The sequence below is a fragment of the Ceratotherium simum genome, chromosome 11, assembly GCF_057802395.1.
Source record: "Ceratotherium simum simum isolate JZ-2026a chromosome 11, ASM5780239v1, whole genome shotgun sequence".
NCBI classification, from domain to species: domain Eukaryota; kingdom Metazoa; phylum Chordata; class Mammalia; order Perissodactyla; family Rhinocerotidae; genus Ceratotherium; species Ceratotherium simum.
Window position 1 is genome coordinate 43,416,001 of NC_141910.1, and position 121,768 is coordinate 43,537,768.

The window sequence follows — 121,768 nt, forward strand, 5'->3', positions numbered from 1 at the left end:
GTATCTACAAGGTTGTGGAACCATCACCACTAATTCTAGAGCATTTCCACCACCCAGAAAAGAAACCTTATACCTCCCAGTGCCTCCCTCCCCTGGCAACCACTAATGTACTTTCTGTCTCTATGGAGTTGCCTATTCTGGATGTTTCACATAGGCCATACAATATCACATAAAGGCCATACAATATGTGGCCTTTTGTGACTGGCTTCTTTTATTTAGTACAATGTGTTCAAGGTTCATTCATGTTATAGCGTGTATCAGTACTTCATTCCTTTTTATGGCTGAATAATATTCCATTGTATGAATATACCACATTTTGTTTATCCATTCATCAGTTAATAGATATTTGGGTTGTTTCCAGTATTGGGCTGTTATGAATAATGCTGCTATGAAAATTCCTGTACAAGTTAATTCTCTTGTGTATATACATAGGAATTGCTGGGTCCTATGGTAACTATACATTTAACTTTCTGAGAAACTGTTTTCCATAGTGCTATACCATTTTACATTCCCACCAGAAATGTTTGAGGTTTCCAGCTTCTCCACATCCTTGCCAACCTTTGTTATTGTCTGTCTTTTTAAATATAGCCATCCTACTGCTTCTGAAGTGGTATCTTATTTTGAGTTTAATTTGCATTTCCCTAAAGAGTAATGATGTTGAGCCTCTTTTCATTTGCTTATTAGACATTTGTGTATCTTCTTTGAAGAAATGTCTACTCAAATCCTGTGCCCATTTTTAAACTGGATTGTCTTTTTATTTATATATGTTTATATATAAGACTGCTTTATATATTCTGGAAACTAAACCTTTATCAGGTTTAGTTATATGATTTGCAAATGTTTTCTCCCATTCTGGGGATTCTCTTCTCATTTTCTTGATGTTTTCCTTTAACACATAGATATACTTTTTAAAGATGACAAAACTCAGGCAGACGATTAGAAATGGACTTTGCCAAGATTTGGATAGTTCTGCCGTGTTTATTAAAATGAGCAAACTCAATTGAATCACAATTTATTCTAAACTAATTATAAGATGATGAAAATAAAGTTCAAAAAGGCATGAGTGATGGTTTTATTGCCAAAATTATAATATAGAAGTAGTGTATGAAGTTATTTCAGATGACAGATTTAATTGTTTTCCTTACAACCGAAAGCTTCAATTACCACATTAAAACTTGAATGCAGAATATCTACATATGGAGCTTTAGTCTCAGGCCCGGAGCAGCTGTGAAATGAAAGTTACCACACCATTCCAGTCCTTGGATGTCAGTATACTGTCCTTCACCTTCCACCCTGCAATAGTAAAAAATAAGTTTGTTCATTAACCAAGACCAAGAATTTATAATCCAGATATAAGATTGTCTAGCATATTATATACCATGTCTGAAGAATTATATCTTTCCACTTTCAAAGTTTGATTTAAAATCTGGCATCTTGCTTTTGCTTTCACATCTTACAAAAAACATTACTATTCCAAATGAACACTGTCATTACATAAATTTTAGTGTCCAAGATTTTAGGATCACATATGCTAAGTTTACACAAAACCAAAACAATCAGCTAAAAAATGAAGTTTATATTAGTTTATTCATTTATTCAACAAATATTTATTGACTATCAATTATGTTTGAGGTGCTGTGCTCTGTGCTGGTGTGTGCTGACTCTTTGGAGTGGTGAAAATGCACTTCACATAAACAAACAGACATTTAACCCATTGGTCAGATTTTTCTCACTTTATTAACATCAGTGGAAAAAGTTTATATGTTATTGTCATAGACTTGGAGTCAAAATAGGTGAACAGGGCCGGCTCCGTGGCTTAGCGGTTAAGTGCACGCGCTCTGATGCTGGCGGCTCGGGTTCGGATCCCGGGCACGCCCCAAGGCACCACTTCTCCGTCCAACGCGAGGCCGAGTCCCACGTACAGCAACTAGAAGGATGTGATCCTATGACATACAACTGTCTACTGGGGCTTTGGGGGGAAAAAAATGAATAAATAAAATCTTTAAAAAAAAAAAAAACAAAATAGGTGAACACTTTTCTGCCCTCCTCAAAATGTATTCACACCAAGTACTACCTAACAATTAGGTTGTAGGTTGCATTTCCAATTCTGGAAATAATCAAGGGGTATTATAAATGAACATGAACCTCTGGGTGACATGGCATGGTATTCAGGGTGAAGATTAAGCTTGTAAAATTGTGCTAATGTTTCATTTCACTTTCATTTTTCCTACAAGCATATGCTCAGAAAGGACAACAGTGGGTACCTTTCTACAACTGGAAAATTAACTAATTTTGCTTACATTTTAAAAATTAGCCTAGTAAAAGTGTACACACATATCAGGTCAAAATGAAATAAACAGTTATGAAATTATCCCCAAGGCTGTTTTTTAAAAAGTTTGTCAAGCTATTTCAAGGGAAAGTAATTTTTGGCCTAAATTTTCTCAGTAATTGTGACAAGCTTTCCATTTCCAAGCTGACTGCAAAAAGTTCTACAGGAATAGAGGAGTCAAGAGGAAATAAATGAAAAGCCTAACAGATAATCACCAGGAAGGATATTTTCTTTTGGAGGCTCATGATGGTCTTAGCCTCTCTTACATTTTTCCTCCCAAAATAACCCAACAATTCTTACAAAATACATTATAAACATATTTTAACTAAATATATTGCAAAAGAATATTTAGCATTAACTAAATATAATATTTAAGCAAACATGGCTGAAAAGAATCTTTTAGAACTACAGTGACTTTTTATTTTAAGCTTACCTATTTTCATTGAAATTTCCAGTGTACTTTGCTCCAGTTGGGAATGTATAAGTCCCCAATCCATGAAACATATTGTCCTTAAAGTGTCCTTCATATACTGCTCCTGAAAAATGCTCAAGTCTTCCAAAACCATTCATCTGTTTGTAACAAAGGAAAATGACCTCAGTAACTAACCTTCAGTTTCAAAAAGGTACACATATGTCTACCATCCACTTAGTTATTAGTCAATCTATCATTGTATTACCTTGTATTTCCACAAAAATAAGACAACATTTTTACCATTGTCCTTCACATATTTCTCTGTGAAGCCTGCCAAGTCCAATGTTCCTGAGCTGAGGCATTTGAACATTTTGGGGGTCCATAATGGTGAAAATAGGGGTCCTTGAGATACCTTGAATATATGAAAAATCTTAAAGGGCAACCAGTTTAGTTAGCCCAGGAAACAGTATAAAAATGTTGTTAAGAACAAAAATTTATAATCAAGCAGACCTGGGTACACATTCTTGTTTCATCACTTACTAGCTGGGCAAGAAACTTGACCCTGATTTCTCTCATTTGTGAAATAGGAGTATTAACGGTATCATCCTCAAGAGGTTGCTATGAGGATTAAATGAGAAAATTATGTAATGAGTTTAGTTTACTCAAAGAATAGGAGATGAGAAAGATGATAATGATGATGATTAGCTCTCTGCATGAGTTTAATATTACTCATATATGTTAAATATAATCATTTATTTTTATTGTATAGCCTACTCACATGTGTTTTTGATTAATGACAAAATGCTTGGAATCATTTAACCAATAAGGTTACTTATTCACTTCAGAGTTCAACAGAACAATATTACCTTGTCATCTTTCCAGCTTCCTGTGTAGACAATCCCATTAGGAGTGGTATGAATACCTATTCCATTTCTCTCAAAGATTCCAGAAGATGTTCTTGTACAGTCACCATCTAAACATAGAGAAATACTGAAGATTATAAACAAGAACTCTGTTTGACTAAATAATAAAGTATTTATGTTCAGGCCTAATCACAACTGCACCCCTATGGGTCTCTTTGGCTCCCTAGTGCTGAAACCAATGCGACCAGAGATGAGGAGCTCCATGGACCTAAAAGGTCTTGTAACCACTGAGGCTCAAGGGCCAGAAAGATTGACAGATCCCATAGGTTTCCAAGGGATACTGTCTAGACAACATTAGAGTTTAGATTTAAAATCTGTTCACCAATTAGTATTTCCATGTTATTTTATTTAATGAAGTTAATATCCCAATAGTAGTTTTATAAAATGTGACAGTCTCATTTTTTTGCTCTTAAGCTATTTAATTTTAGTCTGTATAGAAAAAGTAATTGAAATGTATGCTTACCATATTTGTCTCCATTTGGAAATATAAAGTTTATCTTATACACTTCTGTAGCTGTTTTAAAAGATTTAAGAAAAGTCACATAAACTTAAATATTTTTATGTCATAAGACCTATAACAAATGTGCTGTAAGAGTTAACCAAATCGACTCACTTCATATGATCACAAGCATATCATGATTACTTGCAATTCCCATAGTTTAGTGTAGGGTCCTGGGAAAATAAATACTTTTGTCTAGATGATCTATTTTTATTTATTTGTTTGTTTATTACAACAGCTTTATTACTATATAATTCACATACCACAAAACTTACCTTTTAAAATTACAGTTTACTGTGTTTTTAGCATATTCAGAATGGTACAACTATCACCACAATCTAATTTTAGAATATCTTAATCACCTCCCAAAGAAATCCTGTACCCATAAGCAGTTATGCTCCATTCCCTTAATTCCCTGCCACCCCTCGCCCCAGCCCCTGGCAACCACTAATCTACTTTCTGTCGCTACGGATTTGCCTCTTCGGGACATTTCGTAGAAATGGAATCACATAATACGTGGTCCTTTGTGACTGGCTTCTTTTACTTAGCATAATGTTTTCAAGGTTCATCCATATGGTAGTATGTATCTGTACTTCATCTCTTTTTAAGGCTGAATAGTCCATTGTATGGAAAGAACATATTTTATTTATTCATTAGTTGATGGACTGTTGGGTTGTTTCCAGTTATGGCTATTATGAATAATGCTGCTATGGACATTCATGTATAAGTTTTTATTTCTTTTGGGTAGCCTATATGATCTATTGATTGTCTCACAGAGGTAAGGTAGAGTGAGGAATCTCTGATTTGGCAGTAGGAGGAAATAGAAAATAAAGAAAGATAGTAAGTGAGGAGGAGTAGGATTGGGGGTCCAAACAGAATGAGACTGGGATGGAGACCAGGTGAAAAAAGAAGTAAGAAAACCACAGGACAGAGGGGTGGGGGCAGGGGTGGAGGTGGGAGTGAGGAATCTATGCCTCAGAGCCCTGGGACATTTAGTGGATTAAAACACGAGAAACTTTTTCCAATACTGAAGAAAACATGTATGTAGAGAAGATAAGTAAACTCTAACTTCCAGGACAATAGAGTCTACTAGAATATTACTCAAAGTATGGTCCATGCATCAGAATCATCTGCAAGTTTCTAGGCCCTACCCTTTCCTACAGATTCAGAATCTCTATGGGTGGGGCAAAGGAACTGATATTTTTAATTTAAAAATTAATTTAGGTGCCAGTTGAGAAAGGCTGGAGGTTCATCCTCTTTGAGGAAAGAGTTAATAACACAATAGGTAGAAGACTTTAAAATGCTGTAACATCCTCATAGAGAAAAGGAGCGTATAGAATCCTTGCGGCAGGAACAGGTGGTTACGAAAGAGAACCAACTGGCAATCTAAGAAATGAATAATATAATTGGTGAAATAAAACTCCTTAGAAGGGCTGAATAACAGAATGGATACAACTGAAAACTAAATTAGTGAACTGGAATACAAGGTTGAAAATTTTCCCGGAAAGAGGCACAAAGAAAAACAGAGGTTTCACCTGAGCAGAGCCTTTCTTCTCTCCCTTCACCCCGACTCCTCTAGGAGACCCCACAATACTGTGGGCCTATCCCGACTATAGTACTCAGGGCCCTATTAAACTAGCGCTTTTGTGCCGGAATCCCCCATCACAATACGGGCTCGTCTAGGTCAGGGATGACGGATTAGTCAAATCTCTTTTCTCACCTTAGTGTCCAGCTCAGTGCTTAGTACTTACCGGTAGGAACTGAATGCCTAGTGAATGAACGGCACTTGGGAAGCAATCGTTAAACGCTTTTTAAGCAGAGCACTTGATCATACAAGAAACCGAACTGTTTTCAATTGCCCTTAAATGGTTCCACATTCGAAGCTTTGTAATGTGAAAGTTAGAGGGAACCTAAGAGATCGCGACCATCTGACACTACAGAGGAAACTGAAACCCAGAGAGGTTGGCACTTGCCTAAGATGTCACAACAGCGAATGAACGGCCAAATCAGACCTAGAATCCACGTCTCCTGATTCCCAGGCCAGGGGCTCTCCGCGCCCCCACCCCACCCCCAGTGTAGACGCTCAGGAAATTTGTCACACCCGCACTGGTGTTACTAGGAGCCGAGCTCTGGCTCGATGCGAGTTCTTCTTAAAGGCGCTCTACCGCGCTCGGGGCGTTGCGAGGCGGGCACTCACTTGACATAGACGTGTTGGAAAGATTTTCTTGACTCTGCGATTCCCCTTGGGCCGCCAGCTCGGCGGCCTGCAGGAAACCAAACGCTAGCTCAGCACCCAGTGCGACTCGGTTGCTGTGGCGACCAGGCACCTCTCACCCGGAAGCGAATATGCAAGGGGCGAGGCCGAGCCAATCAGAAGGCGCCAGGGCTGCTGGGCCGCGGCGGAGCCGCTCCAGGTGAGATCCGTGAGGTGGCCGAGCCCTGGCGGGACCCCTCGCCCCTGAGCGCTCTGTCGTGACAGCCGCCCGGAGAAGCAGCGCAGCGAGCCCGGTACGGCCTCCCCTTCCGCGGGCGAGGGATGTGTGGCCTTGTGCGTGCTCTGCGCGTCGCCTTGCTTGTCAGTGTACGGACCCTTCTACCGCCTCCCTCTCCACGAGTGATCAGGCCCTGAGGACCATCCCAGGGCGGTGGGATCCAGCCTGTCTAGCTGGGGCCTGTGAGTCTGGACCAGCAGGGGCCCAGGCCCTGGGACCGGGCCAAGTGGGGGTCGGCACCTGAGGTTGCCCACGCTCAGGTTGGAGGCGGGGGAGCTGATTTCAGGGTCGGAGCGGGGAACCGAGTTGCACTGGAGGGGCTCAGGCTTCGTTTCTTGTCTCTGTCTCCATCTCGAGTGGTTATTTGGGGAGGGGACTGGGGACGACGTATGCTGGAAGAAAGGTACCAGGTCTGGGTATCTGCATATTCAGAGATTTGCCTGGAAGTGGAGTGAGGTGTGGTCGGTTTTCAGTGCCCAGCTTCGTGATTCTGTTCCTGGGAGGCCAAACTTGGGTGTGACACAAGGGATGCACTTCGAGCCAAACTTAGGTTCCTGTGTCCATGGTGAAGAAAGATAGTTGGAATCTTCCCAGGCTAAATGGAATAGAATAGTGGAATCTATCCATGTGGATTATACCACCTAATTCCTATTCCCTAGAAAACGTCTGGGGAGAGTCATATTGGATGCAACCAGCAAGTGTTCGTTTAAATTTTGAGAGCAGGTCTCAGATAAAATTTTAAAGGTACCAATTACTGGGTTGGTGTGAGACAAGTTGTTGATGGCTCTTTAGGCAAGCTAGCTGTGGCTTGGTCTGGTTGGCTAGCCACTAATTCTTTTTTTTCAATGGGAGTGCAGTGTCTTCTTGCTTTTTCTTAACGTTTCTTACTTCACAAACTTACCTGGGCTGGGTGCTTTTTGAGATGAAGCTCTGATCTTTCTGTCTGATTTGTATATCTTTTCCCTTTTTCTAAATTTTAGAAATAATAGGTAATTATTAATGTGCAACCTTAGAGAATCCAGTTTGTCCCATTGTTTTGGTCTCCCATTAAGCTTTTAATGACCCTACATTTTTGTATGTGTATATGTACCATTGTTTTTACAGAAGAACTTGAGGTAGTTGGACTTCTTTCTTATGATGTTCTTACCTAAGAGCATCTGAAGTCAGAGCAAACCTGTAATGATGGAGTTTTAAATTTGGATTGGAAGAGTATATTAACCGTATTTTTTATTTTCTATATTTTGTGATGTTTTGACATCTTGCAGGCCTAGCTGGCCAGGAAGAAATTGCCCTTCCCAGGGCTAGCTAGTTAACAACTCATCTGTGAACACGCCTTTCATATGCAAACCAACCAATCCTGTGCCCATACTCCCAACTACCTCCTTTATCTAATTCTCACACCCAAGCCGATAATTCCTCTGTCCTAAATCAACCCAGGGCCAGGTACCAGGCAACTAGAGACAGCCCCTATGCCCCAAAGTCTGCTGGAATTATTCAAACTAGCCAATCCTAAATGGTTTACCCTGCCCTGCCTCACCTTTCCTGTGGAAACCCCAAGAAAGGCTGTGGCCCATGCCTTCCCCTGGCTCCTTTCTGCCTCCTAACACTGGTGCTTCCCCGTGGCCCGGCATGGCATGGCATGCCTCTCCTTTCTAGCGGAACTGTGAGTAACGTTAAACTTTTCTTTCGATGGCGTTGACCTCTCTGTCACTCAATCACCTTTATAAATTAAGACCCAGGCACAAATCAAGGAAGGACTGGCTTATCATTAAACTTTGAATTGAAGATACAAGGTACATATGTGTAGGGTAAGGGGGAGATATGGTAGAAAGAATTTCAGCTTTCGAGTCAAATGGATTGTTTCAAACCCTGACCCCAGAGTTTGCTGCTATAGTTGGTGACATTAGGTGAGTCATATAATTTATCTATGCTCTAGTTTCCTCCTCTGTAAAATATAGAAAACAATATTTATCTTATCAGAGTTTTAGGAGATTAAATGAAATAATCTTACCTTTCCCCTCAATGCAGACTGGTATATCCAACTGATACCAAGCAAGGGCTTGATCTGCTTGCTGCAAGATAAAAGATCAAGCTGGGGATGGTAGAGAAAGAACTTTAATAAGCCATAAGCTAGCATATCGGAAGATGATGAACTATCATCCTCAGAAAACCTATCTTAAAGGGGAATTGATTTGGAAATGACTTTGGAAATAAGGCAAACAGGTTTGGGGAGGGGACTCAGAAATGTCAGAGGATGGATGACCGCAGAACGTTGAGTGCTTCTCCATAGCAGATCTGCTGAATGCAACATTCCTGAGGAATTGAAGAAAACCTCAGTTACTTCTTTATCTGGGACAGAAGGAACCGTTTGGGCAGAGGACAAGTTATCTTTCTACCAGTCACGGAGTAGCTTGCCTATGTGCAGTTCTAAGCACTTTTCCAGAGCACATTGTGAGAATAAGACGGGCAGGGGGTGCATGTGGCCCTGGGGGCTGAAGTTGGAAGAGTCTTCTGCGCAGGGGCAACTGCTCAATGCTCCTGCCAGATGCTTAGTCAGGCAGAGGGCTGTCAGCAAGCTACTCTGCAGAGCAAGCTCAGAAACTTTGGTTACTTTGTTTCCCACGTTAACCTTGTGGGTACAGGCACAGGCACAGTTTCATCCTAATCCAGCGAAACTTGAACTCCTTCCTCCTCGGTTTCACAACTACCTTCTACATATCTTCATTTGAGTATCTAATAGGCATCTCAAGTGTAACATATCCAATCTGAACTTGTGACATTCCCCAAATCTTTCCCTCCCCACTATTCCCATTCTGAGTACCTGGCACCGCTATTCACCTAGTTAACCTAGGCCAAAAAATCTTGCAGTAATTCTAGATACTTCTTTCCTGTACCTTTCAGTCTAATTCATCTACCTTCCAAGTACATTGAGAATCTATGACTGCTTTTCAACTCCACTTGCTCCCACCCTAGTCCAACTCACTGTACTTTTTGTCTGGTCTGAATGACTGCAGTAGTTTCCTAACTGGCCTTCTGGTTTCTCCTCACCTCTCTACAGTCTTTTTATTCTTCCCATAGCAGCTAGAGTAATTGTTTTAAAACATAAGTCAGTTGTATCAAGCTTTTGCTTCAGCTCTCTAGTGACTTCCTATTATATTTAGAATAAAATTCGAAGTCCTTCCCAGGGCCTAGATGGCCTTCTCTACTCTCTGTCCTCATCCCCTTTCCTCACTTCACTGCAGACCCACCAGAATCCTGACCGTTTATCAAGCCCAGTGCATTGAAGACGTTCTGGACTCAGCACCTTTGCATTTATTATGGCTTCTGCTTACAATGCTCTTTTCACAAATATTTCATGGCTTGTTCTCGCAGTATGTTCAGGTTTCTGCTCAAATGTGATCTCAGAGAGATGACCACTTTTACCTGACCACTCTATCTAAAATAACAACGTCAGAGTTTTGCTTTTTCATCAAAACACTTAACTGATACTATATATCTATTTATTTGTTATTTGTCTTACAAAAAAAAGAAATTTTGTCTTTTTTACTATTATATCTCTAGGATCTGGCACAAAATAAGTGCTCAATAAGTATTTGTGGAATGAATAAATAAATAAGGAATCTCCATTCTCATATCAGTCATTTATTCAACTTTCAGTCATTCCACAAATACATATTGAATATATACTATATGGCAGACACTGTGTTATAGTTGCAGTGGTAATCAAAATATACGTAATCCTTGCCTTCAGAGAGCTTTTGGAGAGAAGGAGGGGGGAGATAAACACAAAATAAATGCTAAATATGTATAATTATGAAAGATTTTGAAGAAAAGCATATCAAGAGACCTAATTTAATTTCCTCATATTTGTGAGTTTCCCAAATTTTTTCCTGCTTTTGATTTCTAATTTCATCCCACCGTGGTTGCAAAACACACTGTGTATTATTTCTTTTTTAATTTATTGAGGTTTGTTTTATAGCATAGCATATAGTCTGTCCTAGAAATTTTCCTTGTCCACGTGAGAAAAATGTGTATTGATGTTGGGTAAAGTGTTCTATAGATGTCTTTTAGGTCTAGTTGGTTTATACTGTGTTTCAAGTCTTCTGCTTCCTTGTTGATCTTGTATCTAGTTGTTCTTTACCATTGTTGAAAGTGGGATATTGAAGCCTCCTACTGTTATTATTGCAGTGTCTATTTCTCTCTTCATTTCTGTCAGTTGTTGCTTCATGTATTTTGGTACTCTGTAATTAGGTGCATATATGTTTATAATTGTTATATCTTCCTAATGGATTGACCCTTTTATCATTATGAAATGTCCTTCTTTGCCTCTAATAACATTTTTTGCTTTAAAGTCTATTTTGTCTGTATTAACATAGCCACTCCATCTTTCTTGTGGTAGCTCTTTGCATGATTTATCTTTTTCCATCCTTTTGCTTTTCATTTCTTTGTATCTTTGAATTTAAAGTGATAAATATGGGGCCAGCCTGGTGGCGTAGCAGTTAAGTTCGTGTGCTCTGCTTCAGCAGTCCAGGGTTGCCAGTTCGGATCCTGGATGCGGACCTACTCACCGCTCATTAAGCCATGCTGAGGGGCCGTCCCACATAGAAGAACTAGAAGGACCTAGGATATACAACTATATCCTGGGGCTTTAGGGAGGGGAAAAAAAAGAAAAAGGAAGATTGGCAACATATGTTAGCTCAGGGCCAATCTTCCTCAAAATAAAATAAAAGAAAGTGATAAATAAATAGACAGCATATAGTTGGGTCATGTTTTTTATCCAGTCTGATAACCTGTCTTTTGATTGAATTGTTTAATTCGTTCATACTTAATGTTATTATTGATATAGTAGGATTTACATCTGCCATTCTACTTTTTGTTGTCTATATGTCTCATGTCTATTTTGTTTTTCTGTTCCTATTTTACTGCTTTCTTTTGTATTGTCATTAAGTGAATATTTTCTAATGCAGTATTTTAATTTCTTTAATGATTTTTTCCAGTATTTTTTTTTGAGTTTTTGGTTTGTTTTTTAGTGACTGCTCTAGGGTTTATCATCTACATCTTAACATATCAGAATCAGCTTCACATTTATACTAGCTCAATTTCAGTAATATATTTAGTAATATATATGAGAGTAATATTACTGTCATATACAGTCATGAGTTGCTTAACGATGAGGATACGTCCTGAGAAATACATTGTTAAGTGATTTTGTGATTGTGTGAACATCATAGAGTATACTTACACAAACCTAGATGGTATAGCCTACTATACACCTCGGCTATATGGTACTAATCTTATGGGACCACCGTTGTATATGTGGTCCATCATTGACTGAAATGTTGTTTTGTGGCTCATAACTGTAGCCACATTGATTTCCCCTCCTTTTTGTGGTGTTATTGTTATACATGTTAGATCTATTAATATTACAAACCCAACAATACATTGTTATAATTATTACCTTATCTGTAGGCATTTTTTTAGCCCAATACAACTATGCTCCCACCAACTTGCTTTGTGCTGTTACTGGCAAATATATTACATTTCTATATATTATAGGCCCCAATATTATATCATATACATATTATTTTATACAATTGCTTTTTAAATTGGTTATGCAAAGGAGAAAAATATGCATTTTTACTTTTTTATTATTATGTAATTACCTTTACAGGTGCTTTTTGTTTTTTGTGTGGATTCAGATTACCATCTAGGGTCACTTGCTTCAGCCTGAAGAACTTCCTTTAGTATTTCTTGTAAAGCAAGTCTGATGTCAACAAATTCTCTATTTTTATCTGGGAAAGTTTTTATTTCACCTTCATTCTTGAAAAATTGCTTTTCTGGATATAGGATTCTTGGTTGACAGTTCTTTGAGTACTTTGTATATATTATGTCACTGCCTTGTGGCCTCTGTTGTTTCTGCCAAAAAGTCAGCTGTTAATCTTATTGGGGTTACACCTGTAAGTGACAAGTTGTTTTTCTCTTACTACTTTCAAAATTTTCTCCATGTCTTTAACCTGCAACACTTTTACTATAATGCGTCTGTTTATGGATCTGTTTGTCTTTATCCTACTTGGAATTCTTTGAGCTTCCTGGATGTGTAGGTTATTGTCTTTCAATAAATTTGAGAAATCTGCCATTATTTCTTTGAATATTTTTCTGCTCTTTTCTCTTTCTCCTATCTTTCTGGTACTCCCATTATGCATACTACTAACTTTGGGTTAATTTGTTCTTTTTTCTAGTTTCTTGACATTTACATTTTGGTTTATTTGAGATCTTTCTTTTTTCTTAATGTAGGCATTTATCACTATAAAATTCACTCTTGGAACTCCTTTTGCTGTATCCTATAAGTTTTAGTATGTTGTGTTTCCCACTTTTAGTTGTTTCAAGATATTTTTAAATTTCCCTTTTGATTTGTTCTTTGACCCATTGGTTGTTTAGGAGCATGTTATTTAGTGTCCACATATTTATGAGTTTTGAAGTTTTTCTTCTGTTATTGATTTCCAGTTTCATATCATTGTGGTCAGAAAAGATGCTTGATATGATTTCAATCTTCTTAAATTTGTTAGGACTTGTTTTATGGCCTATCATATAATCTATCCTGAAGAATGTTCCATATGCACTTGAGAAAAATGTGTGTTCTGCTGCTGTTGGATGGAATGTTCTAGGTATATCTGTTAGGTCCATTTGGTCTAAATTGTAGTTCAAGTCCACTGTTTCCTTATTTGATTTTCCATCTGAATGGTCTGTCCATTGTTGAAAGTGGGGTATTAAAGTCCCCTATTATTATTGTATTTCTGTCTAGTTCTCTCTTCAGATATGTTAATATTTGCTTTATATATTTAGGTGCTGTGATATTGGGTACATAAATATTTACAATTGTTAGATCCTCTTGATGAATTGACCCCTTTATCATTAAATAATGACCTTCTTTGTCTCTTGTTACATTTTTTGACTAGTAAAGTCTATTTTGGCTGATACAAGTATAGCTGTCCCTGCTCTCTTTTGGTTTCCATTTGCATGGAATATCTTTTTCCATCCCTTTGCTTTCAGTCTATGTGTGTCCTTAAAGCTGAAGCAATACTATTGTAGGTAGCATGTAGTTGGGTCTTGATTTTTTTATCCATTCAGCCACTCTGTCTTTTGATTGCAAAATTTAGTCTGTTTACATTTAAAGTAATTATTGATAGGTAAGGGCTTACTATCACCATTTTGTTCGTTGTTTCCCGGGTGTTTTATAGATTCTTTGCTCCTTTCTACCTCTCTTGCTGTCTTGCTTTGTGATTTGATGATTTTTTGTAGTGGTACACTTTGATTCCTTTGTCTTTTGTGTATCTACTATAGATTTTTGCTTTGTAGTACCATGGGGCTTACATAAAACACCATATAGTTATAACATTCTATTTTAAACTGACAGCAACTTTACTTCTATTGTGTACAGAAGCTCTACACTTTACTCCCTGCTTTGATTCCTTTATCTTTTGTGTATCTACTATAGGTTTTTGCTCTGTGGTTACCATGAGGCTTACATAAAACATCATATAGGGGCCTGCCCTGTGGCTTAGTGGTTAAGTGCATGTGCTCCGCTACTGGTGGCCCAGGTTCGGATCCTGGGCGTGCACCGACGTGCCGCTTCTCTGGCCATGCTGAGGCGGCATCCCACATACAGCAACTAGAAGGGTGTGCAACTATGACATACAACTATCTGCTGGGGCTTTGGGGGAAGAAAGGAGGAGGATTGGCAATAGATGTTAGCTCAGAGCTGGTCTTCCTCAGCAAAAAGAGGAGGATTGGCATGGATGCTAGCTCAGGGCTGATCTTCCTCGGGAAAAAAAAAACCAAAACGTCGTATAGTTATAACATTCTGTTCTAAGCTGATAGGAACTTAACTTTGATCACATACAAAAGCTCTATACTTTTATTCCCCTCAGACAAAATCTCTGAGCCTGGGCTTTGTTCCTGAAAGTAAATATGTAAATATAAATTTTTTTTATCAAATCACATATTAAACATGTGAAAACATCTCTTCTCAACTAGAGTTTTTTAAACCTTATACCAGACCTAATCAAATTAGAAGGTAGGATTGGGGTCTAGGCATGTGCATTTTGAAATTTCTGCATGTATTTCTGATGCACATCCCTGGTTAAGAAATCTGTGTCAGAGAAACTCACTAAGTATTAATCCTAAGGGGGATGTGCTTGTAAATCTTTTTGTGAAGCAATTTATGCATGCTTCCCTTAAATTGGCTCTTTTAAAATGTGCATTTTCCTTTATTTCTTTAAAATAGGCTACATCCATAACTTTGACAAACAAAGGATTATTATACTTGTCTGATTTTATGATGTCTGTATTACTTTTTTTCTCTTGCAGGTGAAAATGAGTTCTTCAGTAAGAAGAAAAGGCAAACCAGGCAAAGCAGGTGGAAAGGGGTCTTCCAGAGGAGGAAGAGGAGGCAGGAGCCATGCTAGTAAATCTCACGGAGGTGGCAGCGGTGGCGGTGGTGGTGGTGGTGGCGGCAATAGAAAGGCCTCAAGTAGAATTTGGGATGATGGCGATGACTTTTGTATCTTCAGTGAATCAAGGCGCTCATCCAGGTCATTATATTCTTTGAATGTTCAAAGATGGAAACAGTATCAATTCCTAATCTATGGGACAACAGATGGCTAAGAGAAAGGAAGAAAAATGCCAAATAATTCTGGTCATATTAATTGTTCCTCTTGTTTTAAAACCTTGTAATCCCCCTCTTTGTAACCTTTTCTAAAGGCATGATGGCAAATAACACCTTTTTTTTTTGGAAGGTTGACAACTGAAGTTAACTTTAACTTCCACATGACACTGTGAATTGAGTATAATACTGTTTCTGTAACCAACGTTACTAGGAAAGTAAATATTGGAAATGGTGAAAATCGTTTTAAGTATTTCTTAGGCATTATAGTCTGAAGGTCCCAAAATGTGACCTGACTGGCACTCTGTCTTTCTAGTTGATGATCACTTATCTATTTTCCAACCAGATCAGCCAAATCTTCATTGGTGCTTCATGTGATTATTGGTGACAGGTGTCATATTCAGGCTTCTCTCATATCCAACTTTTAAATAATGAATAAATTCTGATAATTATAATGAATATTTAATGAAAGTAAAGTGTTGTGCAATATAAATATAAAATTCTCATTGTCTCTCAAACTGCACTGTGAGCTGTTTACTGGAATTTTTAGAGATGGAAAGACTTCTGTAAAGCTCTACACACATACACACACACATACACACATTCTTTTGTGGGAATAATTCTCAATTAAACGTTAGTTAGAAAGGAATATAGATGAGTGCTGAAGTTTAACTGCATCATACATGCTTTTAACTTAAATGAGTTCAATCATATGCATTCAGGAAAAAAAGAAAAAGGGAAACAAATAGGATTTAAGTAGTTTAAACTTGCCGCTAAATGAATCTGGGCCCTGTAGTGAGCAAGATATGGAGAGAGGAATACGCTATTCCCTCAGACAGTCTCAGTTTCCAAGTGCTTTTTGTAGTTTAAGCCTCTTGATGCACTGAATATGTGATATTAGGGTTTAAATATATGTTTTTCGTACATGGTCCCTAACATAACCAAATACTTCATCTGCTATTCAACAGAGAGTCTACATTTTTTTCCATTCTAGAAGAAAAATGGTCATTTTGGACATATTGAGAGATAATATATCAGTCTCAAACTTGACACCTTTTTAAAGAATCTTCTAGAATAATTTTAAATTATGTTTTCACTTTAGCTGCTGATTTAAGAACCTAACTTCTGAGTTAGATGCAGCTCAATTCTTTTTGAAAACATAGACATTATAGATTCTTAGAGTCTCAGACGTTTATTCATGCAACAGATATTTACTGAGTGCCTCCTATGCACCAGGCACTGTTTAGGGACTAGGATTACAGCAATGAATAAAATATTGTCCTTGTCTTCATAGGAGGAGTTTTGAGGTAGAAAGACCATAAACAAATGCATAATATGTCAAGTTTAAGTGCTGTGGGGAAAAATAAAAGAGGGTAAAAGGGATGGAAAGTACCAAACGATTGTTGGTATTTTTAAATAGTTGCTATTTTATGTAGTGTGATCAGAGAAGCCTTCTCTAATAATGTGTAATTTGAGCAGGAAGAAGAAGGAATTGAAGGAGTGAGCTGTGAAGCTATCTGAGGGAAAAACATTCAAGGCAGAGGGAACAGCAAGTACAAAGTCTCTAAGGCAGGAATGTGCTTAGAAGGTTTAGGAAATGGCAAGGAAGCCATGTGGCTAGAGTGGATGGGTAAGAAGGAGAGTGATAGGCAGTTAGATCCAAGAGGCTACACTGTGTAGGATCTTATAGGCAGTTATAAGGACTTGGGCTTTTGCTCTAAGATGGGAAGCCATTGCAGGTTTGAGGCAAGGGTGTGTGACATCAATCATTCTGGCCAGAGTTGCTACTGTTCAATATATGCCTTTATGTGAATTAGAAAATAGTGCCCCTTTCTTTGGGCACTTACAGCCCCAGGATGCACAGCCTGGCAAATAGAACATAGACTGGATTTTAGCTCTTGCTGTGCCCTCCTCCCTCATCCTCTTCCCTCCTCCTCCCCGCCAGGAGCCTTTGCACAGTGTATAGTCTGTGCAGCCATACTCAGTAGCCCTGCCTTAGTGTGCTGTGTGGAGAATAGACTACAGGGGGACATGGGTTGGAAGCAGGGAGACCAATTAGGAGGTATTCTCCAAGTGGAGATGTCATAGACAATTTAATATATAAGTCTGGAGTTCAAGAAAAAGAAAGAGGATAGAGAAGTAAATGTATGAGTCCACTATGAATAAATACTATTTAAAGCTATGAGATTGGATGAGATAGAATATAGATAGAGAAGAGGTCTGAACTTTGAGCCCTAGGGCACTTTAGGCTTTGGAGCTGAAATAGGTTAGGAGAATCAAACAGAAGCGATGGAGGAGTTGCCAGTGAAGTAGAAGGAAAACTAAGAGAGTGTGGTTTCTGAAAGTCAAAGAATAAAGGTGTTTGGGGCCGGCCCTGTGGCATAGTGGTTAAGTTTGTTCGGTGTGCTCCACTTTGGCAGCCTGGGTTCATGGGTTCAGATCCCAGGCGCAACCTACACCACTTCTCAGCCATGCTGTGGCGGTGACCCACATATAAAATAGAGGAAGATGGGCACAGATATTGGCTCAGGGCTAATCTTCCTCAAGCAGAAAAGAGGAAGATTGGCAATGGATCTTAGCTCAGGGCGAATCTCCCTCAGCAGAAAACAAAAAAAGAAAGGTATTTTGAAGGGGAGTATCTAGTCAGACTGGGTTGGATACTGAAAGGGGATACTTAAAGCAAAAATTGCTTCTGATAGGTCAAGAAAAATGTGCACTGACAGTTATCCATTGGATTTAGCAATGTAGATAGCATGGGTAACCTTGACAAGAAGAAACCTTGATTGGAGTGTGTTTCAGAGAGAAGAGGCAAGAAAGTAGAGACAAAGTCAATTATTAACCCTTTTGAGGAGTTTTGCTATAAAGGGGAGGGGAGGGAGGAGAGAGAGGGCAATAGCTTGAGTGGGATATGCAGTCAAAGGGACGATTTGTTTGGTTTGGTTTTGGGTTTTTCTTTTTTTTTACTGAGGAAGATTCGCCCCGAGCTAACATCTGTTGCCAGTCTCTTTTTGCCCAAGGAAGATTAGCCCTGAGCTAACATCTGTGCCAGTCCTCTTCTATGTTGTATGTGGGTTGCTGCCACAGGATGGCCACTGATGAGTGGTGTAGGTCTGCACCTGGGAGCTGAACCCATGCCGCTGAAGTGGAGCATGCTGAACCCAACCACTAGACCACAGGGCCAGCCCCTGGTTTGGTTTTTTAAGATGGTGGACATTATATAGCATGTCTATATGCTGTTGGGAATGATCCAAAGGAGAATGAAGAATTGATGATCCAGAGAGGAGGATAAGTGCCAAATGATTTCCTGAGGAGATTAAAGAGATTGGGATACAGTGTACAAATAGAGGGATTGACTTTAGGAGCAAGGATGATTCATCCTTGGTAACAGGAAGGAAGGCAAAGTATAGGGGTATACAGATAAGTGGGGGTTGAGTAGGGAAGTTCTCCCTCCCCTTTTTTTTTTATCAGTCACGAGGAAACAATCAGACACATCCGAATTGTGAGAATTTCTACCAGACAGCTGGTCTGAGCCCCTCAAAAAAGTCAATGTCAGGAAATAGGTGAGGGAACTTCTAAATTAAAGCAGTTTGAAAAAAAGATAACTAAATATCATTTTTTATTAGATAATCAAAAAATCTGTACAGGACATGATGGAGGCAATTAGGAACTGTGAGTATGGATTCTATGTAGGAGGATATTGTATCACTATAAAATGTTTTGTAAGTGATAATAGTATTATGGTTATGTAAAAGAATATATCTGTTCTTAGGAAATACATGCTGAAGTAGTCAAGAGTGAATATGATGTCTGCAGCTTACATGCAGATGAGTCAGTGATTTATGCATATACATGTATATGGAGAGAGGAGGGCAGATATTTAGGCATTATGTGTGTGTAGAGAGAGAAACAGGAAGAGAAGTGCGTAAGTGTGTGTATGCGTATACGTATGGCGAATGTTAACAATTCGTGAGTCTAGGTAAAAGGTTTGTATTTCTGTATGTTTAAAATTTTTCAGAACAAAAGGTTAGAGGAAATGATGGATTTGGGGTAACATTTCTTTTCAGAAGTTGTAACCAAGTGGTTAAAATCCACAATTGATTCTCTTTTCTCCTTTGTTATTCACTTTTGCAAGTGTAAATGTGTGGTTCATTTCAAAGTCTCAATAATGTATTAGATTTTAAATACAGAGAGAGTTTCTTCCATTTCTCTGGATTTGTGAAAATTTATAGTGAAACATGCCAAACAAAAAAAGAAAAGAAATTTAGTGAATAAAGTTAAGCTTTAGAACTTATTATTGTTTTAAATATTAAAACGAGTCCCTAAAAAAATCTAAATTCCAACAACGAAAGAATGGTGAAATAAATTCAAGTATATCTATATCTGTATGTAACCATTTAAAATTATGTTGTAGGAGAATATTTAATTTTAGAGAAATGCCAGTTTTATTTTGATAAGGAAATAAAGCCATTATAAAAGATTATATAATGCGGTGCAATTTTATAAAAAACATATATGAAAAAGAGTGATGTGAATTAGGGTGACTTCTGTTTTCTTCTTTGTTCTTTACTTTTCGTGTATTTATTATTTTATTTTTGTAATCAGGAAATAATGATAATTTAGGTAAATGTTTCAAATATAGGGCCTAATATTCACAAGTAAGATGGAACTCTTCATTGTTTTCAGATTAGGTGCCTAAAGTAGTATGAAATAAATACTTTTTGTGTGTAGCATATTTCTTTTGAAAGTCCTCTAGTGCAGAAGGAGTCATCATAGCATTGCTTTTTCCAGAGGATTCTTGAGTTAGTGAAGCCACATTTAATGATTAAAAATCTGATCAGGTTTTTTTCCCAGCGGTTCCAATATAATGAAGTCTGGAATATACTACAGAAAATGGAGAATCTTCACATTCATGACCATCTTTTGTAAGATACTTGACAGTCTAGTTCGTGTTGTATGTATTTGGGGACTTTAAGGAGAGTGTAAAAATTCTGATCACAGGTAAATGTGTAATTTTGTTCTTGTATCCTTTGCAGACCTAGCAACAGTAGCGTAAGAAAAGGGGAGGCATGCACCAAATGGAAGCCGGAAGCCAAAGTGCCCCTTCAGACTCTACATATGACTTCTGAGAATCAGGAGAAAGTGAAAGCTCTTCTCCGAGACCTGCAAGAACAAGATGCAGATGCTGGATCTGAGTAAATTGTTTTATTTGAGTAAATTATTATAGTAAGGAAGATGTATTGGCAGTGTGAAGGTCCTGTGTGTCTTTGGAATACTGTATCAATACTGATCCTGTTGTGGCTGTATAATTAGTTGGAAGTGAGCGAAGAGAAATACAAGAATAATTATTCAGCAACAGTTTTAGAATGAGTTTGTTTGCAATATCTGTGAGCAATAGTACAGATTGCCTTTTCATCTTTATTTTTTTTTTCTAGGACTGTGCTAATATGGATTCAGTAATTGATTTATTGACAGCTTTCCAAATAAAACTTTGTAGTGAACAAGTAGAAGTATTATTCTAGGAGCAAATATTGAGTTGATCAGATGAGGTCTTAAGATTACACTTCTCATGACCATCGGCCTTAGAGAAACAATTTTTACTCTTTTGGCTATATTGCTTTGTGATTTCAATTGGAGAAGTTAATTCTTTCATTTGCCTGAGTTAATGAGTGGTCAGTCATGAACAGCTCAATTTCCATCCTAACTACAAATCTCTTATATGTCTTAGATTTAGGAAAAGTGGTTTTATATCAGAGCAAAAAATTAGGGGGATTTTTATGAATAAGAAGAGAGAGAGAGGATAGCCAAGGCTTCTGTGGTTAAGAATACAGGCTCAAGGGTCAGACTGCCTTGGTTAAAATCTGTAGTTGCTCTTTATAACCTTCAGCAGTTACTAATCCTCTCTAAGTTTTAGTTGATCATCTGAAAAGTGGAAATTCCAATATAATCTGGTTGAGTTACTGGGAAGATTTTAAAAGAGATAGTACATATAAAACACTTAACATAGTATCTGGAATGTAATAAATGTTAATTGCCAAGATATAAATTAATAGGTCAATAAAAGATTAAATGAGTGACTGAATAGTGGTCAGGATCCTATGTCCTTTGGCTTCTCAAATTAAATTCTTAGACTCTTGCTGAATTTTTTTTGAAGTAAGTAGAAATTAATGTCTAATATATGAAAATGTTACCTTTGCCAGAAGAGGCATTTCTGAAGAGGAGGAAGATGACGAGCCTGATTGTGATGATGAGCAGTACTGGTCAGCTGGACGAGAAGCTTCCCTTGTTCCTGACGCTGATCCTTTGGAATATGCTGGTTTAGGCCCAGTGGAGCCTTATAATCCAGAATTTACAGTCTCACTATTTGCAGTGCAAAAACTCTCCAGGTGATTGCTGTCAACATTTATGGGAGTTGGGGGAGAATTCAAGAAAACTGACGTCATATTATAAATCCACCTCTCACTCCTTGAATACTTTTCTGTTGTGTGGGTTCCAACAGTGCCTGATATGCCTAATATCCTCTCTTTTAGGATAGGGAAATAAAGGAGGAATTAGTGTTATCAAGGATGCTTTTTCAAAACAGAAACCCTGCCTATATATAGTTATAACTTCACATAAATTTCACTTCTGTGATTTGATATTACTCAGTCTTTTTTGTCATGTTTCGCACTTGGCAGGTATGGTTTCAACACGGAACGCTGTCAAGCAGCCCTGAGGATTTGTGATGGAGATGTGGGGGCATCACTAGAACATCTTCTCACCCAGTGTTTTTCAGAGACATTTGGCGAGAGGATGAAGGTGTCTGAGGCAGTTGCCCATATAAGCTTGGATGAGTGTGTGGAACAGCGTCAGGAAGAGGCATTTGCTCTCAAGTCAATCTGTGGAGAAAAGTTTATAGAAAGAATTCAGAACAGAGTCTGGACCATTGGATTAGAACTGGAATATTTGACAAGTAAATTCTGCAAATCCAAGCAAAAGGAAAGTACCAAAAATGTACAGGAGACTTCACTTGAAATCTGTAAATTTTACCTCAAAGGAAATTGTAAATTTGGATCGAAATGCAAATTTAAACATGAAGTGCCCCCAAATCAAATTGTCGGAAGAGCAGAAAGACGTGTAGATGATTCTCATCTTAATGCCAACAAAGATGCATCTTTTTTATATGAACTTGAAATTCGATTTTCTAAAGACCACAAATATCCCTATGAAGCTCCCCTTGTGGCCTTTTATTCCACCAATGAGAATCTACCTCTTGCTTGTCGTTTACATATTTCTGAGTTCCTTTATGGCAAGGCCTTGATATTTGCAGAAACTTCAGAACCTGTTGTATATTCTTTGATAACCCTTTTAGAGGAAGAATCAGAAATAGTGAAGTTACTAACAAATACCCATCACAAGTACAGTGTCCTTCCTGTGAACTTTCTGCCAATATCCTCTTGGACCAGAATAAATAATCCTGTCTGTCGTAAACCAGTGATTCCAAATAATTCTTTTGTTTCAAATCAAACTCCAGAAGGTATGTAAGGCATTGATCACATGGATGGTGTTGTGGAGGGGGGCATTCAGAATGGCAGATTAAAGAAGTCAAAGGTTCTGAGGGCTGGTCTAGCATCTCCCAGAGATCTTGGGCAAGTCATTCTCCTCAGTCCATGGGCAAAAGGGAGTGAGAATCCCCTGAACTATGCCTTGACTTTAATTGTAAGGCCTAATTTTGTCACTGTATTCGGGCTCCCTGAATTGAAAGTTGATGTTGATGATAAATTTATTCTAGCAGTTGAGGGTTGGAAGAACCTTAAAGCATCTTCCCAGAAAATGTGTTTCATTTAATTCATTTGGTTCAAATGTTTACTTCTGATACTTTATATGGGATTACTTTCAAATGAGTTTTTAGAAATACTTCTTTTTCTATACCACTATCCTTACCCTACTGCTTTTAGTACACTAGACCCCCAAAATTCCTCAGAGTAGGGCTATCTTTATGAATCCCTAAATCTTCAACTAAAGGAATGTTTGTGCAAGCTGCTGGCTTTATTCAGACCCAGGTTTGCTGTACAGATTCTTACACCACAAGTGCACCCTCTTTTCAAAGTTCATCAAAGAATTCTCTCTTATTTGTTGTCATCTTTCTTTCAGAGAAACAAGTTTTTGTTATTTTACCAGAGTTACTAGGTAGATGTCAATAAGTAGAGAACAATGAAACTGCACTGAGATGTGTATGCTGGACAGTTGGCTAGGTTTACTCACTAGCCACTTGACTCATTCCCAATGTCAGCTTCTAGCATGTGGGATTCAAATGTTTTCCACGAGAAATGACAAATTGTGTGTCGTGCACTTTTTTTTAAGTAACAGCTTTATTGAAATATAATTAATATAATTTACATACCAGAAAATTTTTTTTTTGATGAGGAAGATTGGCCCTGAGCTAACGTCTGTTGCCAATCTTCCTCTTTTTTTTTTTTGCTTGAGGAAGATTGTCGCTGAGCTCACACCTGTGCCAGTCTTCCTCTTTTTTTTTTTTGTATGTGGGCTGCCACCACAGCGTGGCCTGATGAGTGGTGCTTAGGTCTGCGACTGGGATCCGAACCCACGAACCCCGGGCTGCTGAAGCAAAGCGCGCAAACTTAACCACTATGCCCACTGGGCCAGCCCCAAAATTCACCCTTTTAAAGTGTACAATTCAGTGGCTTTTAATATATTCACAGGGTTGTACAACCATGACCACTATCTAATTCCAGAACATTTTCATCACCCCAAAAAGAAACCCCATACCTATCAGTGTCACTTGTCATCTCTTCTTTTCCCCAACCCCTGACAATCACGAATCTACATTCTATCTCTGTGGATTTCCCTCTTGTGGACATTTCATAGAAATGGAATCATGCAACATGTGGCTTTTTGTGATTGCCTGCTTTCACTTAGCATAATGTTTTCAAGGTTCATCCATGTTGCAGCATGTATCAGTACTTCATTCCTTTTTAATGCTAAATAATATTCCATTATATGGACATATCACATTTTGTTTATCGATTCATCATTTGATAGACATTTGGGTTGTTTTGTGTCATGGAATTTTAGGAACACTTGCAAATAGTTTCAACTTTCAGTTAATTCCTTGAATGTAAAAAGTCTATTGGATTAACAAGGCATGCCATGATTTTCTCTTCTTTGTTTTTAATTTGGTTTAACGATACCAACTTATACTTGATTAAAGTTTATTTGAAGATGCATTTTAAGTTCTTTAGCAGTTACAGTAGTAGTACTGAAATGAGTGAACCTGCTTTATTCAAGATTTAACTTTTTCTCCGTTTTATGATTTTGTTGTTAATTTTGTTGGATAGTGACCTCCCCCTTTGCTAAAGAAAGGGCTCCATATCGAAAATGTTTCCTTTTATCCCCTTCAAGTTGAAAAAGAATCAGAACCTGAGGAGGAGACAGATGAGGATGAAGGTCCTGCACCAGTTATAGTGGAGAATGAAAGCTATGTGAACCTTAAGAAAAAGATTTCCAAAAGATATGACTGGCAGGCAAAATCAGTACATGCTGAAAATGCTAAAATCTGCAAGCAGTTCCGAATAAAACAGGTAGGGTGTTCTGAGAGAATGGCTAGCATTGCCTCTCTAAAGTATGGATGAAGGGATTAGGAATTAGGAAGCTTTGGCTACGCTGCCTAGTATACTTTGGTTCTTTTTCACTCTGAGTGGTCAGAGTTTCTGCATGCCACAGCAAACTTGGGTGCATGTTCTAGATAGTTTTGAAAAATCCAATGGCTGGTGAAAATGAAATACACGTATACCAAATATTCTCAGAATCATGTGGCTTTGATACTATGTTAGACAATCTGATAAATGAAAGGAAAATTAATACTGTGATTTACATTAGAAAACTCAGTGTAGAAAAGGAGAAAGATAAGGAGGGACTCTTATCCCATTTCAGAGGCTCACAGTATATAAATAACTTGCCCAAGATCACATAGCTAGTAAGTGGCAACAGAGGGGTTCAAGCTAATTCTCTGTTTCCAAAGTTCATGTTGTTTTTACCCCATTCTCATGAAGATTATGTTAGAAGAGCCTATAAGTGAACTGTTAGGGCAGAGTTGGATGTAAGACAAAGGCGAGTTGCTTAACCAGTTTGGGGATTGGATTAGATGCTGTCTAAGGGCCTTCCAGTTCTAAAGTTCTGTGATTCCGATTTTTGATACAGCATAACACTATCACATATATTATGGTGCAATACCCATAGAACGTCAGAATGGATACAAAATCACACCATAAATAATAAGATGGTAGAAACAAAAATTACATATACAATTTGATCAGTGTGTTTAGCAGTAAGTTTATATGATGATAAAATTATATGCAGAAAATGATGTATAAATTTCTTACATTATTCAAAAATACATCCATAGTTTTAATGTGCAGTACAATGTTTGTTAGCATTGGCCACTAGACGTCAGACTGAGTTGCACAGATGTGGTGACTGGCCAAAAAGAACCCTTTACTGGGTGCTCTTACTAGTATTGATTTTGGTAAAAATCTTGTGTAGAACTGTGCTGTCCAATATGGTAGCCCCTAACTGTGTGTGGCTTTAAATTTAAATTAATTAAAATGAAGTAAAATAAAAAATTCAGTTCACCAGTAGCACTGGCCACATTTCAAGTGCTCAATAGCCCCATGTAGCCAGAGGTTGTTAAGTTAGACAATGCAAGTATAGAACATTTCCATCAACACAGAAAGTGCTATTGGACAGTGCTGGTATAGAGACTCTTGCTAGGAAGAGCTGGATAGTTGCTAAGCAAGACAGGTTTATTTCTCTTATAAGATCTTTCAGTTTATTCGGATGTAGGAAAACCACACAGAGTCCACAGCTTATTCTGGCTGATTCTCTGAGCAGCCTTCTGACTAAAATCATCAGCATCCAACCCCGACAAATCTCTGCAATTTCTGTCTCTGAACAAACTGTTAAAAAAAGAGCAGAAAGGGTAGGTCTAACTATGGGATTCCAGATTCAGAGCTTTGTGAAAGGTGATTCAAAGTAATCCAGCTGATGCCTTATCTTTTATTTTGTTAGGCTTCCAGACAGTTCCAGTCAATTCTGCAGGAAAGACAATCACTCCCTGCTTGGGAAGAAAGAGAAACCATTCTTAAATTGTTGAGCAAGCACCAGGTGCTTGTTATAAGTGGTATGACTGGGTAAGAATGCAGTTTATTCGTAATGTATGTAAATATGATATCTGCCCTGGTTACCATAACCAGTTCTGCTTTTAAAAAACCAGTAGCTGGTGTTATTTGTGCTTTTTCCTGTCAAATATTAAATAATATTTCACAGAGGCTAATATTGCAACTTCTGTAGCCAACAGAGCCAAATTACAAAAAACAAAGATAAAACTCAGAAATCCATCTAGGAATTTATAGACGTTGTGCACTTTTGCCTTGAGACAATTTTAAGGCAAAAAGCCTAGCTAAAGGCTTTTAACAAGGTTCATTTTTAAATATAAAGGATAGGTCCAGAACATTTAGCTTCAAAACTTCTCATCTTCTAAATTTATTCTGATTTCCTTAGAACTTTTATTTGTTCTTTTAAGAACAACTTAGGGCTCATTATTTTTTTCTGTTTAACATTCTCCATATGTTATCCAAAACTATTTAGCAGGGACAAATTGCAGGCTTAATTTAGTTCTGTATTCAAGGGTATTCAATTTAATAATTACATTTGTGCCCAGACTCAGTGATATAGTAGTAACTTTGTATCTTCCAGTTTCTTATCTTTTTAAAGATTTTATTTATTTATTTATTTTCCCCCCAAAGCCCCAGTAGATAGTTGTATGTCATAGCTGCACATCCTTCTAGTTGCTGTATGTGGGACGTGGCCTCAGCATGGCCAGAGAAGCGGTGCATCGTTGCGCGCCTGGGATCCGAACCCGGGCCGCCAGCAGCGGAGCTCGAGCACTTAACCGCTAAGCCACGGGGCCTGCCCCAGTTTCTTATCTTTTTAGCTACAGTCCACTTTTAGCCAAATCAATACACGTCAAAGGGGAAAATATTTTAATAATCATAAGCTAATACTCTTATTTCTTTAGGATTCATGTACAGAATTCTCATTCCTAGAGGCATTTACACACCTTAATCTAATGTTTATTTAATAGTCCCAATTTTGCAAGTGATACTACGCTATCATTTGATTGCCCTGTTAATCTGAGTGCAAATTCCAACGAGTTACCAGCTGTAGATAATGAGACGTTAGGTAGGTTTAGAAGATAGGGGAAGCTGAACAGCTTTTATTCTGATTAGCTTTCTCACTTCCCTCATTGTATATGATTGCTGCTTTAGTTAACTAGCATTTGAAAACTCTCATTTTAGGATTTGTTTTTACATACAGATGTGGGAAAACCACACAGATTCCACAGTTTATTCTGGATGATTCTCTAAATGGACCACCTGAGAAGGTGGCTAACATCATCTGTACCCAACCCCGACGAATCTCTGCAATTTCTGTCGCTGAACGTGTTGCTAAAGAGAGAACAGAAAGGGTGGGTCTGACTGTGGGATACCAGATCCGGTTAGAAAGTGTCAAGGTTTGTATGGTCTGCTTTTTTCCTGATAACAGTAATTTACAGTTTTCAAGTATGAAGATTTCTTGGGGTCTGGAGATTCATGGACAATTTGGGATATATACTTCAGTGGGACTGGAATCCTTTTTAGAAACATTTTGGTATAAGAACTCTCATTTGAGTGTACTTGATTTCCTCTAGAAAGACCTTTTATTCTTTAATGGCAGAAGTGATCTAGTAAGTGCTGTTTTGCTCTTAAAACTGGGTCTTAATCCATTTAACCAAATAAGGAATGGCCAAATTCAGAATTGATTTCATCATTCACTGTTGTTTTTATGTTTTATAATAATTTTTGAATGCTTTTTATCAGTCTTACACTTAAAATTTTCACGTAAAGTAGAAAAGCTTTTACTGTGGTCGCCAGCAGGAAACTGTGCATTTAGTATGGTTTCATATTAAATGGAACTGCTGATGCTTTCAATATTTTTTATCCCTATCCATTCAAAATAGCTTTGCCAGGAAAGTGTTTCCTTTTTTCAGAAATTTCATGAATGTTTTCTGTGCTCTTTTTACTTGTAAGTCCTCAGCCACCAGACTGTTATACTGCACGACAGGAGTGCTGCTGAGAAGGCTAGAAGGAGATACAGCTCTACAAGGAATCACCCATATCATTGTTGATGAAGTTCATGAGAGGACAGAAGAAAGGTAAAACAAAGATTTTCCAAGTGAATATCCGCACACATAAAATGAAGACATGGCTGAAAGAATTTTATTCTGCTTCCAATTCAGTTTCTTAAGGCTAGTAATGGTATTTTGCCATAGAGAAGGCCTAAGTTAGAAAAGAGGAACTGCTTTCCTGCTCTCCAGGGTTTGTAACACTAAAAATGCTAGGAGAGCACATGTTGATCACTAGAAGAGTTATCCTATTAGATGGGCATCATCTGATAAGGGTTACTTAACAGGGCCAGCCTCATGGTGTAGTGGTTAAGTTTGTGCGCTTAGCTTGGGTGGCCCGGGGTTCACAGGTTTGGATCCTGGGTGCAGACCTACACACCTCTCATCAAGCCATGCTATGGTGGCATCCCACATACAAAATAGAGGAGGATGGGCATGGATGTTAGCTCAGGGCCAATCTTCCTCGCCGGAAAGAAAAAAAGAGAGAGAGAAAGAGAGATTCTTAACACCCTCCTGGGCATTATGCTGAGCTGGACACTGTACTTAGCAGGAAGAACAGATGTAATGCATGCTGTAGCTGATGGATTGGTTAATATGTTCTTCCTTGTTTGTTTATTTGGTCAATCATTCAGTCCTGACATTCATTCGTATATTTATTGAGTCTGTATTAAGTGCCAAGTGATCTATTAATTGCTGGGGATACTATAGTAAACAAGCATATGTGGTTCCCTTTATCTTTTATGGTCAAGTAGGGAAAACAAATAAGGAACAAGTAAAGAAATATATAAATAATTACAAATTGTAGTAAGTACTGTGAAGGAATAAGTAGGATGCTGTGTTTAGGGGGAGAGATCCATGAAATGGTCAGAGATCGTAACTCTGAAGAGATGACATTTAAATTAAAAATGGAAGTATAGGGCCGGCCCCGTGGCTTAGCGGTTACGTGCGTGCGCTCCGCTGCTGGCGGCCCGGGTTCGGATCCCGGGCATGCACCGACGCACCGCTTCTCCGGCCATGCTGAGGTCGTGTCCCACGTACAGCAACTAGAAGGATGTGCAGCTATGACGTACAACTATCTACTGGGGCTTTGGGGAGAAAAATAAATAAATAAAATTAAAAAAAAAAAAAAAAAAAATGGAAGTATGAGCAGGAGTCCCACGTAACAAATGGGAGCAAGGCCAGCATTCGCAAAGACTCTGCAGTGAGAAAGGGCCTCATGAGTCCAGAAACTAGAGGAAGGCCAGTGAAGCTGGTGTGTAGTGAATGAGGGGAAAAGTGGCAGGTGGAAAAAGCAGGAGCCAGACTTTTAGGGCCTTATACACCACGGATAAAAAAGCAATTGGATTTTATTTTAATGGAATTAGAAGTCATTAAAGGGTTGAGGTATAAAATCAAAATTCTCATATTTTAAAAGAAAGGGCCACGGGCCGGCCCCGTGGCTTAGCGGTTAAGTGCACGCGCTCTGCTACTGGCGGCCCGGGTTCGGATCCCGGGTGCGCACCGACACACCGCTTCTCCGGCCATGCTGAGGCCGCGTCCCACATACAGCAGCTAGAAGGATGTGCAACTACGACATACAACTATCTACTGGGGCTTTGGGGAAAAAGAAATAAATAAATAAAATTATTTAAAAGGAAGGGCCAGGTAAACAGATGGCATTAATCATAGTTTGTCACATGGATTATGCTCTAGAGCAGTGAAAGAAAGTGGGAAGAAGAGAGACAATTCCATGAAAATTATGAGGCTTTCCCAAAAAGGACTGTACTATTATGACTATCTTGAGAAGAAGAAAGAAAGTCTAAGTAAAGATGGCAGGCTGACAGAGAAGCAGAAAATAGCTGATAGCAAAACTAAAAGAAGAAATAACCAAAAAACAAATGTGAAAAGAAGCCCCAGCTACTGTTGATAAAAAGTTTTTAAGAACTGAACAGGGCAGACATGTGAACAGAAGACTATTTGTTAGAAGAGATAAATACACTAATATATAGTAAATAGGAAATATAAAGTAATTAAAAACTAAAGAAAAGCAGACTTTCATATAAAAAGAATAGATCAAAATAAAAAGAATTTCTAGAACAAGATAATAATAAATTTTAAACGACTGTACACAAAACACTGAGAATCTTTGAGGGGCAAATATTCTTTTTGTAGAGACTCCAGGAAAGAGTAGGGGAAAAATAAATGGTAAATAATGTCGTTTTGCAGCTAAATATTCAAAGGAATATTTGAAAGAAGAAATTTTTTTAACAGAGTCACTGAACAATGTGGAAGAGGAAATCAAAACGTTCAACCAGACTAATAATATTTAACTGATTGTGTTATCAAAATAAATTAAAATTTTAGGGGAAATTATATCTAGTGTAATTTTGAATATAAAGAAGAACTTTGGAGAGCGAGCCCTGATGGTCTGGTTGTTAAAGTTCAGCGCTCTCACCGCTTCAGCGGCCCGGGTTCGTTTCCTGGTTGCAGAACCACACCACCCATCTGTCAATCGCCATGCAGTGGCAGCAGCTCACATAGAAGAACTAGAAGGACTCCCAAACAAATCCTAGTTGTATATACAACCATGCACTGGGGCTTTGGGGAGGGGGGAAAAAATGAAAAAGGAGGAAGCTTGGCAACAGGTAATAGCTTAGGGTGAATCCTTCTCTGCAAAAAAAAAAAAAAAGAATAGCTTTGGGTTTCATAACATTTATATTTCCGCAGACTTAGAGAAACTGGAGCATAGCACTGGATCTAGTTCCTGGCTGCAATAGTGTTCTCAAAAAGAGAAAGATATTTTTAAGACCTAATGACCTATAGAATATCAGCAATTAAAAATTCAAAATATTTTCACATCTCAATAAAGGTAAATTACCCATTGGAGAAGGGAGATTCGAGCATTTACAAATACCAGTCTTTGGGAAAGGAGTTTACAAATTACAGTCATGTGTTGCTTAACGATGGGGATATGTTCTGAGAAATGCATCGTTAGGCAATTTCGTGATTGTGCGGACATCACAGAGTGTACTTACACAAACCTAAATGGTATAGCTGACTCCACACCTAGGCTGTATGGTACTAATCTAATGGGACCACCATCACATATGCAGTCCATTAACCGAAGCGTTGCTGTGTGGTACATGACTGTATAAGAAAAAGTAGGGAATATTTGCTAGCTCTGATTGAAAAGGCAGAAAATAGGAGTAAAATCTAGGAACCAAGATCCCTAAAAATACAGACAAGATTAAAGGTTGAATATAGAAAGGTTACAGTTGTGTTAGTGTAAAATTTTTAGTAAATTTCCTGATCAGAGAGACAACAACATGATTATTCTACAACATTCAGAAAATATCAAAGAAATGTCAAGAAGGAAAATTTCTGTCCGGTATAAAATTACTAATTACATGTTATAATTTTTGTCTGTTTTCTTCTGGGAGTGTATTGGGAGTTAGGGGAGAGATGTGGTAGAGAGATGTATCTCTACAAACACTCTTGGGATTATATAGTTTTGTGTGCTGCTTTTGATTTAATAGTTAACATGATAACAAAACTATCTTTGAAATTATTATTAATTGCATAAGGAAATTCTAAAGTATGGATGTACCATAAATTACTTAACCTTTTGCCTATTATATTATTTTCCTTTTCCTTAAAAAAGAAACAAAATTGTCATAAATGTAATTAAATTAAAGAGAACTAAATGGTACAAGAACATGCTGTCATTAAAAGTTCAAGCAATACAGATAAAGTGAAAGTCCCCTTTAACACTCCCAAACAATTCCTAGTCCCTTCTCCAGAGATAACTACAGTGAAAGATTGGTAATATGTCCTTCTGTACATTGACTTATTTGTTTACTTTGTTAGAATTAAGTACTTCTGTTTTCTGGCCTTTTTTTGTTACACAAATGATATATTTATTTAGTAAGTCAACAAATATTTGTTGAGTGTCTACTATATTCCAGGCATTGTTCTAGATACTGGAGTTGTGAACAAAATAACCAAGATCCCTGTCCTCATAGAGCTTATCTTCTAGTGGGAGAGCCCAACAATTAGCAAAATAAATAAGTAAAATATGTTAAATGCTAACAAGAGGAAAGGTAATATGAAATGTAAGGGAGGGGAGCATTTGAAATTTTAAATAGGGTGGCCAGGCATGACCTGGCTAAAAAGTATCTTTTGAGTAAAGACTTGAAGGAAGTGAGGGAGCTACCTCTGTGAATGTCTGGGAGAAGTCCATTCCAGGCAGATTAATAACATATGCAAAGGACCTGAGGTCCATGATTCGAGGACCGTAAGGAGGACAGTATGGTTGAAGCCAAGTGAATAAGAGGGAGAGCAGTAGAAAATGAGTGGTGGGGCTACAGATCATGTCATGTAGGGCTTTGTTAGTGAGGACTTTAAAAGTCATTGAGGGCCGGCCCCGTGGCTTAGCGGTTAAGTGTGCGCGCTCCCTTGCTGGCGGCCTGGGTTCGGATCTCGGGCACGTACCGGCGCACCACTTCTCCGGCCGTGCTGAGGCCACATCCCACATACAGCGACTAGAAGGATGTGCAGCTATGACATACAGCTATCTCCTGGGGCTTTGGGGGGAAAAAATATAAATAAATAAATAAATAAATAAATAAAGTCGTTGAAGGATTTTGAGCAAAAAGTGGCAGAATCAGATTTACATTTGAACAGAATTAATAATCTACCATATTGAGAATGGATTTCAAGGAGGCAAGGGCTGAAGCAGGGAGACCAGTTAGGATATAGCCATTCTACAGTACATATCGTTCTACAACTTGGATTTTTTTCACTAACAATATATCTTAGAGATATTTTTATGTCGGAATTTAGAACTCTACCTTATTCCTTTTATCTGTCTCATGTTATTCCATAGAATGGATGATATTGTTATAATTAACCATATCTTGGTCGATGGACATTTAGGTAGTTTTTATTGTTTTACTATTACAAAGAATGCTGAAATGAAAATCTTTGTATATGCCTCCTTATGTACATGTAGATATCAAGAAGTAGAATTATCAATGCAGTGATAAATCTTTTTGATATTTTGATTGGTACTGCAATGGATTTAGTTTATTTGGGGAAAAATTGCTGTCTTTATAATGTTAAGTCTTCACATCTAGGAACATGACACATCTTTCTATGAGTGTTATAATTTTTTCACATAGGTTTTACACATTCCTTGCTCAAAATATATCAAAAGTTATTAATTTTTTTGTATCAAATTTGTTTGATCCTCAAGTGTTTCTTTTATTTCCTCTAGTGATTTCTTGCTGCTAGTTTTGAAGGACATTGTGTTGCAGAGACCAACTCTTCAAGTTATTCTGATGAGTGCAACTTTAAATGCTGAGCTCTTTTCAGAATATTTCAATTCCTGCCCAGTCATTACTATACCAGGTGATTAAAATGAGTCATTAAATATATATCGTTCTAATAAGCAAATATTCTGAAATTAATTTGAGATATAATTAATAGGTATTTATGCCTCTTTCTAGAGAAGTGAATGGTTTGTAACAAATGAAATCATAACCGTATAATGAAATTAATAAGGAGGTAACATACCCATTTTATGGGAGATTTCAATTTTATGTGTGCTTTTTAAGGAAGTCTAGGTTATTAGGATTTCTAGCATTCCATTGTGTTTAACATCAAAAATGTGCATTTATAATGGTAATCTGTCATAAAGAGGGAAGTTGTATTGGTGTATAGCTTATTTGTTCATTGCTGGATTCTGCTAAATTTCTGGATATTTGTTCACTCTGGGGGAAAGTGAAGTTGGGTAGTCTGGGTCTTCTTTTGGTGCTTTCAGTTTCATTTTGGGATTAATTTATCACCTTGGGCTTTGGTTTATCCTTCTGCAATTGATTGGCAGAGGGACAATTTGGAAGCACTGACTGATGAATAATACAGTAGTCCCCCCCTTATCCATGGTTTCAGTTACCTGCGGTCAACCACGGTCTGAAAATGTTAAATGGAAAATTCCAGAAATAAACAATTGGTAAGTTTTAAATTGTGTACTGTTCTGAGTAGCATGGTGAAATTTCATGCCATCCTGCTCTATCCCTGTCCGGGACATGAATCATCCGGAATCAGTCTGCCCAGGACGTACATCCACACTGTATACTACCCACCCATTAGTCACTTAGTGGCTGTCTCAGTTATCAGATTGACTGTTGTGCTATCACAGTGCTTGGGTTCAAGTAACCCTTATTTTACTTAATAACGGCTCCAAAGCACAAGAGTAGTGATGCTGGCAATTCAGATGTGCCAAAGATAAGCTGTAAAGTGCTTCCTTAAGTGAAAAGGTGCAAGTTCTCGACTTAATAAGGAAAGAAAAAATACCGTGCTGAGGTTGCTAAGATCTATGGTAACTTTTATTACAGTATATTGTTATAATTGTTCTATTTTATTATTAGTTATTGTTGTTCACCTCTTACTGTGCCTAATTTATAAATTAAACGTTATCATAAGTATGTGTGTATGGGAAATAACATAGAATATATATAGGGTTCGGTACTATCTGTGGTTTCAGACATCCACTAGGGGTCTTGGAACGGATACCCCATGGATAAGGGGAACTGCAGTAGTACTTCTTGTTCTAGTTATAGAGGGTATTGACAGTAGATTTAAAGAAGAAATTATATGCTTGATCTAGAATACAATTCTTAAATATTTAAAGGTCCCCTCTGGAGGAGGAGAGAGGGTGGGAAATGTGTAACAGGTTAAAAAAGAAGAGGTAAAAAAAAGACTAGCAAATGATCATCTTTCCACCTGTACACTTCTGTTTTCTTTCCTAACTGGAATCTACCCCTTCCAATTTCTATTATCAAAAGCTGGGTTTTTTTGATACTTTTAAGACCACAGAACAAATAGTGTCTTGTTGTGCCAAGCTTTGTTTTAAGAGAATTTTATGTATACAAACTATTTCAAGATAGTTCAACAGATATTCTGAGACTTTTCTATTTTATTTTCTAGGTCGTACATTTCCTGTTGATCAATTTTTTCTGGAAGATGCAATCGCTGTGACAAGGTAAGGAAGATGTTAATTATGATTCAGTGAAAGTCTTTGAAAACAGAATTATTATTTTACCTCAGTGTGCCAGGATACTGATGAATGTGTTAGTTTTTCTTCTAATTTTTCTATTTGAGCATTTTATTTTCCCCTTTCAGCAAATATTTATTATACAAATTATTTGCAATTCACAGGCAATATTGTATATTAAGTGTACTTAATATAAACCCTAATGTAATATAAACCATAATGGACTTTGAATGATAATGAGGTGTCGATGTAGGTTCATCAGTTGTAACAACTGTACCGCTCTGGTGGGGGATGTTGATAATGGGGGAGGCTGTGTATGTATGGGGGACAGGAGGTATATGGGAAATCTCAGTACTTTCTGCTCAATATTGCTGTGAGCCTAAAACTGCTCTAAAAACTAAGTCTATTAAAAAATGATGAAGGACCTGTTATATGGAGAATTTGACATGAAAAAAAGAGTACTGATTCTGCAGATAGACTGCAAGTAATTAAATCCCTTTACTTACTAACTGTAACATTGGTGAGTAGCTTAATTTCTCTGTGACTCAGTTTCATCATATGTAAAATGAATATATTAATAGCAGCTGCTTCACAGGGTTGTTATGAGGATTGATTAATTAATACTTGGCGTTAATACTTGCAAAGTGCTTAGTACTGTGCCTGGCACATAGCAAATGCTTTATAAATTTAGCTGTTATTATCATCCTTCTATCCTCAAGGAGTTTGCAGTACAGTGTGAGTGTTAAGATGTCTGTATAATTTCAGTACTGGGTAGAAAAGGGTCATGTCTCCTGGATACAAACAGATTTCTCTCCTTTGAAAGCCCTGCTTCCTCTTCCTACTCTTTGACCTTGAAGATTCCCCAGGGTTTTATCTTTACACTGTTTTTCTCACTGTTAAGCTCTTCCTCAGCTTTCCTAGACTCATGTGATTTCAGCTGTTGGCTCTGTGCCAAGAAGTCCCAGATCAGTATCTTCATTCCTGACCTCTGGGCTCCAGAATGAAACGTACTTGATATCTGCCACCTTGAACTCAACTCAGAGTTTTTTTCCTTCTCCCTGCTCCTTCCATTCCTAATAAGCCCCCCTCCTAATTCTGTCTTTATTTAATGGTATGATATTCTCAAGCTAAAAACCCCCAAACAGTGGCTATCAAACTTTAGTGTGCAACAAGCATGCTTAGGGAGCTTATTAAAATTATTTTCTGGGCGCTATCCCACATCCATTGAATGTGACTCTCCGGGGAAGTCGTCTTTCAACTAGTTTACCTGTCTTCATTCTCTCACTTTTTCAAACTCACTGCCTCCAGGATTATCTTAAAACAGAGCCAAAAGCATTCCAGTGTGTTCCTCTCCAGAAATAGGGCACAGCCAACAGAGTCCTAGACTGGATTAATAGTGTATGGAAGAATAGCACATGAATTAGGCAGAAACAGAGCAACATTCTGCTCAACGAGCACATCAAATAGGTGAACATTTTTGTTCCTCACCAACAGACCCATATACACGCAGACACATTCGTTCATCTCCTTCCTCAGGTATGTGTTACAGGATGGAAGCCCCTATATGCGCTCCATGAAACAGATGTCAAAGGAGAAGCTTAAAGCAAGGCGCAACAGAACTGCATTTGAAGAAGTGGAGGAAGACCTGAGGCTCTCTCTTCACCTCCAGGATCAGGATTCTGCCAAAGATGCAGTGCCAGATCAACAGTTAGATTTTAAGCAGCTCCTAGCTCGCTATAAAGGTAATGTGTTTCCTGGGGGAATATTACAATTATGCCAGAGATAGCTAGTTTTTTCCCCCTGCCATGATCCAGAAGAAGAAAAATGTGGCTCTTTTTTCATAGTTACATTGTCTTTAATTCATCAGAACAACCTTAAACTTAGAAAAATAGTAATTCCAACACCTATTAGATTGTAATTGTTATTATATTTACCAGTGGGGTTTTTTCTGATTATTAAAGAAATATATTCATTATAGAAAAGTTGGGAGGTAGTAAAATATAAATTATATTCTTGAATATTTTGTAACTTTTTATTTTGCTATGATTTTAAATTCAAAATTAAAAGTTTGTGAGACTGTACAATGAACTCTCAGGTCTATAGACAGATTTCAGGGGTGTTGGTAAAGCCATTAAAATCACATGTATTTTTCAGGGAAGATCCATAACTTTTATCATTTTCTCAAAGGAACCTAAAGGTTAAGAGTCACTGTTGTAAGGATGCTGTGAAAACTGTGGTCTCTGTCTGTTCATTTCCATGGGTTATTGTTACCTGGACTTCCATCTCATCTGACTGGTGATTTGATTGAATCTGGAAGTGGTTTCTACAATGTATTTAACTTTGAATTTTATTTCTAGAACTTAAACTGTCAATAAATGTGTGGTGGATACAAGAGGGGAAGGAAGGAGGAAAGTTAAAAGTTACCTGTCTGGACCTTTCCAGCAGGGGCAGGAGCCTGCTTTTTAGGTCATTGTTCAAGCAAAAAGTACTTCTAGTGTGAGCCTGTATTTTCTGAGACACTGAGAAAAAAAGTTCATTTCAGTACATTAAATGTGAACATCTGTGTTATTAAATCCAATCAGGACAGTTACCTTGTCCCCAGGCAAGTTGTCTTCGATAGGTATAATTATCCTTCTGATTTTTACCTTTCTTTCAGGGGTTAGCAAATCAGTCATCAAAACAATGTCCATCATGGATTTTGAAAAGGTTAATCTTGAATTAATAGAGGCCTTGTTAGAGTGGGTTGTGGATGGAAAGCACTCCTACCCTCCAGGTAAGTGCTTCTTGTCTTCATTTATGTGTGAGATGGCAGAAGGGAAGGGAGCTTACTTATGAGATAATGGGCAGTGTGGGGACAACCTCCCTTCCTGGAGCCCCCGCCCCCATCCCTACCTTTTCTCCCCTAGTTGTGTGTAAAAGTTGCTTGTTAGGCTTTTCAGGGGGAAATTTTACCTTTTCCTTTTGAGGTTCACCCACTGTTTTTGCTCACACCGAGCATAAAGATGTTAACAATACAAAGTCCCAGAGGAAGAAAGCTGAAAAGAAGGCCTGGATAATCCACACATTAAACACTCAGTCCTTGGCTGAATGCGAGTCTAGTAATGAGTGTTTGGATTACATGAAGACTGTGCACATGGAGGCCACAGGGCAGTGGGGTTAAGAGAACAGGCTTCAGAGTCTGATAAACTTCCCAGCTCTGCTACTCAGGGACTCTGTAATCTTGGACAAAGTCCTTATCTTTTCTCTGCCTCGCTTTCCTTGTTTGTAAAATGAAGACAATAATAAATCTTGTTACATAAAGCTATTTTGAGGATTAAAAGAAAACATATGTAAAGCACTTAGCACAGTGCCTGGCATACAGTTAATGCCCAGTAAGTACTAACCCTGATAATGATAATATTATAACTATAATAATACAGTTATCATTATCATTATTGTTACTGTTACTACTACTGCTACTATAACACAGAGCAATCACTACTTTACCCTTACGCACTGTCTTCCTGTTCTGGTGGCCTTCTTGCCTCACTTGGCAGTCTCTTGTCCCCAGAATGAATGCCCCAGATCTTCTCATAACTGAATCCTTCACATCATTTAGGTTTCTGTCTAAAGTTTTCTCTTCAGAGAAGTCTTCTCTGACCACCCTATCTGTTGTCTTGCCCCTCCTTACTCAATAATAATATCCAAAAATGATTTTCATTTTCATTATAGCACTTAACACTATCCAAAATTATAGTCCTTACTGATGGTCTCCTTCGATAGAATGTAAACTCCTTAAGAATAAGGATTTCTTGTGCACCACTGTATTCCTCAGACCCTAGAACAGTGCCTGGAATATTTAGGTATAGAGTAAGTATTTGTTGCATGAATAGACCCAGCCAATCTTGGGTGATTATTAAGTGGAATCATAGATCAAAAAATTATTTTATGTGCTTTTTATACAGTGCTTGAAAGAAATGGGAATGGCTGCCCTCCTCTGCTTAAATGTTAACCATTATACGGTATTTTCTAAAGAGACGTGTGAGCCACATAAAATTATGAAAGTGCCTTGTTTCTCGTCTCTTGACAAGTAGCCAGTGTTGGCTAATGCATTGTCACTGGACTGAATTAACTTATTTCATCCCCAAAGAAAAGACTATTATTGAAAAAAATCAAGGGGGCCAGCCCAGTGGCGTAGTGGTTAAGTGTGTGCGCTCTGCTGTGGCGGCCTAGGGTTCGCAGGTTCGGATCCTGGGAGCCCACGGATGCACCGCTTGTCAAGCCATGCTGTGGCAACATCCCATATGAAGTGGAGGAAGATGGGCACGGATGTTAGCCCAGGGCCGATCTTCCTCAGCAAAAAGAGGAGGATTGGCATAGATGTTAGCTCAGGACTGGTCTTGCTCACTAAAAAAAGAAAAAAGAAAAATCAAGCATAGTAGACAGAAAGAAATGTTAGATAATTACCTGAATTCAAAGCAGAGTAGATGTAGTGATTAGAGTCCGTGATATGTTTGTGAATATTAAAGATATCCCTGATACAGATGACCAACCCACGAGGGCAGAGCAGATCAGAAGGCACATAAAAATATAGACAAAAAAGTTTTCCAACCGTGTAGATTATTTTACCCCTCTTAAATTTTGTGGTATTTTAGTAGAGAGGAGCATGCAGTATACATGGCAAGAGCATGAATCTGGTGCCAGAAACCCTAGGTTTGTGTCCAAGCTCCACTTTTTTTTTTTTTTTTGTGAGAAGGATTAGCTCTGAGCTAACATCTGTTGCCAGTCTTCCTCTTTTATGCTTGAGGAAGATTGTCCCTGAGCTAATATCCCTGCCAGTCTTCCTCTATTTTGTATGTAGGACTCCACCACAGCATGGCTTGATGAGCGGTGTGGGTCCGCACCCGAGATCCGAACTGCGAACCCTGGGCTGCCAAAGCAGAGCACGTGAACCTAACCACTATGCCACTGGGCCAGCCCCCAAGCTCCACTCTTAATAACTCTGTGACCTGGCCAAGTTACTGAGTCACTTAAAGGGTACTAATAACCTTCTTGATGGGTGGGTATGAGGATCAAATGAGATTATGTATGTGAACATGCTTTGTATACTATGTAGTGTTAAAACCAACTCTGAAAGATATCTTTTGCCCTTCTTACATCAGAGTTCCATTTTTGTAATAATTTAGTTTCCTTTTTTATTTAGTGGGAAAAATAACTGTGATAAATAATAAGTCATGAGTTCCTTGTGGGCAGATCCATGTTTTATATTCTGTTGTACCTAGCACAGAACTGATATTGGCACCCAATAAATATTTGTGGGATTAAAGGAGGGGCTTATGAAGATGGTGTCAATTTCCTCTCTGAATAAAGCACAAAAGAAGGTGACTATTGCCGAGTAACCACTCGCAGCAGAGAAATACAATATAATCAGTTATCACTGTTTGTTTTCTTTCATGTAAAATTTAAAAGCCCATAAACCATTAATATGGTATGGTTAAGTAATGTGCTGCCTCTTCAACATATATCTGAATTTAGATTGCCAGGTTGGCGAGCCAATTAGGGTTTCTTTTTCTCATTTCCAGTAAAATGTTTATGGATTTTGTTTATTAATAGAGAGAGGAGTCTTCCTGTCTTATAAGATTAGAAGGATAACTCTTCTTATAGAAACAGAATGTCAGTGGCCAGTGCACTGAAGAAGTATATTTAAAGAGCTATAAAGAGCTTTGCTAATAATTCTTGTATAACTTATGGCATTATATTTTTCCACACTTCAGTTTTTCCTGTTGTGGAAAGATAATAACACACCATTTATTTTGTAGTTATTAAGTCAGAAAATGTATAAAAAACAGTTATCGGGGCCGGCCCGGTGGCGCAAGTGGTTAAGTGCGTGCGCTCCGCTGCGGCGGCCCGGGGTTTGCCGGTTCGGATCCCAGGCGCGCACCAACGCACCGCTTGGCAAGCCATGCTGTGGCGGCATCCCATATGAAGTGGAGGAAGATGGGCATGGATGTTAGCCCAGGGCCAGTCTTCCTCAGCAAAAAGAGGAGGATTGGCAGATGTTAGCTCAGGGCTGATCTTCCTCACAAAACAAAAACAAAAACAAAACAGTTATCTATTTAAATCCTTGAGGGTTTTACAAAGAAAAGGAAATTGACAGTGATAAATCTCAGATTATTACATTTTTTCATTCAAAATAGTTTTATAATCTATATTTTTCCTTTTTTGCATCTATCAGATTGATTCTTTTTATATACCCAGGTGCTATACTTGTATTTTTACCGGGGCTAGCGGAAATCAAAATGCTTTATGAACAGCTACAGTCTAATTCTCTTTTCAACAACAGACGTAGTAATCGGTAAGTTAACTGCTTTCTATATTCTTAATCATCTATTGCAGTTATATGTGAAAATGAATAAGCAGAAATGTCTCTTTGACAGTCATCACCCTCTTTAAACCCTGATATCACTCCTCAAGAATATGTTTGTTTATGCCAGCTGGAGGTAGACAAACCTATTTGTTCTAGGAAATCAATCATTCCTATTCCATTAAATAAAAATATTTCTCTTCACTTAGTGTAGTGACTCAGCAAAATTGCATGTAATTTCCATTGCCAAATGGGGGGATGGGAAAAGCCAGTGTTAGTAACAACAAGGAAATAATAATAATAATAATAATAATTTTCAGCAGTTTCTATTTTGGTAGCAAGACACACTGAGTGTGTCTTCATATCTAAGGGAACAACTACTTGACAGAGGAACTCTCCCTAGAAATATAAGAATAAATTTTCTTAGCATATGTCACTGTCTCTGTCTCTCTTTCTCTGGATTTAGAGGTAGTGAAAAAATGACTCTTTGCTGGTTAGTGTCCTCTAAGCTTGTTGTTTGCTTGTGGAACATCAACTATTTAGGCCTCTTGATTATGTACTACTGAATTACACTCCAGTTTTTCCCAAGTTGATGCAAGGTTTTTAGTTCATAGAACTGAGTAGATATTTTTTAAGGATCAGAAGGAACCTTCCCATTTAAAAGAGCTGGACCCTGAGGACCAGGGTTGTGGAGAAGCTGCTCGTATGTGGAGTCATATTGTTAGTGTTAATAGAAATTCGCCCACTATGATTCAGTTTCAATGTTTTGTGCTAGAACATTAAATGTGCTTTTATTTCCCTTCAGATGTGTTGTTCACCCACTTCATTCATCTTTGTCCAGTGAGGAGCAGCAGGCTGTGTTTGTAAAACCTCCTGTAGGTGTAACTAAGATTATAATTTCCACCAACATTGCTGAGACATCTATAACCATTGATGATGTTGTCTATGTCATCGATTCTGGGAAAATGAAAGAAAAGAGGTATTCTCTTTTGACAATATAAGAGAGGGGCTAAAGATGCCGTGTTTAGAGTGACACAGCTGTTGGTAGCTGATGCTATTAAGCTACATGGATTACTGTTTGAAAAAATACTTTATGAAAATTGTGTGTGGATATATGAGTGATTCTACAGCCAAGACCATAACCTTCAAGTCAAACATAGGTGGAAAGTTTTGGAAGTAATTAATTATTTTTCCTCTCTCTTTTTCATGTGCTTTACATATGCTTGAATGAAAAAGTTGGTATGGGAGCTGATGGATATGTTAATTAGTTTGATTGTGGTAATCATTTCACAATGTATACATATATCAAAACATCACAATGTACACCTTAAATATATAATTTTTACTTGTCAAAAATAAATAAAAATGAAAAATAATTTTAAAAAAGAGTTGAATAAACAAACTGTATGTAGTAGCATTTGATGCCATTTAAATCAGCACCACAGGCTCCCACCGGGGACTCAACTATCCCAGAACACACAGGACACTGTGTCCTTCATGGAAGTGAGGTGGTTCGTTTATTCTGCTCACGCTAAGTAGAGTCTTGGTCATGTTTTTATAAAATAACTCTATTTTACATTTTCTTTTTCTTTATAGGTATGATGCCAGCAAAGGGATGGAAAGTCTAGAGGATACTTTTGTCTCTCAAGCCAATGCTCTGCAAAGAAAAGGTCGAGCAGGCCGTGTTGCATCTGGGGTCTGCTTCCATTTGTTCACTAGCCACCACTTCAATCACCAGCTTTTAAAACAGCAGCTACCAGAAATACAAAGAGTGCCATTGGAACAGTTATGTCTAAGGTACAACTTGACCTTTGTGTTCTGCTTCCAAAAGGTCTAAATGTTTCTCACCCTAAGTTCCATGTTTTCTTTTTCTTAGTAGAAAACATTTTGCCAAGAGTGGACATGGATGAACTCATTCATTTGCAAAGAAAGAGCCCTTCAGAGTTGCCTTTACCATTCCTTTTAACTTTCTGCACATAAAGATCTCTTACATTGCAGAGGATGGCCCTAAAATAGAGCTTAAGAATACATTCATAAGTTAGGAAAGTGATCTAACTTATAAAGAAATTTCTGCTGGGGACAACACCAATATTAAATCATCCCAGGGAAAAATCTCCCGCCTCATTATCAGTTAGAGCAAAGTGAACAAGAACAACTTGAAAACACCATTATTTACCTGATGAACAAACAAGAACAAATATTGTAAAATAGGAATTAATGAACAAATGATCAAACTCAATGTTATTGAAGCCGGGGAACCTTTGGTTCAACCTTTCTGAAAATGTGCTTGGCATTATATAAGAACTCTAAAACCATTCATGCTCTTTGACCCAGTGATTACTTTGAGGGAGTATGCCCATAAATGATAACCCCAAGGAAAAAAGTTACTTGAACAAAGATGGTAGAGCTCTTCTTTTATCCAGCAGGTATATTTTGAGAGCCTTCCATTTGCCAGGGCTGGGCTAAGCAGTAGGGATACTGTAGGATACAAAACACAGTACCTGCTTTCAAGTGTCCATAATCAGATTAGGTCTTGAGAAATTGGGTAAGCAGGTGCCTTCAATTAAGGTAGTAACAGTGCAAATGAAGAGGAGTGAAGGGATCTGAGTGAGCTTTGGAAGTTGATTGACCCATGAGAGAGGATGAGAGAAGGGGAAAATGTAATATATGTAGCACATATGATTAAAAACGACTCAGGGGGGCCAGCCCCGTGACTTAGCGGTTAAGTGCGTGTGCTCCGCTACTGGCGGCCCTGGTTTGGAACCCTGGGCGCGCACTGACACACTGCTTGTCTGGCCATGCTGAGGCGGCGTCCCACATACAGCAACTAGAAGGATGTGCAACTATGACATACAACTATCTACTGGGGCCTTGGAGAGAAAAAGGGAAAAAAAAACAAGGAGAATTGGCAATAGATGTTAGCTCAGGGCCGGTCTTCCTCAGCAAAAAGAGGAGGATTGGCATGGGTGTTAGCTCAGGGCTGATTTTCCTCACACACACACACACAAAAACGACTCAGATATACAACAGTGGGGAAATAGGTAAATTATATGGGCCAACATGGTTCATCCATTTTTTTTTTTTTTTTTTTTGCCATTCAAAATTTAAGTGGATTACTTTCCATGCATGTCTTAAAGTGAAACATCTAAGCAGAAGAAAGCTAGGTACCAAATATGTACACATGAGTAAAAATGTAAAATTGTATGTTTATAGGTTGACAGCTTAAGAAGGAATTATAAGTGAAATAAATAAATTCTTTTAATTGATGTCATAATAGTTTATAACATTGTGAACTTTTAGTTGTACATTATTGTCAGTCATCATATAAATGTGTCCCTTCACCCCTTGTGCTCCCCCCGCCCGGTCCCCTTCCTCTTGGTAATCACCAAACTGTTCTGTCTGTCCATGTGTTAGTTTATCTTCCACATATGAGTGAAATCATGTGGTGTTTGTCTTTCTCTGTCTGGCTTTAAATAAATTTTATATATTTAGACTTTTCTCTTCTGAAAATTGCTTAAATTTATAATTTAAAACAGAAGCTTTTCAAGAGCGTCATAGGCCGGGCACGATGCAGATTAATTTTATAAACAATTATTGTGCAATTTCAGATGTGGGAAGGAGAGTAAGTGGATCATTTGAATTTTATTTCATAATTTGAACCCATTATTGTAGAAAGCATTTTCAAAGTTTATAGAGCTTCATTCTGAATCTCAGTAAGTTTTGGAATCTGAAAAGTGTTTCTGCAGTTTATTGCTAGGAGAACTAGAAGACATAAGAGATTTTTAAAAATTTACTTAAACTAGTATTGTCTGGTTTATAAAAGCATATATCTGGGAAATTATAAATTATTTTCATTCAAGAAAAGTTTACTCCTTTGTGTCATCCTATCAGAAATAAGATTGACAAATTATTATTATTATTTTCTTTTCAGAATTAAAATTTTGGAGATGTTTAGCACTCATAATCTCCAATCTGTGTTCTCGCGGCTCATTGAACCACCACACACTGATTCTCTCCGTGCCTCAAAAATACGATTACGAGACTTGGGAGCGTTAACTCCAGATGAAAAACTGACCCCTCTAGGGTATCACTTGGCCTCTCTGCCTGTGGATGTGAGAATCGGCAAACTGATGCTGTTTGGGTCTATCTTCCGCTGTTTGGATCCTGCTCTCACCATTGCTGCCAGTTTGGCTTTTAAGTCTCCTTTTGTAAGTAAACAACAGTTGTCTAAACTGGAGTCCGTAGGTGTCTAAGGGGACCATGGGGGCTTCAGAAGTATGTGAGCCCCCTAAAAATTTTCTTGTGAGTATGTTGTATGTGAATTTTTCAGGGCATAATGTCTGTCAATTTCATCTGATCCTCAAAGAAATCCAAGCCACAAAGATTAAGAACCAGAGAGCTAGGGTGGCCCGTGGCGCAAGCGGTTAAGTGCGTATGCTCCGCTTCGGCTGCGGCCCAGGGTTTGCAGGTTCGGATCCTGGATGCGCACCGATGCACCGCTTGTCAAGCCGTGCTGTGGCGGTGTCCCATATAAAGTAGAGGAAGATGGGCACGGATGTCAGCCCAAGGCCAATCTTCCTCGGCAAAAAAGGGGAGGATTGGCAACAGATGTTAGCTCAGGGCTGATCTTCCTCAAAAAAAAAAAAAACAACTAGAGAGCCAACTTATTAAAACAATCTGAATGCGCTTATTGTATTTGCTATACTTGGTTATTATAGAAAAATCAGAACATGCAAGCCAGCAAAAGGTGCCTCTGATGATTCTAAAAGGCGGTCAATATATTGGGCCACATTTTTTTTAACAGCTTTATTGAAATATAATTCACTCATTTAAAGTGTACAAGTCGGTACTTTTTAGTATCGTGCAGTCATCACCATGGTTTTTAGTATCATGCAATCATCACCATAGTCAGTTTTGGAACGTTTTTATCACCTCATAAAGAAATCCCTTAGCTATCACTCCTCTATTCCTCTCCACTTCCTCTCATCCACTCCAGTCCTAGGCAAAGACCAATATACTTTTTGTCTTCGTAGATTTGCCTCTTCTGGACATTTCATATTAATGAAATAATGTAATATATGGTCTTTTGTGACTGGCTTCTTCACTTAGCATAATGGTTTTAAGGTTCATCTATATTATAGCATGTATCAGTGCTTCATTCCTTTTATATATGTCCTTTTATATATATATTCCTTTTATATATCCTGTATGGATATATCATGTTTGCTTTATCCATTCAGCACTTGATGGACGTTTGGGATTGTTTCCACCTTTGGCTGTAATCATTCACAAAGTAGTTTTTATGTGGACATATGTTTTCATTTGTCTTGGGTATATAGCTAGGAGTGAAATTATTGGGTTAAATGGTAACTCTGTATTTAACTTATTGAGGAACTTCCAGACTTTTTCCAGAGTAGCTGCATATTATATATTATATTCCACCAGCACTTTATCAGGGTTACAATTTCTCTACATCCTCACCAACACTTGTTATTATCTGACTTTTTTTTTCTAATCATCCTAGAGGGTGTGAATTTGTGGTTTTGATTTGTATTTCCCTAGTGGCTAATGATACTAAACATCTTTTCATTTGCTTATTGGCCAGTTGTATATCTTCTTTCAAGAAGTGTCTATTCAGATTCTTTGCCCATTTTTAAATTGTTGTCTTTTTGTTATTGAGTTATAAGAGTTCTTTATATATTCTGGATTCAAATCCCTTATCCCTTATGATTTGCAAATATTTCCTCCCATTCTCTGGGTTGCCGTTTTCACTTTCTTGATATGTCCTTTGAAACACAAATATTTTTAATATTGATGAAGTGCACTTTATCTAGTTTTCTTTTTTTTTTTTTAAAGATTTTATTTATTTATTTATTTTTTCTCCCCAAAGCCCCAGTAGATAGTTGTATGTCATAGCTGCATATCCTTCTAGTTGCTGTATGTGGGACGCGGCCCCAGCATGGCTGGAGAAGCGGTGCATTGGTGCGCGCCCGGGATCCGAACCCGGGCCGCAGCCGCGGAGCACGCGCACTTAGCCGCTAAGCCACAGGGCCGGCCCTTTATCTAGTTTTCTGTGGTTCAAGCTTTTGTTGTCATAGTTAAGAATCCATTGCCAAATCCAAAGTCATGAAGATTTACCTCTATGTTTTTTTCTAGAAGTTTTATAGTTTTAGCTCCTACATTATGGTTATGGTCTTTGGTCCATTTTGAGTTAATTTTTGTATGTGGTGTGAGGAGGAGTCCAACCTCATTCTTTTTTTTTTTTTTTTTTGTAAGGAAGATTAGCCCTGAGCTAACATCCGTTGCCAGTCCTCCTCTTTTTGCTGAGGAAGATTGGCCCTGGGCTAACATTGGTGCCCATCTTCCTCTACTTTATATGGGACGCCACCACAGCATGGCTTGACAAGTGGTGTATCAGTCTGCGCCCAGGATCCGAACCTGCGAACCCCGGGCCACTGAAGTGGAGCGCATGAACTTAACCATTACACCACTGAGCCGGCCCCCCAACTTCATTCTTTTGCACGTGACTATCTAGTTGTCCTAGCACCATTTGTTGAAAAGACTATTCTTTCCCCGATTGAATGGTCTTGGCATCCTTGTCAAAAACAATTGATTATAGATACATGGATTTACTTCTGGACTCTTGATTCTATTCCATTGAGTCATATGTCTGTCCTTACGTGAGTACCACACTGTTTTGATTACTCCAGTTTTGTAGTAAGTTTGAAATCAGGAAATGTGAGTCTTCCAACTTTGTTATTTTGTTGAGGATTTTTACATCTGTATTCATAAGATATGTTAGTCTGTAGTTTTTCTTTTCTTGTGATGTCTTTGTCTGGCTTTGGTATCAGAATAATGCTGGCCACGTAGAATGATTTGGGAAGTGTTCCCTCCTCTTCTATTCTTTGGAAGAGTTTGTGAGGAATTCGTATTAATTCTTCTTTAAATGTTTGGTAGAATTCAGTGGTGAAGCCACCTGGGCTTTTCTTTGTGGGTAGTTTTTTAACTAATTCAGTCTCTTCACTTGTTATATGTCTATTCAGATTGTCTCTTTCTTTTTGAGTCAGTTTTTTTTGTGTGTGTGAGAAAGATCAGCCCTGAGCTAACATCAGTGCTAATCCTCCTCTTTTTGCTGAGGAAGACCAGCTCTGAGCTAACATCTATTGCCAATCCTCCTCCTTTTTTTTTCCCCAAAGCCCCAGTAGATCGTTGTATGTCATAGTTGCACATCCTTCTAGTTGCTGTATGTGGGACGCGGCCTCAGCATGGTCGGAGAAGCGGTGCGTCGGTGCACACCCGGGATCCGAACCCGGGCCTCCAGTAGCGGAGCGCGTGCACTTAACCGCTAAGCCACAGGGCCAGCCCTTGAGTCAGTTTTGAAAGTTTGTATTTTTCTAGGAATTTGTCCATTTCATCTACATTGCCTAATTTAACATACAATTGTTCATAGTATTCCTTCAAAGTCTTTTTTATTTCTGAGAGGTTGGTAGTGATGTCCTCTCTTTCATTTTTGATTCTAGTAATTTGAGCCTTCTTTCTTTTTTTTCTTGGTAAATTTAGCTAAATGTTTGTCAATTTTGTTGATCTTGTAAGAGAGCAAGCCTTTGGTTTCATTGATTTTTCCCTATTGTTTTTCTTCTCTGTTATATTAATTTCTGCTCTTTTTTACTTCCTTCCTTCTGTTTGCTTTAGGTTTAGTTTGCTCTTTTTCCGGTGTCTCAAGGTGGAAGGTTAGGTTATTGATTTGTGATCTTTCTTCTTTAAAATAGACATTTACAGCTATAAATTTTCATCTAAGAACTGCTTTAGCTGCATCTCATAAATTTTGGTATGTTGTGTCGTCCTTTTCATTCATCTCAAGTATTTTCTGATTTCCATTTTTATTCCTTCTGTGACCCATTGGTTATTTGGCATGTGTTGTTTAATTTCCACATATCTGTGAGTTTCCCAATTTTTTTCTATTATTGATTTCTAATTTCATTCCATTGTGTTCAGAAAACGTACTTTGTATTATTTTAGTCCTTTAAAACTTATTAACCTTTGTTTTACCGCCAAGCATATGGTCTGTCCTAGAGAGTATTCTATGGGGACTTGAGGAGAATGGATATTCGACTGTTGTTGGGTAGAGTGTCACTGCTTTATTTTTACCCTGGCTTATCTCAGACAGAGAGGGGAATAGGTGGACGGAATCACTTTCTTCAGTTTTAATGTTACACTTCATGGAATTGTTAACTCACAGATCTGCAAAAAGATCTAAGTTCAACCCCCTCATTTAACAACAAATGACAAAACCAAGAACCAGAATAGGTGATGTAGCTTGCTCGGGGACATACAGTCAATATAGTGTGAACAAGACCTCCACTGCCTGTTTCTCAAATCATCTAAGTAAACCTCTCACTGTTTTCTTTTATTGGAATGCAGAAGAGTTCATTAGAAATATTGATGTCATCCTTAGCCAAAACTCAACACCTGTCCTTTGCTGGGCTCTGTAAACATATTAATCTCCCAAGTGTAATCCTTTTCCCACTGGCCTTCCTAAAAAGGAAGGAATTTTATTTTCAAGTAGAAAATAAAATTTTAGCTCTTCCTCAGCGCTGGCCCCGGGGGCGGCCGCCATCTCCACTTGGAGTCATGGCTGCCCTCAGACCCCTCCTGAAGCCCAAGATCGTCAAAAAAGAGGACCAAGAAGTTCATTCGGCACCAATCAGACTGATATGTCAAAATTAAGCATAACTGGCGGAAACCTAGAGGCATTGACAATAGGGTGTGCAGAAGATTCAAGGGCCAGATCTTGATGCCCAACATTGGTTATGGGAGCAACAAGAAAACAAAGCACTTGCTGCCAAGTGGCTTCCGGAAGTTCCTAGTCCGTAACGTCAAGGAGCTGGAAGTGCTGCTGATGTGCAACAAATCTTACTGTGCTGAGATTGCTCACAACGTCTCCTCCAAGAACCCCAAAGCCCTTGTGGAAAGAGCAGCCCAGCTGGCCATCAGAGTCACCAATCCCAATGCCAGGCTGCACAGCGAAGAAAATGAATAGACAGCTCGCGTGCACATTGTATTTGTGTTAATAAAACCATAAAACTGCAAAAAAAATAAATAAAATTTTGTTGTTGTGTTAACTATAGAGGTGTTCAAATATACAAAAATTAGAGAGAAGCACTATAGTTGGTTTAAAATAATTTTCAGTGGTGTTACAGCTAGGGCTTTGGTTTAGCTTGCTATGAGAAGCTACTGCAGCTCATGCTGGTCTCTTTAGTACGTGTGTGTTTTGGGCTGGGAGGAAGCAGTGAAAATTAAGTTCTCAGCTAATTTTACAAATTTGTAGGGAAAAGAAGGACCTGTAGACATTATAAAAAATAGGAAGGAAAACATCAGTTATGGGTATAGGAGTAGGGGAGACTGACGTATAAAAGATGAGTAAGAATCTGTAAAATAAACATACCACAGAGTTAACAAAATTTTAGATTTTAGAGCTAGCTTTTAGAATGAGTGGTTCTTTGATGACATCTTGTCACTAGGAACTAAAAGATCCAGTAGAGCTTATTTTGGGTGGGCAGACAAACTGACATGGACAAATAAGACTGTTAGCTTGCCAGTTACCACCGTAATTGCCTTTAATCAGCCCCCACCCAGGACTCTTTGTTCCACACAAAACACTTCCCAAGGGACCTGGCGTCAGCCATAGATAGGAAAGTGCCATTTGAAACCTCAGATAAAATGTGTCCTTCAAACTTGGTTTTCTTCATTTAGGTGTCTCCCTGGGATAAAAAAGAGGAAGCTAACCAGAAAAAGCTAGAATTTGCATTTGCAAACAGTGATTATCTGGCCCTTCTACGAGCATATAAGGTAAGTATAAAACCTAATAGCTGAGGTTCATTAGCAGAGTGGGCTCTAAAGACTAAGTTCATTTTGATTTTCTCCAAAATTTAGGGGTGGCAGCTAAGTATGAAAGAAGGTATGCGTGCAAGTTATAATTACTGCAGACAAAACTTCTTGTCAGGAAGAGTTCTTCAGGTGAGTCACTTCTGTGGCAATTTGTTGTCATTCATTTTCTATTGTAGTAGTACACCAGAGAGTGTTGCAACTGTATCTTGCTTGTCTTGCTTTGACATTGAAAATGTTATTTCTGAAATATGCTTTGCTTAACCAGCTGTGTAAAACAGACTCCTGAACTATGACATCAGGTCTTCTGTGCTGACCCTTTCAGCTGACCTGTTTTCCCTGTCTTCAGTGAATTTGTGTTTACTGATGTAGAGGATAGGGGAATATAGGCACTCTGAAGATTATTGCTCACTGGAAGTCAGTTTTTTCCATAATTTTACTAGGCATTCTTACCCTGGATCCATAAACCCCTGAAATTGTATGTGAAATCATATGCATATACATATGTGCATTATTCTGGAGAAAGGGATCATAGCTTTCATCAGATTCTCAAAGCAATCTATGACCACCCCCAAACCCCTTACCCTCTCCCCAAAACCAAAGAATGACTACTGAACCAGATTTTCTTTGTTAATTTTTCCTATGTCCATCAGAGGCTACTATGTCAATAAAGAGTACACAAGAAAGAGGAAGGTTTATTATCTTCTGAGTAATAATAGACAGGGCTCTGTCCTCTGTTCTAACAGTGTTTTAGGCCCCCTTCCAAAGTTGTATGAGAAGCCAGAATAATGATGGTGCACATCTTCATAAAGTATCTGTTTTACTCAAAGATTTTGAGGCTAGGGAGGATGGAGGACTTTATCTTCAGATGTTGTTACTGCACAAAAATGGGATTCTCCTACCTGATGTGCATAAACAAGCCAATTTATTATGACATCAGCTTTTGGGAAAAGAGATCAGCTTTATTCTGCAAGATTGATCTGCAGGGAGACAGGGAGCGTGTGGCCCCAGATCTTGTCTCCCTGATTCAGGATTTAGGGCAAAATTTAAGAGGTTAGGGAAAACAGGCTGGCATGTAGAAATGCTGGTGGGACAGGTTTTGATTGGTGGGTTTCAAGCATTTATGGTAAGGTTCTAAACATTTATGGTAAGTTTCTAAACATTTATGATGAGGTTCTAAACATTTATGGTAAGGTGGGGAAGGAATTTTAACACTGATCTTCCTGAATGACAGACCCCTTGCTTCTGATAAGAGTCCAACTTTTAAGTTCTGTTTAAGAGTCCTACTTTTAAGTTTTTGGTTCCATAGGTGGGAGAATCTTTGGTTCTGCAGTTATTTCAAGTCAAGATTTCTTCTATGCATGCTCTGGCTATGTGACATTGCAAATTTTCTGAAAGACAATTCTTAATCACGCTGTTGATAAGAGATGGGGTTGGTTAAACTGATCCTGCAGGGCCTGCAGTTACAATGTCCTGGAGTAGAACACAAAATTAATCTTCTTAGTACTTACCACTACCTGACATTTATTTATTTATCACTCCATCAAAGCAGAGACTTTATCTGTTTTGTTCAACACTGTATCTCCAGTGCCTAGAACAGTGCTTAGCACACAGTTGACGTTCGGTAAAGATCATTGAATAAATGCATGAATGAATGAAGTTGGTTATTTAAAATGAAGTAGACCTCAAAGCCATGCCAGTATTTGCCCTCATTCTCCTCTGCCTTTAGGTTTACTACAGTGAGATATTTTGAGAAGACAAGGTTCTAACTTTATTCTAAGTACATCAAAAAGCAATAACTTTGAATCCTGGCTACACATTAGATTCACCTGAGGAGGTTTAAAAAAATAATAAATGAAAATGTCCAGGTTCTACCCTAGGCCAATTACATCTGTATCTTGAGGGGTAGAGCCTGGGCGTCTGTTTATTGTCATTGTTGTTGGAGTCACCAAGTGATTCTAATATGCAGGCAGAGTTGAGAACCACTGGTCTAAAGGGTATTTTGTATGTAAGGTGCAATAATAAATATTTCCTCAAATAATTAAGATTTTTAAGTGTAAAATGATATTTCTTTTAAATTAAATTTATTACTAAATTTATTTGTTCTTTTTCTTCAGGATATATATAGATTTTGCTGTGATCTATGAGTCAAACAGTTCCATCAAACAGAGTTCCCTCTTTTCACTAAACTCCAGCTTAGATTATAGTATTATTTTTATTAAGATGTCAATTAAAACCTTGTCATGAAATAGAACTCTGGCATACTTAACTCCTAGTTATATTTTGCCATGTTATCCATGTGTACTTGAGATATTCCAAGAAAATACTTAAGTTGTCAGCAAGAGACAGGGTAGTGTTTCTTAGCTTTCAGTTCCTTTGATTGTCATTATCTCCTTCTCTATTGTCTGATATACAGCCTATATTTGAACAGAAGCCAGAAGAGAAAGAGGTTTGCGCTTTTCTTTCCCACACTTGTGCTCAGCTACAAAAAGGGGTGTCTAAATCTAAACCACTTAATAATGTCCCTATTCCTAGGAAAAGATGTGAGCCAGCAAGACCACAAGGTAAGAGAAAGAGGGAAGGTTCAGAGGTGGGTGTTCTGCATCCATTGAGAGAGAACACTAACCACTCTAGGCTCGGGTAAGGAATTAAGAGGACCTGAGCAGAAATGCAGGTAGGAGAAACGAGACAGTGTCACAGCACCTTGAGTTGGAGTTCAAAACAAAGTAAACTACATTTTTTGCTGTCCTAAGAACTTCCACAAAATCATACCTACCCAAAATCCAAGGAACATGTTTTTTAAAATGTAATCTAAAGTTAAAGAAGTGATCTCTGGGTTTTCTGGAATTTGTGAATTCCTGTGTGACTGTTTCACTCTGTTTTCCGGTTTGTATAAGTGAAAACTGCCCTTTTGGAAATGACCAGGCAAGATGGTCTTCATACCTGTTTGATGAACCCATATGAGCCTCATGACTGTCCCCTGAAGTAATGCGTTTTTATAGTCATTCATTATTGTGAGACTCTACACTTTTTTAATATGTTGATGCCCCTGCTTAAAGATTTTTTCCACTTCTTTCAGGAAATGGCCAGCCTCAAACGACAATTCACTGAACTGTTATCAGATATAGGCTTTGTAAGGGAGGGACTGAGAACAAGGGACATTGAGAAAAGGGCCCAAGGAGGAGACGGTATCTTGGACGCCACAGGAGAAGAGGTAAAGAACGAATGTGTAGTTAGTTCTTTTTTTTTTTTTTTAATTTTTATTTATTTATTTTTTTCCCCAAAGCCCCAGTAGATAGTTGTATGTCATAGGTGCACGTCCTTCTAGTTGCTGTATGTGGGACGCAGCCTCAGCATGGCCGGAGAAGTGGCGCATCAGCGCGAGCCCGGGATCTGAACCCGGGCCGCCAGCAGTGGAGCGTGAGCACTTAACCACTAAGCCACGGGACCGGCCCATGTGTAGTTAGTTCTTATTTCTCTTTAATTAGCACATGAATAGTATATTAACTCGGGAACACTTGTAGACCTTCTTCACTTAAGCCCTATGAGCAGTGGGTGAGTGACAATCTTAATTTTCTTCTTTCCACAAATAAGTGTCAGCTAACACTCATACAAACAGAAGGGTTTTTCTGTTAATTGTTGTTATTGTTTTTGTTTTTCAAATTTCACACTTATGGACATTCTTGATACGTCCATAAGAGGTAGAATAGACTTTCCAATAATGTCTTCTGAAATAAGACCAGCCTTTTTCCACCCAAGGATAATTTTTTGTATAACTACAGGAAGAACACTTCTTCGGGATGAATCTGATGCCACTCTGTTCTAAGTGCAGTTAGTACTTTCTGGAGATTGTGAACATCTTATGAACCAGAATCGTTCTCTCCACTGATCCTTAGGAACACTGGCTTTGTAACTGCTTTGCAGAGATCTACAAAGAGTTATTGTGGGCTTCTTAGAGTGGTCCTATGTGAATTTGGTCCAGTAGATTTATTTTTTACTTAGAAATGATTTTTCTAGCAAAGGGATAGAAAATAGATGCTTTTGTTTTAAGATAGAAATCAAATGAAATATAATGGTAAATTCCAGGGCACAGACAGAAGTAGCCATGTTACGTAAGATTAATGCTGTATTTCTCTCATAGGCAAACTCAAATGCTGAGAACCCCAAGCTGATATCAGCAATGCTGTGTGCTGCTCTGTATCCAAATGTAGTGCAGGTAACAAAACGTTTTTCCTGGGTCCTCTCGCTTCTTGTTTGATTTACAGGGATATGAGTTAAGATATGCACATTAATCATCTTAAAGAGACACACACACACACCCTTTTAAATTTAGTATATATTTCCAATCTTTCAGTTCCCCAAATCTGTTTAGATACATCATTCAAGAACACATTTATTGTATAAAATGAAGTGCCTCTTTAATCCTTCTGGCATATTATGACATTCTGGAAATTAAAATGGACATAAATGTCACTCTGTCAGTCAATCCATGCATAACTAACCTGCTGTGTTAGAAGAAAGTTGATTCCTCTACAGTTTCCCTTCTGCCCCCTACTCCGGACTGAAATTAGATAAGAACTAAATCAAACAAGTCGGTGCTTTGCCATGGGGCTCTCTGTGGCCCCCTGCTTCTGGAAACCCTACCTGAATGTACTGTTGGACTTTTACCTGAGTTTTGATTATCCAGTCCTTGTCAAACTTAGAAAGTATTTGAATTTGTCAGAGTACTGAATCATCTCTCACTCAACTTTTTGTTAAATGCTCAGTTGACATCTGCGGCTTAATTTATGGCTCATTTTCTGCTTAGTGCTTGCATGCTCTTCAGACCATTTGAAATTTACTTTAAAAAATCATGTGGAGCAAAACTATGGAGATAGTAAAAAAAAATCAGGGGTTCTGGGGGATGAATAGGCATAGCACAAAACATTTTGAGGGCAGTGAAAATAGTCTATATGATACTATGTATGGATACATGTCATTACACATTTGCCCAAACCCATAGAACGTTCCACACCAAAAGTGGACCATAATGTAAACTATGGACTTTGGGTGAGTATGATATGACAAAATTTTTTTTAATTATAATACTGGTGCTGTCATAAGCCCCCCAAAATGAACATTCTCAGTCTTGGTGGGAATATAAATTGATATACCCTTTCTAGATAGCAGTTTAATTTCTAAGGATTTATTCTTAGAAAATAATTCTATCTGTGCATAAAGATACAGCTAGGAGAATGTTCATTCTAGCACTGTTTATATTTACAAACAATCTAAAATTCCATAATAGGGAATTAATTGGTTAAATTATTATAGATCCTTACAACAATGTACTATATAGCCATTGAGAATTATGTTTTAGCAAAATATTTAACAACATGGAAAAATGTTCTCAATATATTAAGCTAAAAAAGTAGATTATAGAAAACGATCCTATATTAGTTTTAATACATATGTATATTTTTATTTATATTATGTGTTTATGGTTTTCTCTATTTCTATATACAAACAAATCTAGCAGAGAAAACCAAAATGATGTTTATAAAATATTATTGCTAGTTATCTCTTAATCATGTGATTACAGGAGACCTGTGTTTTCTTCTGTTTTCCTAATATGTTATTTTCTACAATAAACATAGATTATTTTTGCAAAATATATATTTATAATTCATATGTATGTGTATGTGCACCTAAGTTTTTTTTAATGAAATAATCTGTTTATTCATATAATTTTTTTTCACTATTTTGAAAGAAATTCATTTGGAAGTGTGGGATTGGGATTGGCATTGATGGTCAGCAGATTCCTGGTCCAGTGTTGCTAGCTGGATCTCTTCACCTGATAATCAGTGCAGACCTGAAATATCAACATATTTTCTCCCCCACGTGGCTGATGTGTGGTATACTCACCAAGAGCTACTGCACCTACATCCACACTTCTTGATGGTTAAAAGAAAAGAAAAGAAAAGAAAAAAATGTGTGCTTACACTGCTTTCAAAAGAAAACCGAGAGGGAAGAAACAGCAAAGGCATTCAAACGAGACTGGTTTTGTGCCAAGGGATACTTCCCACAATGGAAATGTATATTTTATATATCTATTTTTACAAATACCTGTTGTTTAGGTGAAAATCCCAGAAGGGAAATTTCAGAAGACCAGTACTGGAGCTGTCAGAATGCAGCCAAAATCGGATGAGTTGAAGTTTGTCACCAAGAATGATGGATACGTACACATTCATCCTTCGTCAGTGAACTATCAGGTCAGAATGGCAGGGTCTACTTATATAAGTACATATGGCAGGTCCTGGGGTGAGAAACGCAGTGCCTTAAATTCAGCCAAACCTTGTTCTATCACTTGTTGTCCCCAGCAGCACCACTGACTTGGGGAAGGTTGAATAAGCATAAACAGACTGGAAATTGGACTATTTCTAGAAAGACTATTTGTATTTCAAGAAAACTCTGGACACAAAAAAATGCTCAAGCCTGCTTTCAGATGTAAAATTGTTTCTTTGCAATAGTGATTTAAGAAGTCATGATGTAATTGCATCACTGAATGGGGAATGACCTATACTTGCTGATCCCACTTCCTCAGCTCTCATTCCTCCTTCAGCCTACTGCTGTGAGGCTTCTGCCCCCACCACTCCACTAAACTCGTCAAAAGTAACCTCCTAGTTGTCAAACCCAGTGAACATCCCTGGTCCTCATCATACTTGACTCGCACCTAGTATTTGACATTGCAGACCTCCCTTCCTCTTGAAACTACCTTTGATATTTTTTTGCTTCTGAACCATCACTTTCTTCTCTCTCTCTGCTCATCTCCCTCTATCTCCGTTACTAGCTTCTCTTCCTTTGTCCTGAGATAGTTGCTCTGTCCTTAGTCCTTATTTGCTCATGGTGTACATAGTCTTCCTGAACCACCAGAGCACAACATCATGCTCTGGCAGTTTCCAACTGCCACCTACATGCTGACACAGACCCCCAAATTCTCTCCAGGCCTGGGGTTTTTTCCTGAGCTCTCCTGCTGGAAATCATCAACTGGATGTCTTCCAGTCACCTCAAACTCAAAGGCTGAAAAATCAAATTTGTTATTCCCCAATTCACTCTTCTTTCTGTGTTCCCAGTCTTAGTGAATGGCACCATCCAAATCGGAACCCTGGAGACACGTAGAACCTGCTTCTTTGCTCCATGCTCCAATCCAAAATGTCACCAGGTCCCAGCAGGTCTACCTTTTTGACATCTCAGATTTGCCTTCTCCTCTTATCCCCACTGCCACTTCCTCAGTTCAAACCCCAAACATCTCTCTCTTACCTGAAGTTCTATAATTTACTTCTGGTGCTTTTCCTCTCCACCAGAAGTACTACTGCTGTCAGAATTATCTTTATAAGACATCATATGACCCTTCATATCTGGCCCTTCTTATACCGTGTCCCCCAAACCTCCTCCCTTTGTCGTTCTGTATGCTCCAGCAATACCAGTCTACCGACAGTGTTCCCAAACGCCGTGACATAGGACGCACTATTCTCTGTGCCTGGAACGACATTCTCGTTCCCTAGCAGGCTCCTACTTATCCTTCGAGCTTCCGTTAAACATCACTTCCCCAGTGTCCCTCTCCCTCTAAGTTGCTCTTTACTTCTGTTCCACCATCATATAGTGAGCATTTGTCCACTGTTGGGCTCATCACCTTATTTTATGGTTTATGGTACGTCTCCTTTATGGAATTGTGAAATTCCTAAAGACAGGAATTGAATTTTATTCATTTTTACATTCTAGATGTGTAGCATGGTGCCTAGCTGAGAACAAATGCTCAATAAAGCTTTTAGGAGAGATGAAGGAGAAAAAGAGGAAAGAAGAATGGAGGAAGAGAGTTGTGTTTTTTTTTTTTTGGTGTGAGGAAGATCAGCCCTGAGCTAACATCCATGCTAATCCTCCTCTTTTTGCTGAGGAAGACCGGCTCTGAGCTAACATCTATTACCAATCCTCCTCCCCTTTTTTTCCCCAAATCCCCAGTAGATAGCTGTATGTCATATGTACATCCTTCTAGTTGCTGTACGTGGGACGCGGCCTCAGCGTGGCTGGACAAGCGGTGTATTGGTGCGTGCCTGGGATCCAAACCTGGGCCACCAGTAGCGGAGCACGCTCACTTAACCGCTAAGCCACGGGGCTGGCCCAAGGAAGAGAATTTGAAGTGTTAGGGCTGGTCAGCCCCCTGGAACTACTGAGTGAAGTGTCAGCAAATCATGAAAAGGATCTCCTTAAGCTCAGAAGAGTTTGAGGACCAGGCGGTCACCTGCCCTCTCAGCTGCATGTGTACTTAGGAACCAGAGGCCTGAGTTAGCCACACTCCTCCTCTTCTGAATTTTCCATGACATTCGTGCAATGAATCCAAATCATTCATGAATCCATTCACTACCTACTAGCCCCTCCTCTGGGCCAGGCACTGTTGTGGGCCATGGAGGACAGCAGATGAGCTAGACAGACAAGGTTTCTGCCCTTAGGGAGCTTACATTCCAGTGGAGAATGGAATGTAAGAGTAAGTAAACAAATAATCTCAAGTTTGTGACAAATGTTATGAGGAAAAATAAAACAGAGTAAGAGAGATTAAGAGTGATGGGAGAGAGGCTGTTTTACGTAGAGTTGTCAGGGAAGAACTCTCAGAAGAAAACAGTTGAGCAGATCCTAACTGAAGTGAAGGGTGAGCCATGCAGGTATCTAAGGAGAGATAGCTAATGAGTGCAGAGACCATGAGATGGGAGCATATTTGGTGTATTCCAGGAAATGAAAGAAGGCAGCTGGTACAAGTGGAGTGGGATGATTAGGGGTGAGAGTGGTAGATACGTTGGGACAAGGGGTCAGGTTGCATAGGCCATGGTAAGGATTTGCAGTTTTATCCTTGGGAAATGACTGGAGTGTTTTGAGCCGTAACTGGATTTTTTTTAAAAAACATCACTGTGGCTGCTATCGAGATGCAAAAATAGAGGCAGGGCGAGTACTAAGGCAGCCATTGCAGTGCTCTGTATGAGATGATGATGGTTTGGACAAGGTGGTAGCTGTAGAAGTGGTGAGAATATGTCAATTCATTATGTATTTTGAGAATAGAGCTGACAGGACTTAGTGGTGACTTAGATGGAGTGAGGGAAAAAGAGCAATCAAGGATGGCTCCCAAACTGGGGGCTTGAGAAACTGGGTGAAGAGGCATTTCATTTACTGAGATGGTGAACACTGCAAGGAGGGGAAAATTACGAGTTTCTTTTGAAACAAGAAGTTTGAGGTGCTATTAGAAGTCTAAGAGGAGGGCCGGCCCCGTGGCTTAGCGGTTAAGTGCGTGTGCCCTGCTGCTGGCGGCCCGGGTTCGGATCCCGGGTGCGCACCGACGCACTGCTTCTCCAGCCATGCTGGGGCCGCGTCCCACATACAGCAACTAGAAGGATGTGCAGCTGTGACATACAACTATCTACTGGGGCTTTGGGGGGAAAAATAAATAAATAAAATTATTAAAAAAAAAAAAAAGTCTAAGAGGAGATGTCAAGTAGGCAGTTGCACATACAAGTCTGGAGCTCAGGAGAAAGGTACAGGCTGGAGATCATTTTGGGAGTCATTGGACAGGTGGTATCTAAATCCCTGGGACTGGTGGAGTTCCCCTTAGGTTGCCAGTGACATCTCTGTCGTCATCTGAGGTTTTATGTTCCAGGTCAGACACTTTGACAGCCCCTACCTGGTGTACCACGAGAAGATCAAAACTAGTCGTGTGTTCATCCGAGACTGCAGCATGGTGTCTGTGTACCCGCTGGTCTTGTTCGGAGGAGGCCAGGTGAATGTGCAGCTTCAAAGGGGAGAGTTCATTATCTCCTTGGATGATGGTTGGATCCGTTTTGCAGCTGCTTCTCACCAGGTAAGGGATGACGGGTCTGTCCTATGAGGCTCAGGCCATGAGGGGCTTGGATAAAATGAAGTATAGAGCATTCCTTCAGGGACCAAAGACAACAGAGCTGATTAAGAGTGAATGATGTGCCTGCAATGGGACACTAAGAAAGACTGAGGCTGAAGTGAGGCCAGGGTTGAAGCCTTAGTAAGAGTTCCAGGAAGCGCACTGGGAGAGGCAGCCCAGGATGGGTTGGTGTGAAAGGTTCAGGACAGAAGCCGTGAGTGAGGTGTTGGAACTTCCTAATTATTGTACAAACAATATATGTTCGCCAAAGAAAAATCAGAAAATATAGATGAGCAGAAATAAATAAAAAGCACCCTGATTCCACCACTGCCATTAAAAGCAAAAAAAGATAATGGGTCTGAATTCTTTTATTCTCAGGTCTCAATTATTCACTATATGGAGTCTCTGTGAAAAACATTTAGGAGGGAGTATATGTTTAAGAAATAAAAATTAGTTTTAACATTTGCATCTGTTAGAAATTTTGTGTTGCAGGAAGCAGAAACACCAACTCAAACATTAAAGGGAATTTATTGGCGTATTTAACTGTAAAGTCTAAAGCAACACAGTCCAATAGAAATATGTGAGCCACAAATGTAATTTTAATTTTTCTAGTAGCCACATCAAAAAAATAAATAGGTGAAATTAATATATTTTATTTAACCTAACACATCTAATATTTTAATTTCAAAATGTAATCAATATAAAAAATTTTTGAGATACTTTACATTCTTTTTCATACTAAGTCTTTGAAATCTGGTATGTATTTTACACTCACAGCACATCTCAATTTGAACCAGCCACATTTCATGTGGTCATGTGATTAGCCACGTGACTAGTGGCTGCCGTATTGGACAGGTCAAGAAGGCCAGGTGGGGTTGGTTTGATTCAGCATTTTGTTGTCTCTCAAAGACAACAAAAGCCTGGCTGACCTTGTGGTAACAAGATGGCTGCAGTAGCTCCTGGCCTCACATCTGTGTGGCATACTGTCCAAAACGGGAGACAGAAAGCTTCTTTCCTAAAAGCTCCATCAAACCTCCTCTGCTAAACCAATTCCTATGGCCAAAGGAGTGTCATGGACTCTTAAGGCCTGGATTACCTGAGCCGTTCACTCTCGGAAGGCTCATGGCATGAGCCTGTTTGATTTAGATCAGGGTCCAGCATGGTAGCCAAACAATGGGGGAGGGGCAAAACAGATGTTGGGAAGACATCTGCAGTGCCACTACAACATCGGCATAAGCAAATGCTTTAAAAAATTTGGAGCTATTTCCCGCCTCAAGAGCACAAAATGTATTCCAAAGCTAAAGAGATTTTGTTTCTTTGTTTAATATCCACCATTTTTAATTCTCCATTTTCCTGCTTCTCTTCTTGGAGCAAATTGTAAAAGTTGACCAAGCTTTGATATGGAGAACACGACGTAAAAGCCGTACTACCAGATTTAATCTTTTCTTTAAATGAGATGTGATAGAGGAAGCTTTTTTATAATGGTCCCCACTTATATTACAGAGCTGACGCTGAGTGAATGTTCCGATAGTTGCATCAAGAAATTGTAGAGGTCGGGCTGGCCCCGTGGCTTGGTGGTTAAGTGCGCGCGCTCCGATGCCGGCGGCCCGGGTTCGGATCCCGGGCGCGCACCGAGGCACCACTTCTCCATCCATCCTGAGGCCGGGTCCCACATACAGCAACTAGAAGGTTGTGCAGCTATGACACACAACTATCTACTGGGGCTTTGAGGGGAAAAATAAATAAATAAAATCTTTAAAAAAAAAAAAGAAATTGTAGAGGTGCTTTTAGCACTGCTTACAATGCAACTTTCATTTTAGGTGGCTGAGTTAGTAAAGGAACTTCGTTGCGAACTTGACCAGCTCCTCCAGGATAAGATAAAGAACCCAAGCATAGATCTGTGCACGTGTCCCCGAGGGTCCCGGATCATCAGCATGATTGTGAAACTTGTCACCACACAATAAAGACCAGTCTTAGGAGAGTGCTGGCTGCTCACCCGCTTCTTGCTCACCTGGGAAATAACAGCAGCACCTCTACCTCCAACCAGAAAGCTCTCTGCTGGGGCTGGCCCTGCTGAAGAAGCCCGGGGCCTGCACTGCTGAGCCAGCTGAGGCACCACACACCCTTAGGGGAATTTCCCAGACTGGGTATTTCTAACAAAGCACTGGGCACTCCCAGCACAATGTGGAGTGTCTGCGTGAGACAGTCTGAAAACCAGCTCGCCTGTCTTTCTCTCTGAGACTGTCCTGGAATGAATGAAATTCACTTGATAATACAAAAGTGAATGTTTAGTACAATGCTGTTTTAATCTATGTATTATTTTCCTCCTGTTTTTACTGGGGTGAGATAGGGGCATGAGGAGAAATACCAATTGTTTTTTCTGTCATAAAGGTCCAACTGAGAGAAGTCAGAACAGAGAAGGAAAAAAAAAAAATCATGTGAGCAAGAAAAATTAAAATTTCATTTTAGGCTATTGGCTACTGAGTACATGAGAGAGATTTTTATTTTTACTCATTAAAGGTCAGCCTAGAAAAACAAACTTAATTAGCTCTTATTTGTTATTAACATGAGAGCTAGTCTTATCCATAACACCCTTATTCTTAAAATCAGAAGAATCTGGGTGTCTTCATTCTCTTTTAGGTTTTCCATTTAGGAATCTTTATACTCTCTTATGAACTCACCCAGATCTAATGGCCACATTTCACATTATCGAAAGGGGAATCTTAATGGTCCTCTCAGAGCAGAGCTGGCACAGTTGAGGTAGAAAAGGTTGCCGTGGTAGTGTCCGATTTACAGCCATAAAAATATCTTCCATGAGAACTGCTTATTTTCATCCACCACTTAGGTTAATGGGGCATTAGCATTTTGAAAAAATATGAATACATTTACATTTTCACTGGACATTTATCAGTGTGGCCAGGAAGAATCCCAAAGAACTGAGTGGAAAAAATATTCTTGTGTTTGTCTAGCCCTCAGGTAGGGAGTCACTACAGGTTTCATAGTGTAGGTAGAACCCAAACTAATCAACAAACCACCTCAGTGAAGGGTTCACTTTTCAAGGTATTGTTTTCAGGAAACAAGACTGTCTAAAATGATCATTATCAAGTGTATTTAAGCTTCAGTGCACTTGACAAGCTTAAACTCTAAGCAGTATTTTTAAAAGGCATTCATTCGTGTCATCACTTTAAATAAAAAATGTGCGTATGCATTATCACCCACAGTATTCAAGTTCTGACTTGCTATTGAAACAGGCTCACATTACAGAATTGATTAGGCTGGGACATTTAGGTGAACTGAAGGAGAAAACTGCACTAACCCTCTAAAGAAGTTTTTTAAAACCAGTTTTGACTCCTGGTGCTATAGTGGAGCTGATGCTGCCCTAGCTAGAGCCATCTGCCCAAGTGGACCTGCAGCTTTTAACACAAGTTTGCAGCAAAGCTTACAGCTGGGGGGTACAGGTATACCCCAGAGATACTGCAAGTTTGGTTCCAGACAACTGCAGTAAAGCGAATATCACAATAAAGTGAGTCACATGAATTTTTTGGTTTCCAGTGCATATAAAAACTATGTTCTCACTATACTGTAGTCTATTAGTATGCAATAGCATTGTGTCTAAAAAAAATGTACATACCTTAATTAAAAAATACTTTATTGCTAAAAAATGCTAACCATCATCTGAGCCTTCAGTGAGTTGTAATCTCTTTGCTGGTGGAGGATCTTGTAAAAAAACGCGATATCTGTGAAGCACAGTAAGGGAAAGCGCAGTAAAATGAGGTGTGCCTGTAGGTAACAACAAGACTTTCCATTCAGAGTGCCGAGAAATTGCTCCCCTCTGGGAAGCCATTCTTGGGCTGGTTACTTGCAGCCACATACAAATGCACAAATCCTATCATTTTATAGATGTGCCAGAATGTGAAAAAGATTGGGAAGCCTTAACTGAAGGCGCTGAATAAGAAAATCCTCACCCTAAAAACTAAACTTCTTAAGCTCATCATTAAAAGTATGAAATAAGAAATGAAATAGGGTTACTCCTTTGTGATTAAAGATCAGAGTGCAGTATAGTATTTCAAGGTGAAACTGGATTTCTAGGCCCCATCAAGATGGACAGCATTTAATGTTAATTTAATGGAGAACTCTGTAAACGGTTTCTTAAATATTTGTTTTACTTTTACTGGAATCTAGCTAGGGAACGATATTAATAAAGAACTTGCTACGAAATTAAGTCTACACTACTGTTTTGTGCTATGTCTAATTGGGAAGTTCTCAGGAAATGAGAATAGCTAAACATCCTTATAGAGGTGGTCATAGGTTGACAAAGCATTAGCTTTGTCTTCTTCCTCCTTGAGTTCCATATCTGAATATTACAACTCAAACTCCCTGACAAGTAATGGACTTTGGTCTTTATCCTCCCATTCTATTATCCGAGCAGTTTAAATAATATATCAAAGCACACAGCCTGTGGATCTGTAGGCATGTGGCACATTGTTCTTTTTCCTTTCTAGGCAATGGTTTGAATATGTCCCTAAAAGGTTATCATAAAATAAGATCTTGTGAAAGTACTTTGTCAAATTAAAATACAGCGAATGTAAGCAAATTAGGACCGAGGATGTGGTTTTTTGATATACCCAGGCTGGCTTTGTGGGGCCCCTACTCTGTGTTGTGTTCTCTCAGTTGCTGAGCTGAGAGCTGGAGAGCCTGGGCTTCACACTCAGAGGGTGTCTTGTGGGTGTCACCCAGTTGCCACATAAATAATGGATTCGTGGGGATAGCCGAATATGCTTACACTGCTGTTATTATGCTTGAACAAGCCTAGGCAGAGGCTGGCTCTTTCCTCCTAAATCACGCTAGAATTAAGCATAATTCCTAGGGCTTATTTTCCCCCAAATGCAGGGGGAAAGTTTGCTTAAAATATTTAGCTAGTTAATAAATACAAGGTGACTTGTTGTTTTCAGAATTTAGATCTTGATCATGAATCTGTGTCTGTCAATATTTGAGTGCTCACAGAACAGAGTGCCTCAGGTAGAGACAACATAGAAACAGTTAATACAATTTATTGTCACAGCAGTAGTTTCAGACTGTTCCAGAGTGACAGGCTCCTTCCATGTCTTTCAGTCTCACAAATGTAAAACTATATAATGACTGTGTGAACAATTAACCATGATGAATCATTAACGTGGAGAGATTTTTTTTCTTGCCAATTCAAATCCAAAACAATATAGCAAAGAGATTGTTCTTAAATAGGATTTGTAGCCAATCATTAATCCTTAAGGTGCCTTAAAATCTTAGATGTTTTAATAATTTGTTTTGACAAGGAGTTCTTTTGGAGAATCACTCATGCACTGTATATGAACCATCCGGAATGAGGGGAATCAACATTTCACAAAGATACAGGACAGCAACCCAAACATGAACTTGTTCCCACAGACCTTTTGGTCTCATTGCCCCATCTTTGCCCGATTTGGGCCAGCCCCAGGTCTACTTCTGAGTCAGTTCCAACCCAGCTAATTGAGTAAATAAGCCAGAAGACAGTGCCCCAGTGAGATAGCTATGAGGAGGATGGCATAGAATCAGTTGTCTGGATTTTTTCACCTCTGTTTCAACTTTTTAGGAAAGAAATAAATGGCCACAAAAGCCAGTATGAGGGGTTTGTTTGAAAAAGCAACTTCCATGGGCTGGCCTGGTGGCGTAGTGGTTAAGTTCACGTGCTCCGTTTTAGCGGCCTGGGGTTCGCAGGTTCGGATCCCAGGTGCGGACCTATGCACCGCTTATCAAGCCATGCTGTGGCAGGCGTCCCACATATAAAGTAGAGGAAGATGGGCACAGATGTTAGTTAGTCCAGGGCCAATCTTCCTGAGCAAAAAGAGGAGGATTGGCAACAGATGTTAGCTCAGGGCTAATCTTCCTCACAAAAATAAAAAAGAAAAGAAAAAAAGCAACTTCCAAGAAGCGGCCTTGGAAATTCAGCCCAGTCACCTAACTACCAACAAGAGAATCAGTGTGTCAGTGTGTTTAGGATGATGACTCTGACATCTTACAAACATAATATTGCTAAATATGGTATAATAATGTATAATAATTTATTTAATAAACATTTTCAACAGAAGCATTTCAAACAATGAGGAGTTTTTATTATTATTATTCCTTATGCAGAAAAAGCAGTTACTGCTACCTCCTCCAACCTAGGTTTTACTGAAAATTGCCTGAAGGAGTTAGTTTTCCTTCCATGTTGAATGAATTTTCAAGAAGAGATTATCCATGGCTGATTTTCTTCTACAATAATTCAAGACAGATTAATTTAGCCAAAAAGATTCATTTATTTCCTGAGAGTCCCCTTTTAATTAGTTTTGCCTCATTCCATCCTTGGGTTTCAAATGTACTTTAACAAAAGTGTCTGTTAACCTTTCAAATAAGACTTTAGTTGTCTATAGAGGTTGATTAACAAATACAGGACCTTATCGTGTACAAAGACTGTAAAGAAGTTCCCTCACAGGAGAAAAAGTAGTTTTTATTTGTTTTAAACCAGTCTTTTTAACTGGGGGCAGTTTTGCCCACCAGGGGACATTTGGCAGTATCTGGAGATGTTTTCACAACTGAGGGGGGAGTGGGCACTCCTGGTCTCTAGTGGTTAGAAGCCAGGGATGCTGCTAAATATCCTACAAGGCACAGGATACTCCCCAACAAGAAATTATCCAGTCCGAAATGTCAGTAGTGCCAAGGCAGAGAAAACCTCTTTAAACAAAATGAGATAGGTCACCACTTATAAAGTCTAGCTGCTAGTTATTAGTCAGATACAAATTATGCCCATAGTTGTCTCTGAAAATGTAAATATATTTCGACTAACAAAAGCAAAATCTCTACCAAATCAACTCTAATAAACATGTACTGGGTGAATATGAGCTTGTGAGAGATGTTGTTATCAAAAATATAGAGCACTTAATTTGAGGAAATTGTATGTACAAATGGGAAAAGCCATGCACAGATGGGCTTTACTTCAAAAACATGTTCTACCATTAAATTTTGTTTTGTTTTTTGAAAAATCACTTATTTTGAAAATGTGAAAATAAGCTAAGACATGCTTGTTTGAAGATATGACTTGTACATGACACTAATACTGCTAACACTTTCCACTGCAAAACTCAAGTTCTTATAGTTAGGCCCACATTAAGATGTTTAAAATACACACACACAAACACACACACACTCTTACCTTATCTTTGTGTTATTTGAACAGAGTCCAACCTAGTAGACTTGCGCCAATATGCTAACACACAAATAGGGTTAGAAAGAGGGAGGATGGGCGTATATAGCTTTATAGGTATATAATTGTAAAATGTTGAAATTTAACATGAAGCCTAAGTAGGAACTCTAATTTCTAGGCTCAGTAACCCTTCTCCTATAATTTGAACTGGAAAACATCAATTTGTTTTAGGATTTGATTATTAGTAAGATTACCAGACTGAATGTCAAAGATGTGTTATGCTCTTGAGAAGACAGATGTCTTTACAGATCAGGGCCATCCTATACAATGGGCACCAAGGGACTATCCCATATGAGGAGGAAACTAATGCACTTATTATAGACCCAGCACAAAACAATCTGTAATTATAGACGTTTCTGTTAATGCTGCCCTTCTGTCTCTGAAATGCACCTGTGCACTTTCCCATTTACACTCCAACTGTCCCCATTATTTGTGGCCCATGAATCTTTAGACCATCCCTTTCTACAGTAAGCATGACTAAGGCTGGATTAATTGAAGTATACAATCTGATTAGTTAACAAGGAGGCCAATTGTCCAGTTTAAAACTAATGTGTGCTACACGGCTAGTTTGAGACCCATATTGGGGTTGCAGAAATTCCTCCCACATTTATGCTCATAATGTCAATATAACCAACTTATTTTAAGCAGGTGCTGTGTGCCAGTCACCCTCTGAACCGAGGCTACAAAGATAAACAGGGACACAGGAGAAACAGGACAATAGAGAAATAAAGTTTCCTTGAATAAATTCAATCAGGAACATAATTTACCTCCCACAGGAGCCTCTGAAGGTTCTACAGAGACTGGATGCCTGTATGTTGAAATTAAAATAAGGGTGCTGATGGCTTCCACCAAGTCTCTTAATTCTGCTTTTAAGACTCTCTTCTCATTCAACAATTAGGTGTGCTTCTTTAAACCCTATGAGCAATTTCTGCATATTACCAAAGAAGAAGCTGTAGGGAATAAATTTATGACCTACTCCCTCTTCAAAATGTATTTGGGTATTGTGAAGTAAAGAAAGAGGAACTCAAAAGTGTGTGTATAATAAATGAGTTCAGCAAGGCCATGGGATACAAGATCAATATACAAAAATCAACTATTTCTATATACTAGCAACCAATTCAAAAATAAAATTAAGAAAACAATTCCATTCACAATAGCATAAAAAAATACCTAGGAATAAATTTAACAGGAGAAGTATAAGACTTGTACATTGAAAACTATAAAACACTGTTGTAAGAAAATTGATCATTTAAATAAATGAAGAGACTTTTTAGTTCATGGAATGGAAGACTCAATATTATTAAGATTACAACTCTCCTCAAATTGATCTATAGATTCAACACAATCCCTATCAAAATCTCACAGGCATTTTTTTCAAAAATTGACACTCATCCAAAATTTATACAGAAATGCAAAGGAGGCAGAATAGTCAAACAATCTTTAAAAAGAACACAGTTGGAGGACTTACAGATATCGAACCTTACTGTAAAGCTATAGTAATTAATACAATGTGTTGCTAACATAAGGACAGACATATAGATCAATGGCACACAACTGTAAGCCCTGAAATAAACTCTTACAATTTATGATTAACTGATTTTCAATAAATGTGCCAAGACAGTTCAATGGAGAAAGAAGTCTTTTCAACAAATTGTACTGGAATAATTGTATATCTGCATGTAAAAAGATGAAGTTAGACCCTAACCTCACACCATACACTAAAATTAACTCAAAATGGAGCATAAACCTACGTTTAAGAGCTAATTAAAAATTTTTAAAGAAAACATAGAAAATCTTTGTGACTTTGGGTTAGGTAAAGAGTTCTTAGCTACAGGGCCAGCCCCGTGGCTTAGCAGTTAAGTGCGCGCGCTCCGCTGCTGGGGGCCTGAGTTCGGATCCCGGGCGTGCACCGACGCACAGCTTCTCCAGCCATGCTGAGGCCGCGTCCCACATACAGTAACTAGAAGGCTGTGCAACTATGACATACAACTATCTACTGGGGCTTTGGGGGAAAAAAATAATAAATAAATAAAACTTAAAAAAAAAAAAAGAGTTCTTAGCTACAACACCAAAAGCATGATCCATAAAAGAAGAAAAAAATTGATAAACTGGACTTAATCAATTTTTTAAACTTTTGCAGTTCAAAAACATCATTAAGAAAATACAAGCCACAGACTGGGAGAAAATATTTGCAAATCATATTCTGGTAAAGCACTTGTATCGAGAATATATGAAAGACTCTTACCACTCAAGTAGACAACTTAATTTTTAAAATGGGGAAAATATTTGAGCAAACATTTCACCAAAGAAGATATACAAATGGCTTAATAAGCACATGAAAAAATGCTCAACATCATTAGTCATTAGGGAAATGCAAATTAAAACCACAAGGAGATACTACTTCATAACCACTAAAACTACACACAGTAACAAGCTCTGGTTAGGATGCAGAGAAACTGGAACCCTCATGCATTGCTGATGGAATGTAAAATGGTGCAGCCACATTGGAAAGTAGTTTGACGGTTTCTTAAAAAGTTAAACATATAGAAGATAAAAACAACAACAAACACACACATAGAGACAGAGACTGGATTGGTGGTTACCTGAAGAGAAGGGGGGTGGGGGAGGAGGGTGAAAGGGGTGATTAGGCACGTGTGTATGGTGATGCATGGTAATTAGTCTTTGGGTGGTGAACATGACGTAATCTACACAGAAATAAAAATATAATGATGTACACCTGAAACTTATATAATGTTATAAACCAATGTTACAAAACAAAAAAAAGAAATATAACCTCCAATAGAGAAATGACCTAAGTAGGAATTTTAGAGAAATGAAGATATGAATGGCAGTTAAAAAAAATTTCATAACCAACCTCATTAAAAAAAAAAAAGTGAAACATAGAGCCAGCCCTGATGGCCTAGTGGTTAAAGTTTGGCACATTCTGCTTCTGCGGCCCAGGTTCAGTTCCCGGGCACAGAACCACACCACTCATCTGTCGGTAGCCATGCAGTGGTGGTGGCTCACATAGAAAAACTAGAAGAACTTATAACTATAATACACAGCTATGTACTGGGGCCTTGGGAAGGGGAAAAAAAAGAGGAAGATTGGCAACAGATGTTAGCTCAGGGTGAATCTTTCCTAGCAAAAAAAAAAAAAAGTTAAACATAAATTTATCATATAATCCAGCAACCCTACTCCTAGGTATTTCATCCAAGAGAAATGAAAATATATGTCCACACAAAGACTTGTCACAAATGTTCAGAGCAGCATTATTCATAATGGCCAAAAACTGGAAACAATCCAAATATCCATGAACTGATGAATGAATAAACAAAATGAAGTATATTCATAATAGAATATTATTCAGTAATGAAAAAGAACCACTGGTACATGCTACAATGTGGCATTTCAATTCAATTTCAAAAACATGCTAAGTGAAAGAAGCCAGATGCAAAGACCACATATTGTATGACTGCATTTATATGAAATATACAGAAAAATCAAATCTACAGATACAGAAAGTAGATTGGTGGTTGCCTGGGCCTGAGAGTAGGAATGGGAATTGACTGCAAACGGGAGAAGGGATCTTGTGGGGATGATGGAAATGTTAAAAAAAAAAAAAAAAAAAGAATTTGCGATGGTGGCTGCACAACTCTGTAAATTTACTAAAAATCACTGAATTATACACTTCAAGTGGATTAACTTTATACATTAATACTATCTCAGTAAAGCTCTTTGTAAAAAATATGTATGAAGATACCTTTAATTACAAAAAGAAAAGTAGTAACTTTACAGTGGAGAAACCTAACAGACACCACCTTAACCAAGCTATCACAGCTAACATCACCAGCAATGGGACGAAGCAACATCATGTGCCTCCTGTGATGTGATGTACTAAGAACACACTATCATTTCCAGGGTATTCCTACCAAAAAATGCATACCAAATTGAATCATAAGGAAACATCAGACAAACCCAAATTGAGAGTTATTCCACAAAATAACTGGCCTGTATTAACAAATGTCACTGTCGTGAGAGTCAAACAAGGACTGAGGAACCATTCCAGATTAAAGGAAACTAAAGGAACATGGCAATTGAATGCAATATATAATCCAAATTTTGTTGTTGTTGTTTTGCTTTTTTTTTTGTTTTGAGGAAGATTGGCCCTGAGCTAACATCTGTTGCCAATCTTCCTTTTTTTTTTTTCTTTTTTCTCCCCAAAGCCCCCGGTACATAGTTGTATATCCTAGTTGTATGTCCTTCTAGTTCTTCTATGTGGGACGCCACCTCAGCATGGCTTGATGAGCAGTGAGTAGGTCTGCGCCCAGGATCTGAACCGTGAACCCTGGGCCACCAAAGCAGAACGTACCAACTTAACCGCTGCACCACCAGGCCGGCCCCCCCAAATTTTTAAAAATTGTTTTTGTTTTGTTTTTTTGCCGTAAAGGACATTGAGATAATAGGTGAAATTTGGATAAGCTCTGTATTAAATCACATTACTGTAACAATGTTAACTTCCTGATTTTGATTACTGTACTGTGGTTATTTAAGAGGATGTCCTCATTTTTCCATTCTGTCCATGATTTACTCTCAAATAGTTCAGGGAAACACACACTCACACACATACACAGAAAATGCAAATGTGGTAAAACATTAACATTTGCTAGATGAAGGATCTATGGGAATTCTTTGTCTTGTTCTTGCAAATTTTCTGTAAATCTGAAATTATGTCAAAATAAGTTAAAAGCAGTGCATGTATGCTTTAATTACAGTGTTTATTAACATATATATCCATTTGAGTAAAAATTAGAAACACAAAGAAACAGATATAACAAGATGATGAGAATATGGGGGAAATAATTTCTTGAAAATGAAGATTTTTTAAAATGAAATATGAATCAAACAGTTGCCATACTGGAAATAGAGATGCAGAGGGAATGCTAATTAATAAAGAAATACATCTTAAAGCAACTTTAAAACACCATTTTATATTCAGTAGCAAAAATTAAACAAAACACTCTGATGAAATTTGTATATACAGCCGGCCGTCCATATCCATGGGTTCTGCATCCGCAGATTCAACAAACTGCAGATAGAAAGGCCTACGATGGTTGTGTCCGTACTAGACATGTAGACTTTTTTCTTGTTATGATTTCCTAAACAATACAGTATAACAACTATTTACATAGCATTTACATTGTATTAGGTATTATAAGTAATCTAGAGACGATTTAAAGTATATGGGAGGATGTGCATAGGTTATATGCAAATACTATGCCATTTTATATAAGGGACTTGAGCATCCGTGGATTTTGGTGTCTGCAGGGGGTCCTGGAACCAATCCCCTGTGGATACTGGGTACCAAGGGACAACTGTACCCTTATTTATTGCTCTTGTCAATGTAAAGCAGCACAAACCTTTAAAAAGGAAAAACCTACATGTGTTCATACTCTTTGACACAGTACTTTCATTCCTAGGCACTTAGTCTTTGATAATAGCAATAAAGATGTATTCATGAATGTATATTCTTTGCAACATAATCTATGGTAGCAAAAAGGAAGAACAAGAGGGGCCTGCCTGGTGGCGTGGCCCTAAGTTCACGTGTTCTGCTTCAGTGGCCCGGGATTTGCAGGTTCAGATCCTGGGTGTGGACCTACTCACTGCTCATCAAGCCATGCTGAGGCAGCATCCAACATACAAGAACTAGAAGGACCTTTGAGAGAAAAAAGAAAAGGAGGAAGATTGGCGACAGATGTTAGCTCAGGGCCAATCTTCCTCAAAAAAAAAAAAGGAAGAACAACAAACGTCAAAATTTAGGGGAATGTTTCAATAAGTTGTGGTTCATCAACACAGTAGAATATTGTCTTAAATATTAAAATTGTGAAAACTCCAGAAACAGAAAAATAAAAAACTATATACATGGATTACAATTATGTAAAAACTTTTAAAGGATTATAAAGTAATATGCGAAAGTAAAAAGTATGTATGGGTACTGGAATAATTTTTCAATAAAAGAAAAATGCTTTAATGTAATCTCTGAACAATAAAAAGCAATTGTATAATAATAATAAATAATAAAGAAGGTGGCAGGAGAAAACTGGGAGGTGACGGGTATGTTTATGGCATAGATTGTGGTGATGGTTTCACGGATGTATACTTACCTCCAAACTCATCAAGTTGTATACATTAAATATCTACAGCTTTTTGTATGTTAATCATACCTCAATAAAGTGGTTTTAAAAAAAAACAATTGTATTCGGCAGTAGAAGAGGTAAAGTATACGTAATTATAGTCCTTCACTGCTCTCCCAAAATTTAAGCATGAATTATAGTAATCCTTAGCCCTGACTCTAGCATTCTAGAATCTACTTCAAGAGGCATCATGAAATTTCCATCAGTTTTCATCAAATAAAATGATTGTGAATGCTTTTAAATTTTCATCAATAATTTTTATAAAAAACTTAATTTATGGAAAAACCTATTTCAGCCATAACATCTTTAGGAGAAAGTGGAGAGAGTCAGAAAATCAGATGAACAATGGGATAGTAAGAAATCAGTGTGAAGGTTGGAAACTTTGCTCTAGGGGGACCAAAAAATACTCAATGAGTCATAACCACCTTTTGTTTTGAAAAGTAGTATTCTTGGTACCAACTGTGTTCAAGGACTATCCTGGCTACCGCCTCCAGCTGGCAGCGAGCAGAGCCAGCTTTGGGGAGGAATCTCCCTCTGGGAATCTGGAACCAGAAGAGGGATCTGAACCAGGTAAGTTAAACTCCTGGGGAGAATCTCAGCTGAGGAACTGGCTGGGGCAACTCCCTAAGCAGGCTGGTTTCCATGGCAGAGCCAGATAATTTACCCTTTCCAGCACTCAGCTTTTGTTTGCAGGCAAATTTTTTAAACAATCAGAGGATTCAGTTGCCTAGAAACAGTCTCTGTGCCCAGCTCATTAGTCTGACAGCAAATAAATCTATCAACACCAATGCACCTGTCCCAGGGCCAAGGCTCAAGGCTGACTGACGCTGGGGATAATTTCCCACGTGGCCCTCTCTCCTCTCAAGGCTTCCCTCATTTTGTCAGAATCAGTCCCATGCTAAATTTAATTTGTTCTTATTCCCCTTTCCATATTTGCTTTCCGAAGACATTCCCAGGTTTGAACTGGGGAGCCTTAGTCACAAGCAGAAAGTTTTATGCGCTAAGTTTCACTTTTAGGATCATGGAACTTTGAAGTTGTGAGGGAAGGACTTTCTCTTCCCCCAAAGTTTCTACACTGCTCTTGCAAGTGTCGTCTAGGACAGGGAGCATCACCATTATCTGGGAGTTTGTTAGAAATGCAAATTCCTGGGCCCCAACCCCGACCTACTGAATCGATTGGGAGTAGGGCCCAGCAACCTGTTTTAACAAACTCTCCAGCTGATTCTGATGCTTGCTGCAGTGGGAGAAGCACTGGGCTACATCCTGTTATTAGACAACTCTGCAGGAAAATGACTGAGCTATGTTATCAAACTGCACTCCAAGACCCCCTAAAACCTGACTATTTTAAAGTATTTCTTCCAAATGGTGCCGATTCTCTTTTTGTATGGATGACAAGGGACACATGAAAACTGAAAGAGCAGTTTGCACAGCTGAATCTCTTGCGGACAGACCAGGGAGAAGTGAGAGCGAGTTTAGCCCCGTGGCAGCCTCAGGGGCCTGGCCAGGTCAAAACTGCCTTGGGAAGTATGCCCTGACCCCTGGCTACTTCAAGGATCTCCTAGGGCAAACTTTTTTGTAAAAGGCCATATTTTTCTGTAAATATAAGCCATATAGTTTCTGTCACAATACTGAACTCTGCCATTATGGCTCAAAAGCAGCCACAGACACTATGTCAACTAGTGGGTAAGGCTTTGTTCCAATAAAACGGTAGCAAATGGAGGCAGCAGGCTGGATTTGTCCCAAGGGCCTGAAGTTTGCTGACCTCTGTCCTAGGGAGTCAGGGGCTTGGGGTTCCTAATGTGATGTAGGAACCTTGGGGTCACTCTAGACATGCCTCTGAAAAGACCCCCAAACTAACAATCTGTGGTGACTTTCTAGGCCAGAAACCTCCATATAGAGTCCTGGCCCACGACTGGCTTCCAAGGGGTGGGGCCAGGAGTAGTGAAGCAGGCATCCTGCATTCTCTCTCTTCAGTGAAGCCTGACTCGGGGAAGGGGGACTCTAGGCAGAAAGCATCCTGAGCCAGGACCTGGGCTGAATCCTCCAGGCAAAGGAACTGCGTTGAGTTCAGCAGCAGAATATCTGTCACATTCACGTTTTTCCTCAGAGATATCAGCCAGTGCTCACTTTAAAAGTTTTGAGAGTTATAAGGCTTATGTTTTAAGATTTTTACCAATAGTCAAAACTTTCAAGTTTCAACCAGAAAAAGCATATATTCTGATTCAAAAAGTATTTCATCATACCTTAAAAAAAAGATAAACATTTAAAACAGACACATAGTTAGTGCAAGGGACGTAACAAGACGTTTTATATTGAATCTAACATGTTGCGTTTTTTCCAAATACATTTCTTGCCTAACAAAAATGGAAGGAAAGACTCTTACAATTCTGATGTCCCTGTGCTAATTTTGTTGCATGTGATGCTCTCCTTACCACAGTTCACTTATTTATTAGCACCCATAATCCACATCCTTGATTTTACCAAAACAACAAAGAATTAAAACTCACACACACTTATGTGCCTTTAAAGTCCTGTAATACGATGAACTTAACATTCAAAACATTTTATGAAGGAAAAACAAAAATGAAGTCTTTTTGTAATCAGTGCATCCATAGTTCTTGGTGTCTCATTGGGAAGCTGCAAGATGTCCTTGAATAAGATCCTGAACACGGGACAGAATAATCTCATTAGAACTGCTGCAATTTTCTGGACCATATGGTGGGTCTATAGTCAGGACCCCAGCCACACAGAGAGTTCTTCGTGAATCTCCCTGTTCAGTGATGGGGATGTGGTTCTTCTCAAGCCATTTCTTTAAGCTGTTCTTTCTCTTTTCCAGATCCTCAGGGCTGTATGCCTCGCAGTCTCCAGACGTGAACAAATGCATCAGCTTCTCTCTCACTCTATGGTCCCCTTCATTCATAGTTTCAACAGTCTGCACAGCATGTCCCATAATTCCGGTCACAGACATGCTGCCATCTTCAAGGAAGTTCACGAGGACAATACTTTGGAGGAAAAGTAAGTTCAGAGCAGATTTGCAAAAGAAAAACCTAAAGGCCCATAAAACTATGGAAGAAGCAATGGAATGAGAGGCATCATCAACACCAGCGGGTCACTGGAATAATAGGAAATGCTCTGCCCTGTTTAAAATAAATCCTCTCACCACCAGACATTTTACTTGTGCAATAAGCATTGACTGAGGGTCTTAAACATCTAACCTTTATGTCCAGCCTAAAGCTAATCATTGTGGGATGCAGTTTAAACATTTCTTAAAGAGTTATGAATGCCGTAAATGTGTATTTGAAAAGAGAGGGTACAGATTTAACTTTTAGAGTTAAAAAACAACTGAACAGGGGCCAGCTGAGGGGCACAGTGGTTGGGTTCAGTGAACTCTGCTTTGGCAGCCTGGGGTTCACGGGTTCAGATCCCGGGCGTGGACCTACACCACTCATCAAGCCATGCTGTGGCAGCGTCCCACATACAAAATAGAGGGACATGGGCACAGATGTTAGCTCAGGGCCACTCTTCCTCAAGCAAAAAGAGGAAGATGGGCAACAGGTGTTAGCTCAGGGCCAGTCTTCCTCACCAAAAAAAAAAAAAAAAAACCCCACAAAAAAAACTAAATAACTCCCCTTCCAAAGAAAATAACAAAGGACAAAATTAATGCAATAGAAAACAAGAGTCAATAAGAGGATCATCAAAGCCAAAAGTTGGTTCTTTGAAAAAAAATAATAAAATTCATAAAACTCAGGCAAGATTAATAAAAATAGAGAAAGAAGGCACATATAAATAATATCAGGAATAAGGCAGCAAAGATTAACAGTATAAAATATTAAAAACAAATTTATGCCAATAATTTTGAAACTTAAAACATAAAATTTCCTAAAAAATATAAATTTCTACTACTGACACAAAAAAAAGAAAGAGAGAATGTAATCAGTCCTATAATCTTTAATAAAAACTGAATAACTAGTTTAAAATCTTCCCATGGAAGGGCAAAAAAGGTCCTGACAATTCTACCAGCAAGTTCTATAAAATGTGCAACATCAAACATTCTAATCTAAAGACTCTAAAAGGAGGACAATGCTTTCATTCATTTAATGAGGCTAATATAACCTTGATACCAAAAGCAGAAAAGGACAGGATTAAAAAATAAAACCATAAGCTAATCTCACTCCTGAATACAAATGCAAAAATCCTAAATAAAATAATGTATGATATGATATATGACACATGATATGATATGATGTGATGGGAATTTCAGTTCCGTAGTACTCTTCCCAAAAGCCTATTACCCCAGTCTATTTATGAGAAAACACTGTACAAACCCAAATTGAGAGACATTCTACAAAGTACTTCACCAGTACTCTTCAAAAGTGTCAAGGTCATGAAAAACAAGGAAAGACTGAAAACCTGTCACAGATCAGGGGAGACTAAGGAGACATGATGATTAAATGTAATGTGGGATCCTGGATTGGATCCTGGAACAGAAAAAAGCCATTAGTGGAAAAACCGGCAAAATCCAAATGACTGCAGTTTAGTTACTGTAAATTTTTAGTTTTAACAAAGGTACCATGGTTGTGTAAGATGCTAACATTAGCAGAAGCTGGGTATATGGGTACTCTATGTACTTTCTTTGCAACTTTTCTGTAAATCTAAAACCATTCCAAAATAAAAAGTGTGTGTATCACCACCTTTAAAGGAGTCTTGCAAAAAATAAATCTGTTCCTAATTAACCCTCTAGATATGACTACCGAAATACGGAAAATAAAAGAATATGTTAAACTACACTATGATAATGCAATGAGCTAAATCCAGAATGTGTGTTAAATCCTATAAGACAAATGACTGTTTCTTCAACAAATAAATGACATGAAAAACTAAAAAGAGAAAGTGCAGAGCTATAGATTAAGATACTTAAGAGACATATCAACCAAATTGCTAAAATAATATAAAAAGATATTTTTGAGACAATCAAGCAAATCTGAACTCACACTAGGAATTAGCTAATATTAAAGTTATTATTACTTTTGTTAGGTGTTATAATGGTATTGTGATTACATTTATTAAAGAGTCCTTATCTACTAAGAGATATATTGAAGTATTTATGAACAAAATTAAATGATGTCTGCTATTGGCTTTAAAATATTTGGAACAAGGGGTAAGGTTAGTGTTTGTTATACTATTCTCTTTACATTTGTATATGTTTGAAATTTTCCAATAAAAAAAGGAGTGTCTCATTGCTATGAACTTGGTTGGTCTGACAAGGTACGTAATCCATAGTTAGAACAGCAGTTAGATTCAAAAGTAATAAAATTCTTATGTGGGAATAATTAGCCTTTCAATTATCTGCTTTCTTAATTTGGATATAACATAGAGGCAGCACAAAGAGGTGTCACGATTTCAGGGAAGCAGGACCCATACTCACTTGGCAGAGACTGGGTCTGTGGTTAAAACCCATCCTTTATACTCCTTCTCATTGGCTGTCACTCTGACTTCTTTATAAGTGTAATCTTGCCATTCTAAGGGGCCTTTCTTCATCCATTCATTCATGGCTGCCGGCTGGCTAGATCTAAAACAAACACCAGTCCGATTAATATATATGTTCCACCTAAGCAAATGTCTTACCTCCAATTTCCATCCTAGAGGTAGAGAACAATTGTGATTTGCCTTAAATTCCGTTATCAGGAAAATAGTTAATATTTACTATTCATTCTAAAAGCTAAGGGGACACCGAGTCGCCGCGGGGCCCAGTCGGGAGTAACTCATCTGGCATACTTTTCCTCCACCCCCAATCCCATTCCAGATCGCCTTCACGATGGCTTTGAACTCCAGTCTGCAGATGCTCAAACCCTGTAACTCTGCTCTCCTTGATCAAAGTTCACTCCACGCCACCTTTAGCCAAAAGTGGAAAAAACCCACAAAACTCTGATATCCACCCACTCGCTCTCTGGCTCCGTGTCTCCGCTGGATCCCTCCAGGGAGAGGCCCCCGGATCTGTGACAATTTCCTCTTAAAATTTGTTTGGAGAATGCATCAACGAGAGGGCAGAAGCTACGGCTCTAGAACTCAGCTTCCCTGGCCTAGCCTGCAGCCTCATGATACTTGGAGCTGTAAGCAAACCAGGTGGCACTTAACGTTTAATCCTGACAAACGAGAAAAATACCAGCTAAAACTTCTAGCAGCGCCCGGTACTCAGCAACCACGCTGTGAGGAGGGAATTTCTCGAGCGGAGCCCGCCTGAGTCCAGCATCCTTTGCGCCACGTCGTCACTTCCTTCCCCCAGAATTCTCTGTTTTGTAGTCCCTGGGCTTGGTCCCACCTGGAGGTCTGCGAGTCGCGAGGCGTGGAGTGGTAAAGGCGGATGCAGGGTGCGGGTAGAGGCTGAGACTTTTGTGTAATAATAATAATAAGACTTCTTGTTCGCCAGAGCCACCCCTTTCCACTGCCATGATGGACATTTCAATTTTTTTTTAAGAGGAAAAGGCTCGTGCCAGCTCCTCGTTGAGAGTAGAGGTGGAAATGCACTTTTGCCATGGATTCAAAGCACATGAACCCTCTAGGTAAATCCTAAAGCTCCAGAAGTGTGAAGTGAAAGTACCTTGGAGAAAAGCAACAGAGCTAAGGTATTTTTTGTTTGTTTGACCTGTGTAAGGCAATTAAGATGCCTGCTCCTTTGGGAGGTGCCCGAGGTACATTCCTGCAGATGCAGCAGCCAGAATGTAAAGCACGGGATTGGGTTGAATTCCACCTAGTCGATCACTCACTATAAACGCCCTCCCACCTCCACCCCCGAGTGGAAAAGACTCGCTTCCACCACAGATTTTTGGTCATGTACTTAGTTGGCTTCTGGCATGGACCAGAATTTCTTCCAGACTGTGATCCTGAAAAATGGTACAAGGTGGTAAATGTCGACAAGTTCCTGCAAGTGGAACACCAAGAGAGATTTACAAAAACTGAATTAGAGGACTATCAAACCACAATGTAGAAAACATCGAAAATTAATCAGCTTTTCCCTTACTACTTGGAATTTGAGTTCCATATAATCCTTGAAGTATATTGTTTCTTATTGTCATCATTTCAAATAATCCTTCCTGTAACCTTCACTCATTGAATGATTGGCTGATTATATTAATGTGACTTTAGTGGATTAAATTAGATTTTGCCAAAGTCCTATGTAAATCTACAAAGAGCTAATATAAACACCAATTATTGTAGTGTGAAGGAAAACATTTGGCCTCATAAAAATTCAGTCCTAAACCAATTTGTGACAACTGGTCATTTGCATTTTAAGTCTTCTATCTATACCGCAGAGTGAAAGACTTTGTTTTATATGTATATATATTTAACAATGGGCTTTTTTGAGCCACCTTAAGCTGGCTCCTGCCCACCACCGACTGTGCTCCTACCAGCTTTATGACTTTGGAAGTCATTTACCTTCTTAGATTTCAGTTTCCTCATCTATAAATGAAAATATGGGGTTAGATGACCCAAGATCCTGTCAGCTCTAAATTTTCATGACTAAGCCATACACAGACACTTAGTGAGCCCTGTAAACCCTCTAAGGACAGAGGCTTTGTCTGTTTTATTTACTACCATATACACCACCTCTAGCACATTGCCTGGCATATAGTAAGTGCTCAATTTGAATTGAATTTTTATTTCTCAGTTATATAGCACCTAATATGTGCCAGGCACTATTTTAAGAACTTTCAAATATTAACTCTTTTATAAGTGAATAAATAGAGTGAAGAGAATGGGAAAAATTTGAGTGATGGAATGACATGATTAAATTGGTATATTAGAAAGGATGCAGAGAAATTGGACATGCAGAAAATAGGGAAGTATAGAGCATATACAGCATGAAACTTTATGTAAAATGTAGCCGCTCTATTCAAACAGAGCTGTGATATTAGGGGGGAAAAAATTCCAGCACCACTTCCCAAATGGAAATCTAGTTTTTGAGGGGCTAGTGTCTCCAAATTGATTAGTCAGCTGCCCTACCCAGAAAGGAGATTTTACAACCTGAGAGAGGAAAGATTAGTTTCCCTAGCAGTAGAGTGAAGATAGGATTGTTTCCTAGGATGAAAATGCTTTGAACAGACTTTGTGAACTCTAAAGCACCAGACAAATGTAAGGCATTAAAGTTTAGAAAATTGCTTCTGTGTCATTGCTTCTCAGATATACCCAGATAATATCTTTTGGCTAAAAATCAGTGCCATTTTTTTCACTGAGTTCCTCTTATTCAAAGAAGTAATCAATCTAAGTGGTAAGAATATACATGTTTTACGCCTATTTTATTTTGATTTGAAAAAAAAATAAAGTGGAGTTAATCATTTTTATTTTTCTCTGCAATTGCCTTGGGACAAAAAAGGATGTTCACTACTGAGTTCCTAGTAACTACTGCAGTGGTCCAGACAGGAAATAATAAAGTCCTAGCCTAAGTGATAGCAGTGGAAATGAAAAAGAGAAAAGGAGAAATAGATTCAACAAATATCTCAAAGGAGAAATCAACAGGATTTAGTGATGGACTGGATTGGGGCAAGGGCGTGTTGAGAAGAACTTTGACTCTAGGCCTTGAACAGAAATTCTCTTTGTTCTTCATTCATAATCCCGTGTCTTCATTTTTTCAGGATCTCAAGTGTCCAAAGAGTTATTATATTTACTAAATTAGATGAGAAAAATTTTTTCATGGAATAAGTAAAATGCTTCAGTAGCACTTTATTTGTGTTTATGGCACAAGAAGGCAACAGTGAGGTAACTCCTCTAAGCTCTTATAAACTAGGCCTAAGTGTTAAATAAAATGGATGTGATTAGATTTGTGATTCATTTGCACAAAGAGACCATCTATAATCTGTGTAACCAAAGAATGTGGGGAGGACCGAAATTCAACCAAGTGACCTGGTTGTATTCTCGGGAATCAGGACTGGAACGGGCTTGTGTTTTAGTAAATGGAAACTTAATTATATTGTACCCTACTTGGACATTCAGTAACCCAGGGTTGGCAGCAGAAGGTGTGGAAGAAGAAAGGTCAGCAAGCAAAAGGTTGGGAGGTATTTCTTGGAGACTCTGAATCTGGAAGGCAGGCACTTTCCAGAGATGTATGCATATTGTGGGGAATGGATGCTTCATCAGGTCTCACCCTGGCTGGGAATAGATATTCCTAAAACTGTCTCTTTATATTCTGATTCCATGCTCACCATGCTGCCTTGTGACTCTTCTGCTGGTTTTCTAGGTACGCTGTTTATCAGAAGAAATGGTTCTTGACATGGAAATATGAGCACTTTCTAGTCAATAGAAAGGAATAGACCAGAAGTCACAAACTAGAGGCCAAAAGGTCATATCAGGACGTGCAGATAGATTTAATATCTGCACTGTGTTGAATTTTTTTTTTAATTTGAAAGCCTTTAGATAAGTTTGCTCTTTCTTCTTCACAACTTCACAACTTCATTTTCCACCACTTTTATTGTTCTATGCTTGGCTGCTTCATATGTTTACGTTACCTGCCTGACTCCTAGAGGAAATTGAGTTTGCAACTCTGGAATAGTCCCTACTATAAATAAATAAATTAGCAGAGTAAATTCTACCTTAATGTCTTGTGAGTTTGACTGGTGAGAATCAGCCTCAATGTGTCTAGTCAACTCTCGGACTAGTTAAGGTCCCGAACCCGGGCTGTGGGTAGCAACTTCACCAAGGAAATACCAATTGCAAGATTCCTGGTAGAGCCCCATACAGTCTTCTCCAGGTGATTCCTGATCTCGTTGTTGCCTTGCCCCCTCTTCAACTGTCTCCCTCAATACCATTTTGTAGCCTATTGTTATTTAGGTATGTGTTGTGGCAGTTACTGTAGGTTAGTTCATTTAACAGTCCTTTCCCACAACTTCCTAATGAGGTTTGAAAGCTAAAACTCAATCTTCAGCTTCCTTTGCAGGTAGAAGTGGCCATAGAAATATTTCCAGCCAATGAGATATACATGGAAGTCCCTAGGAAGGCTGTTCCTTCCGAAATAAAAAGGCAAAGCTTCCTAAGAAGGAGAAAGCCTTTCTTGTTCCTTAACTATTCCTCTTCCAGTCTGCGTGCCTTGGACATAAAGCCTGGAGGTGCAGCCACCTCTTTCCACGGTGAGGAGACATGCATGAGAAGGCCTACAGGCCAAGCAGAAAAATAAAAGAAAGATAATAAGAGCCACACCAGACCTGAACTACCTAATTTCAGATTTCTTTTGTTTGGGACAAATAAACCCCTATGTGTTTAAGCAACTGTTTTAAGTGTTTCCATCCCAACAAAATCCTTTTCTAGCTTATCTCCCTAATAAAGCCATCAGGAGAGAGACCACACTTTCTATCCTCAGTACCCTGTTCAGTGCCTGCATATAGTAGGCATTCAACATATATTTGTTTAACCAATTAATAAATTTGGAAGACAAAACACAAAACCATAATTTAGGCAGAGAGTTACTTATTTCATGAGTGACAGAGATAAACTAAGAACAGAAAAAGCAGGGCCGGCCCCGTGGCTTAGCAGTTAAGTGCTCGCGCTCCACTACTGGCAGCCCGGCTTCGGATCCCGGGTGCGCACCGACGCACCGCTTGTCCGGCCATGCTGAGGCCACGTCCCACATACAACAACTAGAAGGATGTGCAGCTATGACATACAACTGTCTACTGGGGCTTTGGGGGAAAAATAAATAAATAAAATTATAAAAAAAAAAAGAAAAAGCAAATTAACAGGTCAAATTTTATATTGGCAAAGCAGTAACAAAGAGACCTTTGTTTTTTTCCAAGAAAGTAATTTAAATCCTCTGCACTGAAGAACAATGTATTATTATTCTTACTAGTAGTAGTAGTAGTAGTAATAATAAATGTGCATTAACTCAATCTTAATTAACACAGAAAAAAACCAGGAGATAGGAACTATTATTATACCTATTTTATAGCTAAGGAAACTGAGGCACAGAGGCCCGAGGCCACATAGCTAGTTAGCGACAGAGCTAGGATACAAATCCAGGTAATCAGGCTGGAGTGGTTTAATTAACCACTATACCGTACTAATTAAATAATGGGGAATAACTCAACCACAATTGTTCACCTAAAGTCTATTTTTAATTAATCAGGAGCATGGTTTGCAAAGTAAGCATTTCGAAATCTGAAATATTACCTCTTCATTGTGCTCCAATTGGTTGTTTGGACACTCAGAGCATTAAGATAAAGTGTTTCACTCATGTGTTTTAGCAAACCAAACTTTCCCAGGAACTTCTGTTTCCAAGGGTTACTGCAAGGAGGATACACTCAGCCAGACTTAATGGTCTGGAAATTAGGGATTGATTTTATCCCTAAGGCAGGTAATACCGAGCCCCATACCTACAGCTGCTATTTACTCTCAGATTAGCCCACTAACAATCGCCAACAGGATAGATGCAAGCAGTTTCATTATGTTGAAGAGCTAGTCTTAATAGGAATTACACTTTAGGGAGGGAACTAAAGGAAGGGCTACGGGCAACTACACTTTCCCTCAACCAGCCTAGTCTTGTTTTTCTCTACCCAGTGCTTCCTTGGCCTCCTCCAATTATCTTCAAAGGGTTTGTGTTTGTGTGTGTGTGTGTGTGTGTGTGTGGAAGGGGAGGCTTCCTTTCTCTCTATCCTGTGGCAAATTATAGACCCATTTTTGAGCTTCCCAATGAAAAAAGGTAAAATATACTACTGATCGCACAGGGGAAAAATATCTTGTCAGGTATAAAAAACCAATAAAAATTATTGTATATAACAGAAAACCATTCAGTCTATGCTATTCAGTGTATCATTGTTTTGAAATGTCAGTAAGACCTTAAAGTCTTTTTTCTGTCTTTTAACAATTAAATCAAAACATTTACAGGGCACTGAGATTTCTAATGTAGCTACTTTCCCTATTTTATTTGCAAATTGTATACATTATCTAGTGAGATGGTAAAAAATATTGAGTTTTTGACAATGTTATCTAACATAATCAATAAATTTATAACATATAAGAGAGTATATAATGTACATCATTTGCCTTTTCTTTTTCAAGAATGTGCATCACTCCATTTGCCAATCTAAGACATTCCATTTTATACGTATGGAGAAGGAAAGAGGGAAAAGTAATGGCCAATTCCTTTCCTACTTGTTCCTGGTCAGATTCTTAGCAGCTGCCTCTTCTTGGATTTCTTCCACAAAGAAATGGTTTTCCTACCTGTTAATTACCTTGCTGACTGTAGATACTTCACTCATAATAAACAAAACCACACTTTGTGTCCATATCACTTTCCTTTAGCTATTTGTTCAAGGGCTATGTGAACCCTAAACTGTAATCGGGCTTCCATGGAATAGTCTTTGTAGTTTTTTATGTTGTCTAGGCTTTTTGTTGCATTAGCATTATCTCCTTTGAGATAGTATAGAATTCCCAGTTCATAGTAAGTATACGGCACCAAATAGTGGTCATATTTTAACAATTTCTCCTTTTGAATGACACGATTAAAGTACTGTTCAGCCATTGAATATTTCCCTAAGTGTTTCAGACATAGACCTTTCAGTAGATTTAACAAACTTATGTCATCTGTGCCATACTCTTTATTTGGATTTTCTCGTAAAAATTCTTCTCCTTTGTCAATTATTGAAAGCCAGCTTCTGATAAGGCCTAGTTTTTTGCTTATGACTCGGAAACCACTCCAGGCATAAATGAATTCCAGGATGGGCTGTGCTGTAAACCAGCCTGTGGTAGTACCATAGCGCTGACCCTTGTCAGCAACAAACTTTTCTATTGGCACAGAAGTTCCTAAAATTTTGACTTTCAGGCTATCCACTTTTATGAAGAGAGAGTTCATATCCTCACTTACCAATTTCACAAAATCAAACGGAAGCAAGGCCAGTAGTATAGCTTTACTGTACAAATATATTGTCTTGGACCACCTGCTGTTCTGAAACAGTAGATCTGCATAGCGGTAAGCCTGCTTCCAATCCTGCAGAAAAATGTGGCACCACATGAGTTCCCAGTAACAGAGGTGATGAATCTGTTTCCATTCATTTTGAATAAAAATGCACTCCTCTAATATTAACTGTGCATTCTCCAAACTTCCTTTCAGCATAGTAAAACGTGCATGAAAAAATTTAAGTATGACACACTTTGGAAATTTCTGAAGGTAGATTAGGAAGAGATCTTCTATAGCAGAATTGTGACCCTTTTCAACACCAAAAGCTACATAGATATAATTGTAATAAAAGAGCAGAGTCACAACACTTAAGATATTATTTAAATGGGATTCAGATGCACTCTCATGAAGCAAAGCCAAGCCTACCTCTCTATCACCAGAATAGCCAACAACATTGAGTAGTTTGAGTGTCTTTGGTGGTACAAGTGATAATATCAAATTGAATGCTCCAAGTCCAAATTTTATTCCTCCAACCAGATGTCTGTGGGTTTTGCTTTGGTTGTTAGGTATCTGTGTTAACACTTGTTGACAGTCTTTGTATATTTGATAACTTAACCCAACACTGATCCCACTTTTAAGAAAACTAAGCACACTGTCATCCTGTATAAATGTTATAGTGGATTTCAAGATCAAACACTCAGCATAGCAGACTTCCGCATGCAATTCCTCTTCTTTGATTGCCTTTATTCCCTGTTTACTCACTAGATGAGACAAACTCATCATCCTAGATTTTCTTCGGAAACTGTTACAAGTTTTCACAGCTTCCTGTGCAGCAGTCATTCCAGTCTGTATATCCTGTGGATCAAAAGTCAAGATGGCCTTGACAACCATGAGGATATTATAAATTAGAGCATGGTATATGCTGTTTTTCGACCATGGATGAATGAGATTTATGGCATCTGAGAATCTGTTATTTAGAAATAAATACAGTCCAGTTGTGCATTCTTCCAGGGAAGATATCAGATTCATTGTTGTTGCCACAGGGATAAATTCATAGGCGTCTTCAAACTTGTCCTCCTTATCATTTTCTCTCTTACTTAGAGTAAATGATGTAATGTCATCCTCCTTATCATTTTCTCTTTTACTTAGAGTAAGTGACATATCTGCTTCCCCACTTTAGAAATGGGAAATATCTGAAGTGGAGTGATGTGGCTGCAAAGAGGGTAGCTCCTGCTCTCCTGACTGGGGTCACTTCTTCCACAGCCTGAGGTGTTGCTGTTGTAATGGAGGCAAACAAACTAATAGCTGTGAAGCGCAGCATTAGGATATCCTCATCTACGTCAGATAAAGGGAAAAAAAAGATAATTTTATTTACCTGGAAGATGTATTTCTGAAAAGTTCAAATCATTTGGAATGTACTAAAGAAACATGCTCTTTTAAAACACTGTGAAGTAAATCCTTTGTAAATGGAAGACTTATTTTGTAGCCATCCCTCCAATCTATTATTTTCATAAGACTATGCTTTTATGGGTTTGTGTTGTAGAACTGTACTGTGATAGCTGTAAAGTTTCACCATAGAAAGGCCTTGGGGGCAAGAATCTGGCTGGAAAGGGGAATGTATTTGCATAGGTCTCTAGTTAAGACTGAGAAAGGGGTGAATTGTCCAGGACAAAGAAGAAAGATTATGGGAATGAAAAATCCATTCCATGCTATTCTTAGTACCACCACTGTACTTGCATATATTTTTATAGAAAACTACATCTTGATGAAATATTATGGTTAGTTGTATAGGACTTTGGATATGGAAAGTGCTATGTAAACTAGAGAGATTTCCTAGCATTGTTGCAGTTAGGAAAAAAATTCAAATGTAACAGTTGTTATCACAGCATTACTATAGTATTTTAGTAGGAAGGTGGGGGGGGCACAATGGAAAACCAGTTACAAATAGCAAGCTACTTAATTTATTCATAATAACACAATAGGTTTGATTAATCTATTTTTAAAAGTAGAAACAACAAACACTTTAGTAATATTACAATGCTTTATAATAATTACAAGTATACTGTAAAATGTACTTTAATTCTGTATTTTGCTAAGTTAAAAGACAGCAGGGGAAGGTAAAGCAGAGGAGAATAATCAAAGAAGAAGAAAGAGAGACATACAAAAGAAAGAGATGCAGATTTTTACACAGAGGGAGAGAGAAAACTGAGAAAAAATATGTTACATATGAGGAAAATAATGATGGAGAGGACAGCCTCAGAGGTATTATTTTAGTTACGTTTCTTGTTTTTAAAACCTCAGGGTATTAGCAACTGCAATCACTATCCATTGAAAAGCTAAGTTCATTACACATTTATCTAAAAGGCTCAGTTCTGAGTGGGAAAGCCATGTACCCCATTAGGAGGGAAATTATTCTTGGGGCTGCAATAGTAGTGGCTAGATTAAGGTTAGCTGGAGAAACCTAGAAGAGGGCCAGATTCAACCCAAGGACAAAGTTCCCTTTCCTCTGGCCTAATGCTTTCAAATTATATTCCATAAAATCCCTATTCTCCATCCAAGACAGCCCAAATTTTACTTTTTCTGAAACCTTACCTAAGTCTGTCAGCATAATCACTCTAATGGCATTCTGTATATATCTCTATGAGTGTTTATCTCACTGCATTGTAATTATTTATACACCACTAACTTTCACCACTAGCCTGGGAGCTTCAAGGCATTATTTGTGTTTTATTCAGCATTATATCCCAGTTCTAGCATACTCCCTTGAACAAAGTTGGCATTAATAAATGGTTACTAAACGAATTCAGGTGCCCACAACATATTTCTAGGAATTTCTTGAAAGCAAGTTGTAAACTCCTCTTTCTGCCCCATGATTGCTAGGCTTGCTACTCCCAAAGAGCATATAAAGGTATAACCATAATGAATTCCCTGTACCAAGATTTACTTGTACATTGTTCTCTAATATTTTTAGGATTGGGATTCTATTTTTCACCTAGTTCAAGGATTAATACTTGTATAGTCAATAATATACATTTTCAGAGATGCTGGGGGGGGGGACTTATTCCCTATTCTTTTTTTCTCAGTTTTATTGAGGTAAAATTGACAAAATTGTAAGATATTTAAAGTGTACAACATGGTGATTTTGGGGGGTGTGAGAACATTTAAGTTCTACTCTCTTAGCAAATTTCAATTATACAATACAATCTTATCAACTATAGTCATTATGTTATAGATTAGATCCTCAGACCTTATTCATCTTATAACTGAAAGTTTGTGCTCTTTGACCAACTTTTCCCTATTTTCCCCACCCCATTTATTCCCTGTTCTTAATGTTCCCATAAGGGGACTTTTTTGCTAGAGGAATACTCCTGGCCAGTGGGCTGATTTCTGGCTAGGTGTTGATAGAAGGAACTGGGAAACTGTTGCTCTATGCCTTCTGAATTCCTTCATTTGGAACCAAACTGTCCAAAGCCTGAAATCAAAAAACAGGAGAATTTTTTTTTTTTGTGAGGAAGATCAGCCCTGAGCTAACATCCATGCCAATCCTCCTCTTTTTGCTGAGGAAGACTGGCTCTGAGCTAACATCTTTTGCCAGTCCTCCTCTTTTCCCCAAAGCCTCAGTAGATAGTTGTATGTCATAGCTGCACATCCTTCTAGTTGCTCTATATGGGACGCCGCCTCAACATGGCCGGACAAGCGGTGCGTCGCTGCGTGCCCAGATCCGAACCCCGGGCCGCCAGTAGCGGAGCGCGCGCACTTAACCTCTAAGCCACCGGGCCGGCCCCCAACAGGAGAATTTGTCTTCTGCTATCCAGCTGTGCCTGGGACCAAGTGGGTAAATCTGTTTCATTAAGGAGTGAGGCATTAGTGAGCCCGCTTGGCAACACATCTGAAGTCATAGTTAACTATCAGCTTAATCAAAATGGTCATGTTTTGGTCTCCTTCTGCCTGACTCTTGCATCTATATGTCGTTGGTTCTGAACTCACGGGAGGAAAAGAGATGTTATTTATTGACCCCTGAAACCATCTCTTCCTCCTTCTACTCTTGTATTCCCCATCTAGATGAGGGGTACCATCATCCACCCTAGATCTCTTTTTTCCCTCCTCCCATATCCATCAGTGACCATACCCTGTCAATTCTACTTTGCTGAGTGAGGTGCCTCTCTCTTGTCCTCCAAATCACCCCGAGCATTCTTCTTTAACAAGACTTATCACTAAGGTTATAATATGGTAAAATGCACAGACTGTGAAGTTAGGTTGCTTAGGTTTGAATCCTGATTCTGCCATCTGCCTGGCTTTACTGTGCCTTTGCTTCCTCATCTGCAAATAGGGAATGATAGTACTTCTACCAAAGAGTGGCTGGGAGAATTAGGTGAATTAATATAAACTGTAAAGCAGTTAGGACAGTATCTGGCATATGTAGTAAATACTCAATATAGTATTCTATACTTGTCCTCCCATAGCCTGGCATACAGCAGGTGCTTACTGAATTGTTCTAAATGAGGTTTGGGATGCAGACAGCTTTGTGTAGGAGTTCCAAAGCTTCTGGTGGTAGAGGCAGAGTCACACTCCTATCATTCTTTGCTTAAAATGTTCTGTCTGAAATGTCTTCTTTACCTCTATCTACCAGTCTACGTTTGGAAGGATCAATCTGGTGAGAATGGATTAGGGACGGCTAATACTGAATCCAAAAGATCAGTCAGTTAGGGGCCTTCTGTAAGGTAGGGAGGGAGAAGTTGAAGATACAGAAAGGAATAATTCAATAAAAAGGAGGGCAGAAGGGGATGCACAGAGCAGAAGTGAAGAGAAAAGTAGCCTTGGATAAGATGAGAAAAACCTCTTCCATTAACATAGAAGAGCCTTCCTTCCTATCATTCATTCAATACAACTTAAACTGATGATACATACTTAACTGAATACATACTCCTTCTATATGCTGAGCCCTATCCTTGGTGTTGGGGATACAGCAGTGAACAAAACAAAGACCCTGCTCCCATGGAATTGAGTTTCTTAGGGGAGAGACATTATGGCAGGGGAGGGACATTGTAATGGGAGGAGAGAAACAATAAATAAATGAATAAATAACATATCAGCTGTTGATATATGCTATGAAGAATAATAAAATAGGTTAAGACAGAATAAAGAATTTAGAGAGTGATGAGGTGTGAGGTACTTGCTATTTTATGTAAGGGAGTCAGGGAAGGCCTCCCCAATAAGGTGACATTTGAGCAGAGATGTAGAAGAGGTGAGGGTCTCTTGATCTCTTCTTTCAGTCTAAGATAAGTGAACATCTTATGTGTTCCCATGATGCCCTGAGCTTATCTCTATCCTAGCACTTGCTATATATATTTTTTAAATGTCTTTTTTCTGCATTTTTTATATCTGTCTTCATCATCGAGTACAATGACTGGCACTTAGTTATTAAACTAAATTAACATTTATCAAATGGCTATCACAGTTTTCAATTTATATATACTAAGATAAATTCAAGATGAAGTAATCATTTAACTGTTAAAACTATAAGAGTCAGGAAAATGTAACAGTGAAAACAAAGAACTGATGGCCTTAATATAGTAAGAGTTCCTAAGAATCAGTAAGATAGAAGAAACACTCCAACGGAAAAATCAGCAAAGGACATAAACAAATTGACAATAAGCATAATATTTAATCTCACTGTAAATTAACAAAATACAAATTACAAAATAATATATCCATTTTGAAAATAAAATTTGGGGGGCTGGCCCTGTGGTGCAAGTGGTTAAGTGTACATGCTCTGCTGCGGTGGCCCGGGGTTCGCTGGTTCGGATCCTGGGCGCACACCGACGCACTGCTTGTTGAGCCATGCTGTGGCGGTGTCCCATATAAAGTAGAGGAAGACAGGCACGGATGTTAGCCCAGGGCCAGTATTCCTCAGAAAAAAAGAGGAGGATTGGCAGCAGATGTTAGCTCAGGGCTGATCTTCCTCACACACATACAGGCAAAGAAAAGAAAAGAAAAGAAAAGAAAAGAAAATTTGGGAGCTGGCCCAGAGGCATAGTGGTTAAGTTCACGCACTCTGCTTCGGCGGCCCAGGGTTTGTGGGTTCGGATCCTGGGCACACACTGCTCACCAAACCAAGCTGTGGCAGCATCCCACATGCAAAGTAGAGGAAGACTGGCACAGATGTTAGCTCAGTGACAATCTTCCCCAAACAAAAAGAGGAAGATTGGCAACAGATGTTAGCTCAGGGCCAATCTTCCTCACCAAAACAAATAAATAAAATTTGGCAGATTAAAAGAATTCATCTTCTATTAATGAAGGTGCAGAGAATACCCAAATACCCTTGTACACTTGTTGGTGGTTTTATAAATGGCTGCAACCATTTTGGAGAGCTATTTGGCACTATATTTTAACAGCTTTTTACATTTTTTGTACTCTTTGACCCAGAAATTTCACTTATGGAATTATTCTAAAGAAACAATCAGGGATGTGCATAAATATCTATACAAGTTATAGACACTTCAGCATTATATATAATATAAAAAATGAAAACAATCTAAAATTTCTCACAACAGAGGATATAGATACAATGGAATACTATGCAAACATTATAATGTTGTAGAATATTTAATGACCTGGAAAATTGTTTATGGTTATAATGTACTGTATTAGTCAAGGTTCTCCAAAGAAACATACTGTACAGTATGAGCTAACTTCTTTTTCTAAAAAAAGGTCACTTGACAATTATTTATTGAGCATCTGCTTTGTGCCTGGCACTGTTCTAAGATGCTTGGGCTATAGCAGTGCACAAGACAAATGTTTTACCTGGAAAGTAAAATCATGCATGATTATTGCTTTTTTCATCGTGCTCTTCTATAGTTTCCCTTTTTTTTTTTTTTGTGAGGAAGATTGGCCCTGAGCTAACATCTGCCAATCCTCTTTTTCCTGAGGAAGACTGGCCCTGAGCTAACACCCGTGCCCATCCTCCTCCACTTTATATGGGACGCCGCCACAGCATGGCTTAACAAGTGGTGAGTCGGTGTGCACCTGGGATCCGAACCGGCAAACCCCGGGCCACCGCAGCGGAGTGCATGCACTTAACCGCTTGTGCCACCAGGCGGGCCCCTATAGTTTACATTTTTTACAACAAACATAAATTATTTTTATAATTTAAAAAAGTATTTAGGGGCCGGCCCAGTGGCATAGTGGTTAAGTTCGCGTGCTCTGCTTCAGTGGCCTGGGGTTTGCAGGTTTGGATCCTGGGCATAGACCTACGTACCACTTATGAAGCCATGCTGTGGTGGCATCCCACATACAAAGTAGAGAAGGATGGGCATGGATGTTAGCTCAGGGCCAATCTTCCTCAGCAAAAAGAGGAGGATTGGCAACAGACCTTAGCTCAGGGCCAATCTTCCTCACCAAAAAAAAAACAAATTTTTACATTCTCAATTTAATATTACATGGATAATTAATCATCTTATCCATATAACTCAATGGAATAATTGAGCAAATCAAAGAAAAACATGCAACATTGCTGTCCAAAATCATTAAAAATTTTGAATTGGATTATGATTATTAGCTTTGAATCATTTTGAAAGTACGCTTGAATGTATGATACATGAATGAATATAAATGAGACAATGAATGTCTAAAACATCTAAGTGATTTTTCTAAAACTAAGTAGTAAATTACAGAGACAGGATTCAATTTCAAGTCTTCTGAGTCCCAGGTCATTTTTCTTTTCATTACCTCACACTTTATTCATCAGAGAGGTAGCTGGATGACCTTGGGCAAATAACTTAACTTCTCTGATTCTATGAAGTAATATAATTAAGCTAAGCTTTTAAGTATGAGTAGGACTTTCATAGGTAGAGCAACTTGTGGGAACAATCAAGGAATATTAATATTATAGGGATAAGAATGGCATAAGGAAAGGGGCAGAGGTTTGTCCAAAAACGAACAATTTCCTTGTCTTCGCCGAGTTAAAAAATGAGTTAATATAGGTAAAACACTTCTTACAGTGTCTGGCACATACTAAGTGCTCAGTGAACACTAACATTTAGTAAGATACTTGGAGGCTAAAGCCCTCTTTTGATATGTGAGAGAAATGAGGCCCAGAAAGTTTGTAACAGATCTAAGATCACATGATGAGTTAATAATAAAGATGCGAATGTATGTTGCCTGACTTGCCAACTCAATGCTTTTTCCAATTCTCCGTGAATGTATTCTTGTTGGAATATGTCTATAAACACAGGCTGAGACAGTGATCCTGGACTGCGGGGAATCACACTCCACACCAATAAGCTGCAGGAATAGCCAGCCAACCACTGTAGCTTTCTTTCAGACACTGGTTTACTTCAACAATTACTTTGTGTGTGTGTACTCTGCTTTGTCAGCAGGAACGGGAAGCTAACTAATTGTGAATACTCTTACCACAGCTCTCCCATCTTTCCACACCCCGAGAGGCTTCAAGGTGTAAAATAACTTTTCCTTGACTGTCCTTCATCAAGTTTCATTTAAAGACCAAATATATCTAATGTGTAAGCAATACAGAGTAGAAACTTCAATGATATGCCCTCAAAATATGTCCTGAGTTAGTACTTTTGCGAAATTACATACAACTTCTTCTTATAGAAAAGGTAGAAAGTTGACATTTAAACTATTTTAAGTAAATTGTATTAAGATGATTTCCATTCCCAAGGAATGAAATATTACATATTTCTTGTGTGGTTCTACATGGGTATTATAAATTAAAATGAAAAAAAGGAAATCATGGTAGATATGAAGTAAAATAGTTGGAGTTTGCAAATTTATCAAAAAATAAATTGTCAATAACTTACAGGATTTTTAAAGAAAACAGACCCAGTCACAAATAGCTAGTAACTGGGAGGATGTAAAAGTGAATGTGATTTTTTAAAAATGTTCATGGAACATTCATAATGAGTAGTACTCCTCCACACTAGCTTATCTTTTTACATTACAAACACTTCAGGACACAAATGGCTTGGGACTGTTTTTCCAAAGAAAGAGCTATCATGCAGGCCACCATATTCAGCAATATTTCAAAACTATATACTAATTGGAAATGTTCTATCTGAATTAATGAAAGTTAAGGGATATTTTGGAAGAATACGATTTTATTGATTCTGAATTTTGTGTGTGTGTGTGTGTGTAGGCTATAAATATGCTTCATTAAAGAAAGAAAAAACAAGAGGTAAACATGAAATACTACTTTTTCAGGATGTCTAAAGACCCATAGCAGAAGAGAGGGAGGCTGGGCCGGCCCTGTGGCTTAGCGGTTAAGTGCACGTGCTCCGCTACTGGCGGCCCAGGTTCGGATCCCGGGTGTGCACTGATGCACCGCTTCTCCAGCCATGCTAAGGCAGCGTCCCACATACAGCAACTAGATGGATGTGCAACTATGACATACAACTATCTACTGGGGCTTTGGGGGCAAAAAAAAAAAAAAGGAGGAGGACTGGCAATAGATGTTAGCTCAGAGCCGGTCTTCCTCAGCAAAAAGAGGAGGATTAGCATGGATGTTAGCTCAGGGCTGATCTTCCTCAGGAAAAAAAAAAAAAAGAAGAGAGGGAGGCTCTCACTGAAAAAGTTATCTTTTGAAAGACTGCAGGAACATTTGAGCTTTGGGATAAAATCAGGACCACAAGATCCTGGGAAACCTTTCTACAAGATTTAACCAGATTGTCTTCCCATTGTTGAGGAGTGGGGGGAACCTACTATCAAACGGAAAATATAGGCAAATGTGCTTCAAGACAACTTAAGAGATAGATTGACCAGGACCTATACCAACCAACAACTAGTTACAAAGGAACTAGATGGAGGAGAACTAGAGAAATTATGCAATGATAAATATACTATCAGAAATAGCAGCTTTGGAATTTCACAGCACTGGGGGCAGGAAACAGAAAAGTGGGAAATGATTTGTGAAAAATTTGACTAGGACTCTGAGCAAAACTCAGAATGAGAAAGAAGAGAAAGATTAATAGAAAAGTGAGAGTGTTATTAAATCTGAAATAATGGAACCCGATTCAATTTCATTTTAAAATATACATATATTATGTGTTTGTATCCTCCTGGGCTTGAGGGAAGGTGCATACATTTATTATCTTTTTACCCTGATGTTTAAGTACAGTAGCTTATACTTTTTTTTTTTTTACAGTTTTATTTATTTATTTATTTATTTGTGAGGAAGATCAGCCCTGAGCTAACATCTGTGCTAATCCTCCTCTTTTTGCTGAGGAAGACCGGCTCTGAGCTAACATCTATTGCCAACCCTCCTCCTTTTCTTTTTTTCCCCAAAGCCCCAGTAGACAGTTGTATGTCATAGTTGCACATCCTGCTAGTTGCTGTATGTGGGACGCTGCCTCAGCATGGCCGGAGAAGCGGTGCGTTGGTGTCTCCCTGGGCGCCCGGATCCGAACCCGGGCCGCCAGTAGTGGAGCATGCCCACTTAACCGCTAAGCCACAGGGCCGGCCCCGTGTAGCTTTTACTTATTAAGTGCATAATACAAGCTTTTGAGGAAGAAAAGATGAAAAGGTGTACACATATCCTTACTATGATTCTAGATCAGGCAGTGTAAAAAGCGTTGACTGATTTATACTCTCCTTCTAGGACCCCCAAGTAAACACACTCAGATATTCAAAGTTTTCCTTTCAGGGAAGCTGGAAGGCACCTATGGGAAATAAAACTTGGACCTCATTAGCACCTCATTCAAAGGCATTTAACTGTAGCAACACTGCCTCCCTGAAATCTGAGGTGACCAAAAATCAAGATGCCTTCCAATACTGTGCCAGAATAAGTGTAACCAGCAAAATTCAGGAAAATAATTTTATTCTTTACACGTAGGAAGACCAACTTGGCAAACTGATCCCCGTCGCAGGAATTTTAACTTTGTAGTAATTCACTTATCTGTATGAGAAACCTTGAACCTGCTGCACTGGATGGGAGGAGGAAGGAGGAAGAGGGACTAGGGGTATTTGTGCATAAAAATACAATAAACAACTTTCCATGGTATGTAACCAGATAGGATAATACTAGGATAAAGTGGGGTTTTTGTTGTTGTTGTTTTAAATACTGACAGCGTCCCACTGGAGGTTCACAGGCACATTTTTTTAACATAAAACAGATGTCTCACTACAACTCTCAAAGAGTTGTTAAAAAGTCAAAACAGGGCCGGCCCCAGTGGCTCAGTGGTTAAGTGCGCGCGCTCCGCTACTGGTGGCCGGGTTCGGATCCGGGCACACACTGAGGCACTGCTTGTCCAGCCATGCTGAGGCGACGTCCCACATACAGCAACTAGACGGATGTGCAACTATGACATACAACTATCTACTGGGGCTTTGGGGAAAAAAAAAGAAAAAGGAGGAGGATTGGCAATAGATGTTAGCTCAGAGCCGGTCTTCCTCAGCAAAAAAAAAGCCAAAACAAGTTACTTTTAGGGACGTAGTGTGGTGCAAAAGAAACCTCTCTGGACTGGGAGATCACAGGTTCAGATCTGGACAATAAATAGCTGTATAACTTTGGGAAAAATCACTCATAAATATTAATTGAGAAACAACCATGTGAAGTCATTGAAATAGTTTCTTAGTAGAACTCATGAATTCTACAAATATTATTATTATTTATTTATTTTTTGTGAGGAAGATCAGCCCTGTGCTAACATCTGCCAATCCTCCTCTTTTTTTTTTGCTGAGGAAGATTGGCCCTGGGCTAACATCCGTGCCCATCTTCCTCTACTTTATATGGGATGCTGCCACAGCATGGCTTGCCAAGCAGTGCGCCGGTGCGTGCCCGGGATCCGAACTGGCGAACCCTGGGCTGCCGCAGCAGAGCGCAAGCACTTAACCACTTGCGCCAGCGGGCCGGCCCCCACAAATGTTATTGAGAACCTAGTATAGGCCAAGCACAATGCTAGGCAGTAGGAATGCATCAGTGAGTAAAACAAAGTCCTTGCCCTTGTGGATCTCACACTGTGAGAGATTCACGAAATAAATGCAGAGGTCAGAAGGTGAGAAGAACTATGCAGGAAAATAAAGTTGAGTAAAACGTATAGACAGTGTGGGAGAAGGGCATGTTATAATGTTTAAGCATTATTACAAAGTACTACATTTGTTTAAAAAAAACACAAAACCTTCAAACAATACAGAAAACTAGACAGTTAAAAAATGAAAGCTCTTCACAATCTTCAACCCAATCCCACTTCCCAGAGGCAAATGCAGTTAACAGTTTGGGAGTATATATATTAATGCCAGATTCTCCCTATATTAACTATCCTGTTTAATTCCCCCATTACTACCTCTATTTAAAACATTTATATTTAGGGCCGGCCCCATGGCTTAGTGGTTAAGTGCGCGTGCTCCGCTGCTGGCGACCCGGGTTCGGATCCCGGGCGCGCACCGACGCACTGCTTCTTCGGCCATGCTGAGGCCGCATCCCACATACAGCAACTAGAAGGATGTGCAACTATGACACACAACTATCTACTGGGGCTTTGGGGGAAAAATAAATAAATAAATTACAAAAAAAAATTTTTTTTAAATAATAAAATATTTATATTTATTTATATTTAAGATTACATTTATTTTTTTTTATTATGAGCAATACAGGTAATAACAGAAAAAAAAATAACCAAAACGCATGTAAACTACACTCATAATACCACCAACCCACATATAGCATCGTTAAAACCTTCATTTTCTCCTGAGAAACCTAGAGCCTGAAGTGACAAGTATAGTAACATGTTCTAGTTTAAACAGTGATTTCTCAGTTCAAACTTGGAATTCCTCTGTCTTCAAGGCTTCCACTTAAAAAAAAAGTGATTATAGGAAATTGTAAAATACAGAAAAGCAAAACAAGAAAACTTAAATTACTTTTATTGATACTATTTATTTTTACAAAACTAGCATCATTCTGTGCATGCATATTGTTTTGAAATCCTTTCTTACTTCACTATATACCATTAACATTTTATTGACATTAAAAATTCTCCTACAATGTGGGTTTTTAAAAAATTTTTTTGGTGAGGAAGATTGGCCCTGAACTAACAACTGTTACCAATCCTCCTCTTTTTGCTTGAGGAAGATTGTCCCTGAGCTAACATCTGTGTGGATCTTCCTCTATTTTGTATGTGGGATGCCGCCACAACATGGCTTGATGAGCATTGTGTAGGTCCGCGCCAGGGATCCGAACCTGTGAACCCTGGGCTGCTGAAGCTGAGCACGCCACCTTAACCACTATGCCACCAGGCTGGCCCCTAAAGTGTGGTTTTTAATGGCCATAATAAATATAACCAGTTTATGTGCCATAACATATTTAACCAATCCCTTTATGTTTGATTTTCAAGCTATTTCCATTTTTTTGACATTATAAATAAGATCCTACAAACATTTTTATACATCAATACTTACACATATCTATGATTATTTCCTAGAATAAATTCCAGGAAGTAGAATTGCTGGGCAAAAGTTTACATACAATTTAATAATTTTAAAACATATTGCCAAATTGACCCTCAAATATATTGTATTATTTCACATTTCTATTAGTGAGTCTAAGTGCCAATTTCACTGCACTCCTGACAAAAATAGCATGTTGTTTTAATTTGCATTTTTAGTAAGTATAGACATGTTTTCTTCTTCATTTTTTTTGTTTTTTGTTTTCTTAATGTCTGTTTCTGTTTTTTCCCCTATTTTTTATTGGGTAAACTCATGCTTTGTTCTTTACTAGAAATTTCAGACTCTTGGATTTGGGGAACTAGATGGATCTGAAAAAATAGGGGGATGAGGGGGACAAAACTTTTTTCTATCAAGACAGCACATGAAAATTAAAAGAAAATTACTCTTAGCACCCTTTCATTTTAAAAAATGGGGCCAGGAGCATTTTAACAGAAAAAATAAGATATATTCACAGAATAAAGGATGGTTCTTCCCAAGAAAGAGTGGTTGGCAATAGTTTGTATTTTTCTAGGATTGGAGAAATTTTCGTCAAGGTTCAGACTGACAGTCCTTGTAGCAGGATTTAGGAACCATTGGGCTCACCATGCTGCAATTCTAGGTCTTAGTCTCATTTGAAAACTGACGTGGTTAGACTAATGATCTAATAAAATTCCTCCTATCCCTGAATTTCAAGCCATTTCTTTCATATGTAGTCTAAACTTAATTATCTATCTGAGAGTTGTAGTATATGTATCCATTTGTCATTGGTTTTGGAATAGATTTTTTATCTGCTTTTTTTAAAAAAGTGTATGTAATCTTACAGAAATTAGCTTCAAAGACTAAACATTGTAATAAAAAGTGACGATTTTCCCCATTGCTCATGAACTCCCCATCCCACAGGCAAAACACCTTTGGATAAAACCCTTAAGAAGGTTTCAGCATCTGATTTTGGGATTCCTGAGGATTTACTTTTCATGAAGAAAATTTCTTTTTCTGAGTTGTTGCTTCTTACATGTGTCAGATTGTTTTTCTCTCTGTAGATTGGGTCAAAGAAGAAAAGTGACAGTTTCCTTTACTGAAGTCAATGAGTGACGAGACAAAGACGTCTTAAAAATGGCCACTTAATGCTAGTCACCATGTTCCAGAGTCTAATCCCAAGCTTTGCAGAAACAAAACTACAGTTTTGTCAATGCACCCAGATCATATCAAATTTTTAGCAACTGACAAAGGTTAGTCAAACTATTATTACTACTACTACTACTACTACTATTACCAGGTAAAATTTATTGAACACTCAGAATGTGCTAGTTACTGTGCATTTACTTGGTTTACTTACTCCTAACAACAACTCTCTGAGATAAGTACTATTATTAAACCCCATTTTGCAGATGAGGAAGCTGAAGTACCAGATTAAAAACTTGGTCAAGGGTAGGCAGCTATTAAATAGTGGAGCCAAGCTTCAACCCCATCTCTGTCACAGTCCATGAGTTTATGCTCTTAATTGTTACACTACACTACCTCTCCCAAGAAAAGGATTTATTAACTAAAATCATTTTTATTAATTTACAGTAGAAGATATTCATTTCCAGGGATTAGAAGAACAAAACGTCAAACAGAGGGAAGTCAATGGTCCTGCGGTATTTCTCTAAGTACAGCTGAGAGCTGGTTAATAAATAGGCTCTCTCCTTCCAAGATAGTGCTGAACAAACTGCTAAACTCTAAGTGTAAGCTAGTCTAGCTCACTCTGGTTAAGATAGCAAGCTGACCAAGTCCCTTTCATTAATATTCTTTCTTTAGGGGGCCGGCCCGTGGCGTAGTGGTTAAGTACATGCACTCTGCTGCTGGCAGCCCGGGGTTCAGATCCCGGGTGCGCACCACCGCACTGCTCCTCAGGCCATGCTGTGGCGGCGTCCCACATAAAGTGGAGGAAGATCAGCACGGATGTTAGCCCAGGGCCAGTCTTCCTCAGCAAAAAAAAGAGGAGGATTGGCATGGATGTTAGCTCAGGGCTGATCTTCTTCACACACACAAAAATATATATGTATATATATTCTTTCTTTAGAGAAGGAACAACACAACTGAGTAGTTTAGGGCTTGGCTTGGTGGTTCTACAGTTTCACATCTTTGAATACAATCAGGTATTCCTCAGAAAGCCTCACTCTTCCCAGATTGTTTTACCCTCCTAAACCACTCATTTGGGTAATATTTGTCTCAGTGGGGCACTCCTGCATCAGGACTGTCCTCTTGCTAGTTTCACTCTTTGAAGTTGGTCAAAGCACTGGCATTCTTTAACTGGTCCTCCCCACGCCCCCTCAGACTTCAGTACTGATTGCAGTCCAGTACTTGCCTAATGAGAAGTTCATTTCTTTATACAATGTGAAAGAATTGTAAACATGCCTCTAAAACTTTTTCCTTCCCAGAAGTTCTTAGCAGCAATCTAGAAGGGAATAGAAGATCATGAAATGTTGAAAAAAGAAAAGAAAGTTGTAGTTGAACATAGCTGTTTGGATTGACCTACAGTATATAAATACACAGCACTTACATAAATATATTTAAAAAGACAAGTGTTGGTAACTACAGACTATTTCTTTATATTAAAAATCGATATGTATATAAAATGTCTAAACTTGTTTTTGCTTTAATATTTTCACATCTAAGCTAAAATGGTGATAATTACTTAAAAGTGAAACTAAAATGGAGAAGAAAATAAGATAAAAAGTGAACTTTTTTTTAAATGCTTCTCTGGAAATACCGAATCTAGGAAATGCAGATAAATTTTGAAAGCTCTGGGCCGGCCCCGTGGCTTAGCGGTTAAATGCGCACGCTCCGCTGCTGGCAGCCCAGGTTCCGATCCCGGGCGCGCACCGATGCACCGCATCTCCGGCCATGCTGAGGCTGTGTCCCACATACAGCAACTAGAAGGATGTGCAGCTATGACGTACAACTATCTACTGGGGCTTTGGGGGAAAAAATAAATAAATAAAATTATATAAAAAAAAAAAAAAGAAAGCTGTAGTAAAAGGATTAAGAATTAATTCCCCCTTCCTAAACTAATAATATTATCAATATTTAGCAACAGTAATATGTTAAGAATTACTCAATATTTCATATTAGGAAATATTGAAATATTTGTTGAATTGAATTAAGTAGCTTTCACATTCAAATTGAATCTGGGAATGTGATCTTAATTTAACAGAGAATCCTAGACACATAAATTTATGTAGATGAAACTGATTTCCAAAGAATCAGCAGGAATAAAAGTGCTCTGTACAATAAAATCTCCCTGATTTGGATTGACGCTTAGTGAAAAGAATTGATTATGTGTTATTAGAGAAAGAGTATTCAGTATATAGTGTACAGAAATAGTAAACAGTACTATTATTTTTTCATGGTAACTAGTTAACAAAGCCCAGCTTAGAATTGGTCCTCTCTTACTAGAGCTAAATAATATGTAATTAGCTTAACTAAACACTTGTCTCTTAGAGAGGCAGGAAAGCCACTCAGGGTTTACCCCTTTTCATTTAATGTGCTTGAAAGCAGTTTGTTATAAGTTGGAAAATTGTTTCTTTTCATATTGTTTCCACTATTATTTGCTTAGAAATTCTCTTTTGTACCATAGACTTTGTATTCAGAGCCAAAAAATATTTATTGAGGCCTAATAGGAGTTACCCAGTATGATAAGAGCTATCTTTCAATAAGTTATCTATGCTTTGAACAACAGCAATTTTCATAAATTCTTAATAGAAGAAAGTCAAATTAGTGAGGTTTTACAAAATTGATAGTCTATCTTTCAGGGGGTATATACAAAGACTTATTGTTTAATCCTTTTGAGAAGAACCCTGTTAAGTAGATAACAACAAAAATCAATGAGACTAGAGGAAAACAAATATACTCTATAGAACTTTGATTTTTTTGCTGGAGATATTCTTGAGACAGACTAATTCTTTCCATAATTTAATAAATCTGAAAAAATACATATGTATAAAATCGTAGCATTACTCAGAGAAAATCCGTATTTTCTCCATATATAATTTATACATAAAAATATATATGTATAAAATCGTAGCATTACTTGGAGAAAATCCATATTCACCTGACTATAGGCTTATTCTACTAAACCTCCTTTCTCCTGTACTCTACCCCACACCTATACACACCAAGTGAAGTTACAGCAGATGAAAAAAAAAACATGCAAATACCTAAGGATTTCCTCTAGTGTGTGGAACATTTCCAACTCGTGTATTCCAAGTATTTACGGTGTAATGTCTTTTTTTGTGTGTGGATGGTAAAAAAGAAGTTAAATCTGTATTCATAGAGCTGGTGTCTGGCAATTACATTGTATGAAATCAAAACTGGATTTTAAGCGACTCTAAAGTAAAGATTTTCATTTATTTGATATATAGAGTGGCTGAGCAGCAAAGCTGCTATGCCAAGACGACTTGAGAAAGTCCCAGACTTCAGGATCTGAGTATTAGTGGATGAGATGTGTTACTACAATACAAAGCAGAAAGCACTACAAGGGAAGCACAAATACATTACTTTGTGCATCAATGTAAATAATTTCAGAATTGCCACTAGCCAAAATGCTGTAAGGATTTAGGGTTTTGTCACAATTTAAACACAACAGGAAAAAAAAAATCTCTATTCCTTTGTCCCCCAGACTCCAAGAACTCGGACCGTGTTGGTGAAAATTGGCGGCTGGTTCTGAAGGATCGGTGCAGGGCGGGCGGTACCTGGGGGATCACCCCTTTTGAGGCCTATGGGATTCATGGAGTTCTCACCCTGGCCAAACTCCCGATTACCTCTGATGAGCCCCAAAGATCACTGAGTCGCAGTCTAGGCCGGGTCCCCCAGCAGAAAGGCGGCGACGGCTGCAACATCAGCGGTTAAATTTTACAGCCTTTCATAAGGCCGGTCTAATGCACCTGTAGTAAGATTACTAGAGCTGACAGCACCTAGATTGGGGAAAATGAAAGGGGGGAGGGAGAAGGGAAGGAAAATGAAGAGGGGGTACAGGAAAAGGGGGCGGGGGAGCGGGACTCCGCAGGAAAGGCCAAGGGTTTACTGGCGAGATCTTGGCGTTCCCATGGAAACGTATCCCTCCGCCCGTGACCGGCGTCTCAGTCTCTCCACTTCCCTCCGCGCCGCATCTCGGCTGTTTCCGCCCAGCTCCTTTGTGCCGCGCAGAACGTCGAGATGACGCATGCGCAAAGAAACGCAGCCGCCGCATATATAAGCGCGAACCCAGGCTTTTCCTCGTAGTGCCGCCAGGACCGTTGGCTGGTGGGTCGGTGGTGCGGTTTTCGTCTTACTGGATACCTGGGCACTGTGAGCTGAAAGAGCAGAGCTCGCGGGCCGGTCATCATGTCGCGTTACGGGCGGTACGGAGGAGGTAAGAGGCTAGGGCCCAGTGAGGGATGTTGCTGTGGGTGTAGTGAGTACTGCGAGGCTGTGGGGTTGGCGCGGCTGTTGGGAAACGGTTATTCCGCGTGCGTAATGGCGGCTTCGGCGCACACCGTACGAAGCCGGAGGCAGCGGGGGCGGGGTGTGGAAGGAAGACAGGGGCTGGCGAGTGTAGGTCTGTGCCGAGTTCCAGGTTAATTCTTGGACATTTTCGTCTCCCGCCCCAGCCCAAGCCAGGCCCACAATCACTGTTTTCCTGCTGCCCTTCGAGCCGCCCGCCTGCCCCCCCCCGCCCTCGGCTGCCATTTTGCGCACATTGACGACCATGGTGGCGCATTTCCTTGGCGCTTTCCCGCCACTTCAGCGGACAGATCTGGTCGCAGCCGTAAAATCAAGGGTGAATTTGAGACTGAACAAAACTGTGGCAGCTTCGAGCTGCGCATTCTCGTCCAACGATCGGTCGAATTGCGGAGTGGGAATGGAGACATAATCTTTTCGTCTTGCGGCTGGTTTCTTTTTCTCTTTTAGCTCTTTCGAGCGCGGTTTATGGCTCTGGGGCGGGGACCTGAGCCTTGGGCGAGCCTGCGCCTGGGGCGGTTGCCGTGGAGGACGAGAGCCGGCGCAGCCCTGCTCTCCCGTTTCGGCCCTTGCCGGGCCCGCCCGCTACCGTCGCCGCTGCCGCCGCCGGCCCGCGCGCTCCCAGCGCGCCCGGGGCTGCCGGGGCTCGGGGGCGGGGCCGGGGCGGAGCCCGCCCCACGCCTCGGAATATCCTACCATGCGTCTGTGCTGTGTTTTGGAGGTTTTCTTCCCCCTTGTATTAGAATGTTAAGAAGTTTGTCATAAATCAGCTTTTCAGAAGATTACGGACTTTGCTGGTTTTAAGACTAAATTCATTAATTCAGCCCTTGATAGAGCATTAAACATGGTTTGCAGTCGTAAGGATGGCCTGTTTTAAGACGAAGAATTCCTTCAAACTTAGGGCAAATTTTGCGTAACATGCATTCTTCTATTTGCATTTTTAAACAGAAACCAAGGTGTATGTTGGTAACCTGGGAACTGGTGCTGGCAAAGGAGAGTTAGAAAGGGCTTTCAGTTATTATGGTCCGTTAAGAACTGTGTGGATTGCCAGAAATCCTCCAGGATTTGCCTTTGTGGAATTTGAAGATCCTAGAGATGCAGAAGATGCAGTGAGAGGCCTGGATGGAAAGTAAGTAAGATGTTGGTTGTGAAACTTATGTTTATTAATATTCCTGTGGGCTGGGTAGTGAGCTAGGTGCTAAGCTTAGATTCTGTAGTCTGGAGGAGACTGAATAGCTAATCATAATTTTATTAAGAAATGAAGGGTGGGGCAAAGATGGAGTTGGAAGGGCTTATAAAGATAGCTGAAACTTCTGAGGGCAAAGAGTGATTGGAAAGTTCTAAATGGAAGTCACGTGTTTTTTTTTAGCATTAGAATTTTGTTGCTCTTCTTTTGTAGGGTGATTTGTGGATCCCGAGTGAGGGTTGAACTATCAACAGGCATGCCTCGGAGATCTCGTTTTGATAGACCACCTGCCCGACGTCCCTTTGATCCCAATGATAGATGCTATGAGTGTGGCGAAAAGGGACATTATGCTTATGATTGTCATCGCTATAGCCGACGAAGAAGAAGCAGGTATTTATTCTAATAAGGGAATGGTTGGTATGTTAGTTAATCGAGTAATTCTTTTATTAGCAAGGCAGAAACTAGTATTTTTCTATAAACTTGAATGTTAATTGTACAGGTGTATTTTACAATTTTTGTTTAATTAAACAAATGTTAATATATTAATAATCAACCTGGTCAAAACCTTTCAGGTTTCTTCGTTTGAGTCAGTCGCCTTGATTCAGAATGTCACGAGCCTTATGATATCATGCTGAGGCGCCTTGCAAATCCGACAATTAAGATCCTCCTAGACCTTGAGGTGATCAGCATAAGAGGCCAGATCCCCTCGAGTCATCTACACCTAGCTTCACCTTATTCTTTAAAGGGCAGAAAATTTGAGACGGTGATCGCCGTAACAGTAAATTTGGCTTACAATTGGGGCCCCCTCCGGTTTAGAAAGAGGAACACCAGATTGACCACATTCCCAACTAGAAAAATCTTCTTGCGTCAATCAAGCCTCATCTGGCTCATTTGGCTGTCAGTTTGATCGTCGTTAGATTGAAGAAAACATCTAGATGCAGCGATCGGCTATAGATACTTCTAGATCGTCTAGATCTACTAGACCATGGGCCAAAGAGGGTCGACCTGCAAACTTGCAAGGTTTATTTTAAATACACATTACAGTGTTTTATGTTATGTAATTCTAAGATGTAATTCAGCTTTTAACAAATCTTTTTTTAGGTAGTAAAAAAAAAAAAAAAAAAAAAGTGGCAATAATAGGCCCAGAGTTTATTTCCAAATGAGACACTAAATTTAAATAGTTTTGAGATTTGATTTCAGCAGAGGCACACAAACTCTAAAAACGAGTTGCCATCTGACATTTTGTTGTTTTCTAACTTGAAAAATAGGTCACGGTCTAGATCACATTCGAGATCCAGAGGTAGGCGATACTCTCGCTCACGGAGCAGGAGCAGGGGAAGGAGGTGAGAGATCTTATTTAATTCAAGTTTTAACAAGCAATAAAAGACTTCAGTGGGAGACAGACTTAAAACTTCTTTGATTTAATTTTTAGGTCAAGATCAGCGTCTCCTCGACGATCAAGATCTGTGTCTCTTCGGAGATCAAGATCAGCTTCACTCAGACGATCTAGGTCTGGTTCTGTAAAAGGATCGAGGTATTTCCAGTATGTAACAGTTTTTTTCCCTAATATGTATATTTGGATTGCCATGTCTTAATGACAACAGTGGAGTTTCTTAAGGACATAATTGAAATGGAATGCCTCAGAAAATATTTATTTGAGATTTAAAAGTTGAATTTATACATGACTTGTAAATGGATATTACTCTAGATATACAGATGCAGAAAAGCCCAGGTAAAGATTTTAAGGGTTGTTAAAGAGGCCATGGTAGAGGGAGGGTCTAAAGCACAAATCTCAGATCATTCCAGTGAACACTTTGGGTAGAGAGGTTGGTGAAAACTTTTGGAGTCAGATTATATTTATTGTATAGGTAAATGATACTCTAACATACATGTCTTGGGGTCCTGCAATCAAGTTAGATGTATTTTCTAGAGAGAGAGAGTCCAGATCTTTCTCAAATCACAAATGTTAGAATTCCTGCATTTAAGGACTTTGTGATACTACTGAACAGCCACAACTACCTAGTATTGTCAGCTCGTTTTCTAGTATTTTATCCATTTCTGTCTTCTATTAAGACTTTCTACAAAAGGAGTAAAAAAAGCTGGAGTTCCCATTTTGATTTCTAACTTAAATTTCAGTGTCTAAACTAAGTGTTTGGTTAGGCCATATACTAGGGAGTTAACTGCTGTTGGGTAATATCACAAAGTCCTTACATGCAGGAATTCTAACACTTGTGGTTCATTTGAGAAAGATCTGGGCCCTCTCTAGAAAATTGCATTTAATTTGATTGCAGGACCCCAAGATGTGCATGTCAGAGCCTGATTTAGTTTGTATGACAAATGGATGGTCCTGAACCATGATAGCTTGTTGATCAAGAATAAAGCCTTACCCAGTCATGACTTTTTTCATTGAGCTTATCGCCTGAAGAATTGAAGTCTGAGTTCAGGGGTCTATGTGAGGTTGATTTGATTCTTTTAAGATAAGATTAAATCATACCAGTCTTCTCAAATGAAAACCTTCTATTTTATTTCTCTTGGATACTACACAATGTTTAAGAATATTGTGCCTCTGTACAGGAACTTTGACAACTCAGCTCATTGAGTATGATAGAAACAAATAATTGAGATGGTGTTTACTTATTTATTTGATATCAGAGCTGGTTGAAAGTGTGATCATTTGTCCAGTCTCAGACTGATATAAGGCAAGAGTTGCATCTTGCTCAGTTTTAGCCCCTCTATTCCTAGCCTACCTAATAAGGTGCTCAGTAGGTGTTTAAGAAAATTACTCCTACAGACTACTTGGTATAATTGTATTTTTGTTTTTATTAAGATCCCGGTCGAGGTCAAGATCAAGATCCAGGTCTCTTTCACGACCAAGAAGCAGGTAGGGTAAAGGTCTGATTAATGCTCTTCTAGTTATATGGCACCAATATCCAAAGAGTTCAAAGTGTTTTGAATTGCTGAAATTTGGTGTTAACTCTTAAGCCTAGGTGTTAAGTGGGAACACAGTATCTTATTAAAAAACCAAACTTTAGAACTTCATTTATACATGGCCTTTTCTGGCTAACTTTCCAGGGAAAAGTCAAGCTATAGTGGGAAAGAAGTTTGTGACTTTGGGTTATATTAAGAGGCCCTTGTTAGAACTGACAGGTGCATGGAGAAGCATTCTGAGATAATTGTGTTTAGAGTAGAGTGTAAGAGAGTAATCGTAATAAAATAAAGCAATTCGCTCCCTTAATGAAGAACAGTTTTTGTTAGCAAAAACTGGTAGGCTCTTTTTCAGTTTAACTGCAGCCTGACTTTCTAAGCTCAGGGACAGTTTGGGGGTTCATTTCATGGTATGGTGACTATAAGAAAGGGATTGGTTAGTATTTTTTCTTAATAGAATTTCTCATGTTTTGACAGCCGATCAAAGTCCAGATCTCCATCTCCAAAAAGAAGGTAAGCTAAATAATTTGTTGCCAGATCTTAACTGTCAGATGTGGCCTCTGTAGAATTTGTTTGCTTACTGCCTACTTTGCAAGCTTTGAGCTCTTTGGAGAATTGGTGCTATATATATTAAAATACTAGATTCTAAGTTTCTGAGATGATTGTTTTTCCTGCTTCAACATCAGATTATACTGTCGTTGGCAATATTTAGTCATAAAATGTTAGGATGATTATTTAGATGTGGTTAGTCCTGTGAACCCTTAATTGTAGTATTTCATGTTAAGAAACCTGTACTTTTTCTTTTCCCAAATGGGGACAATAGGTAAAAAGGAAGTGCTCACATGAAGAAAATTTTTTAGCTTGAAATCTTGCAGCCGAACTATTATTTGCTTAGTTGATACTTAATGATCAAAAAGCCCCAAAATTCAAATAATTGTTCTCTTTAACTTTATAATTTTAGCGAGGAGCCTATTAAGCCTAATCTTAAGCAGGGACAAAGGATTTGTATATACAATCTCCAACATAATTTTTAGATCTCTGCTATAGGAATTCAGTACCTTTGGCCACCTTTGCATTTATTCAGACTGAGTTTTGTCCTGACATATACATGAGAAGAATAAGTTTCAGTAGACACTAATTGGTTCCAAACCTAATGTTTTTCTTTGTAGTCGTTCCCCATCAGGAAGTCCGAGAAGAAGTGCAAGTCCTGAAAGAGTGGACTGAAGTTCTCAAGTTCACCTTTTAGGGAAAAGTTATTTTGTTTACATTATTATAAGGGATTTGTGATGTTTGTTAAGTGTAACCTAGGAAGGGTATTTCAACCATCTAATCAAAATGGATCTGGATTATTACTCTGTAAATTCACAGCAGTAAAATAACATAAATTTTCGTTGAATGTATTAATTAACATCCTATGGTCTGAAAATGTGGGTTTTTATTTGGCACATTTAAATAAAATGTTTCTAACTAGATTTTTGATTTGTGTTCAATATTAACACTCCTCCATTTGGTGTAAGCTTTAGGAGTCAACCTTGATTTTAACCATATTCATACAGACTTACATTCAAAGTATAATAGTGTTAATTTTGAACATCATTAACTGTAGTATACATACACTTCGGAAATTCCTTTTTACCCTTAGAGCTTTTTGGATAAGATGATAAGAACTACGGTCCCACTTAATAGCATGAATACATAATGACAAGTCTCTAAATCTATTAGAGTTGTTGTTATTGGATACTATTAGGCTAATCATCTCAATCTTTCAAGCTAGAGGGATCACTGATTTGCCTATAAATGAGCACAACAGGAACTAAGCAAAGAGTTTATTAAATGTGGTGTAAGTAGTATTTGGACTTGATGCTGAAGAAACTGAATTTTCTGAAGGCTATTTAAGTACAGTAACTAATTGGGGTTTTCAGGCTGTTTAGATGGGATGGTGTCAAATTAGAACTCCCATTTTAGGAAGATCTCAATGTTCTCTTGTTTCTTTAATTTTATACCAAAATTTTTGCATGTTTGAGAAATTGTCTGAATTTGGGACAAAACATCTTCATGTAAACCAGCTTTGCAAAATTTTCTGGCCCAGATACTTTCTGTCCCTTCAAATGGATTGCCTTATTCTGAGCAGAGATTGTTAATTCCCAAGCTAGGTTTTTCAATTCCTGACCACCGATATACTTTACCTTATTTTGCCAGGCTGGTGCAAAGTAATTAAAGATGTCAATCAGAAATGTTAATAAGACTAAAGCAGTTTTGTAAATTGCACCTATATTTAGCAACACCTCATGTAGTTTTTTGTAGCATCTGGTAGACCTTAGAATGTTATAGCCAGTAGATTCTTGATTCAGACTTTTAAATATCTTGAGTATAGTAGGGCAGTAACAGTTAATTTGGAGTTTTTTGGTTAAGCTTTTACCAGGTATATTCTCTAGCCTTGGTGCAAAAAAAAAAAAAATCAGTGCTGGTGGCACAGGTATCTGCCCTTTTCCGTTTTCTTACACTTTTCAACAGTTATTGGATAGCATTGCAATTTGAGAATACTGGTCTGCCTCAAATTTATTTGGTGGTTGAATGATCACTAGTATGTTGGAAGTTTGGGTGCTTTGTTTTTGGAATTTTGACAATTGGCTGAATTATGTGGTTGGTATAAACTGTATAATTGGCAGGCTTATTTGTTGCACTTCGCCAGCTTTAATTGTTCTGTATTATATAAAGATAAGTTTACTCAACAATAAATCTGCAGAGAACAAAAAATCCTGATACTCAATTTTTGGAAGTGGGAGTTCTGAGCCAAGAGTAGGAATCATTAATCCTGTAGCTTTGGGATGGGTTACTAGCAGCATCCTAAAGATTAGTATGAAAGGATAAAAAGGATATGGAGAAGGGGTAGGGGCAAAAATGGTTTTAAGAAACAAGTACAGAAAGTGCACCTCTTAGGGGAAAGGGAATACTGGGTAGATAGGCCAACACCTTTCATACCCTTGACTGCAATTCAGTGCCCCTGTATTGAATATACATTTTAAAATGATACACTTTGGTGCTGTGCCCTTTTTTTCTGTATTTAGAGATTGGGACTGCTCAATTGATTATGTGACTGACTTGAAAAGTGCTGGTCCAGACTCTTTCCTTCTAAATTTTAAACCTGGCACTGATTGGTAGCTAATTTGAGTGCTTTGGACATAGAACCTTATCTTGGTCATCTCACCTAGGTACACAGAGGTAAGTAATGCATACCCTAAACTTCACAGTGGTAGTTCTCCCTTGGGCTTTGAACTAGGCTAAGTATCAAGTGCAAGTATGGTCCTACCATCTTGCCCTGTTCTCTCCTGAGGACAAAGAATAAAATCTCGGGGGGTCTTGAAATGCTATCAATTTGAGACTTTTTTGGTTAAATGAATAGTGGTATAGGATTGTGATTCTCATCTTTGTGTAGCCTATCTTGAAGTCTAAAGGAGCACGGTGATTTCCAAGATACATTAAGCTAATAGGAATTGGAAGCTCTAAAACTGACAAATTGGCAAAGAGTTACCAGAGTGAAGGATAATAGCAAATAATCCATTAGGTCTGGCTCTTAGTGAGCAACTGTTGCTTGGAGACTTTTGGAAGGGAGGGCTATATAACTTGGAAGACGTACACAGAATTGTATAGCTGGAAAGACATGAAGAAGCAAAGAAGGTCAAAGTAACGAATACTAGGGGCCTGGCTGGTCTTGGAGTGTTTGGAGGGTGGTGAGAACTGATGATAAGGCAAAGAAATGGGGCAAAGATGCCTAGGTTTATGGTCAATAGTGTTAAAGCTGTTATATCCAGAACTATCTTAAGGGGAAAAAACAGCACCAGTAGTCAGTTTCAAAGCCTGATAGTAAACCTATAAGATGTGAAAAAAATACTATGCTAGTAAAAATAACATAGGACATTGTCACTTAATCCCCACAGCAAAATAGTACTGTTGACCCCATCTCACAGAAGAGGAAATGGGCTCAGAGATATTGGCAACTTAATACTGTACTATTAACCTGCTAGGAGCTAGGGAAAGTTTGAATCCTACCTATAGTCTCAAAGCCCTTGCTTTTTTAATCAATAAAACACCTTATTTCTCTTCTAAAACAAAACCATATTATGGAAAAGTCAGAATAAAAAGAACAAAATGTAGAACCGATGGTCCTACCCGTTGTAGGTGATACTGTTAACAACTTGGCTATTTCTTTCCAGACTTAATGGGGAAAAGATGCTGGATAGAAGGAAAATTCTGGAGCGTGTTGAATGCAGTAGCCAATTGTTAAGCCCTCAAGGCCACTTCTCAAACCTAGTGCTTTTTCCTTTTCCCACAGGCCACTGGCCCAATCTATTTTCCATTTCATTTCATTTTTTGACTTGGTAATATACTTAAAGACGTATACAGTGAGAAGGCTCCCTACCGGATTCAGCTGCCCAGTTATCTCCCAAAAGGCAACCATTGTTAGTTATATAGCCTGAGCAAATATACATAGATATTTTTTTTTTTACACAATATATACACCTTTTCTCATTTCATATCTTGGGGATTTTCCATAAAAGTTAAAATGGCACTTCCTTTTTTTTTTTATGTTGCATATTATTTAGTTACCTGGATGTTGCATAATTTATGCAATAAACTTTTGTGCCTCTTTAATGTGCCAGGTACTGCTAGCCTTGGAATACAGATGTGAACAAAGTCTTTATCCTCATGGAGCTTAAGTTCTAGAGAGACAAATGAACAAATATCAGGTGGGTAAAAACTGGTATGGAGACTAGTGAAGCAGGGTGAAAAGGATAGGGGGTTGGTTGCTTTTGTGTAAAGGGTGGTCTAAGGAGGCCTCTTACAGTTACATTTGAGCAAGTGAAGGAATAAGCCATGTCGATTTCTGGGGAAAGAGTGTTCTAGGCAGAGGGCACAGTAAGTGTCAAGGCCCTGAAGTAGTTTGAGTTGGAGGGTGAGGAGGCCATATGAAGTGAACAGGGGAGAGGGACAAGATCGCATAGGAAGGGAGGGGGATGTAGGATACAGGTCATATAGGACCTTGTATGCCTTGGAAAGGACTCTTCCCCTGGAGTTTTTGAGCAAAGAGTAATGGGAATTGAATCAGTTCCGTATTGATGGATAATTATTACAATGCTGCAGTGAATAACCTTGGACAATACTTGGCATGTGTGACCCTGCATATCTAGGATAATCCCTAGAAGTTGAGTTGCTGGGTCAAAGGGTATGTGCATGTATATTTTTGCCAGGTATTGTTAGTTTGCCTTGGTGGCAATGTGTAGGAGCCTCTTTCCCTGTACCATTGCCCACATGGTGTAACCACATGGGGGGCTATCAAGCTTGTTGATTTTTTTACCAATCTTGTGTTGAAACTGGTGTCTCAGCGTAGTTTGTTGTTGTTGTCTCCTCCCCCCAAAAGCCCCAGTAGATAGTTGTATGTCATAGCTGCACATCCTTCTAGTTGCTGTATGTGGGACGCGGCCTCAGCATGGCCGGAGAAGCGGTGCGTGGCTGCACGCCCGGGATCCGAACCCGGGCTGCCAGCAGCGGAGTGCGTGTACTTAACCATTAAGCCACGGGGCCGGCCCCTGTTGTTGTCTTTTAATTGTGGGAAAATACATGTTTTCATTCCAAGTATTCAGAAGTCTAGTTTAGGTTCCCTTGCTCTCCACACACTGAATTCCTTCTGTAGTGGGACTCCTATTTACAGTATAATTGCCTGTTTACTTTTTTGCAGGTATGCCACCACAAGACAAATTGTGACAGCAGGTACCAGGCCTTGTCCCATTTCCTCATTGCCTAGCACTTACTAACACTTAAATATTTGATGAATGAAGAGCGTTAGGGGCTGGCCTGGTAGCACAGTGGTTAAGTTCCGCATGCTCCGCTTCAGCGGCCTAGGTTCGCAGGTTTGGATCCTGGGTGCAGACCTACACCACTCATCAAGCCATACTGTGGTGGTGACCCACATACAAAATAGAGGAAGACTGGCACAGATGTTAGCTCGGGGCTAATCTTCCTTACCAAAAAAAGAAAAGAAAAATTGAGTCAATGGATAAATGAATGAATTCTAATCTATTAAATCAAGTGTATGAAATTGGAACTTCCTTTCTTCTGTGGGACCTTTATAATCACCATTTCAATTAAAAGCCCACATGTTCCTTTTAGCCACCTGTAAGACTGACTCCTGTCTGAATCTGCTTGCAGAGGATTTAGATCTTTAGGCTGCTGTGCACAATGTCCAGCTGTACTCTGCAATTCTAATGCAAGGTTTTTCTTTCCTCATCTGGGTTAACTCTTGAGAGTTCTGCTTAGAAAGGGTGTGGAAAATTTCTGTGTAGAAAATTCTCTGCAGAAAAGGGTACAGACTTACCTACCACCCCAAGAACTGGTGAGCCCAGGTGAGTTAGCCTAACCCATATAAGAAAGGTCAAGTCATTGGACCAGCAGCATCCATTTCATATGACTCAATTGCCTAAGGTTATAGCCTCTCCACCTTTGTAGATTCCCTGGGTTCTTCTCAGTGACAAAAGCTTGAAGGTGGCTAGATGTGATCCTATACAAAGACCCTATTAGTTTTTATTTTGGGTTGTAACATATCTTAAGAAATCTGGATTCTAGAAAATGAATCTTTTCACTTCCAAGGATAAAAAAATTTGGCTGTGAAGAAAATACATATGGCAGAGGTAAAGATTTGTAAATGGACCAGTTTATCTTGATCACTGTCAGGAGGATCTTCACCAGAGTTCCTGGGCTCTTGTAATAAAAATGTACTGCTTCCTTTGCCTGTGGATGGGTACGCTATGCTTTAATATTTATATTCTTTCAGAGTCCAGGCTCTTTGTTTATACCAGGATTCAGGAAATTATGGCCTTCAGGCCAAATCTGGCCCACTGCTAATTTCATGTAGCTAATGAGCTAAGATGGTTTTTACATTTTTATGTGGTTGAAAAAAATCGAAAGTATAATGCTATTTCATGACATGAAAATTATGTGAAATTCAAATTGCAGCATCCATGAAGTTTTATTGGAGCACAGCCGTGCTCATTCGTTTACGTACTGTCTATAACTTTTTGTGTTACAGTGACAGAGTTGAGTAATTGCAACAGAGTGTAAGTCCCACAAAGGTTAAAATATGTACGCTCTGGCCCTTTACAGAAAATGTTGGCCAACCCCTGGTTTAGAATTTAACTTCAAAAAATAATTCAAAATAATTATTTAAGAAATTCAAAATAATTCTCTCTGAAGATTTTGGTTGCCAGGATTGTTGGTAGGGTTGTCAGGGCCTTAGTCTGGGAAGATTGTTTCTCTGTGACTCATTCTTGAGGAAGTGCTTCATGAAAGCTAGGGGGCAAATTCTAGCTTAACACTCACGCACTTATAATATTACTGAATGTTATGAGACAACAATGGTGAAAGCTTTTACTCTAGGGCAGTGGCTCTCATCCCTAGTTGCATATTAGGATCACCCAGGGAGCTTGAAAAACATTCTAATGAAATCAGCATTGCTGAGGGTGAAGCCTGGGCATTAACATTCTAAACAGCTCCCCTGGTGATTCTAATATACAACCATAACTGAAAACTACTGCTGTAGGGGCTAGTGTTAGCCGGGGACTAGTGGTTGGACAGGTTAGCCTAGCTTATTGCTATTATAATAAGAAAGTGAGCAGCACTCAGATGTGATTCAAAGGAGGGTTCTACTATGTATCCCCTAGGTTTCTCTGATCCTTTCTCTAACCAAATGACCCTATGCTAGAATGGAACCTCTCTGTGAAAAAGCCAGAAACTGCATTTTATTTTATATTAGTACCAGTAGAGGTCACTGTGCTCAGAAAAACCCACCTAAAAAAAGGTAACGCTCTGTGCAGGAAACTTGAAGTAGTATTTACCAGAACTTTTGGGTTATTATGCCCAACACTAAGGTAGCTCCAGGCGTGGCTTCTGGTCACAATTATTGCTTCAAAGCGTCTAAGGCTCTGTTAGGTGTGTATATACATTTATAATTGTCATATCTTCCTGATGTGCTGATGCTTTTATCATTATAAAATATGTTCATCTCTAGTAAAGATATATTTTTTTTATTAATTTCTTGTTTTAAAGTATTTTGTCTGATTTTTTTGTGTTTTGAGGAAGATTGGCCCTGTGCTAACATCTGTCGCCAATCTTCCTCTTTTTTTTTTTTCTCTTCAAAGCCCCAGCACATAGTTGTGTCTCATAGTTGTAGAGTTGTAGCTCTTCTGTCTGGGACACCCCCTCAGCATGGCTTGATGAGCAGTGAGTAGGTCCATGCCCTGGATCTGGCAGACCCCAGGCCACCAAAATGGCATGTGCAAACTTATCCGTTACGCCTCCGGGCTGGAGCCTCTCTGATATTAATATAGCCACTCCAGCTCCCTTTAAATTGTTTGTATGGTATATCTTTGTCATCCATTTACTTACAGCCTGTTGGTGCATAGATCTTGCTTTTTAATTCAGTCTGACAAACTCTGCTTTTGGGGGTGTTTAAACCATCTACATTTAATGGAATTATTGGTAAGGTTGGATTTACAGTCACCATCTCGTTTTCTATATGTCTTTTTTCTCTTTCTCCTTTTACTGCCTTTTTTATTAAATTTTTTTAGTGTATCATTTTAATTGCTCTTGATTTTTTTTTTTACTATATTTTTGAGTTATTTTCTTAGTGGTTGCATCTTAATTTATCAAAATCTTCAGATTAACATTCCAGTAAAATATAGAAATTTTGCTTCAATAAATTTCCTTTTTCTGAACTTCCCTCCCTTGTGCTATATACATATATGTATTATAAACTCAATGGTACAGTTATAATTATTGTTTTCTACAACCTTATGTCTTTTAACGAGATGAGAAAATACACAGACTCTTTTTTTATTAACCTACATATTTACCATTTCTGATATTCTTCATTTTGTTCCATGGATTTGAGTTACTGTCTTAATTTCCTTTCAACAGGAAAGTATTGAAGTATATTACTCTAGTATTTCTTATAAGGCAGGTCTGCTACCAATGAATTCTCTCATTTTTTGTGTAACTGGGAATGTTTTTATTTCACCTTTGCTTTTTAAGGGTAGTTTTGGGTAATATAGAATCCTTGGTTTTTAAGCACTTTGACTATGTTATTCTCCTGCCTCCTGGACTCCATTGTTTCAGATGAGGAGTCAGATATTAATTGTACTGGTGGTCCATTGTAGTGATGAGTCATTTTTCTCTTGCTTTCAAATTTTCTCTTTGCTTTTTGGCATTCAGCAGTTTAAATATGATGTGTCTAGGTGGGGATCTCTTTGTATTTATCCTTCTAAGAATTTGTTGAGCTTCTTGGATGTATAGATTAATGATTTTCATCAAATTTGGGGAGTTTCTTGCCCTTACTTTTTGAAATATTTTTCTGTGCCTTTCTTTCCTCTCCTCTCTGGACTCCGATTACGCATATGTTGATGTGCTTGATGTTGTCCCCTGAATGTTGTTTCTGAGGTTCTCTTCCATTTTCTTCAGTTTCTTTTCTCTTTTTCAGATTGAATAACTTCTGTTGATCTATCTTCAGGCTCACTTCTTTCTTCTGCCATCTTGAATATGCTTCTGAGCCTCTCTAGTGAACTTTTCATTTGTTATTGTACACTTCAACCTCAGAATTTTTGCTTGGTTCTTTTTTATAATCTCTATCTCTATCAATTTTTTGGTTTTTTAAAAACATTCTTGTGTTTATTTTTAAGCTCAGCTTTCTAGGAGGTTGCCCTGTGTCTGCATAGCTTGGTGGTCAGCCAATAACTGGACAGAAGTTGTGCTCAGACACCTCAACCAGTCTGATTTCTGCCCTCTGCTTATGGATCTGTGTGTAGGTAGAGAATGAATTCAGTGTTTAGGCTGCTTTCAAGTCTGTCCTGGCTTTTGCTTTTTGCTGTACCCCTTTTAATTTCCTCTGCAGATGGATGCTGCCTCCGAGTTCGCCAGGAGTGTGTGAATGGCTTAAACTGTCTGGTCTCTGCTCTGCATGTGTGCAGCCTCTGATCACCCAGAAATCGACTTGCTCCAACCACGATTGCAACCTCAGGCTAGTAGAGCCATCAGCCCTCCCTGCTTGGATAGCACCAAGATCATTACTTATATTGATAAAGCTAGTGGGCATGGGTATCACTCACCTCTCCAAACTGAGTGAATCCCCCTTTAACCAGAGCAACTTGCTGGTCCTCTTGTTCTGCTTTGCCCTGACAGAACCTCCACGGTGACTGAACTGGGGGAGTAACTAAGATAGGAGCCGCTCCAGGCAAGATTGCCACAGTCTCCCACTATTTCTACCCAAAGTTCAGCAGTTTTTCAAACATAAACACATCTCAGATTGTTGTATGTTTTTAGAGCACCAAAATTGTTTTGTCAATTTTTTTCAGCATTATAGTTGCTTTTTTTTTTTTTTTTTTGTGAGGAAGATCAGCCCTGAGCTAATATCCATGCCAGTCCTCCTCTTTTTGCTGAGGAAGACTGGCCCTGAGCTAATATCCATGCCAGTCCTCCTCTTTTTGCTGAGGAAGACTGGCCCTGAGCTAACATCCATGCCAGTCTTCCTCCAGTTATATATGGGACGCCACCTCAGCATGGCCTGACAAGCGGTGCGTCGGTGTGCACCCAGGCTCCGAACCTGGGCCGCCAGCAGTGGAGTGCGCACTTAACCGCTACGCCACGGGGCT

At 38.7% G+C, this 121,768-nt stretch overlaps 4 protein-coding genes and 2 pseudogenes across 12 annotated transcripts; 3 read left to right on the plus strand and 3 right to left on the minus strand.

Annotated features, from left to right (window-relative positions):
• Positions 1–964: 964 nt before the first annotated feature.
• MORN2 (MORN repeat containing 2) lies at positions 965–8,286 on the minus strand. Its single transcript, XM_004436728.3, has 8 exons — positions 8,193–8,286; positions 7,557–7,624; positions 6,850–7,047; positions 6,361–6,490; positions 4,128–4,178; positions 3,608–3,714; positions 2,763–2,899; positions 965–1,293 (listed from the first exon to the last, which is right to left on the minus strand). The coding sequence occupies exons 1-8, from the start codon at positions 8,284–8,286 to the stop codon at positions 1,191–1,193; spliced, it is 888 nt and encodes a 295-aa protein (XP_004436785.2). The 3' UTR covers positions 965–1,190.
• Positions 6,557–65,935, plus strand: DHX57 (DExH-box helicase 57). Of its 4 annotated transcripts, XM_087436861.1 has the most exons (25): positions 6,557–6,671; positions 15,023–15,246; positions 20,351–20,509; positions 21,515–21,700; positions 21,992–22,830; positions 24,717–24,895; positions 26,382–26,503; positions 27,690–27,885; positions 28,442–28,566; positions 33,791–33,924; positions 35,503–35,557; positions 37,106–37,311; positions 38,226–38,342; positions 41,807–41,903; positions 42,718–42,891; positions 43,509–43,709; positions 45,844–46,120; positions 51,666–51,761; positions 51,846–51,929; positions 54,214–54,246; positions 54,877–55,011; positions 55,939–56,013; positions 57,914–58,048; positions 61,477–61,677; positions 63,534–65,935. In XM_087436861.1, exons 2-25 carry the CDS (start codon positions 15,029–15,031, stop codon positions 63,675–63,677), a joined length of 4,188 nt encoding a protein of 1,395 aa, XP_087292987.1. In that variant the 5' UTR covers positions 6,557–6,671; positions 15,023–15,028; the 3' UTR covers positions 63,678–65,935. The 4 variants fall into 4 exon arrangements, with proteins under 4 accessions (XP_087292987.1, XP_004436786.1, XP_087292989.1 ...); XM_004436729.3 differs by lacking the exon at positions 54,214–54,246; XM_087436862.1 differs by lacking the exon at positions 6,557–6,671 and having other exon boundaries at positions 15,072–15,119.
• Positions 50,529–51,027, plus strand: LOC101408155 (large ribosomal subunit protein eL32 pseudogene; annotated as a pseudogene).
• An 11,510-nt stretch (positions 65,936–77,445) lies between the features above and the next one.
• Positions 77,446–81,408, minus strand: GEMIN6 (gem nuclear organelle associated protein 6). Of its 3 annotated transcripts, none has more exons than XM_087436865.1 (3): positions 81,329–81,408; positions 80,591–80,734; positions 77,446–78,167 (listed from the first exon to the last, which is right to left on the minus strand). In XM_087436865.1, exons 2-3 carry the CDS (start codon positions 80,713–80,715, stop codon positions 77,792–77,794), a joined length of 501 nt encoding a protein of 166 aa, XP_087292991.1. In that variant the 5' UTR covers positions 80,716–80,734; positions 81,329–81,408; the 3' UTR covers positions 77,446–77,791. The 3 variants fall into 3 exon arrangements, with proteins under 3 accessions (XP_087292991.1, XP_087292990.1, XP_087292992.1); XM_087436864.1 differs by lacking the exon at positions 81,329–81,408 and adding an exon at positions 81,106–81,294; XM_087436866.1 differs by lacking the exon at positions 81,329–81,408 and adding an exon at positions 81,102–81,294.
• Positions 81,409–87,263: 5,855 nt separating this feature from the next.
• On the minus strand, positions 87,264–89,483 carry LOC101389820 (tetratricopeptide repeat protein 39B pseudogene; annotated as a pseudogene).
• A 17,230-nt stretch (positions 89,484–106,713) lies between these two features.
• SRSF7 (serine and arginine rich splicing factor 7) lies at positions 106,714–112,543 on the plus strand. Of its 4 annotated transcripts, none has more exons than XM_087436868.1 (8): positions 106,714–106,871; positions 107,909–108,089; positions 108,360–108,536; positions 109,415–109,489; positions 109,579–109,689; positions 110,974–111,027; positions 111,549–111,584; positions 112,241–112,543. In XM_087436868.1, the coding sequence occupies exons 1-8, from the start codon at positions 106,844–106,846 to the stop codon at positions 112,293–112,295; spliced, it is 717 nt and encodes a 238-aa protein (XP_087292994.1). In that variant the 5' UTR covers positions 106,714–106,843; the 3' UTR covers positions 112,296–112,543. The 4 variants fall into 4 exon arrangements, with proteins under 4 accessions (XP_087292994.1, XP_087292996.1, XP_087292997.1 ...); XM_087436870.1 differs by having other exon boundaries at positions 109,579–109,680; XM_087436871.1 differs by lacking the exon at positions 111,549–111,584.
• Positions 112,544–121,768: the final 9,225 nt, after the last annotated feature.

Coding starts and splice junctions, on each gene's coding strand:
- MORN2 (XM_004436728.3), bottom strand. CDS start 8,286: ATGCCGGGCCACGGGGAAGCACCAGTGTTAGGAGGCAGAAAGGAGCCA. Junction 7,625..8,192: donor TTGGGGTTTCCACAGGAAAG/GTGAGGCAGGGC, acceptor TCTAAAATTTAG/AAAAAGGGAAAAGATATACA. Junction 7,048..7,556: donor TCAAAAAGCACCCAGCCCAG/GTAAGTTTGTGA, acceptor CCTTTCTTCCAG/CATACGTCGTCCCCAGTCCC.
- DHX57 (XM_087436861.1), top strand. CDS start 15,029: ATGAGTTCTTCAGTAAGAAGAAAAGGCAAACCAGGCAAAGCAGGTGGA. Junction 28,567..33,790: donor CATGAGAGGACAGAAGAAAG/GTAAAACAAAGA, acceptor TATTTCCTCTAG/TGATTTCTTGCTGCTAGTTT. Junction 51,930..54,213: donor TGTCAGGAAGAGTTCTTCAG/GTGAGTCACTTC, acceptor TCTGATATACAG/CCTATATTTGAACAGAAGCC.
- GEMIN6 (XM_087436865.1), bottom strand. CDS start 80,715: ATGAATGAATGGATGAAGAAAGGCCCCTTAGAATGGCAAGATTACACT. Junction 78,168..80,590: donor ACAGACCCAGTCTCTGCCAA/GTGAGTATGGGT, acceptor TTTCCTCCAAAG/TATTGTCCTCGTGAACTTCC.
- SRSF7 (XM_087436868.1), top strand. CDS start 106,844: ATGTCGCGTTACGGGCGGTACGGAGGAG. Junction 106,872..107,908: donor TTACGGGCGGTACGGAGGAG/GTAAGAGGCTAG, acceptor ATTTTTAAACAG/AAACCAAGGTGTATGTTGGT. Junction 108,090..108,359: donor GTGAGAGGCCTGGATGGAAA/GTAAGTAAGATG, acceptor CTTCTTTTGTAG/GGTGATTTGTGGATCCCGAG.